Source organism: Culex quinquefasciatus, chromosome 3 (assembly GCF_015732765.1).
Source record: "Culex quinquefasciatus strain JHB chromosome 3, VPISU_Cqui_1.0_pri_paternal, whole genome shotgun sequence".
Lineage (NCBI taxonomy): Eukaryota > Metazoa > Arthropoda > Insecta > Diptera > Culicidae > Culex > Culex quinquefasciatus.
In genome coordinates this window covers 96,180,761-96,324,939 of record NC_051863.1, presented here as the reverse complement: position 1 = coordinate 96,324,939, position 144,179 = coordinate 96,180,761, and the positions used below count along the sequence as shown (strand labels likewise).

The window sequence follows — 144,179 nt, the reverse complement described above, 5'->3', positions numbered from 1 at the left end:
ATTTCAAAGTGAACCTATCACTTCAGTTTAGAAATTCTTTCAAACATTTCAATGTTTGTTTAGCAAAGTTCAGTTTTTCATACTGTTATTTATGCTGATTTTGAATACACATTATTGACTTTTGACAGATTGATATAAAATTCTGAAAATAAATTATTTATTGATAAGGATTGCATATATTTTTTTAGATTATTTCCTTTAAAGACCATATTTTTGTTTATTTTTTTTTGTTTGAGAATTTTATAAATTTAAATGTTTGTATAAGACCGAGCCACGTTGCCCAGTTGTAACGCTTCCGCCTTGACAATATTTACAAATTTCTACACTTTCAAATAGGTTTGCTAGAATTTCAGGAAAATTTTCAGCGGCCAATGCAAATAAATTAGTGCATTATTGATTTGTTTAGTTCAATTGTACAGATTTTCGAAGCTTTTTCTTTGACTTGGCTTTACAAAAAGATTGATTTGTTTTAATATTGTTAGTAGTATGCAATTTTGGATGTAATTTTTTATTGCCCCCTGATTTTTCGGGCAAACTTCGAAGGGAGGAGTGACAAAAACTTGAAATAAATTTTTTACCAGCCTTACTTATTCACACTAAACTTTGAATTAATTCGAATTATACGGCAAATGATACAGTCATCCCACATATTCGGAACACCCACAAATTCGGAACACTTTTGTGATAATTTGTCAAAAGCATGCCAAATGCATCTTTTCTGTGTACCCTACTATTTTTAGGACCATTATTTGGACATTCCTTTGCTATTTCATTAATATAATTAATGTAATATATGTAATATATAGTACTTTTAAAACAAAAAACTGCATTTCGAGACTATTTTATTCAGAGCAGCAAAATGCTTCTTCCAAATTGCCTGTTCCATAATTGTGGGATGTTATTGTGCCTCCCACAATTGTGGAACACCTGAATTTAACTGATATTTTCACAAAAAAAAGTTAGCAGACCATTCATAAAACATTACTAAGCATGAGTTTTTATTGGTTTCAGAATGTGAAGTCATTATTTTTTTTTAAATATGTACCCCTGGAGCGATAAAAAAGATTGTTTACATCGTTAGAAAAAAGTGTTCCGAATTTTGTAACATGATTTGTCCCAGATAATCGAAACTAACGAAACCAACGATACGAAACTGAATGGAACAATTATGCTACAAGGTCGGCTTGACCGCGACCCTTATCGAACTGTAAGAATGAAACGCACTTCGCTTAAGCGCCAACGCGACCCTAGCAGGGACGCGTACGAAGTCGCGAGATGAAGCCTGCCCGGACTAGCTCGCTCAGGGCGGGTCTGACTGGATGCGATCCAACTCAATTTAACTCAGATCTGACGAAAACAAGTGGTTAAGTCCATACTAATTTATTGCCATGAAAGGATAAGAGATTAGGGGAGGGAAATAGTCATAAGTCAGCTCAGTCCACGCTTACAAATTGGACACCTTGACTTAGAGCTTACTTTTCTTCTGGCTTATTTATTAAATACAAGAGGCCTTAATACTAATGCGCATGAATGGGTTAGTTATGTGTACACATAAAGGAAAGATCTGACCTTGTGGTGGTAACCTAGTTTACGTCGGTGTCCTGGCTGGTCTGCGGCGGTTGCTGCTGCTCGCGCGTTGATTCTCGCTCTGCTGCGCGGTGCTTCTGCTCCTCGTATTCTGCAGGGCTGCCTTCGCCGGCTTGGCCGGCAGGTCGGAATGCCGTCGCGTGGACGGTTTGCTGCTCGTGGAATCGTTCGTGGCTTAGTTGATACGCCCACGCCTGAGTGGCGGGCTGGTTTGGCGCGCTCGTCGAGCGCGGTGTTGTTTGTGCTACTGCCTAGTCGAACCGTCGATCGTTTTGTACACCCACGTACTTCGTTCGTGTCGATCGCTGCTACCCACTGACTCGGGCCCGGTTGCGGGTGGGCCCTACAGGTGGCAGAATCTTGGCGCGCTGCTCCCAATTGCTCGGAGGTGCGAATGGTGCACTCCTACGGGATTCAACGCAGGACACTTGGGGAACGAAAGGGTGGCACTGGACCGAAGGTTGCGCTCGGGGTGAAGTGATTGTGTCGAGCGCTGCTGTCGTCGTGCGAGCTACAAATTCCAGTTGCTCAGGGCGGTTGACAGGGGCCCCTACGGAGAGATGTGCTCGATTGCGTCGAGACCCTTTTGCTCAGAGCCGGTGGCGTGGACTCCTACAGGTCTGACGCCAGGCACGTGTGACGACGCGCTGGACCCAATGGTGCTTCACGTACGGTTGGCAGAGAAACGATTCCTTCACGAAGCGATCACGTATCGCGGGCCTTGGCCGGCGGATGTCTTTCCGTCTCGATCGTGCGCGTTGACGTCGCTTGGCGAGGTGGTTAAGGGTAACGCTGTTGCCGTTCGTGCGAGTTGTTGCTTCCTTTTGCTCAGAGGGTTTGGCTCGGCCTCCTACGGAGAGCAAAACTCACGTGCGCCGTAGCCCTTTGGCTCAGAGTCGGCAATGTGGACTCCTACGGGAACCGGCGCTGCACGCGTGAACGACGCGTTATTGCCTTGACCTCGCGGGGGGCTTAATCGATGGTGTTAGTGGCGCTACACGTGGTCAGGTTGCTGGAAGCTGAAGGCTAGATGGCACGAGTCGTACTTGCCGGCACGTGCTGTGCGCGGGCTTAGTCAGCCCAGGTGCGAAATTGTCGCGTTGCCACGTGCGCGTGCGCGCCGCGCTCTTTGAGCCCCGCACGTCAACCTTTGAATGAGAGGGTTATCTTAGCACTTACTTAACCGCAATTCTACCTGGTCGCAAGTTACCTTCTTCTTAGTTGGATTCTGGGGAGAACTGTTCACACTCTTTCTCACTTTCGATCACCGTCTAATAATGAAACCTTTAAAGTCGTGGCTACTGTTAATTTCGAATCAATTCTACCATTTAAGTGAACTTACTGCTTGGATATGCCCTAACAGCGGCGAAGTCGCCGACGGCGACTTTCTGGTTCAGTGCGATGGTGACGTCCGCACCTGTTTAATGGTTTAATTCAACTTTAACAACGGTTTGACTTTTCTAGCGCTTCATAACTTACAATGGTTTTGGCTTAATCACGCTTTTGACCGTGCCGTAGCACGCGGCGAACCAGGGACGATTCGGGGCCTGAGGTGGGGAAGCGGATTAGATCGCGAACACCTAGCGAGTACAAACTTACGTTTGGCTTATTAATCGTCCAGGTCTTCCTCTGTCGATTAGAACACTTTACACTTCTCTTCGTACTTTCTCGTACACTCCTTACTCGCGACGACGGTGATCGGGGTAAAACTAAACTTGCGACTTGCTTGCTGCGTATATGAACGACTTATGGCTATTTAAGGTTTGGGGTGCTAGGAGGAAAGGTGGGTGGACAAAGGGATAGAAGGCTCATCAGCGGAAATCACTGTTTGCGTCACCGAACTGATGAAATATTATCTCATCCTAATCATCATCGTCTCATCTTCGGGAGGCAAACCAGTGCGACCCGCCCAGATCAAGCGAATTCGAGCAGTTGGGAACTCGCGTGTTCTGCGTCTCCGCTAGGGTCTGGGCGGAGTTTTTCTTCTCGCGGAATTAAATGTTACAATTTGTAGATTTCAAGGGTCAAAGTTTTTCTTCAAAAACTTGATATAAAACGATAAAATTTGCAGTTGTTCGATACAGCATTCGAAAGATCGCAAAAACAGCTTTCAAATGAAGGTAAAAGCGAATCATTATGTTCAATTATCGATTTTCTATGATTTTTTTAATATTGGCCGATCTGTGAACTGTTCCTAATATGAGGGATGACTGTATACAAATATTTTTAAAAATTTAGATTGTCATTATGTTTAGTCTTCCAGCAGATTGTTTGCTATAGTTTTTAATTTTAGGCTTATTTAATAAAAATAAATTTTACTAGAAAATCACATTATATCATTAAATTAATTTGTTTTATTAAAATACAATTGAAAAACAGTCTATATGAAACTTATATCTTCTTACTGTGTATTACGCTTTCTAAAGCAACCAAATTATTACAGAAAAAAAATATCTGGAAACATCACAACTTGTTATGATACTTTTATGTTTTTGTATGATATTTTTCGCCCCATATTTTTCCAGGAAAAAATTGAACTGGTCGGCATAATTTTATGTTTATGGATGATATTTTTCCGCACCATAGCATGATAATTTGAAGTTTCCAACACGAACTTAAGTTGATAATTTTTTGATATGCGTAGAGTAAATTATGTTCGCGTTTATGTTTGATTACCCGGGCAGAAAGTTGCATCTTGGAAAAATCTACCCATGTTTGTAAAAACACGAACAAGTCAAGTTCACCCCAGGGTATGGTTAAGAGATAACCGAACATGGCCACGAACATAAATTGTTCGAGGTGTATCTGCGAAAAATCTTGTTGAGTTTATTTGACCAACAATGCCACATCAAGTTGAGTTTATAGTAGCAAACAACTGAAATCTTCCAAAAATCATATCAAGTTCATAAAGTAGATTTTGATCCCAAAAATAATTTTAATGGTTTTTAATGCACCCCGCCACTATTCAGACCCCCCCTCCTTCTTCCTCTTCACAAATATGAGTAATATTGCTGGAATATACGCACTTACATCAAAACAAGATTTTTCAAAGTTGAAAAATTATTTTACTTTAAAACTCATTAAAAATTGTGGAGAAAGCCTTGAATTGCCAAAATGTCACAATAATTTTCCAAATCACGAAAAATCCAAAGTCTCTATATTCCATTTTTTTAAATTAAAAATAAAAGTCTATGAAAATATTCCTAAAATTGCATAAGTCCAAAATCCACAGTAAAATTTCAAAAGCCTGGTAATGTTTCTTATCAAAATATTTTTTCAAAATGTTGAAAAATATTCAACTGGCTGAGAGCAAAAATTTCGCAAAGTCCTGAAAATCTAATAAATTCTACCAACAATCTTGTCGTGATACGGATCCCGTAAATTTTCTAAGTGCCGGAACGATTTTTGTAGGGGTATATCAATAATTATTAAAACCGACTTTCGAATTTCAAAATTTCAATGAAGACGTTTTGTTAGGGACATTATTTTAGGAACAAACTGATGTTTTTGTAAAAATCGGACAAAAATTTCCTGTAATTTCGTCGATTTTTCCGAAATTTTGGTTCAAAGCAAAAATAAACATCAAAATAATTTATCATGTTTCCAACCTCCCGAAAATTTTCTAAGTCCCAAAAAAATGCTTTTTCTGTAAAAAGTAAAGAATTAAAGAATATACGCAAAAATTTCAAAGTCCAGCATAAATAAAATCAAATTTTAAAATATCAGCTCATGAAAATTATTCTATGTGTCGGAAATTGAAAATTCTGTCAGTGACTGCAAATTTTGCTAAGTCCAGCATAAATTTGAAATAAAGTCAAAATAATCATTTCATGATGTTCGGGTAAAATTTTGGAAAAAATAAAATTTTCGAAATTTTTGTCCAAGTCCAAAAAAACTACCACTAAGAGCTCAATATCAACTGTAGATAATGCAGTATGATCATGGAATATACTTTCCATGATACGCAGTCGGTTTCATAAGTCGTCATAACTCGAGGAGTTTACAGCAAGATGCGAATAAACAAGGCAAGATAGTTCGAAGTTTTCGCCACCAACTCACTTTCCGCCCGGGTACCCGGGCAGAAAGTCGCATCATGGGACGAACAAAAAAATAACTTGAGTTGTTTTTGATATCATAGCATGTTTGATATTTGTTCCAAAAACTCTTAAAATGCGCGCCGAAATCTATGTTCCTTTCTATGTTTGTAGACCTTTTATCATCAGTTGATAAATTTTAATTTTCTCATGATATTACCGGACTTAGAAAAAAAATCGAAAGTCGAATTATTTTGGGACTTAGAAAAAAAATTGACCTCTTTATCATGAGATGATATTATTTTGTTTTATCATGTTTTCACTGGACTTAGCAAAATTTCGAAAGCCAAATTATTTTGGGACTTAGAAAAATTTCGAAATCTTTATCATGAGATGATATTATTTTGTTTTATCTTGTTTTTGCTGGACTTAGCAAAATTTTCACTTCACTTTTCCTACACTTAGAATATTTTTGAAAACCCGGGATTATGAGATGATTTACAAGGTTATTTTTTTTCAAGCGGGACTTAGCTAAAATGGCAGTTTTGTTAATGGACATTTTTATTGACTTTTTTTCCACTTTAATTTACTTTAAATACACTAGTTAAACTAATCACATTAAAAAGTATTTTACCGCATATAAAATTTCATCGCAAAGCGCAAAAATGAGCCCACGCGCTCGCTCACTCTCTCTTTTCTCTCTTCTTTCGTTCACTGCTCGCACGCAACGCGCGCGACATGTCGTGACAGGAATCGGCAATCGGCAGACAGACAGCTTTTGCGTTCGTGGCGGGCTGGTTTGTTTACGTTTTCGCGCAGTAGTTTTCCACGGATAAATTGTAGTCCGCGAATCGCCGCGGGTTGTGAGTACGTTCTGTGGCCGAAGTGTGTGTTCGTCCGTTCCGTGGCGTTCGGGAGCCGTGATATGTTGTGTTTAAGTGATTGTTTGTGTTTTTGTGCCTGGGGGCGAAGAAAAGTTTCGCTCCGTGTTGACGGGTGCAAGGAAAGTTTCGGCCAAGCCGCTGCACCAGAAAAGTAATTCTCTTGCCCAAGATGCTGCTGTGGATTAACGAGGAAAGGATTTTGGCGGATTCGCCAGGACAAGGGACAAGGGTTTGTTTACGTTTTTGGTGCAGTAGTTTTCCACTGATTAACAACAGCCCGCGAATCGCCGCGGGTTGTAAGTGCGTATTTTGGCCGTGGGAATGTGCGTTCGTTGGTGTCGTTTTATGTGAGAGTTGCGAAATGTTGTTATTTATGTGAAAGTTAATGTTTTTGTGGCTCGTTGGAGAAGAAAAAGTTACGTTAGCGGGTGCATGACAAAGCCGCAGTTCGCAGAATCGAAATCCTCCTGCCTGCATGTCGCTGGTCATCATTCCTCCTCCTCCTCCAGCAGGTGCTATCAAGACGCGGATCAACGTCGGAATGATTTTGGCGAATTTGACAGTTCTCGGTGGAGGAAAACAGCAGTTTCGATTTGTTTTGGTTTGTGTCGTCGCGTCATCAGAATCGCGATTTGTGGAGGAACCGTATTTGGTCCGTGCGTGTGATTGTTTACGTTTCTGAACCTTCCTCTTGTGATTCCGGAGGAGATGATTAAATTGTGTGACTCGCAAGAAGTTTCACGGAGGAAGATGAGTCCACCTAAAGTGGCTACAGATGTTGGTTCTACTAGTCAACCGACAAATATTTTTCGACGATTTTTAAAACTCAGATAAGTATTGCTTGTTTTCTTTTTCTTTGTTTACTATTGAATTTTTAATTATTCCATAAATTTTGTTTGAGAATTGATGCTTTGTGTTTTATTTTCTCTTACAGATCTACCAACGGGCATTTTCTGGACATTCGGCTTCTAGAATTTTGTTTACTTTGACCAATCAGCTGCAAAAATGGATTGTGCTGCAATCATATGCTCTCTGGATGCATTTGAAGAGGATTAACAAGGTAAGTACGAGAATTATTATTTCAAAGTGAACCTATCACTTCAGTTTAGAAATTCTTTCAAACATTTCAATGTTTGTTTAGCAAAGTTCAGTTTTTCATTCTGTTATTTATGCTGATTTTGAATACACATTTTTGACTTTTGACAGATTGATATAAAATTCTTAAAATAAATTATTTATTGATAAGGATTGCATATATTTTTTAGTTTCTTTCCTTGAAAGACCATATTTTTGTTTTTTTTTTAATGTTTGGGAATTTTATAAATTTAAATGTTTGTATAAGACCGAGCCACGTAGCCCAGTTGTAACGCTTCCGCCTTGACAATATTTACAAATTTCTACACTTTCAAATAGGTTTGCTAGAATTTCAGGAAAATTTTCAGCGGCCAATGCAAATAAATTAGTACATTATTGATTTGTTTAGTTCAATTGTACAGATTTTCGAAGCTTTTTCTTTGACTTGGCTTTACAAAAGTTTGATTTGTTTTAATATTGTTAGTAGTATACAATTTTGGATGTAATTTTTGTTGCCCCCTGATTTTTCGGGCAAACTTCGAAGGGAGGAGTGACAAAAACTTTAAATAAAATGTGTACCAAATGTGTGCCTTACTTATTCACACTAAACTTTGAATTAATTCGAATTATACGGCAAATGATACAGTCATCCCACATATTCGGAACACCCACAAATTCGGAACACTTTTGTGATAATTTGTCAAAAGCATGCCAAATGCATCTTTTCTGTGTACCCTACTATTTTTAGGACCTTTATTTGGACATTCTTTTGCTATTTCATTAATATAAGTAGTACTTTTAAAACAAAAAACTGCATTTCGAGACTATTTTATTCAGAGCAGCAAATCGCTGCTACCAAATTGCCTGTTCCATAATTGTGGGATGTTATTGTGCCTCCCACAATTGTGGAACACCTGAATTTAACTGATATTTTCACAAAAAAGTTAGCAGACCATTCATAAAACATTACTAAGCATGAGTTTTACTGGTTTCAGAATGTGAAGTCATTATTTTTATAAAAATATGTACCCCTGGAGCGATAAAAAAGATTGTTTACATCGTTAGAAAAAAGTGTTCCGAATTTGTAGATTTCAAGGGTCGAAGTTTTTCTTCAAAAACTTGATATAAAACGATAAAATTTGCAGTTGTTCGATACAGCATTCGAAAGATCGCAAAAACAGCTGTCAAATGAAGGTAAAAGCGAATCATTTCAATGTTCAATTATCGATTTTCTATGATTTTATAATTGTTTGCTATAGTTTTTAATTTTAGGCTTATTTAATAAAAATAAATTTTACTAGAAAATCACATTATATCATTAAATTAATTTGTTTTATTAAAATACAATTGAAAAACAGTCTATATGAAACTTATATCTTCTTACTGTGTATTACGCTTTCTAAAGCAACCAAATTATTACAGAAAAAAAATATCTGGAAACATCACAACTTGTTATGATACTTTTATGTTTTTGTATGATATTTTCGCCCCATATTTTCCAGGAAAAATGAACTGGTCGGGATAATTTTATGTTTATGGATGATATTTTTCCGCACCATAGCATGATAATTTGAAGTTTCCAACACGAACTTAAGTTGATAATTTTTTGATATGCGTAGAGTAAATTATGTTCGCGTTTATGTTTGATTAACTCTTAACTGGAAGTTAACAGGTACTTGACATGTTTGTGTTTTTGCGAACATGACAAGTTTTCAGGAAGATGTAACTTTCTGCCCGGGTAACTCTTAACTGGAAGTTAACAGGTATGACATGTTTGTGTTTTTGCGAACATGTCAAGTTTTCAGGAAGATGATAACTTTCATGGGAACATAAGTTGGTGGGCATCTTCGAACTATCTTGGCTTGTTTATTCGCATCTTGCTGTAAACTCCTCGAGTTATGACGACTTTTGAAACCGACTGCGTATCATGGAAAGTATATTCCATGATCATACATTATCTACAGTTGATATTGAGGTGTTAGTGGTAGTTTTGGACTTAGCAAAATTTCGAAAATTTTATTTTTTCCAAAATTTCACCCGAACATCATGAAATGATTATTTTGACTTTATTTCAAATTTATGCTGGACTTAGAAAAATTAGCTGTCACTGACATAATTTTCAATTTCCGACACTTAGAATAATTTTCATAAGCTGATATTTTAAAGTTTGATTTTATTTATGCTGGACTTTGACATTTTGCGTATATTTTTCAATTCTTTACTTTTATAGAAAAAGCATTTTTTTGGGACTTAGAAAATTTTTGGGAGTTTGGAAACATGATAAATTATTTTGATGTTTATTTTTGCTTTGAACCAAAATTTCGGAAAATCTACGAAATTACAGGAAATTTTGTCCGATTTTTACAAAAACATCAGTTTGTTCCTAAAATAATGTCCCTAACAAAACGTCTTCATTGAAATTTTGAAATTCGAAAGTCGGTTTTTAATAATTATTGATATACCCCCCAGAAAAATCGTTCCGGCACTTAGAAAATTTACGGGATCCGTATCACGACAAGATTTTTGGTAGAATTTATTTGATTTTTTGGACTTAGCAAAATTTTGGCTTTCGACCAGTAAAATATTTTCAACACTTAAAATTTTTCGAGAACAGGAAACTGAAAAAAATTGGGACTTAGAAAATTTTTGGGAGTTTAGAAACATGATAAATTATTTTGATGTTTATTTTTGCTTTGAACCAAAATTTCGGAAAAATCGTGGAAATTACAGGAAATTTTCGTCCGATTTTTACAAAAACATCAGTTTGTTCCTAAAATAATGTCCCTAACAAAACGTTTTCATTGAAATTTTGAAATTCGAAAGTTGGTTTTTAATAATTATTGATATACCCCCTACAAAAATCGTTCCGGCACTCAGAAAATTTACGGGATCCGTATCACGACAAGATTTTTGGTAGAATTTATTTGATTTTTTGGACTTAGCAAAATTTTGGCTTTCGGCCAGTAAAATATTTTCAACACTTAGAAATTTTTCGAGATGAGGAAACCGAAAAAAATTGGGACTTAGAAAATTTTTGGGAATTTGGAAACATGATAAAATATTTTGATGTTTATTTTTGCTTTGAACCAAAATTTCGGAAAATTCGTCGAAATTACAGGAAATTTTTGTCCGATTTTTGAAAAAAACATCAGTTTGTTCCTAAAATAATGTCCCTGACAAAACGTCTTCATTGAAATTTTGAAATTCGAAAGTCGGTTTTTAATTATTGATATACCCCTAGAAAAATCGTTCCGGCACTTAGAAAATTTACGGGATCCGTATCACGACAAGATTTTTGGTAGAATTTATTAGATTTTCAGGACTTTGCGAAATTTTTGCTCTCAGCCAGTTGAAAATTTTTCAACATTTTGAAAAATTATTTTGATAAGAAACATTACCAGGCTTTTTGAAATTTTACTGTGGACCCGGGCCGGGATCCCGGGCAGAAAGTTGCATCTTGGAAAAATCTACCCATGTTCGTAAAAACACGAACAAGTCAAGTTCACCCCAGGGTATGGTTAAGAGATAACCGAACATGGCCACGAACATAAATTGTTCGAGGTGTATCTGCGAAAAATCTTGTTGAGTTTATTTGACCAACAATGCCACATCAAGTTGAGTTTATAGTAGCAAACAACTGAAATCTTCCAAAAATCATATCAAGTTCATAAAGTAGATTTTGATCCCAAAATAATTTTATTGGTTTTGAATGCACCCGCCACAATTCAGACACCCCCCCCCCCCTTCTTCCTCTTCACAAATATGAGTAATATTGCAGGAATATCCAGGTTTTTAAGCGAAGATGGCGTTCGAATGTTGAACGTCCGATATGTCAAAATCGCGCAGTAGCACCAACATTAGAAAAACAAATGTGGCTGTCATGCCATGGCACACTTATATCGTAATGTTGGTACCACTGCGTGATTTTGACATTTCGGGCGTTCACCATTCAAACGCCATTTTCGCTTAAAAAGCTGGATAGGCACCTACATCAAAACAAGATTTTTCAAAGTTGAAAAATTATTTTACTTTAAAAACTCATTAAAAAAATTGTGGAGAAAGCGTTGAATTGCCAAAATGTCACAATAATTTTCCAAATCACGAAAAATCCAAAGTCTCTATATTCCATTTTTTTTTAAATTAAAAATAAAAGTTTATGAAAATATTCCTAAAATTGCATAAGTCCAAAAATGCACAGTAAAATTTCAAAAAGCCTGGTAATGTTTCTTATCAAAATAATTTTTCAAAATGTTGAAAAATTTTCAACTGGATGAGAGCAAAAATTTCGCAAAGTCCTGAAAATCTAATAAATTCTACCAAAAATCTTGTCGTGATACGGATCCCGTAAATTTTCTAAGTGCCGGAACGATTTTTGTAGGGGGTATATCAATAATTATTAAAAACCGACTTTCGAATTTCAAAATTTCAATGAAGACGTTTTTTTAGGGACATTATTTTAGGAACAAACTGATGTTTTTGTAAAAATCGGACGAAAATTTCCTGTAATTTCGACGATTTTTCCGAAATTTTGGTTCAAAGCAAAAATAAACATCAACATAATTTATCATGTTTCTAAACTCCCAAAAATTTTCTATGTCCCAATTTTTTTTAAGTTTCCTGTTCTCGAAAAATTTTAAGTGTTGAAAATATTTTACTGGTCGAAAGCCAAAATTTTGCTAAGTCCAAAAAATCAAATAAATTCTACCAAAAATCTTGTCGTGATACGGATCCCGTAAATTTTCTAAGTGCCGGAACGATTTTTGTACACGGAACAAAATCCGGTTTGCGGAATCGCAAACTTTGCTTCCGATTTGCTCTACTAATCGCAAACCTCCGTTCACACCGTCAGCAGGAAGCATTGCTTCCAATATCGCAAACGGTGATTTTCGATATCGCAAACGTAACGCCGTAACGCATGCCTGCCAAAGCATGCAGCACGCAGCCACTGCAATATTTACTTTTGAATTGACCGTTGCTTTTCGAATTTTGGATGGAAATAAGAAGAAGAAGAGGTTGCTAACTTTTATTTTTTTTATTCATATTTATTTCAATGACAAATTAAGAAATTGCGTTGGTGGTTTACTATGACACTGACTGGTGACAATTCTTATCTGGCAGGACAAATCTGCCTTGATGTCCGTGGTGCAGGTGGAAACTGGTGGGTGCCGTCGGTTCCGTTGGCACGGTGCTTCCCGTGACATGAGTTCCGGTGCTAGCAGTAGTAGGAGGAGAAGGCATAGGCGCCGTGCACTTGTTGAGTCTTTGTGGTCGGTACCGGACTGCGGTGGCGATGTTTTATGTGATCGTGTCGGCGTTTTGCGTTTTTTTTTTCTGCAGAAGGATGTGCGAGTTCCGGTTCTTAGCCTCCTTTTCGTATTTGGTGACGTCGGTGGTGGAACCTCCCGGATATAGGTGTTGTTGAGACCGATGCAGCGTGCTCGGTCCGTGGATCTGGTTGATTGCCAGCACCGGATTTAGACTCAGTTTCATGACACCGCGCAGTGAGTTGACCCTAGTTGTTGCTCGTGTCCTCTTCGTGCCTTCAGGAAAGGTTCTGGTGCGGATTTAGGTTCATGCCGGAGTCCGAGTGACTCTGGAGCATCTGGCGCCACACGAGAGCAACGAAGGCGCCTAGGTCACGATCGTGGTTTCAAATCCGACATTCACCTCGAGGATCGACTTGAGGGGAGCGGCCTCTGCTAGAATTTTGTCCACTTGGAACGAGTCCCCGATCTGGACGCCCTGCTGGCGGGACGGAATCTTCGTCAGCAGTAGGACCGCTTCTGTCAAGGCGATTGCCGAATTCACGCTGCAATCGCGAAGCGTAGACTGCAAAAGATGAAACAAAAACAAAATGTTCAAAAAATATTATAAAAAAATACAAAATTAATATTACTGTTCTCACACTAAATGTCTGGCGACAGAATATCTGAATTTCTTATTTCTGAATTCCGGAATTTTAGAATTTAGAAATTTCAGAATTTAGGTATTTCAGAATTTTGGAATTCCGGAATTTCGGATATTTAGAATATTGGAATATCGGAATTGTCTTGGAATTTTGGAATTTTGTAATTTCAGAATTTTGAATTTCGGTATTTCGGAATTTTACAATTTTGTAATTTTGTAATTTTGTAATTTTGTAATTTTGTAATTTTGTAATTTTGTAATTTTGTAATTTTGTAATTTTGTAATTTTGTAATTTTGTAATTTTGTAATTTTGTAATTTTGTAATTTTGTAATTTTGTAATTTTGTAATTTTGTAATTTTGTAATTTTGTAATTTTGTAAATTTGTAATTTTGTAATTTTGTAATTTTGTAATTTTGTAATTTTGTAATTTTGTAATTTTGTAATTTTGTAATTTTGTAATTTGTAATTTTGTAATTTTGTAATTTTGTAATTTTGTAATTTTGTAATTTTGTAATTTTGTAATTTTGTAATTTTGTAATTTTGTAATTTTGTAATTTTGTAATTTTGTAATTTTGTAATTTTGTAATTTTGTAATTTTGTAATTTTGTAATTTTGTAATTTTGTAATTTTGTAATTTTGTAATTTTGTAATTTTGTAATTTTGTAATTTTGTAATTTTGTAATTTTGTAATTTTGTAATTTTGTAATTTTGTAATTTTGTAATTTTGTAATTTTGTAATTTTGTTATTTTGTAATTTTGTAATTTTGTAATTTTGTAATTTTGTAATTTTGTAATTTTGTAATTTTGTAATTTGTAATTTTGTAATTTTGTAATTTTGTAATTTTGTAATTTTGTAATTTTGTAATTTTGTAATTTTGTAATTTTGTAATTTTGTAATTTTGTAATTTTGTAATTTTGTAATTTTGTAATTTGTAATTTTGTAATTTTGTAATTTTGTAATTTTGTAATTTTGTAATTTTGTAATTTTGTAATTTTGTAATTTTGTAATTTTGTAATTTTGTAATTTTGTAATTTTGTAATTATTGTAATTTTGTAATTTTGTAATTTTGTAATTTTGTAATTTTGTAATTTTGTAATTTTGTAATTTTGTAATTTTGTAATTTTGTAATTTTGTAATTTTGTAATTTTGTAATTTGTAATTTTGTAATTTTGTAATTTTGTAATTTGTAATTTTGTAATTTTGTAATTTTGTAATTTTGTAATTTTGTAATTTTGTAATTTTGTAATTTTGTAATTTTGTAATTTTGTAATTTTGTAATTTTGTAATTTTGTAATTTTGTAATTTTGTAATTTTGTAATTTTGTAATTTTGTAATTTTGTAATTTTGTAATTTTGTAATTTTGTAATTTTGTAATTTTGTAATTTTGTAATTTTGAAACAAAACAAAATGTTCAAAATATTATAAAATACAAAATTAATATTACTGTTCTCACACTAAATGTCTGGCGACAGAATATCTGAATTTCTTATTTCTGAATTCCGGAATTTAGAAATTTCAGAATTTAGGTATTTCGGAATTTTGGAATTCCGTTTCGGATATTTAGAATATTGGAATATCGGAATTGTCTTGGAATTTGGAATTTTGTAATTTCAAATTTGAATTTCGTTGAATTTATAATTTTAATTTTAATTTTGTAATTTTGTAATTTTGTAATTTTGTAATTTTGTAATTTTGTAATTTGTAATTTTAATTTTGTAATTTTGTAATTTTGTATTGTTTGTAATTTTGTAATTTTGTAATTTTGTAATTTTGTAATTTTGTAATTTTGTAATTTTGTAATTTTGTAATTTTGTAATTTTGTAATTTTGTAATTTTGTAATTTTGTAATTTTGTAATTTGTAATTTTGTAATTTTGTAATTTTGTAATTTTGTAATTTGTAATTTTGTAATTTTGTAATTTTGTAATTTTGTAATTTGTAATTTTGTAATTTTGTAATTTTGTAATTTTGTAATTTTGTAATTTTGTAATTTTGTAATTTTGTAATTTTGTAATTTTGTAATTTTGTAATTTTGTAATTTTGTAATTTGTAATTTTGTAATTTTGTAATTTTGTAATTTTGTAATTTTGTAATTTTGTAAATTTTGTAATTTTGTAATTTTGTAATTTTGTAATTTTGTAATTTTGTAATTTTGTAATTTTGTAATTTTGTAATTTTGTAATTTTGTAATTTTGTAATTTTGTAATTTTGTAATTTTGTAATTTTGTAATTTTGTAATTTTGTAATTTTGTAATTTTGTAATTTTGTAATTTTGTAATTTTGTAATTTTGTAATTTTGTAATTTTGTAATTTTGTAATTTTGTAATTTTGTAATTTGTAATTTTGTAATTTTGTAATTTTGTAATTTTGTAATTTTGTAATTTTGTAATTTTGTAATTTTGTAATTTTGTAATTTTGTAATTTTGTAATTTTGTAATTTTGTAATTTTGTAATTTTGTAATTTTGTAATTTTGTAATTTTGGAATTTCTGAATATCGAATTTCAGAATTTTGATTTAGGAATTTCAGTATTCTGAATTTGGATTTCTGAATTTGAATTTCTGAATTTCTGAATTTCTGAATTTCTGAATTTCTGAATTTCTGAATTTCTGAATTCTGAATTTCTGAATTTCTGAATTTCTGAATTTCTGAATTTCTGAATTTCTGAATTTCTGAATTTTGAATTTCTGAATTTCTGAATTTCTGAATTTCTGAATTTCTGAATTTCTGAATTTCTGAATTTCTGAATTTCTGAATTTCTGAATTTCTGAATTTCTGAATTTCTGAATTTCTGAATTTCTGAATTTCTGAATTTTGAATTTCTGAATTTAGGATTTTAAATTTTAAATTTTAGAATTTTAATTTTAAATTTTAGAATTTTAAATTTTAAATTTTAGAATTTTAAATTTTAGAATTTTAAATTTTAGAATTTTAAATTTTAAATTTTAAATTTTAGAATTTTAAATTTTAAATTTTAGAATTTTAAATTTTAAATTTTAGAATTTTAGAATTTTAGAATTTTAGAATTTTAGAATTTTAGAATTTTAAATTTTAGAATTTTAAATTTTAAATTTTAAATTTTAGAATTTTAAATTTTAAATTTTAGAATTTTAAATTTTAGAATTTTAAATTTTAGAATTTTAAATTTTAAATTTTAAATTTTAAATTTTAAATTTTAGAATTTTAAATTTTAAATTTTAAATTTTAAATTTTAGAATTTTAGAATTTTAAATTTTAAATTTTAAATTTTAAATTTTAAATTTTAAATTTTAGAATTTTAAATTTTAAATTTAAATTTTAGAATTTTAGAATTTTAGAATTTTAGAATTTTAGAATTTTAGAATTTTAAATTTTAAATTTTAAATTTTAAATTTTAAATTTTAAATTTTAAATTTTAGAATTTTAAATAAATTTAAATTTTAAATTTTAAATTTTAAATTTTAGAATTTTAAATTTTAAATTTTAAATTTTAAATTTTAAATTTTAGAATTTTAAATTTTAAATTTTAAATTTTAAATTTTAAATTTTAAATTTTAAATTTTAAATTTTAAATTTTAAATTTAAATTTTAAATTTTAAATTTTAAATTTAAATTTTAGAATTTTAAATTTTAAATTTTAAATTTTAGAATTTTAAATTTTAAATTTTAAATTTTAGAATTTTAAATTTTAGAATTTTAGAATTTTAGAATTTTAAATTTTAAATTTTAGAATTTTAAATTTTAAATTTTAGAATTTTAAATTTTAGAATTTTAGAATTTTAAATTTTAAATTTTAAATTTTAGAATTTTAGAATTTTAGAATTTTAAATTTTAGAATTTTAAATTTTAAATTTTAGAATTTTAGAATTTTAGAATTTTAGAATTTTAGAATTTTAAATTTTAGAATTTTAGAATTTTAAATTTTAAATTTTAAATTTTAAATTTTAGAATTTTAAATTTTAGAATTTTAAATTTTAAATTTTAGAATTTTAAATTTTAAATTTTAAATTTTAAGAATTTTAAATTTTAAATTTTAAATTTTAAATTTTAGAATTTTAAATTTTAGAATTTTAAATTTTAAATTTTAAATTTTAGAATTTTAGAATTTTAAATTTTAAATTTTTAAATTTTAAATTTTAAATTTTAAATTTTAGAATTTTAGAATTTTAAATTTTAAATTTTAAATTTTAAATTTTAAATTTTAAATTTTAAATTTTAGAATTTTAAATTTTAGAATTTTAAATTTTAAATTTTAAATTTTAGAATTTTAGAATTTTAGAATTTTAAATTTTAAATTTTAGAATTTTAGAATTTTAGAATTTTAGAATTTTAAATTTTAAATTTTAAATTTTAGAATTTTAAATTTTAAATTTTAGAATTTTAGAATTTTAAATTTTAGAATTTTAGAATTTTAGAATTTTAAATTTTAAATTTTAAATTTTAAATTTTAAATTTTAGAATTTTAAATTTTAAATTTTAAATTTTAGAATTTTAAATTTTAAATTTTAGAATTTTAGAATTTTAGAATTTTAGAATTTTAAATTTAGAATTTTGAATTTTAAATTTTAAATTTTAAATTTTAAATTTTAAATTTTAAATTTTAATTTTAAATTTTAAATTTTAAATTTTAAATTTTAGAATTTTAAATTTTAGAATTTTAGAATTTTAGAATTTTAGAATTTTAGAATTTTAAATTTTAAATTTTAAATTTTAGAATTTTAGAATTTTAGAATTTTAGAATTTTAAATTTTAGAATTTTAGAATTTTAAATTTTAGAATTTTAAATTTTAGAATTTTAAATTTTAGAATTTTAAATTTTAAATTTAAATTTTAGAATTTTAAATTTTAAATTTTAAATTTTAAATTTTAGAATTTTAGAATTTTAAATTTTAGAATTTTAAATTTTAAATTTTAAATTTTAAATTTTAGAATTTTAGAATTTTAAATTTTAAAATTTTAGAATTTTAAATTTTAAATTTTAGAATTTTAGAATTTTAAATTTTAGAATTTTAGAATTTTAGAATTTTAAATTTTAGAATTTTAGAATTTTAGAATTTTAGAATTTTAGAATTTTAAATTTTAGAATTTTAAATTTTAGAATTTTAGAATTTTAGAATTTTAGAATTTTAGAATTTTAGAATTTTAGAATTTTAGAATTTTAGAATTTTAGAATTTTAGAATTTTAGAATTTTAGAATTTTAGAATTTTAGAATTTTAGAATTTTAGAATTTTGGAATTTTAGAATTAAATTCATGAATTTCTGAATTTTTAAATTCCTAAAATTGTGCATTCCTAAATTGGGAAATTTTTTCCTTCCTTTCTTTCTTTCTAATTTTTGAATTTTTGAGCTTCTGAATTTATGAATTCATAAACTTTCAAAATTGTGGATTTCTGAATTTGGAAATTTCAGAATTTTATAATGTCCAAATTTTTGAATCTTTGAGTTTCTAAATTTATGAATTTCTTAAATTGTGGATTTCTTGATTTCTAAATTTGAGAATTTCTAAATTTCTTGATTTCTGAATTTTAGATTGTCAGATTTAAGAATTTTAGAATATTTGAATTTTAAAAATTTTGAATTTGAACTGGCATCAAATTGCAAAATGTCAATGTTGCAATCAATCAATATCTTTTTTTACGATCTGTGATTTCTAAATTTATAAATTATAAAAAGATTTAAAAGTTTGTATTCATTGAAAGCCAAATCAAACCTGATAATCTATATTCGTAATAGTTTACAAACGCTTCTTAAGGTTTTTCAATGATAATTTAGATTTTAAGTATTATATTTCTTATCCTCTGATTTTTGTGAAAATTGTAAATGAAGGCAGAGAAGAATTATAAAAATAGGTTGGCAACAATATGACTTATATTAGGCAATTTTTCTAATTATTAATTTTAGTATATCCCTCGTAGCAGTTCAATAGGGCGAATCTGCGATTGTAAACAAGCAGTCTGTCCCTTTGCTCAAGTGACACTTCACGTCAAGTAAGAGGGGGATATAAACCTTGTTTACAATCGCAGTATCGCCCTTTTGAACTGTTACTACGGATATTTAGAAATTTGACGAGATTGTTTTTAGGAAAACCGTTGCAACATCCAAATATTCATTCAGCAGATAGGTTAAAGCAGAACTTACTAATCGATCAGATCCAAATCACACTTCCCTTCAAATTTAGTTTAGTTTGCTCGATCACATATCGGACTCGTATGCAACACGCGAACCGCAAGTCCTACACAACGAGCACCACAGTAGAGAGCCGTTCACTCCGGACCGTCACCAGCAGCTCGCAGAGTTATATAGGGAGGACCTCGAACACGGGGAGGATCACGTAAAGGGCACGAGGCCAGAAGGAAATGCTCGGCATACCGTGAATCCCAAACACATACACCGATTGGCAACCTTTCCAACGAGCGTCCCAAGGGTGCAGGCGCGAAGCGATGCTAAGCTTGCCGTGTAGAAATCGTCAAGGATGGTGATCGCGCTGGTGACGCGCCTGAGTACAATCCCAGTCTTGATCCGACATGCCGATGCCTAACTCGAGAGCGGAGGCGGCAGGAGAAACGCATCGCATGCCAAAAACATCCGAAATTCCGGGTCACCACCACACACACGCACACAGCTGCAGCGCGACCATACCGTATCAACTTCGCGTTGTTGTGGTTATAAAATCGCCGCCGGTTGCGCCAAATTTGGGACAGGCAGCTGTAGGTGCACTTGCCGGAAGTCTTCGTAGTAGTTTGGTGGGCAGCTTCTAGGCGGATTACTGGCTCGTGCACTTGGACTTGTGACCTGGTGGCCAAATCTCCGCTTCAACAGCACAGATGTCCGTCCGCTGCTCTGCCGGTTTAGTTGTTACTTTTTGTTCTGTAAGAGAGAAAGTGAGGTAGAATTTCAATAATTAATATGAACTAATTTTACCTACCAATTCTTGATCAATTTTTGGCCAAAATATTGGCCCCGCAGAAATCTGCACCTTCTCGACGGTTTTTCTTGTTTGTTTATGTTTTGCTAGTGGTGCACAAACAGCTGAATCTGACAGCGTAACGCATTGGCTGCGGTAGGCTGCACAGACAAAAGAACCGCAAACATGATGTTTGCGATTTCGGAAACATTTTTTTTCAATATCGAAATCAAAGCTTCCAATATTGGAAACATTTTCGATGAATTCGGAAACGAGCATTGTTTTCGGATTCGTCACAGTATTTTTCCGAATCCGCCGGCCGGATTTTGTTCCGTGTAGGGGGTATATCTATAATTATTAAAAACCGACTTTCGAATTTCAAAATTTCAATGAAGACGTTTTTTAAGGGACATTATTTTAGGAACAAACTGATGTTTTTTGTAAAAATCGGACAAAAATTTCCTGTAATTTCGTCGATTTTTCCGAAATTTTGGTTCAAAGCAAAAATAAACATCAAAATAATTTATCATGTTTCCAAACTCCCAAAAGTTTTCTAAGTCCCAAAAAATGCTTTTTCTGTAAAAGTAAAGAATTGAAAAATATACGCAAAAATGTCAAAGTCCAGCATAAATAAAATCAAACTTTAAAATATCAGCTCATGAACATTATTCTAAGTGTCGGAAATTGAAAATTATGTCAGTGACTGCTAATTTTTCTAAGTCCAGCATAAATTTGAAATAAAGTCAAAATAATCATTTCATGATGTTCGGGTGAAATTTTGGAAAAAATAAAATTTTCGAAATTTTTGCTAAGTCCAAAAAAACTACCACTAACACCTCAATATCAACTGTCGATAATGCAGTATGATCATGGAATATACTTTCCATGATACGCAGTCGGTTTCAAAAGTCGTCATAACTCGAGGAGTTTACAGCAAGATGCGAATAAACAAGCCAAGATAGTTCGAAGTTATCGCCATCAACTCACTTTCCGCCCGGGATCCCGGCAAAGCTGCATGAAAATATATGTGATTTTTTCCATATGGATTTTCATGCCAAATCTACGTGAAACTCAGGAGGCTATGCTGTATTCATTCTAAACAAACCAATACAGTCATATGACACATCGCAAGAATTTCACGTCAATGTTGCAACCAATTCACGCAATCTTTACCTTATCGGAATAGCAAATGTCACATGATGTTCGAATGAGTTTTAAAAGTGTGTGTGGGTGCGGTTTACTTTTTTTTTTTTCTGTTATTGATTATTTCTTTTGAATGAAAAATGGTGTTGCTCTTTTAACTTTTTATTTTCAAAATCGCTCTGCTTATTCGCTCAAACACAACCTTATCACATCTCAACATTATAAATCACAAAACACTCGTATTTTCATGTTTATGTTTAACCGATTTATCGTACGGACATTCCACCACAAACACACACGCACGCAACGTTCATGTTTCCGGCTTATCACTTTCTGCTCGCGGGGCTGTTATCAGGGCAGCCCAAACTTCCTCCCGTACGCGGCAGACGCCTTCATCTCTCTAGCTTCCTTGGCTCCCTGGTGACCTTGATGGGGTGTTTCTGCTGGGCCTTGTCCGCGTACGGCTTCAGGACAAACTTTGCCATGACGGTTGTGCGTAGAAAATTCAGGAGCAGTGGCCTAGAAATATGCATATAACAATTAAACCTTTTTTTTACTAAATGATGCGCAAAATACTTACTAAATTTCACTTCGAAAAAACAGTCCAAGCAGATTTGAAGAACGAACAGAGTCACTGTTTTTTCATGTTTGTGGTTTTCCGGCACACACAGAAAGAAAGCTGAAACCAAGTGAAGTTGATGGGAATCAGCAGCAAACTGACCGTCTCCAGACCTGCACGCTCAGCTCGAAATTTTCAGACAGGAAATTCATGCAGCTTCCCGACCATCCTAACAAACACCAACAAATTTTTCACCACAAAGTTGCATGAAAAGGTGTATGGATTTTTTCCATACATGTTTCCATGCGGATGTTGCAAGATTATTATGCAAACAAAAAACCAGCTGACTGCATGCCACGCCCCCAAATTTTCATGCATGGATTTCATGTGGCATGTGGTTGTGTTAGTGTAATCTGTGGTAATCTGCATGATTTTTTTTTTTTTTGATAATGATAATCAAGCAGAGTTGACATGATCGCGTGGTGACAGTTGCATGATTCAAGTAAAACGATATTTTGGGCCAACAATTGGCTGCCACCGGAATTTTCATGCAACTATGTGGTGAAAGATTTTTTGAGTGTAGCGTGGTGCTTCACCACAATATTCCTCTAATTGGTCGCAGTGGTATCAAGGCTCAACAAAAAAAAAACGTGGTGCTTTTAACTAGAGAGCCTCTATGGAGAGGCGAAATGTCTCTCAATTTAAAATAATTTTGACCAAAAACGAGATTTATAACAATTACAAGCATTGTAAAACTGTTGTATATAATAATCTGTTGGTTTTTGTTATGTGTGTGATTGTTCGGTTGAAGAAACGTGCCAGCACCAATATAAAACCACAAGTTTTTCAACCTTAAATTTGAATGACTTTGAGTGCTTGAAATTTCTCCAAGAACATTTCATTTCCCTATGTAGGTCCCTTCTTTTAACAAGAAACAGCTATATTTATACTCATGATTGAAATATATGCAATTGGATTGATTACAACAAACATTTATTGCATGTTTAAGAAAAATGTTTGCTCAAATACACAGTTTATTCATTTTTGTGGGTTAAATTAAAGGGGTCTACTTTTGGAAAAGTTTGGATTTTCGTTGTCCTATATTGGATTCCCTTAAGTTGAGCAGTTCTTCGTTTTATTTTATTAAAGTTCCTTGAACTTACATTATTTCGACTTACTGAAGTGAAATAGTCAGTCAAAAAATGATTGGATAGTTCATTCCATCATAAAATAGAAATGCTGTTTTGTTGCGAAAATGCTAGTGGCCAGGGCTGATTACAGATGTCGATCTCAAAACAAATGTTTTGGCGAAAATTACATTGCAGTGTCAGTCAACATTGCTTTAAATGATGCTGAACATGCCAAATAAATGATTTGTAGACAAAAACACGCTTGAAATTGTGATTTTGTTGAATTTTTCATCAAAAAAAACCTTCAGAGGGTCCACTATAGGGAAGAGGTCTACTAATGGATAACGTACCCTACTAGTTAATTTTTAAGACAACGTCTAGAATTCCTTTTTATAATTGGATAACCTGTATACTTTCAATGTGACCCTTGTATGTAAGATTTTTGTCAAAAGCAAGCCCAAGATATTTCACTTGATCCTCCCACTTGAAAATTATCTCATTCATCTTCATAATATGATGACTTTTTGCCCTAGGTTTATGAGGGAGAATAATAAATGGAGTTTTTGAAGCATTTGAAGTAATTTCCCGGGAATTGAAATTATCCAAGCTTTCTTGTTATCTTCTTGTGATGCCTATAAAAAAAACAGTTTTGCCTCATATTTTCACAAGCTCATTTCTTCTACCATTAGCAGCAAAATAGTTATTCTTATTTAGGTCGATTTGGAACCTCACAGTAGTTGAATACTGTGTGCCCCACTTAGCTCAAATATGTTAAGTTAGCAATCATACCTTGATAATAAACCTTTCTCCACAGGTGCAAACTAAAGTATAACAAGGAATAAAGTTTCACAAGGGGTGTAATTCTATAACCTAGTTATAAGCATGTGTAAAAGCTAAAAGTAATAGTTTCCAACTAAACACGTTACGGTATGATCTGTCACGGGTTTTCTTCTAAAAAGTGTGGTGCGCATGCGTTTTTAGATTAAAACATCAACATTCCAATTTTAAAGCGAGGGGTTTTGTATAGCTCTTAGGTGGGTGTCAACATAAAAAAAGCATACATATTTAGCGCGTCCCAAAAAAAACACGAAGTCGAGGAAATCAATGGGCATAGTGAAGCATGATATCAGCCTGGTTTTTATACTAAATTGATATTTCTTATTATATATGGAGTTTTTCAGTCGGCGGGTGGTTTGACTCTTTTGGATGATTTGACTTCGTACTCAAAGACGGCGGCTGGTTCACTCTAATGAATGATTTGACTTCGTACTTCAAAACGACTCAGTAAAAATATGTTTTCAAAAATTCATAACTCGGCGGCAGATTTTTTGACCATGTTTCTCTACACGGAGACACCGTGCCCAGAAATTTTAACAATTAAAATTGTTGATTTTATTTTCGTAAATTTTAACAAAAACGTACTTGTTACTGCCAATTTTCAGTTAAAATAACCAAAATTCAATATTAATTTAATAACCCGTTTGTTGAAAATGCTAAAGGCAAAAAGCTAACCGATTTTCCGAACTCGAATGAACGTGCTCGACTGTTAGTTTTGGTTTTGGAAAAATCAAAAATTTTGTTGGTTGAATATAATTAACAATTGGTTGAATATTTAAAAGATGAACTTGGGTTTGTTTACGTCTGTCATTTGAAGTCAGGATTCGAACGTGAGCGGTCGATTTGTTGAGTTTGTGTTGTTAATAATGAAGTGAGAGGATGTGAAAGGTGAAAATTACACTATTTGGCTAGGTAGATGATGACTTATCGGATGATTACACAATGATGACAAGTGAATACAACTCTTAATTTTATACAAAATAATAAAAATAAAAGCTTTAAACTTGGTGAAAATTATGCTCGGTTTTTATTTTTCAGTAATTCATGTTAAATTAAGAGCGAGTTTTTCACCGATGTGAAACAGGTCGCATCGAGGTGCTCCGATTTGGATGAAACTTTCAGGGTTTGTTTATCTATACATGAGATGAACTCATGCCAAATATGAGCCCTATACGACAAAGGGAAGTGGGGTAAAACGGGCATTGAAGTTTGAGGTCCAAAACACATGAAAAATCTTAAAATTGCTCGCATTTCCGTAAAACTTCATCAATTCCAACTCTCTTAGATGCATTCGAAAGGTCTTTTGAAGCCCTTCAAAATGTGCTATAGACATCTAGGATTGGTTTGACTTTTTCTCATAGCTTTTGCAAATTACTGTTAAAAATGGATTTTTTTAAACCCTAAATAACTTTTGGCAACAGCTTCCAACACCCATACTCCCATAGGTCAAAAGTTAGGGAATTTCATGGACTATAAGCCAACGGTATTAACTTTTTGGCCAATCGCAGTTTTTCTCATAGTTTTACGATTTTACTAGAACAAACATTTTACAACGTTACACGGAACAAAATCCGGTTTTATTTGCGGAATCGCAAACTTTGCTTCCGATTTGCTCTAAAAATCGCAAATCTCGGTTTGCACTCGTCAGCAGGAAGCATTGCTTCCGATATCGCAAACCAGTTTCCCCGATTTCGCAAACGTAACGCAGTAACGCATACCCCGGCAAAAGCACGCAGCACGCAGCCACTTCAATATTTACCTTTTTGAATTGACCGTTGCTGCTCGATATTTCGATGGAAAAAAGAAGAAGAAGAGGTTTTAGTTTTGTTTCAAGTTTTTATTTATTATTTTCATATTTCAAAACCAAAACAATGAATTGCGTAAGTATTTGCTGTGGTTGTGTTTTGCTTTTGAAAGCTTGGTAAAAAAACGGGTCAGTCGCCTTGGCCTCGATTACTGTGGTGCAGCTGGGTACTGCTGGTCGCCGTTGCCGACATTGGCACGTTGCTCCCCGTGATGTGAGTTCCGGTGCTAGCAGTAGCAGGAGGCGAGGCCGCCGTCCACTTGCCAAAGTCTATGTGGCTGGCACCGTGATCGCGGCGCGGATGTTTAGGATGATTATGTTGACGACTTGACACACGGATATAGGTGCTGCTAAGACCGGTGCAGCGTGTATACGGGCCGGCGATCTGGTTGATTTCCAGCGCTGGCTTCAGTCTCAGTTCCATGGCACCGCGCAGCGAGCTGACACTTCCCTTGAGCGGATTCGCGGACCGTCGGAAGTTCTCCTCGTTCTTGGAGGTTATTGATCTTTTCCTCTGCGTGCGGTCGGGAAAGACCGTAGTGCGTTCTAAGGTTCATACCAGAGACCGAGTGACTCTGGAGCATCTGGCGACACACGTGGGCAACGAAGGCGCCATTCTAGATCCGACCTTCACTTCGAAGATTGACTAGAGCACTAGAAAACTGTCCATCTGGAACGAATCTCCAGCAGTAAGATCTGTAAAAGCGTTTGCCGTAATCACGCTGCAATGACAAGGCATAGACTGCGAAAGAGAAAACAAAATTAAATTTCAATTATCGTCTCTTGACTCTTAACTTCAAAAATTCAGAACTCAAAAAAATTAAAAAATTAAGAAATACAAAAATTCAAAACAACCAGCAACTGTCCCCGGACACCGAATCTCTCCGCCGCTTTCCCGGTACATCGCAATGGACATATCTCAGAAGGATTCTCCAGACTTGGCAAAATCCCTTCATGATTGTTGCGTCAACCGTAAGGAATCCGGGAAACTCCCGAAATCACAGCAGGTGGTTCGCGAAACTCCAGGCTGAAGCGCCTGAATATCATGGGCGCATTATGCTTGACACCAAAAATACAAAAATACTAACATACAAGAAAAACAAAAAAAAAATACAAAAATACAAAAAAACAAAAAGACAAAAAGACAAAAAGACAAAAAGACAAAAAGACAAAAAGACAAAAAGACAAAAAGACAAAAAGACAAAAAGACAAAAAGACAAAAAGACAAAAAGACAAAAAGACAAAAGACAAAGACAAAAAGACAAAAGACAAAAAGACAAAAAGACAAAAAGACAAAAAGACAAAAAGACAAAAGACAAAAAGACAAAAAGACAAAAAGACAAAAGACAAAAAGACAAAAGACAAAAAGACAAAAAGACAAAAGACAAAAATACAAAAAGACAAAAAGACAAAAAGACAAAAAGACAAAAAGACAAAAAGACAAAAAGACAAAAAGACAAAAAGACAAAAAGACAAAAAGACAAAAAGACAAAAAGACAAAAAGACAAAAAGACAAAAAGACAAAAAGACAAAAAGACAAAAAGACAAAAGACAAAAAGACAAAAGACAAAAAGACAAAAAGACAAAAAGACAAAAAGACAAAAAGACAAAAAGACAAAAAGACAAAAAGACAAAAAGACAAAAGACAAAAAGACAAAAGAAAAAGACAAAAAGACAAAAAGACAAAAGACAAAAAGACAAAAAGACAAAAAGACAAAAAGACAAAAAGACAAAAGACAAAAAGACAAAAAGACAAAAGACAAAAAGACAAAAAGACAAAAAGACAAAAAGACAAAGAAAAAGACAAAAGACAAAAAGACAAAAAGACAAAAAGACAAAAGACAAAAGACAAAAAGACAAAAAGACAAAAAGACACAAAAGACAAAAGACAAAAAGACAAAAAGACAAAAGACAAAAAGACAAAAAGACAAAAAGACAAAAGACAAAAGACAAAAGACAAAGACAAAAGACAAAAAGACAAAAAGACAAAAAGACAAAAGACAAAAGACAAAAAGACAAAAAGACAAAAAGACAAAAAGACAAAAGACAAAAAGACAAAAAGACAAAAAGAGAAAAAGACAAAAAGACAAAAAGACAAAAAGACAAAAAGACAAAAAGACAAAAGACAAAAAGACAAAAGACAAAAAGACAAAAAGACAAAAAGACAAAAAGACAAAAAGACAAAAAGACAAAAGACAAAAAGACAAAAAGACAAAAGACAAAAAGACAAAAAGACAAAAAGACAAAAAGACAAAAAGACAAAAAGACAAAAAGACAAAAGACAAAAAGACAAAAAGACAAAAAGACAAAAGACAAAAAGACAAAAAGACAAAAAGACAAAAAGACAAAAGACAAAAAGACAAAAGACAAAAAGACAAAAAGACAAAAAGACAAAAAGACAAAAAGACAAAAAGACAAAAAGACAAAAAGACAAAAAGACAAAAAGACAAAAGACAAAAAGACAAAAAGACAAAAAGACAAAAAGACAAAAAGACAAAAAGACAAAAAGACAAAAAGACAAAAAGACAAAAAGACAAAAAGACAAAAAGACAAAAAGACAAAAAGACAAAAAGACAAAAAGACAAAAAGACAAAAAGACAAAAAGACAAAAAGACAAAAGACAAAAAGACAAAAAGACAAAAGACAAAAAGACAAAAAGACAAAAAGACAAAAAGACAAAGACAAAAAGACAAAAGACAAAAAGACAAAAAGACAAAAAACAAAAAGACAAAAAGACAAAAGACAAAAAGACAAAAAGACAAAAAGACAAAAAGACAAAAAGACAAAAAGACAAAAAGACAAAAAGACAAAAGACAAAAAGACAAAAAGACAAAAAGACAAAAAGACAAAAAGACAAAAAGACAAAAGACAAAAAGACAAAAAGACAAAAGACAAAAAGACAAAAAGACAAAAAGACAAAAAGACAAAAAGACACAAAGACAAAAGACAAAAAGACAAAACAAAAAGACAAAAGACAAAAAGACAAAAAGACAAAAAGACAAAAAGACAAAAAGACAAAAAGACAAAAAGACAAAAAGACAAAAGACAAAAAGACAAAAAGACAAAAAGACAAAAAGACAAAAGACAAAAAGACAAAAAGACAAAAAGACAAAAAGACAAAAAGACAAAAAGACAAAAAAAGAAAAAGACAAAAAGACAAAAAGACAAAAAGACAAAAGACAAAAAGACAAAAGACAAAAAGAGAAAAAGACAAAAAGACAAAAAGACAAAAAGACAAAAAGACAAAAAGACAAAAAGACAAAAAGACAAAAGACAAAAAGACAAAAAGACAAAAGACAAAAAGACAAAAAGACAAAAAGACAAAAAGACAAAAAGACAAAAAGACAAAAAGACAAAAAGACAAAAAGACAAAAAGACAAAAAGACAAAAAGACAAAAAGACAAAAAGACAAAAAGACAAAAAGACAAAAAGACAAAAAGACAAAAAGACAAAAGCATGAGCATGAGCATGAGAGACCACCCATGGTTGTCCTTCTCCGTTGCTGAACAGAACCGTAAAATCCTATCAACACATCCGGTCATACGCTTCAACGATCAAATGATGTTTCCCTTATCAACATGAATGCGCTGAAAAGATAAAACATCACGATCATCAAAACTAGAGCCGGTGCGAATAGGAAACAGTCGTTGGCCACCAACGGCGCCCGCCTTGTCAGTTTGTAGATCTCGAGGGGATGGGACGGGAATGTTAGTTAGCACAGGCTGCTAACAAGGGTGGGTTCTATACGATATTCACACCCCCGCGTGTGCCGGAAAACTACGTCTACTTGGGATTTTGTTAGTGGGAAAGGGTAATGGCCAGGATTCATCATAGAGGATGATGATGTGGCCCAATAATCAATTAATTTCGTTTAATAGGGTGAAGTATTATGTATTCTCAAGGCAAACAATCGGATGATGCGGATGAGACTATTCCCGGTTATTTGGTGTTGAGTTTAGCATAAATGATTCAATCTTAGACAGCCGGCTGCGGAAAGATAGAATCAATATTATGTGTAATTAAAAGGTGAAATATTATACTCAGCGTAACATATTTACTTAGAGTTGACCTGAGACTATTTATACTTTTAAATTATTATAAGATAAGCGACCAATTAATTATTGATGAGTTATGATGATATCTGAAGGACTTGAACGCGTTGAAACAATATTTTTCACCGTGCTTTACGAGCTATAAAGCTAAAAAGTAATTTCGAGACGACAAACGACGCGAAAAAAACATGCGACCCGACGGACAGGCATCGCAAAACGGACTCTTTTTAGTGGAATTAAAAGGTTCGACAAACTCAACCGGCGGCGAGATTTTATCACTCTAAGCCTGAAATAAGACGCAAAACTCACGATCAATCCTGCAAAGCTACCGCTTGGCCCGGTTACCCGTAATCGATTCGATTCAGCCTAAGACAGCCGGCTGTGAAAACCCTGAATCACCGTTAAAATTAGCGAACTTTTAGAGCAAACGTTTTATTTGAACGATCGCGAACCGAATCGAAACAACCGAAAGCTAGAACTAAACCGAAATTTATAAAACTGTTTAAATCCAAACTCATTCATGTTAGCTGAAAAAAACATTTTTTTAAATGAAAACAAAAATAAACGGATACACTCACACGACCATTCTCAATTAAGCCGAAACATTCTAAAACATTGGTAATTTCAATATACTACGAAAAACCGTTCGTAAATTTGTCAGCACCCAAAACATGGCACCGCTCCCCTAATCAAAAGTCATTTAGATAATTTGTTTCGGCTCAATTTCATTCGCTCACCTACACACGCATACTCATTCACACCTTAAAAAATGTTCTTATTGGAACTTGCTCACCCGCTTCTGCCTGCTGCTGCTTCAATCGTCGACCCGGCCGCTAGTCTGCCGTCCGGGCGGAACGAAGACATGGATCCAGCCGTCTGCAGCACTCCCGCGTTGAATCCTCTTCCACGACAAATCAGTCCACTTTTCGCCAATTTTCGGACACACAGAAACATGTTTCCAAGGCATCACGAACATCATTCGCTACTCTGGTGGGGCAGCAGTCAGCCTCTGCACACGAAACTCATCCTACCACTCCCCCTCAGCAAGCGCCACAGTTCGTCGATCAATCTCCTCGCTCTCTCTCTCATAAGCCGGGCATTGCCCGTAGCCCAGAACAAGAGAGTCATCGATGACGGCGGTGCAGTGACGATGACCGTCGTATCATCGACGTTGACTGCCTCTCACACAGCCATGCCAGATATACAGATAAATCTGTATTATACAGATTTTTTGATCCCAAAAATCACAAAAATCTGTACATACAGATTTTTTAAAAATGATTTAATTTGAAAAAAGTCAATAATTTAGTAATTGAATTATGCTTTAAGATGATTAAAAAGCTTAAATCTGTTGTGAAAAGTTTAAAAAAATCTTCTATAGCTTCGAATTTGACATGATACAGATAAAATACAGATTTATTTTTAAGAAAATACAGATTTCCCATAAAATAATCTGGCAACGTTGCTCTCACACACTCGCTCTCTTAAACACGAGCAGCTGTCACACAAACACACCAAACAAGCAAATCGTGGTTTGTTTGCCCTCTCTTTTTCCTTTTATTTTGTTTTCCTCTCTTCCTCTCCAGAAACTCTCTCACAGCGCAGTATCACTGCATTGGTATTCGTGTGATATGTCTCTCTGCGGTACCTCTGAGCCCGAAATGTGAAAAAAACATGGCGAAGCATATCAATCACAAACGCAAAAACTTTCGAAAAACCTCGACATCACCGCGAAATTTTCAAAACGAACGACACATTAAAATCTGCTGGCACTACGTGAAGACTTTCTAACTATTTTCCGAACCAGAACGCACATAAAACACTAAAAAAATGAAGCCGAATCACGCCCGCTGAACAAAACGAACCGCACAGCTCAAGGCACACGCACTCCCTCGACAAAAAGACAAAAAGACAAAAAGACAAAAGACAAAAAAGACAAAAAGACAAAAAGACAAAAAGACAAAAAGACAAAAAGACAAAAGACAAAAAGACAAAAAGACAAAAGACAAAAAGACAAAAGACAAAAAGACAAAAAGACAAAAAGACAAAAAGACAAAAAGACAAAAGACAAAAAGACAAAAAGACAAAAAGACAAAAGACAAAAGACAGACAAAAGACAAAAAGACAAAAAGACAAAAGACAAAAGACAAAAAGACAAAAAGACAAAAGACAAAAAGACAAAAAGACAAAAAGACAAAAGACAAAAAGACAAAGACAAAAAGACAAAAAGACAAAAAGACAAAAAGACAAAAAGACAAAAAAGACAAAAAGACAAAAAGACAAAAAGACAAAAAGACAAAAGACAAAAAGACAAAAGACAAAAAGACAAAAAGACAAAAAGACAAAAAGACAAAAAGACAAAAGACAAAAAGACAAAAGACAAAAAGACAAAAAGACAAAAAGACACAAAAGACAAAAAGACAAAAAGACAAAAAGACAAAAGAGAAAAAGACAAAAGACAAAAAGACAAAAAGACAAAAGACAAAAAGACAAAAAGACAAAAGACAAAGAGACAAAAAGACAAAAAGACAAAAAGACAAAAAGACAAAAGACAAAAAGACAAAAAGACAAAAGACAAAAGACAAAAGACAAAAAGACAAAAGACAAAAAGACAAAAAGACAAAAAGACAAAAAGACAAAAAGACAAAAGACAAAAAGACAAAAAGACAAAAAGACAAAAGACAAAAAGACAAAAAGACAAAAAGACAAAAAGACAAAAAGACAAAAAGACAAAAAGACAAAAAGACAAAAGACAAAAAGACAAAAAGACAAAAGACAAAAAGACAAAAGACAAAAAGACAAAAGACAAAAAGACAAAAAGACAAAAAGACAAAAGACAAAAAGACAAAAAGACAAAAGACAAAAAGACAAAAGACAAAAGACAAAAGACAAAAAGACAAAAGACAAAAAGACAAAAAGACAAAAGACAAAAAGACAAAAAGACAAAAAGACAAAAAGACAAAAGACAAAAAGACAAAAGACAAAAGACAAAAAGACAAAAAGACAAAAAGACAAAAAGACAAAGACAAAAGACAAAAAGACAAAAAGACAAAGACAAAAGACAAAAAGACAAAGACAAAAGACAAAAAGACAAAAGACAAAAGACAAAAAGACAAAAGACAAAAAGACAAAAAGACAAAAAGACAAAAGACAAAAAAGAGAAAAAAAGACAAAAGAAAAAAGACAAAAAGACAAAAAGACAAAAAGACAAAAAGACAAAAAGACAAAAAGACAAAAAGACAAAAAGACAAAAAGACAAAAAGACAAAAAGACAAAAAGACAAAAAGACAAAAAGACAAAAAGACAAAAAGACAAAAAGACAAAAAGACAAAAAGAATTTTAGAATTTTAGAATTTTAGAATTTTAGAATTTTAGAATTTTAGAATTTTAGAATTTTAGAATTTTAGAATTTTAGAATTTTAGAATTTTAGAATTTTAGAATTTTAGAATTTTAGAATTTTAGAATTTTAGAATTTTAAATTTTAAATTTTAAATTTTAAATTTTAAATTTTAAATTTTAGAATTTTAGAATTTTAAATTTTAAATTTTAGAATTTTAAATTTTAAATTTTAAATTTTAGAATTTTAGAATTTTAAATTTTAAATTTTAGATTTTAGAATTTTAGAATTTAGAATTTTAAATTTTAGAATTTTAAATTTTAAATTTTAAATTTTAAATTTTAGAATTTTAGAATTTTAAATTTTAAATTTTAAATTTTAGAATTTTAAATTTTAAATTTTAGAATTTTAGAATTTTAAATTTTAAATTTTAAATTTTAAATTTTAAATTTTAGAATTTTAGAATTTTAAATTTTAAATTTTAGAATTTTAGAATTTTAGAATTTTAAATTTTAAATTTTAGAATTTTAAATTTTAGAATTTTAAATTTTAGAATTTTAAATTTTAAATTTTAAATTTTAGAATTTTAGAATTTTAGAATTTTAAATTTTAAATTTTAAATTTTAAATTTTAAATTTTAAATTTTAAATTTTAGAATTTTAAATTTTAAATTTTAAATTTTAAATTTTAAATTTTAGAATTTTAAATTTTAAATTTTAAATTTTAAATTTTAAATTTTAAATTTTAAATTTTAAATTTTAGAATTTTAAATTTTAGAATTTTAAATTTTAGAATTTTAGAATTTTAAATTTTAGAATTTTAAATTTTAGAATTTTAGAATTTTAAATTTTAAATTTTAAATTTTAGATTTTAGAATTTTAAATTTTAGAATTTTAGAATTTTAAATTTTAGAATTTTAAATTTTAGAATTTTAGAATTTTAAATTTTAAATTTTAAATTTTAAATTTTAAATTTTAGAATTTAGAATTTTAAATTTTAAATTTTAAATTTTAGAATTTTAAATTTTAAATTTTAAATTTTAGAATTTTAGAATTTTAAATTTTAGAATTTTAAATTTTAAATTTTAGAATTTTAAATTTTAAATTTTAAATTTTAAATTTTAAATTTAAATTTTAGATTTTAGAATTTTAAATTTTAGAATTTTAAATTTTAGAATTTTAAATTTTAAATTTTAAATTTTAGAATTTTAGAATTTTAAATTTTAGAATTTTAGAATTTTAGAATTTTAAATTTTAGAATTTTAAATTTTAAATTTTAAATTTTAGAATTTTAAATTTTAGAATTTTAAATTTTAAATTTTAAATTTTAAATTTTAAATTTTAAATTTTAAATTTTAGAATTTTAGAATTTTAGAATTTTAGAATTTTAAATTTTAGAATTTTAAATTTTAGAATTTTAGAATTTTAAATTTTAGAATTTTAGAATTTTAAATTTTAAATTTTAGAATTTTAGAATTTTAAATTTTAAATTTTAGAATTTTAGAATTTTAAATTTTAGAATTTTAAATTTTAGAATTTTAAATTTTAAATTTTAGAATTTTAAATTTTAAATTTTAGAATTTTAGAATTTTAAATTTTAAATTTTAAATTTTAAATTTTAAATTTTAAATTTTAAATTTTAGAATTTTAAATTTTAAATTTTAGAATTTTAAATTTTAAATTTTAAATTTTAGAATTTTAAATTTTAAATTTTAGAATTTTAAATTTTAAATTTTAGAATTTTAAATTTTAAATTTTAGAATTTTAAATTTTAGAATTTTAGAATTTTAGAATTTTAAATTTTAAATTTTAGAATTTTAAATTTTAGAATTTTAAATTTTAGAATTTTAGAATTTTAAATTTTAGAATTTTAAATTTTAAATTTTAAATTTTAGAATTTTAAATTTTAGAATTTTAAATTTTAGAATTTTAAATTTTAAATTTTAGAATTTTAAATTTTAGAATTTTAGAATTTTAAATTTTAAATTTTAGAATTTTAGAATTTTAAATTTTAAATTTTAAATTTTAAATTTTAAATTTTAAATTTTAAATTTTAAATTTTAAATTTTAAATTTTAAATTTTAAATTTTAGAATTTTAGAATTTTAAATTTTAAATTTTAGAATTTTAAATTTTAAATAAGATTTTAGAATTTTAAATTTTAGAATTTTAGAATTTTAAATTTTAGAATTTTAAATTTTAAATTTTAAATTTTAAATTTTAAATTTTAGAATTTTAAATTTTAAATTTTAGAATTTTAAATTTTAAATTTTAAATTTTAGAATTTTAAAATTTTAAATTTTAAATTTTAAATTTTAGAATTTTAAATTTTAAATTTTAGAATTTTAGAATTTTAAATTTTAAATTTTAGAATTTTAAATTTTAGAATTTTAAATTTTAAATTTTAAATTTTAAATTTTAAATTTTAAATTTTAAATTTTAAATTTTAAATTTTAAATTTTAAATTTTAAATTTTAAATTTTAAATTTTAGAATTTTAGAATTTTAAATTTTAGAATTTTAAATTTTAAATTTTAAGATTTAAGATTTTAGAATTTTAGAATTTTAAATTTTAAAATTTAAAATTTTAAATTTTAAATTTTAGAATTTTAGAATTTTAAATTTTAGAATTTTAGAATTTTAAATTTTAAATTTTAGAATTTTAGAATTTTAAATTTTAAATTTTAAATTTTAAATTTTAAATTTTAGAATTTTAAATTTTAGAATTTTAAATTTTAAATTTTAGAATTTTAAATTTTAGAATTTTAGAATTTTAGAATTTTAGAATTTTAGAATTTTAGAATTTTAGATTTTAAATTTTAAATTTGAATTTTAAATTTTAAATTTTAAATTTTAAATTTTAGAATTTTAAATTTTAAATTTTAAATTTTAAATTTTAAATTTTAGAATTTTAAATTTTAGAATTTTAAATTTTAAATTTTAAATTTTAAATTTTAAATTTTAGAATTTTAAATTTTAGAATTTTAGAATTTTAAATTTTAAATTTTAGAATTTTAAATTTTAAATTTTAAATTTTAAATTTTAGAATTTTAAATTTTAAATTTTAAATTTTAGAATTTTAGAATTTTAAATTTTAGAATTTTAGAATTTTAAATTTTAGAATTTTAAATTTTAAATTTTAGAATTTTAGAATTTTAAATTTTAAATTTTAGAATTTTAGAATTTTAAATTTTAGAATTTTAAATTTTAGAATTTAGAATTTTAAATTTTAAATTTTAAATTTTAAATTTTAAATTTTAGAATTTTAAATTTTAAATTTTAAATTTTAGAATTTTAAATTTTAGAATTTTAAATTTTAAATTTTAAATTTTAAATTTTAAATTTTAAATTTTAGAATTTTAGAATTTTTAAATTTTAAATTTTAAATTTTAGAATTTTAAATTTTAAATTTTAAATTTTAAATTTTAGAATTTTAGAATTTTAGAATTTTAAATTTTAGAATTTTAGAATTTTAAATTTTAGAATTTTAGATTTTAGAATTTTAAATTTTAAATTTTAAATTTTAAATTTTAGAATTTTAAATTTTAAATTTTAGAATTTAAATTTTAAATTTTAAATTTTAGAATTTTAGAATTTTAGAATTTTAGAATTTTAAATTTTAGAATTTTAAATTTTAAATTTTAGAATTTTAAATTTTAAATTTTAAATTTTAGAATTTTAGAATTTTAGAATTTTAAATTTTAAATTTTAAATTTTAAATTTTAGAATTTTAAATTTTAAATTTTAAATTTTAAATTTTAAATTTTAAATTTTAAATTTTAAATTTTAAATTTTAAAATTTTAAATTTTAGAATTTTAAATTTTAGAATTTTAAATTTTAAATTTTAAATTTTAGAATTTTAAATTTTAGAATTTTAGAATTTTAAATTTTAAATTTTAGAATTTTAAATTTTAAATTTTAAATTTTAGAATTTTAGAATTTTAAATTTTAAATTTTAAATTTTAGAATTTTAAATTTTAAATTTTAAATTTAAATTTTAAATTTTAGAATTTTAAATTTTAGAATTTTAAATTTAAATTTTAGAATTTTAAATTTTAAATTTTAAATTTTAAATTTTAGAATTTTAGAATTTTAGAATTTTAAATTTTAAATTTTAAATTTTAAATTTTAGAATTTTAAATTTTAAATTTTAAATTTTAAATTTTAGAATTTTAGAATTTTAGAATTTTAAATTTTAAATTTTAAATTTTAGAATTTTAAATTTTAAATTTTAAGAATTTTAAATTTTAGAATTTTAAATTTTAAATTTAAATTTTAGAATTTTAAATTTTAAATTTTAAATTTAAATTTTAAATTTTAAATTTAAATTTTAGAATTTTAAATTTTAAATTTTAAATTTTAGAATTTTAGAATTTTAAATTTTAGAATTTTAGAATTTTAGAATTTTAGAAATTTAGAATTTAAATTTTAGAATTTTAAATTTTAAATTTTAAATTTTAAATTTTAAATTTTAAATTTTAAATTTTAAATTTTAGAATTTTAGAATTTTAAATTTGAATTAATTTAAATTTTAAATTTAGAATTTTAGAATTTTAGAATTTTAAATTTTAGAATTTAGAATTTTAAATTTTAAATTTTAAATTTTAGAATTTTAAATTTTAAATTTTAGAATTTTAAATTTTAAATTTTAAATTTTAGAATTTTAAATTTTAGAATTTAGAATTTTAGAATTTAGAATTTTAAATTTTAGAATTTTAAATTTTAGATTTTAAATTTTAAATTTTAGAATTTTAGAATTTTAAATTTTAGAATTTAAATTTTAAATTTTAAATTTTAAATTTTAGAATTTTAAATTTTAGAATTTTAAATTTTAAATTTTAGAATTTTAAATTTTAGAATTTTAAATTTTAGAATTTTAGAATTTTAGAATTTTAGAATTTTAAATTTTAAATTTTAAATTTTAAATTTTAAATTTTAGAATTTTAAATTTTAGAATTTTAAATTTTAAATTTTAAATTTTAGAATTTTAGAATTTTAAATTTTAAATTTTAGAATTTAGAATTTTAAATTTTAGATTTTAGAATTTTAAATTTTAAATTTTAAATTTTAAATTTTAGAATTTTAGAATTTTAGAATTTTAAATTTTAAATTTATTTTAAATTTTAAAATTTTAGAATTTTAGAATTTTAAATTTTAAATTTTAAATTTTAAATTTTAGAATTTTAGAATTTTAGAATTTTAAATTTTAGAATTTTGAGCCCAGAATTTTAAATTTCGTAAATTTTAAATTTTAAATTTTAAATTTTAAATTTAGAATTTTAAATTTAAATTTTAGAATTTTAGAATTTTAGAATTTTAAATTTTAAATTTTAAATTTAGAATTTTAAATTTTAGAATTTTAAATTTTAGAATTTTAGAATTTTAAATTTTAGAATTTTAAATTTTAGAATTTTAAATTTTAAATTTTAAATTTTAAATTTTAGAATTTTAAATTTTAAATTTTAAATTTTAAATTTTAAATTTTAGAATTTTAGAATTTTAGAATTTTAAATTTTAAATTTTAAATTTTAGAATTTTAGAATTTTAGAATTTTAAATTTTAGAATTTTAAATTTTAGAATTTTAAAATTTTAAATTTTAAATTTTAAATTTTAAATTTTAGAATTTTAAATTTTAGAATTTTAAATTTTAAATTTTAAATTTTAAATTTTAAATTTTAAATTTTAAATTTTAAATTTTAAATTTTAAATTTTAGAATTTAAATTTTAGAATTTTAAATTTTAGAATTTTAAATTTTAAATTTTAGAATTTTAAATTTTAAATTTTAGAATTTTAAATTTTAGAATTTTAGAATTTAGAATTTTAAATTTTAAATTTTAGAATTTTAGAATTTTAGAATTTTAAATTTTAAATTTTAGAATTTTAGAATTTTAGAATTTTAGAATTTTAGAATTTTAAATTTTAAATTTTAAATTTTAGAATTTTAGAATTTTAAATTTTAAATTTTAAATTTTAAATTTTAAATTTTAAATTTTAAATTTTAAATTTTAAATTTTGAAATTTTAAATTTTAGAATTTTAGAATTTTAAATTTTAGAATTTTAGAATTTTAAATTTTAAATTTTAGAATTTTAAATTTTAAGAAATTTTAAATTTTAAATTTTAGAATTTTAGAATTTTAGAATTTTAGAATTTTAAATTTTAAATTTTAAATTTTAAATTTTAAATTTTAAATTTTAGAATTTTAAATTTTAGAATTTTAAAATTTTAGAATTTTAAATTTTTAAATTTTAAATTTTAAATTTTAAATTTTAAATTTTAAATTTTAAATTTAGAATTTTAAATTTTAAATTTTAAATTTTAGAAATTTTAAATTTTAAATTTTAAATTTTAAATTTTAAATTTTAAATTTTAGATTTTAAATTTTAAATTTTAAATTTTAGAATTTTAGAATTTTAAATTTTAAATTTTAAATTTTAGAATTTTAAATTTTAGAAATTTTAAATTTTAGAATTTTAAATTTTAGAATTTTAAATTTTAGAATTTTAAATTTTAAATTTTAAATTTTAAATTTTAAGATTTTAGAATTTTAAATTTTAAATTTTAAATTTAAATTTTAGATTTTAAATTTTAAATTTTAAAATTTTAGATTTTAAATTTTAAATTTTAAATTTTAGAATTTTAGAATTTTAAATTTTAAATTTTAGAAATTTTAGAATTTTGAAATTTTAAATTTTAGAATTTTAAATTTTAAATTTTAAATTTTAGAATTTTAGAATTTTAGAATTTTAAATTTTAGAATTTTAAATTTTAGATTTTAGAATTTTAAATTTTAGAATTTTAAATTTTAAATTTTAGAATTTTAGAATTTTAGAATTTTAAATTTTAAATTTTAAATTTTAAATTTTAAATTTTAGAATTTTAAATTTTAAATTTTAGAATTTTAAATTTTAGAATTTTAAATTTTAAATTTTAGAATTTTAAATTTTAGAAATTTTTAAATTTTAGAATTTTAAATTTTAGAATTTTAGAATTTTAAATTTTAGAATTTTAAATTTTAAATTTTAGAATTTTAAATTTTAAATTTTAGAATTTTAAATTTTAAATTTTAAATTTTAAATTTTAAATTTTAAATTTTAGAATTTTAAATTTTAAATTTTAAATTTTAAATTTTAAATTTTAGAATTTTAAATTTAAATTTTAGAATTTTAAATTTTAGAATTTTATTTTAAATTTTAAATTTTAGAATTTTAAATTTTAAATTTTAAATTTTAAATTTTAGAATTTTAAATTTTAGAATTTTAAATTTTAGAATTTTAAATTTTAAATTTTAAATTTTAAATTTTAAATTTTAAATTTTAAATTTTAAATTTTAAATTTTAAATTTTAAATTTTAAATTTTAAATTTAGAATTTTAAATTTTAAATTTTAAATTAGAAATTTTAAATTTTAGAATTTTAAATTTTAGAATTTAAATTTTAAATTTTAAATTTTAGAATTTTAAATTTTAGAATTTAAATTTTAAATTTAAATTTTAAATTTTAAATTTTAGAATTTTAAATTTTAAAATTTTAAATTTTAGAATTTGAATTTTAAATTTTAGAATTTTAAATTTTAAATTTTAGAATTTTAGAATTTTAAATTTTAGAATTTGAATTTTAAATTTAAATTTTAAATTTTGAATTTTAAATTTAAATTTTAAAATTTTAAATTTTAAATTTTAGAATTTTAAATTTTAAATTTTAAATTTTAAATTTTTAGAATTTTAAATTTAAATTTTAAATTTTAGAATTTTAAATTTTAAATTTTAAATTTTTAAATTTTAAATTTTAGAATTTTAGAATTTTAAATTTTAGAATTTTAAATTTTAAATTTTAAATTTTTTAAATTTTAAATTTTAAATTTTAGAATTTTAAATTTTAAATTTTAAATTTTAAAATTTTTAAATTTTAAATTTTAAATTTTAAATTTTAAATTTTAGAATTTTAAATTTTAAATTTTAAATTTTAAATTTTAGAATTTTAAATTTTAAATTTTAGAATTTTAAATTTTAAATTTTAAATTTTAAATTTTAAATTTTAGAACTTTAAATTTTAGAAATTTTAAATTTTAAATTTTAAATTTTAGAATTTTAAATTTTAAATTTTTAGAATTTTAAATTTTAGAATTTTAAATTTTAGAATTTTAAATTTTAGAATTTTAAATTTTAAATTTTAAATTTTAAATTTTAAATTTTAGAATTTAGATTTTAAATTTTAGAATTTTAAATTTTAAATTTTAGAATTTTAGAATTTTAAATTTTAAATTTTAAATTTTAAATTTTAAATTTTAAATTTTAAAATTTTAGAATTTTAAATTTTAGAATTTTAGAATTTTAAATTTTAAATTTTAAATTTTAAATTTTAAATTTTAAATTTTAGAATTTTAAATTTTAAATTTTAAATTTTAAATTTTAGAATTTTAGAATTTTAGAATTTTAGAATTTTAGAATTTTAGAATTTTAGAATTTTAGAATTTTAGAATTTTAGAATTTTAGAATTTTAGAATTTTTGTATTTTTGTATTTTTGTATTTTTGTATTTTTGTATTTTTGTATTTTTGTATTTTTGTATTTTTGTATTTTTGTATTTTTGTATTTTTGTATTTTTGTATTTTTGTATTTTTGTATTTTTGTATTTTTGTATTTTTGTAATTTATTTTGTATGTGTGGTGTATAATTTTTTTCCTATGTTTGTGTTGTTGTTTTCTTTCTGGTTTCATTGGTGTTTTTGTACTTGTTTTTTTTTCTGGCGAAAAAAAAAACGCTATAGGTTGTCGTCGTTGCTGTGGCGTACGCAATGGCTAATACTGTTGAAGTCGTATGGATGTGGGCCTCCACCAACGATGTTCTGGCCAAACTCGAATCGCTTAGCGAGACACAAAGATACCGGACATCCGTGTCAATCATTGTCGGAAATGTAAAAATGGGGTGGCATGTTCCGCCGGCTGGAATTGGAAAGAAGCTTTTGAGTTTTGTTTGAAAGCTTTGCCAAAATTGGACACTAACCTTAGTCTGATTAGTTTCATCCGGACTGAACTATTCAGATCGAAATTTGGAACCGGCATCCCAGTTTTTGAATCACTGTCAGCGTAACATGGCGGAAGAACCGCCGGAGAGATTGGTGTAGCTGGTGACCCGGATTTCTAGTTTCGCGACTCCGACGCAATCCTCGATACCGGCCATCTGCAGCAGCTTCTTCGGGACCGGGGCCGGCACAATGCGAACCGGATTGAGGTGCACCAGGACGGTAACCGCACTTGCCAAAGACCTTGCAGAGCACGGTGTGGGGCTTGCCGATATTGTTACCCCAGTAACCACGGCGAACCGGCATGACCGACAGCTTGGCCAGGATAATGGCACCGCGGATGGCGGTGGCCACTTCCTTGCTGCACTTGACGCCGAGACAGATGAGGCCGTTAGAGTCACCGATGGCGACGAACGCCTTGAAACGGGTACACTCCGGCACGAGTCTGCTTTTGGACGGGCATGATCTTCAGCACATTCGTCCTTGAGCGAGCGGTTCAGGATCGGGAGCGAGTACAGGTAGATCTCCTCCAGGGTGCGGATCTTGCCATCGCGCACCAGCTCGGTCACTGGATCCCATTCCTTGGAGTCTTCCTTGCCGCGACCACGGCCCCGTTCGCGTCCCCGCGGCTCGCACCTCACACCGGCACCACCGCGAGAACCAAATCCTTGAAGATTTGTCCGTTTCGGAACTGTCTCCGGTGCAGAATCGTGGGTCCGGGAAAAGCAAAACGCCGCTCAGCAGCAGGCGGACCTGCTGCGACACTCAACGAGATAAACAAAATAAAAATAGGTTATGTTTGCTGTTAGTTTACTACTTGCGAAAGATGCGAACAGCTGATCCTGACAGCGTAACGCATTGGCTGTGGCGGACTGGGCAAAAAAAAATGCGCCGCAAACATGGTGTTTGCGATTTTGCAAACTTTTTGCTTCAATATCGAAAACATTTTTTCCAATATCGCAAACATTCTCGATGATTTCGGAAATTTCCAATGTTTTCGAATTCGTCGCAAATATTTTTCGGATCCAACGACCAGATTTTGTTCCGTGTAGTTTTTGCCCTGTAGGCCAAGAAGACGGCACTTGTTGGTCTCAATTTTGTCATATTCGGAATCCTCAGAAAATTTTACATTAGATTGAGGTTTTGGAATTTTGAATTTGATTGGAAAAAATGCCATTTAGAATTAATTAAAATATTATTTAGAATTTTGTCGGATTAGGGGTAAAACAAGTTTTCGCCTACTTGATACAGCATTTGACGTATTGATCATAGGGTAAATAAGATCTATTTCTTTTTTCAAAAGTGTTTTATTTAATTATTTTTTAAATCAAAATTACAACTCCAATACTTCTAACTTACGTGAAATTGACCGAGGATTCCGAATATGATAAAATTGAGACCGAAATGTGCCGTCTTCTTGGCCTACAGGGCAAAAACTAACGTTGTAAAATGTTTGTTCTAGTAAAATCGTAAAACTATAAGAAAAACTGCGATTGGCCAAAAAGTTAATACCGTAAGCTTATAGTCCATGAAATTACCTATCTTTTGACCTATGGGAGTATGGATGTTGGAGGCTGTTGCAAAAAGATATTAAGGTTTAAAAAAAATCCATTTTTAACAGTAATTTGCAAAAGCTATGAGAAAAAGTTAAACCAATCCTGGATGTCCATACACCCAGAGTAGATCGGCCGGTTTTGAGAGTATAAAGATCAACGAATGCGAGGAAAAAGGAACTGTGGGCGGACGGAGAGGATAATGCCCGAAAATGTCGTGAGGTTTTTCCTCAAGAAATATTTCAAACGCTGAAAGCTTGTCGTCACTCACACATTCAAGTTATTTCGCATGTATTGGTGTCAAAGAGCTTCCTGGAGTTTTTGTATGTATTGGTGAAAAAGGTCGCTTGCTACGCTTGTATTGGTGAGACACGATGATTTTCTTCTTTTTCCTTTTAGGGCAAAATATCATGAAACAAAAAATCATTTCGAAACCGATAATTTATTGGTATGGAGAAAAACGATTTAATTCAACATTATTTTATAACAATAAGGTATTTTACTGCTAAAACAAGTGATGGCCTCATGGCTCCAGCGCTCACGGTCACTGATGATCGAAGTCGGCGCTCGAGACCAGGAAGTGACGGTTCCGTTCGCGCGCTGGTCCTTGAGGGAATCTTGGCCGCGGTCGCTGATGATCGAAGTCCGCGCTCGAGACCAGAAAGTAACGGTTTCGTTCGCGCGCTGGTCCTCGAAGGAATCTTGGCCACGGTTGCTGATGATCGAAGTCCGCGCTCGAGACCAGGAAGTGACGGTTCCGTTACACGGGCTGGACACGCCCATGGACGGTTCCGTTACTCGTGCTGGGCCTTCAGGGAATCTTGGCCACGGTCGCTGATGATCGAAGTTGGCTGTGTTGAAGATCGCCTTCGGCGTTTGACGATCAACACCGTGTTGCGGTTCCATGCTGACCTTGTAGATTCTGTAAAAGGAGGAAAAGAAAAAAAGAAGATTAGAATTATCACGTTCTGTTACAAACAGATAAATAAAAATATATAAACAACATCGTGGATAAACAAAAACTTTTTTCTGCAAACCTCACCATTTGCTTCTTATCAAACATTCCGAACCATGTGCAGAATTGTCGTGGTGGTCCTCGAGAGAATCCTGGCCACGGTCGCTGATAATTGAAGTCCGCACTCGAGACCAGGGAGTGACTGTTCCGTTCGCGCGCTGGTCATTGAGGGAATCTTGGCCACGGTCGCTGATGATCGAAGTCCGCGCTCGAGACCAGAAAGTGACGGTTCCGTTCGCGCGCTGGTCCTTGAGGGAATCTTGGCCACCGTCGCTGATGATCGAAGTCCGCGCTCGAGACCAGAAAGTGACGGTTCCGTTCGCGCGCTGGTCCTTGAGGGAATCTTGGCCACGGTCGCTGATGATCGAAGTCCGCGCTCGAGACCAGAAAGTGACGGTTCCGTTCGCGCGCTGGTCCTTGAGGGAATCTTGGCCACCGTCGCTGATGATCGAAGTCCGCGCTCGAGACCAGAAAGTGACGGTTCCGTTCGCGCGCTGGTCCTTGAGGGAATCTTGGCCACGGTCGCTGATGATCGAAGTCCGCGCTCGAGACCAGAAAGTGACGGTTCCGTTCGCGCGCTGGTCCTTGAGGGAATCTTGGCCACCGTCGCTGATGATCGAAGTCCGCGCTCGAGACCAGAAAGTGACGGTTCCGTTCGCGCGCTGGTCCTTGAGGGAATCTTGGCCACGGTCGCTGATGATCGAAGTCCGCGCTCGAGACCAGAAAGTGACGGTTCCGTTCGCGCGCTGGTCCTTGAGGGAATCTTGGCCACCGTCGCTGATGATCGAAGTCCGCGCTCGAGACCAGAAAGTGACGGTTCCGTTCGCGCGCTGGTCCTTGAGGGAATCTTGGCCACGGTCGCTGATGATCGAAGTCCGCGCTCGAGACCAGAAAGTGACGGTTCCGTTCGCGCGCTGGTCCTTGAGGGAATCTTGGCCACCGTCGCTGATGATCGAAGTCCGCGCTCGAGACCAGAAAGTGACGGTTCCGTTCGCGCGCTGGTCCTTGAGGGAATCTTGGCCACGGTCGCTGATGATCGAAGTCCGCGCTCGAGACCAGAAAGTGACGGTTCCGTTCGCGCGCTGGTCCTTGAGGGAATCTTGGCCACCGTCGCTGATGATCGAAGTTGGCTGTGTTGAAGATCGCCTTCGGCGTTTGACGATCAACACCGTGTTGCGGTTCCATGCTGACCTTGTAGATTCTGTAAAAGGAGGAAAAGAAAAAAAGAAGATTAGAATTATCACGTTCCGTTACAAACAGATAAATAAAAATATATAAACAACATCGTGCATAAACAAAAACTTTTTTCTGCAAACCTCACCATTTGCTTCTTATCAAACATTCCGAACCACGTGCAGAATTGTCGTGGTGGTCCTCGAGAGAATCCTGGCCACGGTCGCTGATAATTGAAGTCCGCACTCGAGACCAGGGAGTGACTGTTCCGTTCGCGCGCTGGTCATTGAGGGAATCTTGGCCACCGTCGCTGATGATCGAAGTCCGCGCTCGAGACCAGAAAGTGACGGTTCCGTTCGCGCGCTGGTCCTTGAGGGAATCTTGGCCACCGTCGCTGATGATCGAAGTCCGCGCTCGAGACCAGAAAGTGACGGTTCCGTTCGCGCGCTGGTCCTTGAGGGAATCTTGGCCACGGTCGCTGATGATCGAAGTCCGCGCTCGAGACCAGAAAGTGACGGTTCCGTTCGCGCGCTGGTCCTTGAGGGAATCTTGGCCACCGTCGCTGATGATCGAAGTTGGCTGTGTTGAAGATCGCCTTCGGCGTTTGACGATCAACACCGTGTTGCGGTTCCATGCTGACCTTGTAGATTCTGTAAAAGGAGGAAAAGAAAAAAAGAAGATTAGAATTATCACGTTCCGTTACAAACAGATAAATAAAAATATATAAACAACATCGTGCATAAACAAAAACTTTTTTCTGCAAACCTCACCATTTGCTTCTTATCAAACATTCCGAACCACGTGCAGAATTGTCGTGGTGGTCCTCGAGAGAATCCTGGCCACGGTCGCTGATAATTGAAGTCCGCACTCGAGACCAGGGAGTGACTGTTCCGTTCGCGCGCTGGTCATTGAGGGAATCTTGGCCACCGTCGCTGATGATCGAAGTCCGCGCTCGAGACCAGAAAGTGACGGTTCCGTTCGCGCGCTGGTCCTTGAGGGAATCTTGGCCACCGTCGCTGATGATCGAAGTCCGCGCTCGAGACCAGAAAGTGACGGTTCCGTTCGCGCGCTGGTCCTTGAGGGAATCTTGGCCACGGTCGCTGATGATCGAAGTCCGCGCTCGAGACCAGAAAGTGACGGTTCCGTTCGCGCGCTGGTCCTTGAGGGAATCTTGGCCACCGTCGCTGATGATCGAAGTCCGCGCTCGAGACCAGAAAGTGACGGTTCCGTTCGCGCGCTGGTCCTTGAGGGAATCTTGGCCACGGTCGCTGATGATCGAAGTCCGCGCTCGAGACCAGAAAGTGACGGTTCCGTTCGCGCGCTGGTCCTTGAGGGAATCTTGGCCACCGTCGCTGATGATCGAAGTCCGCGCTCGAGACCAGAAAGTGACGGTTCCGTTCGCGCGCTGGTCCTTGAGGGAATCTTGGCCACGGTCGCTGATGATCGAAGTCCGCGCTCGAGACCAGAAAGTGACGGTTCCGTTCGCGCGCTGGTCCTTGAGGGAATCTTGGCCACCGTCGCTGATGATCGAAGTTGGCTGTGTTGAAGATCGCCTTCGGCGTTTGACGATCAACACCGTGTTGCGGTTCCATGCTGACCTTGTAGATTCTGTAAAAGGAGGAAAAGAAAAAAAGAAGATTAGAATTATCACGTTCCGTTACAAACAGATAAATAAAAATATATAAACAACATCGTGCATAAACAAAAACTTTTTTCTGCAAACCTCACCATTTGCTTCTTATCAAACATTCCGAACCACGTGCAGAATTGTCGTGGTGGTCCTCGAGAGAATCCTGGCCACGGTCGCTGATAATTGAAGTCCGCACTCGAGACCAGGGAGTGACTGTTCCGTTCGCGCGCTGGTCATTGAGGGAATCTTGGCCACCGTCGCTGATGATCGAAGTCCGCGCTCGAGACCAGAAAGTGACGGTTCCGTTCGCGCGCTGGTCCTTGAGGGAATCTTGGCCACCGTCGCTGATGATCGAAGTCCGCGCTCGAGACCAGAAAGTGACGGTTCCGTTCGCGCGCTGGTCCTTGAGGGAATCTTGGCCACGGTCGCTGATGATCGAAGTCCGCGCTCGAGACCAGAAAGTAACGGTTTCGTTCGCGCGCTGGTCCTCGAAGGAATCTTGGCCACGGTTGCTGATGATCGAAGTCCGCGCTCGAGACCAGGAAGTGACGGTTCCGTTACACGGGCTGGACACGCCCATGGACGGTTCCGTTACTCGTGCTGGGCCTTCAGGGAATCTTGGCCACGGTCGCTGATGATCGAAGTTGGCTGTGTTGAAGATCGCCTTCGGCGTTTGACGATCAACACCGTGTTGCGGTTCCATGCTGACCTTGTAGATTCTGTAAAAGGAGGAAAAGAAAAAAAGAAGATTAGAATTATCACGTTCCGTTACAAACAGATAAATAAAAATATATAAACAACATCGTGCATAAACAAAAACTTTTTTCTGCAAACCTCACCATTTGCTTCTTATCAAACATTCCGAACCACGTGCAGAATTGTCGTGGTGGTCCTCGAGAGAATCCTGGCCACGGTCGCTGATAATTGAAGTCCGCACTCGAGACCAGGGAGTGACTGTTCCGTTCGCGCGCTGGTCATTGAGGGAATCTTGGCCACCGTCGCTGATGATCGAAGTCCGCGCTCGAGACCAGAAAGTGGCGGTTCCGTTCGCGCGCTGGTCATTGAGGGAATCTTGGCCACCGTCGCTGATGATCGAAGTCCGCGCTCGAGACCAGAAAGTGACGGTTCCGTTCGCGCGCTGGTCCTCGAGAGAATCCTGGCCACGGTCGCTGATAATTGAAGTCCGCGCTCGAGACCAGGGAGTGACTGTTCCGTTCGCGCGCTGGTCCTCGAAGGAATCTTGGCCACCGTCGCTGATGATCGAAGTTGGCTGTGTTGAAGATCGCCTTCGGCGTTTGACGATCAACGCCGTGTTGCGGTTCCATGCTGACCTTGTAGATTCTGTAAAAGGAGGAAAAGAAAAAAAGAAGATTAGAATTATCACGTTCCGTTACAAACAGATAAATAAAAATATATAAACAACATCGTGGATAAACAAAAACTTTTTTCTGCAAACCTCACCATTTGCTTCTTATCAAACATTCCGAACCATGTGCAGAATTGTCGTGGTGGTCCTCGAGAGAATCCTGGCCACGGTCGCTGATAATTGAAGTCCGCACTCGAGACCAGGGAGTGACTGTTCCGTTCGCGCGCTGGTCATTGAGGGAATCTTGGCCACGTTTGCTGATGATCGAAGTCCACGCTCGAGACCAGGGAGTGACTGTTCCGTTCGCGCGCTGGTCCTTGAAGGAATCTTGGCCACCGTCGCTGATGATCGAAGTTGGCTGTGTTGAAGATCGCCTTCGGCGTTTGACGATCAACGCCGTGTTGCGGTTCCATGCTGACCTTGTAGATTCTGTAAAAGGAGGAAAGAAAAAAGAAGATTAGAATTATCACGTTCCGTTACAAACAGATAAATAAAAATATATAAACAACATCGTGCATAAACAAAAACTTTTTTCTGCAAACCTCACCATTTGCTTCTTATCAAACATTCCGAACCACGTGCAGAATTGTCGTGGTGGTCCTCGAGAGAATCCTGGCCACGGTCGCTGATAATTGAAGTCCGCACTCGAGACCAGGGAGTGACTGTTCCGTTCGCGCGCTGGTCATTGAGGGAATCTTGGCCACCGTCGCTGATGATCGAAGTCCGCGCTCGAGACCAGAAAGTGGCGGTTCCGTTCGCGCGCTGGTCATTGAGGGAATCTTGGCCACCGTCGCTGATGATCGAAGTCCGCGCTCGAGACCAGAAAGTGACGGTTCCGTTCGCGCGCTGGTCCTCGAGAGAATCCTGGCCACGGTCGCTGATAATTGAAGTCCGCACTCGAGACCAGGGAGTGACTGTTCCGTTCGCGCGCTGGTCATTGAGGGAATCTTGGCCACGGTCGCTGATGATCGAAGTCCGCGCTCGAGACCAGAAAGTGACGGTTCCGTTCGCGCGCTGGTCCTTGAGGGAATCTTGGCCACCGTCGCTGATGATCGAAGTCCGCGCTCGAGACCAGAAAGTGACGGTTCCGTTCGCGCGCTGGTCCTTGAGGGAATCTTGGCCACCGTCGCTGATGATCGAAGTTGGCTGTGTTGAAGATCGCCTTCGGCGTTTGACGATCAACACCGTGTTGCGGTTCCATGCTGACCTTGTAGATTCTGTAAAAGGAGGAAAAGAAAAAAAGAAGATTAGAATTATCACGTTCCGTTACAAACAGATAAATAAAAATATATAAACAACATCGTGCATAAACAAAAACTTTTTTCTGCAAACCTCACCATTTGCTTCTTATCAAACATTCCGAACCATGTGCAGAATTGTCGTGGTGGTCCTCGAGAGAATCCTGGCCACGGTCGCTGATAATTGAAGTCCGCACTCGAGACCAGGGAGTGACTGTTCCGTTCGCGCGCTGGTCATTGAGGGAATCTTGGCCACGTTTGCTGATGATCGAAGTCCACGCTCGAGACCAGGGAGTGACTGTTCCGTTCGCGCGCTGGTCCTTGAAGGAATCTTGGCCACCGTCGCTGATGATCGAAGTTGGCTGTGTTGAAGATCGCCTTCGGCGTTTGACGATCAACGCCGTGTTGCGGTTCCATGCTGACCTTGTAGATTCTGTAAAAGGAGGAAAAGAAAAAAAGAAGATTAGAATTATCACGTTCCGTTACAAACAGATAAATAAAAATATATAAACAACATCGTGCATAAACAAAAACTTTTTTCTGCAAACCTCACCATTTGCTTCTTATCAAACATTCCGAACCATGTGCAGAATTGTCGTGGTGGTCCTCGAGAGAATCCTGGCCACGGTCGCTGATAATTGAAGTCCGCACTCGAGACCAGGGAGTGACTGTTCCGTTCGCGCGCTGGTCATTGAGGGAATCTTGGCCACCGTCGCTGATGATCGAAGTCCGCGCTCGAGACCAGAAAGTGACGGTTCCGTTCGCGCGCTGGTCCTTGAGGGAATCTTGGCCACGTTTGCTGATGATCGAAGTCCACGCTCGAGACCAGGGAGTGACTGTTCCGTTCGCGCGCTGGTCCTTGAGGGAATCTTGGCCACCGTCGCTGATGATCGAAGTTGGCTGTGTTGAAGATCGCCTTCGGCGTTTGACAATCAACACCGTGTTGCGGTTCCATGCTGACCTTGTAGATTCTGTAAAAGGAGGAAAAGAAAAAAAGAAGATTAGAATTATCACGTTCCGTTACAAACAGATAAATAAAAATATATAAACAACATCGTGGATAAACAAAAACTTTTTTCTGCAAACCTCACCATTTGCTTCTTATCAAACATTCCGAACCATGTGCAGAATTGTCGTGGTGGTCCTCGAGAGAATCCTGGCCACGGTTGCTGATAATTGAAGTCCGCACTCGAGACCAGGGAGTGACTGTTCCGTTCGCGCGCTGGTCCTCGAAGGAATCTTGGCCACGTTTGCTGATGATCGAAGTCCACGCTCGAGACCAGGGAGTGACTGTTCCGTTCGCGCGCTGGTCCTTGAAGGAATCTTGGCCACCGTCGCTGATGATCGAAGTTGGCTGTGTTGAAGATCGCCTTCGGCGTTTGACGATCAACGCCGTGTTGCGGTTCCATGCTGACCTTGTAGATTCTGTAAAAGGAGGAAAAGAAAAAAAGAAGATTAGAATTATCACGTTCCGTTACAAACAGATAAATAAAAATATATAAACAACATCGTGGATAAACAAAAACTTTTTTCTGCAAACCTCACCATTTGCTTCTTATCAAACATTCCGAACCATGTGCAGAATTGTCGTGGTGGTCCTCGAGAGAATCCTGGCCACGGTCGCTGATAATTGAAGTCCGCACTCGAGACCAGGGAGTGACTGTTCCGTTCGCGCGCTGGTCATTGAGGGAATCTTGGCCACCGTCGCTGATGATCGAAGTCCGCGCTCGAGACCAGAAAGTGGCGGTTCCGTTCGCGCGCTGGTCATTGAGGAATCTTGGCCACCGTCGCTGATGATCGAAGTCCGCGCTCGAGACCAGAAAGTGACGGTTCCGTTCGCGCGCTGGTCCTCGAGAGAATCCTGGCCACGGTCGCTGATAATTGAAGTCCGCACTCGAGACCAGGGAGTGACTGTTCCGTTCGCGCGCTGGTCATTGAGGGAATCTTGGCCACGGTCGCTGATGATCGAAGTCCGCGCTCGAGACCAGAAAGTGACGGTTCCGTTCGCGCGCTGGTCCTTGAGGGAATCTTGGCCACCGTCGCTGATGATCGAAGTCCGCGCTCGAGACCAGAAAGTGACGGTTCCGTTCGCGCGCTGGTCCTTGAGGGAATCTTGGCCACCGTCGCTGATGATCGAAGTTGGCTGTGTTGAAGATCGCCTTCGGCGTTTGACGATCAACACCGTGTTGCGGTTCCATGCTGACCTTGTAGATTCTGTAAAAGGAGGAAAAGAAAAAAAGAAGATTAGAATTATCACGTTCCGTTACAAACAGATAAATAAAAATATATAAACAACATCGTGCATAAACAAAAACTTTTTTCTGCAAACCTCACCATTTGCTTCTTATCAAACATTCCGAACCATGTGCAGAATTGTCGTGGTGGTCCTCGAGAGAATCCTGGCCACGGTCGCTGATAATTGAAGTCCGCACTCGAGACCAGGGAGTGACTGTTCCGTTCGCGCGCTGGTCATTGAGGGAATCTTGGCCACGTTTGCTGATGATCGAAGTCCACGCTCGAGACCAGGGAGTGACTGTTCCGTTCGCGCGCTGGTCCTTGAAGGAATCTTGGCCACCGTCGCTGATGATCGAAGTTGGCTGTGTTGAAGATCGCCTTCGGCGTTTGACGATCAACGCCGTGTTGCGGTTCCATGCTGACCTTGTAGATTCTGTAAAAGGAGGAAAAGAAAAAAAGAAGATTAGAATTATCACGTTCCGTTACAAACAGATAAATAAAAATATATAAACAACATCGTGCATAAACAAAAACTTTTTTCTGCAAACCTCACCATTTGCTTCTTATCAAACATTCCGAACCATGTGCAGAATTGTCGTGGTGGTCCTCGAGAGAATCCTGGCCACGGTCGCTGATAATTGAAGTCCGCACTCGAGACCAGGAGTGACTGTTCCGTTCGCGCGCTGGTCATTGAGGGAATCTTGGCCACCGTCGCTGATGATCGAAGTCCGCGCTCGAGACCAGAAAGTGACGGTTCCGTTCGCGCGCTGGTCCTTGAGGGAATCTTGGCCACGTTTGCTGATGATCGAAGTCCACGCTCGAGACCAGGGAGTGACTGTTCCGTTCGCGCGCTGGTCCTTGAGGAATCTTGGCCACCGTCGCTGATGATCGAAGTTGGCTGTGTTGAAGATCGCCTTCGGCGTTTGACAATCAACACCGTGTTGCGGTTCCATGCTGACCTTGTAGATTCTGTAAAAGGAGGAAAAGAAAAAAAGAAGATTAGAATTATCACGTTCCGTTACAAACAGATAAATAAAAATATATAAACAACATCGTGGATAAACAAAAACTTTTTTCTGCAAACCTCACCATTTGCTTCTTATCAAACATTCCGAACCATGTGCAGAATTGTCGTGGTGGTCCTCGAGAGAATCCTGGCCACGGTTGCTGATAATTGAAGTCCGCACTCGAGACCAGGGAGTGACTGTTCCGTTCGCGCGCTGGTCCTCGAAGGAATCTTGGCCACGTTTGCTGATGATCGAAGTCCACGCTCGAGACCAGGGAGTGACTGTTCCGTTCGCGCGCTGGTCCTTGAAGGAATCTTGGCCACCGTCGCTGATGATCGAAGTTGGCTGTGTTGAAGATCGCCTTCGGCGTTTGACGATCAACGCCGTGTTGCGGTTCCATGCTGACCTTGTAGATTCTGTAAAAGGAGGAAAAGAAAAAAAGAAGATTAGAATTATCACGTTCCGTTACAAACAGATAAATAAAAATATATAAACAACATCGTGGATAAACAAAAACTTTTTTCTGCAAACCTCACCATTTGCTTCTTATCAAACATTCCGAACCATGTGCAGAATTGTCGTGGTGGTCCTCGAGAGAATCCTGGCCACGGTTGCTGATAATTGAAGTCCGCACTCGAGACCAGGGAGTGACTGTTCCGTTCGCGCGCTGGTCCTCGAAGGAATCTTGGCCACGTTTGCTGATGATCGAAGTCCACGCTCGAGACCAGGGAGTGACTGTTCCGTTCGCGCGCTGGTCCTTGAGGGAATCTTGGCCACCGTCGCTGATGATCGAAGTTGGCTGTGTTGAAGATCGCCTTCGGCGTTTGACAATCAACACCGTGTTGCGGTTCCATGCTGACCTTGTAGATTCTGTAAAAGGAGGAAAAAAAAAAGAAGATTAGAATTATCACGTTCCGTTACAAACAGATAAATAAAAATATATAAACAACATCGTGGATAAACAAAAACTTTTTTCTGCAAACCTCACCATTTGCTTCTTATCAAACATTCCGAACCATGTGCAGAATTGTCGTGGTGGTCCTCGAGAGAATCCTGGCCACGGTTGCTGATAATTGAAGTCCGCACTCGAGACCAGGGAGTGACTGTTCCGTTCGCGCGCTGGTCCTCGAGAGAATCCTGGCCACGGTTGCTGATAATTGAAGTCCGCACTCGAGACCAGGGAGTGACTGTTCCGTTCGCGCGCTGGTCCTTGAGGGAATCTTGGCCACCGTCGCTGATGATCGAAGTTGGCTGTGTTGAAGATCGCCTTCGGCGTTTGACGATCAACGCCGTGTTGCGGTTCCATGCTGACCTTGTAGATTCTGTAAAAGGAGGAAAAGAAAAAAAGAAGATTAGAATTATCACGTTCCGTTACAAACAGATAAATAAAAATATATAAACAACATCGTGGATAAACAAAAACTTTTTTCTGCAAACCTCACCATTTGCTTCTTATCAAACATTCCGAACCATGTGCAGAATTGTCGTGGTGGTCCTCGAGAGAATCCTGGCCACGGTTGCTGATAATTGAAGTCCGCACTCGAGACCAGGAAGTGACGGTTCCGTTCGCGCACTGGTCCTTGGTCGCTGATTATCGAAGCCAGCGCCCGAGACCAGGAAGTGACTGGTCAAATTCCCGTGCAAAAGGGAATTATAAAGTGCTGTACTTGTGCCTGTGTTCTATATAGAGTCTCGATCTGTTTGGTAAAAATCTAGTTTTAACATGTTATGATATTCTTAGCAAATTTGTTTTTGTTGCATTCACGCAGTCTTTTGTGGAACTTACCGTATTGTCATGATCATAGCTGTTTTTGATTCCAGATTTATGTGAACTTTTTAAATAATTTTAGCTAATTCCCTACTTATACATTTTTTCTACAAATATTTAAACTAATTATAGTTAGATTTGGAAACCGTTTACCCGCGGCTTACTCGGGGTTAGTTGGTTACATATTTCGGGATAGGAGAAGGTTGGTAGGACGACCTAGATTTTTGTCTTAAGGCTACAATATTCTATATTCCTAAACAAAAAAAATTCAAGAGATTCAAAAAGCTATTTCCAATTCATTAAATATTAGTTCATGTATTTTGGAGCAAAAACTCCTAATTTATCATTATTTAAAGTATGTATTGTTTGAGGAAAGTTATCGATTCCACTCAAATCAAAACAAAATGGAATCTCATCACTGTTTCGATCAGCAATAATGAAACATTCCATTTGTTGACAAAAATCAACAACAATTAATTTTTGTACTATTGCATAACATCTATTGTGAAGCACGAAGAGCGATCGTACTTTAACAAAACTTTCACCTATTTTAAAGCATGAATTTGGACTAATCCTTATATCATCAAAAAATCCGTTACATGAAAATCGGCAGATTTCATCTCTTTCAAAATCAATGCCGATGGTTGTTTCTAATAATTCAACTTTGACACTCCTTGGTCGAAGCAAACGAAATTCGTGTTCTTGATATTTTAGATATGACTGGTAAGCTATTTTGTACGTTTCTTTTATAGAAATTGATTTGCTTAAATTTCTTCTATTAAAACTTGCTCTAGAATACTGTTTTATTTCCCTATTCTTACTTTCGAAACGGCGACAATCTGTATTTTCTAAGGGACCATTTTGCAAAATAGCTGATGGATAGTGCAGGAGAAAGTGCATTTTAGGTTTCAAAGGTTTATTGAACAATTCTTTGAATGATTTGTGATGTTCTTGAATCATGTTTTGAAGTGTATTTATGTCATCTATACTAAAAGATGGTTTGAATGTAAACAGTACTAATCGACGAAGTAATAACAAATAATTCCAATGCGGGTTATTTACTTGTATTAAATCACCAATCATCATTGGAAGAAACTCAAGAAAAGTGAACATTTCACAAGAAGACATTTTCAAACTTTCCTCTCTTAATTGAGATTGAGTTATTGCTTCTGATATGTTATTTATTTGGTAAATACCATAATCAAATAAATCTTTTCTTTGATTGATAATTTCCAAGTCCAAAAAATTATGATTAGCTATAATCTCTCTCAATCCTAGCGCAACAGCAAATGGGCAGATACCTTCGCCAAAATCGTGCATAGGATCGAAAGTCATTGCATGAATGACGTTAAAAGTTGGAATTGCTATGAATGGACATTTAAAATTTATTCCCATTTCTTTTGGATCGCCATCGATATGCTGCAAGTACTGGTCATGATTTCTTAACTTATTTTTGTTTTCTAGAAACATATTTTGTGTTTCATCTTTAGTAGATGTACATACTCGGCAAAATCGATTTGAATTGAAACCTGTCGTAAAACCACCTATGTAATTTAATGATAGATTATCGCCAGTAAATGCACATAATACTGGATAAATTGTAACAGTTCGATTGACAGTGACTATTTCGATACCCGTTGTTTGTAACTCTGTTAAATTTTCGACAAGGCGATTAAACACAATATCAGGATTAACTTTTTTTAACTTTGATTTTATAAACATTGCAGGAATTAAGGAACTTAATTTTGCTCGGAATCGTTTAGGAATAACGGGACAGGACAAGTAGAAAGCACATTGAGCATTTTTTCCTTTGTGTGCTCCTAAAGGATTATCCGGCTCAAAATCATCGTTATATAAGAAAATTGGTAAATATAATTTTTCAGGATCAAGTTCATTTTCTTTTGTTTCCCATGAGTTGCCTTGAATGTAGTTTGATATTTTCCCAGAAGCATCATTTTTTAGTTTGGCAATATTTGAGAGTGTTAACTCAAGTAAATTTTCACGTTCAAAAAATAATTTCAAAGCGAATTTTAAATCGATATTACATACATTCTCGTCTTTTCTGTCCAAGATCCGTTCCCCGCCTTTTGTTATTGGCTGAATTACACTACTTACTACGTCTACTTGAGGCTCCTTATACAAATCGTTTGTTTTAAGAAGGGATTGAACACTACTTTCAGCACTAATTTTAAACTTTTTTTTTGTATCACTTAATGTTTTGTTGTAATTTTCAAGAGATTCTGGTTTGATAAAATCTCTTAACTCATGATCGATTCCCGTGAAAAGTTCTGCTTTAAACGCTGTCAACTCCTTAATGAAATCAATAGCTTTCGTCCTACTAAGGACGCTATCACCAAGCAGCTTCAGAAGTAGTTTTAGCCAAATTTGGTCGAGTCTGTTAACATCTTGCAGCATTTCATTTTCTTCATCGCTGTCGCTGCCGCTCGAGATTCCATACTCTTCTTGGATGTCCTCTCTTCTATCGCCTATATCATTAAATCCATCATTCTCGTTTCGAAGTCCTTCCAGTACTGGTGGAAGTGCGACTGGCATATTTTCTTCTGCTCTGCACCAACGCAAAAAATGTTTTCGGAATCGTTGGTATCGATCAAATCTAGTATATCAGAAGCACGTAAATTCTTGCAAATCATGAATTGATATGTGCTCTACAAATTCGAATCGAGATGTGTAGCTACTCGGACACTCTGGACAGTTGAACATGTTTGTAACCTTCGTTCAAATGTATTTGACTTGTACAAATGCCCTGTGGAAGAGAAAAAAAGTTAAATTAAAAAGTAGTATCAACAAAGAAATGAAGATTATATGAATCCTACTTGTTGTGTTTTTGTTGGTGGCTATTACGGACTTCCGTAGAATTTGGGAAAAAGACTAACGCTCCGGCGGTTTACCAACCAGACTGTCACGTGGTAGCAAAACCTGACTATTCGGTGTAATGACTTTGACTGACAGTATCACAGCAAAAAATCCGATGGTAAAATCGCATGCAATCTGGTGAGAGTCATATCGACGCTGTCGTGCTATCATGTCGCACCCGCCATTTCGACGTTCCGAGAAAAACGCGTTTTAATGTTTGACCTTGAATAAACAAAAACGAGAGCACGCAATGTAAACAATGAATAACAGGTTTTTTTTGGTTGACCATTCAGTGCGTTGCCCCGAAGTTTGGTTGAAATTGGTTGCTGCAGTCCCGAGTTATAATTACAAATGTTTACGGTAGTCTTACTTGTACGTGCGTCAAACGCATCCTGACCTGCAATCCCTTTGGCCAATTGTCGCACTTACATCAATTTTCAGGGAGTGACAAGATTGAAACTTCTTTCGTATGAAAAGTGACAAAAATCCGCGGAGCTTTTTTGGTTTTTATTGAATATCTCAGGATTGAAATCGAACAGGAGCGTTTGGTACGGTATGTCCACGCATCCTTCCTCCCCTGTAGATTCTGTGAAATGTGTTCCGTTCTCAGAATCCTCTCTGCGGAAAACACAACGTAGTAGGGCTGGCCGCTTTAATTTTTGCAATACATTTTCGGGTGTTCTCGGATGTACTGCAATTATTAATAATGACAAGAAAAGTGCTTGTGGCGTAATCTAATCACAAGACTTTCCAGCATGCTTTCATCGGACTGGCTGCGTTTGTGTTAGATTAGATTAGATTAGATTAGTTTAGAATATCTCAGGATTGAAATCGAATTTTGGGGATCTGTGAAGATCAAAAGGTGAGGCATTGTGAGCTGCACAAAATTGCGTTCTCAACTCAATTTGGCCCAAAATGCACGTACGACAAGTAAGCACGACGGCGACGATATCCAGATTACCGAGTCTGCGCCCCAACCGTTTCGGCTATCTCACCGTCTTGTAAATGCTGTGTTCAACGCCGATGTACCAGTAGGTGTCCCGTACGTCGTATACTGAATTTACTGTATTCGATATATGAGGAACGTACAGCTACATCGGTGTTGATCCAACTAAATTCACACATCTGGATATGACTCTCACCAGATTGATGTTATTTGTGGGGTGGTCAAAATTAATTGATTTTTCTTTTGTACATGCTTTTTGTGTACACGTTTTCTCATACAATATTACATGCTTTTGCTCACAAAGGTGATGTGCATGCTTTTGCAAGCGATTTTACACAGAATTTTTTTTACTGTGTAGGGGCCTAGCTGTAAAACAGAGATATAAAGTCCAAACTCAGCTGCAATCAGCTGTAAAAGCGCATTTCCAGCAATTTCCAAAACATGTCAGCTGTTATTCACTGCAGATAAAGCGCTGTTAGTGCTGAACAATTACAACTTTTAGTGCTGATTGGTTACTTGGGTTTTATAGTCTATATTTCGTGTACACTCAAACCCCGATAGTATGACACCAACTGTTGTCAAACGAACGGGGTCACTTTTTAGTTTGACACCCCTTTTACACGGAGTTCCCACACACTACCAAACATTTGTTTTGATAGTGTGCGTGAGCACTGTGTAAAAAGTGACAGTTCATCACCTATTTTGTATGCGTGTAGGGAAATAAATAAATACAAAGGAAATTTCTCACTGTGTTCATTTGCGTTTATTAGTTTGGTTCTGGGATACATTCTTTATATCATTTCTCGAAATCAGCGATTAATGTTTCAACTTGTGGCACTGGATAATCACCGTCATAATTAAGCGCATAGAAAAATTTTTGGATGAAGATTAGTACACTTCGACAATCCACCGCGTATTGTAGATTAAACGCATCGTGCATTTTATAGTGCAGATCAATAGCTTCCATACAAGTTGCACAAGAGATGAGCAACTCGTCAAAAACAACGAAGTACCTTGTGATACAAGCGACGGAGCCTACCGCTATAATGTAAGGTTGGATCGTTACTTTCCTAGAAAGAGCATTTTCTTTCCGTTTTTTTCTCGTCTCGGCCAATGTTGCTTCCGTCTAAAAAATAAATGACGTTGTTTTCATTAGTAACAGCAGATATTTTTAAAATATAAAAATATTCATACCGGGATCATCGTGATAAACGCTTCTCGAGTCATAAATAGAGATGGACGGAACCGTTTCTCGCCATTGCTAACGAAATTTTCTCGTAGAATTAACGGGAGCGAATAGAAGGCGAGAAATATAGATCGATCTGAAAAAATATAAACATTATTTTCGGAAAAATCTTCTTTAAACAGTAAGTCATAAAGAAAAATTTCGGAGATGATTTAGAAAAATTTAATTAAAAATATGGAGAGAATATCGAGAATAAATTTCAGACTGGAGTTTGAGTTAATATTGAATGTTTTTTTTAAATTAAATATTGCGCGAATAAAATGACATCAAAACATTAAATCATACTCACCGTTTATTGCCGTTTCATTATTAAAGGTTTTAACAATCTCATCCGTCAGCTTCTGGTCATCGCGAAAATTTTTACGATAACCTTGGAAGATTTTAGAAAATTTTTTCAGGAAACTTGGCAATTTCGAAGAAATATGCAGAAATTGCCCATTCACTTGTACAAAATCCTTCGAAATCTTAAAAAAAAATCAATTTTGTAAATAAAGGAAGGCTGTCTGATTTTGAAATCTTACCAACTCGTTGGCTTTTTCGAAGTTATACAATATATTGTATTCGCTCATTTTAAAAGTTTCAGACATGATTTCATGCCGCCTGATCGGGAAACACTCATCCCAACATTCAAAGATTTCGTTTGAACGATTGTAGGGAATTGTGTTAAGACGCAGTTTAGAACCTGGAATTTAATTATTTGTATAGTCATTGTCGCGAGCTAGTAAATACAAATAGTCACTAAATACACCGTGCAACAATAATTTGCGCTTCAAGACGAGTCAGCTGTAAAAATAAAGGTCTCCTGTACACCATCTTGTTCTACACGCAAAACGGACATTAGGTATAAATTCCTAATTTTTAGTATTTTTTGAACTTATGTTCTAGCTTGTCAAATTATACCTAAAAATTAGTTTTTTTTTCTTCCTAAAATTTAGTATTTTTTTAGAACACTGAAGTACTTCTTCAAAATTCCTAAATTTTAGTATTTTTTTAGTTCAAGAATTGTGATTCACGAATTGACATGTCAATGTCAAAATAATTTCGCGGCTGTAAGTTTGTGTTCCATGGTGCTGCTGTTAATTTTCAAATTGTGGTAAGTGGCAAGGTAAGTTTTGTGCTGGGAACCGATCGGGAATACATTTTGAGTTGGCCGACGAAACTTTCCACGTGGCCACCCGGATCCGGTGCAGTCCCGGCTGGGTCGGCAGAAACGCAAAGCCGTACCCGACCAGCCAAAAGTTGTCGAACAAGTTCAAACAAGTCGAACCGCGGCAGGCCAGGTGCAAATCGAGCGGAGTTCCAAAGTGGGACCGCCGAGGATCGACGCGGGCCGTGTTGGCGTCACTCTGTCCCTCGCAGTGTGCTGGACCCGAACTGGACGCTCCACTTGCAAAACAGGTTCGGCTCTTCAAAATCCGACGCGTGGCACAGTTCTCCCAGGATGGGACAGAAGTTCCGTCGGGGCATCGCTGGATTTAGTTATGTAGCTTTTATTTTTGTTTAAGGGAACCACTTTTTGAGTGCCAAGGAGAACGGAACCCGGAGCATCTTAATTAGCGGAAGTGTGGCTCGCGTGTTTGTGGAAGAGGAGGAGGAGGACGGAACCTTCAACTCCCGGCGTGATTAATAAAGCCGCGTCTTCCCTCTCGTGCCCTAGAGGACGGATGTTTGCGGAAGAGCTGGAAAGGGGAAGTATAAAGGAACCCCTACCGGGGGAATTGTGCGACCCAAAATTGTATCCAGTTTGAGGTTGGCGGTTTGGTTGGGCGTTGCGGGTGTGTGTCTGTGCGTGTGAGTATGTATGCGTGTGTGAAAGTGCGTTTGTGCTCGTGTGTGTATGAGAGAGTGATAGGGTAGAGGAAGAGAAAAAGAGAGAAAGTGGTAGAGAGAAGAGGAGAGGGAGAGAAAAAGGAGGGAAAGAGACAGAAAAGGGGGAAAGGGAGAGAAGGAGAGAGAAAGAGTGAGAGGGAGAGAGAAAGTGGGAGGGAAGATGGACCGAAAATGTGGGAGAGAGAGAGAGAGAGAGAGAGAGAGAGAGAGAGAGAGAGAGAGAGAGAGAGAGAGAGAGAGAGAGAGAGAGAGAGAGAGAGAGAGAGAGAGAGAGAGAGAGAGAGAGAGAGAGAGAGAGAGAGAGAGAGAGAGAGAGCAAGAGAGAGAGCAAGAGAAGGGGGGGATAAAATGTGTGTATAAGAGAGAAAGAGAAAAATGGTGTTAGAGAGAGAAAAAGATATAGAGAAGAGAGAGAGATAGAAGAAGAGAAAAGAGAGGGGGGGAAAGAGAGAAGGAGAGAATATGTGGTAGAGGGAGTGAGAGGGAAGAGCGAGGGGAGAGGAAGAGAGAGGGTAAGAGAGTGAGAGTAAAAGTAGGATAGAGAAGAGAAGAGAAAGCAAGCGAGATATAGAGAGTAAGAGGAAGAGAGAGAGATAGAAGGGGGGGGGGGGGAATTTTTAAAAATCTTAAATTTCAAACGTTCTCAAACTAAAAAATCAAATATTCGGAAATTAAAAATATGTAAAGATTTTTATATTGGAGTTGCAAAAATATTCAAATATTAAAATAATAAAATATCAAAAATAAATAAATATGAAAATATTCAAAACCTAAAAAAGTTAATTATTCCAAAATTAAAATAAAAAATTATTAAAATGTTAAAATGTTAAAATATTAAAATATTATAATATTAAAATATTAAAATATTAAAATATTAAAATATTAAAATATTAAAATATTAAAATATTATAATATTAAAATATTAAAATATTAAAATACTAAAATATTAAAATATTAAAATATCTAAATATTAAAATATCTAAATATTAAAATATTAAAATATTAAAATATTATAATATTATAATATTAAAATATTAAAATATTAAAATATTAAAATATTAAAATATTAAAATATTAAAATATTAAAATATTAAAATATTAAAATATTAAAATATTAAAATATTAAAATATTAAAATATTAAAATATTAAAATATTAAAATATCTAAATATTAAAATATTAAAATATTAAAATATTAAAATATTAAAATATTAAAATATTAAAATATTAAAATATTAAAATATTAAAATATTAAAATATTAAGATATTAAAATGTTAAAATATTAAAATATTAAAAAATTAAAATATTAAAATATTATAATATTAAAATATTATAATATTAAAATATTAAAATATTAAAATATTAAAATATTATAATATTAAAATATTAAAATATTAAAATATTAAAATATTAAAATATTAAAATATTAAAATATCTAAATATTAAAATATAAAAATATTAAAATATTAAAATATTAAAATATTAAAATATCTAAATATTAAAATATAAAAATATTAAAATATTATAATATTAAAATATTAAAATATTAAAATATAAAATATTAAAAAATCTAAATATTAAAATATTAAAATATTAAAGTATTTAAATATTTAAATATTGAAATATTAAAATATTAAAATATTAACATATTAAAATATTAAAATATTGAAATATTAAAATATTCATATATTAAAATATTAAAATATTAAAATATTAAAATTTTAATATAATAAAATATTATAATTTTTAAAATATTAAAATATTATAATTTCAAAATATTCAAATCAATAAAAAAGTTGAGTTTTATGTAAATAAAAATATTATTGTATCATTTAAACCATTGTTTTCTTCAGCCTTCATATCTCTTGAATAATATCTAATTTGATCTTTGATTATTCCTAAATATAAGTTATTTTGGATTCCTTACTTTTCTAGAAAATATCTAAAATTTAGGCATTTATGTCTAGAATTTAGTAATAATCATGGTCCGCCATCTTGAATTATACATGAATACCAGTAATTTTGGTACCCTTACTTTTTCCAGAAAATACCTCAAATTTAGGTATTTATTCTTAGAAATAAGGAATATTCGTGGTCCGCCATCTTGGATTCTTCCTGAATATAAGTAATTTTTGATCTCTCACTTTTCTAGAAAATACCTGAAATTTAGGTGTTTATGCCTAGAAATTAGGAATGATCGTGGTCCGCCATCTTGGATTATACCTAAAAATAAGTTATTTTGGATCCCTGACTTTTCCAGAAAATACCTGAATTTTAGGTTTTTATGTCTAGAATTTAGTAATAATCATGGTCCGCCATCTTGGATTATACCTAAAAATAAGTTATTTTGGATCCCTGACTTTTCCAGAAAATACCTGAATTTTAGGTTTTTATGTCTAGAATTTAGTAATAATCATGGTCCGCCATCTTGAATTATACCTAATTATAAGTTATTTTGGATCCCAAACTTTTCCAGAAAATGCCTAAAATTTAGGTATATTGGTTCTTCAATTATACCTAAAATTTAGGAATTCTCGTACTAAAACTCGACTAGTAATTTTATTACTAATAGCCGATTAGTAATAAAATACCTTATTGCAGTCAGGTTCGATTATACCTAAAAATTAGGAATTTATACCTAGTGTCCGTTTTGCGTGTAGTGTCTTCTATCAAGCGCGTGGTAGGACGTAACAAAAATGATTTATTTTGCGCGCATTCAAGGGCTTGTTCTGGTGGACATACTGTGTGTGTGTGTGCGCGTTTATGTGTGTATGTGTTAAATTGATGTGAAAATAAATGTGGAAAAGTGCCTTTGAAAATAATTATTTTTACGGGTTACATTCCATTTAAAATTCAAAGACGGGTGCCAGCTCCTGTTGAGTCCAATGAAGCTCATTTTTGGGATTTGTGCTCAGTACGCCCCTCCCTTTTTATATGAAAAGAAGGTGATCAGGAAACCTTTAATCTCATACAAGGTTGCAAACTGTTGCATATTGTTGCATGATGATCTAATAATAATAGGTTACAACAAAACTAACTACAACAAAAAACTATGATGTCAACCTACTCAAATATAAAACGGTCATTGTCACAAGCGAATAAACACAAAAAGATTTAAAATATCTATCAATAATAGGCTCCATAAAAGTTATCTAACTACAAGTTTTTAAGGTATTTTATGTAAGGAAAGGAAATAAAAGCATAATGTTTAAAAGAAAAGAAATTTCGTTCAACTGTGCTGCCGCTCAAATCAATATTGAATTAATTATGCAGTTAGGTTCGAAATCATGTAAACTATCAGAAGAACTAATAAACTTTAGTACTTTGTTCCAGAAAACCGTAGAAAATTTACTTTTTCGTGAAATTCTAACACGTAACCTTATGGGCGGGACAAATTGGACTTGCGTTTTTCTCGGCTTGCTGTTTTTACATGTGGGACGGACTCGATTAGAGCGGCAGTGTAGCAGTTTAAGGAAAAATGCGAATAAGGGACCATCCATAAACCACGTGGACAACTTTTTGGGAATCTGTTGACCCCCCCCCCCCCCCTCGTGGACAATTGTCCATACAAAAAAAACTTTTTTGTATGGATCGTGGACAATCGCCATACCCCCCCCCCCTAAAGTGTCCACGTGGTTTATGGATGGCCCCTAAAGAGTAAAGGTTCATTTGGGACCATCCATAAACCATGTGGGGATGGGGGGGGGGTGTGTTTGTGGTTACTCCATACGATATTTTTTGTATGAGAATTGTCCACGAGAGGGGGAGGGGGAGGGGTTTAGATTTTCAAAAAATGTTTCCACATGGTTTATGGATAGTCCTTAACCAGATTTTGTTTTCTAACTACGATAGCAAAAGGAAAATCTACTACAAACAGCAATTACAAAAAAAACTGTTCATAAATCTTACTGTTGCACTCATCCTTCTCTTTTTCAGATAACTCTGACCAATTTTGGGTAGCCTGCTCTTTGAATTTGTCGTGTTTAGTTACCGATACTTTCTTAATCACTCGTTTACCTTTTTTGGGACCTTCTTCTTCGCGTTGGTGTTCTTGTAGGGTTCTGTATGCGGAAAATAGTTTTCCACGTGGTTTAATCTTTCCACTTCCTGGAACGTAATATGTGTGACAAGACTCTTTCGGGAACTGAAGCTGAATGATTTTAACCATTTCATAAAACATTTGCATAGATATAGACCCGCCGCCGGCCTCGAAGAAATACTTGGTAATAACCCGAGCCAGCAGTTTCCTTTCATTTTCATCGAATTGCTTGTCTTTAATAACCCAGAACTTTTTTCCTTCATCCGAACTTTGACAAATGGTCTCAAGGTTCTGAAAGAAATGTGATCATAACTAAATATTCATTAAACAAAACCGTGAGTTCACTAAAAGTTCCACTCGCACTGAATCAATTATTTATTCATTCAAATGGTCAAAGCATTATTAAAATCACTTGTAATCGTATATTTGTATAGGATAACTAGATCTTTAATATCTTTTCTTTACTGATTTTCATTGTCATTACCGTAAAACAGTGTTTTTTTTTGTATTATGAAAAATACGAATTAATACAAACGAAATGGTATGAAACCATACTGATCTTGGTAGAGAAGTATTCAAAGTACCTCAAGAAGAAGTTAAACAAAATTTGAAAAGTTTTGAAAGGTATTTAACTAATAAAGGAAAACATTTAGATAATCTAAAAGTGTTATGTTTTCCTCAATGAAAATGAGTTCAAATCGGAAAAAGGATACATAATCGGATTCTTCGGACAATTTTACACAATGAACTGTTTAAATTGTTACAAGTTACAAGTTTTGATTGTAATTGAAACTGATTTCAAAAATATCTTTATATTTACAGGCAACATAGAAATTTTAAAATTATCAAACTTCAAAATTTAGAAATTTAGAATTCAAAGTTTTAAAGTTTTAACCTTCTACTGCCTAAATTTTTTTTTCGAAAATTTTTATTTTTCCCGTGTTCAGGAGGTCATTTTGTTCTACGAAAAACTTCACTTCTCTTGTTTTATGTTTTTCTTGTTTTAATTTTAGTATTTTAATTTTCATTTATCTTGTTTAGTTTATGTTTGTTTTTGGTAGTATTTGACCTATTCTAACACCTCCTATCATTACATTTTGCCTTTCTAATTTTTCATGTTTTTACAGTCACTTTTTCAATTTTTTACTTGTTTTTCACTTTTTCTGCTATAGAAAGGCACCATTATCATTTATATTGTAAACAAATGCGTCTGGGACACTACAAAAATTACTGCATACTTATTTTTACTTAAAATATAGGAAATGTTAGTAAAAAACACAGCCAAAGTTGACCCCTAAAAAAATGTCATTTTTAAAAACATTGGCAAAGTCACATAAAACAAGTAAAACTTCCAACCCTAAAGTTTTCTAAAATTTCAAGAGTTCTTCTTTCCAATGCATTTTAAAGATTGAAAATTGGTTGAAAAATGGATTTTTGGCAATTTTTCAGATCAAAGTCCGTCTAAAGGCGAAGTTAGGTTGTAGAGGGTTAAAGTTTAAAAGTTTAAAAGTTTAAAAGTTTAAAAGTTTAAAAGTTTAAAAGTTTAAAAGTTTAAAAGTTTAAAAGTTTAAAAGTTTAAAAGTTTAAAAGTTTAAAAGTTTAAAAGTTTAAAAGTTTAAAAGTTTAAAAGTTTAAAAGTTTAAAAGTTTAAAAGTTTAAAAGTTTAAAAGTTTAAAAGTTTAAAAGTTTAAAAGTTTAAAAGTTTAAAAGTTTAAAAGTTTAAAAGTTTAAAAGTTTAAAAGTTTAAAAGTTTAAAAGTTTAAAAGTTTAAAAGTTTAAAAGTTTAAAAGTTTAAAGTTTTAAAGTTTTAAAGTTTAAAAGTTTAAAAGTTTAAAAGTTTAAAAGTTTAAAAGTTTAAAAGTTTAAAAGTTTAAAAGTTTAAAAGTTTAAAAGTTTAAAAGTTTAAAAGTTTAAAAGTTTAAAAGTTTAAAAGTTTTAAAGTTTTAAAGTTTTAAAGTTTTAAAGTTTAAAAGTTTAAAAGTTTAAAAGTTTAAAAGTTTAAAAGTTTAAAAGTTTAAAAGTTTAAAAGTTTAAAAGTTTTAAAGTTTAAAAGTTTAAAAGTTTAAAAGTTTAAAAGTTTAAAAGTTTAAAAGTTTTAAAGTTTAAAAGTTTTAAAGTTTTAAAGTTTTAAAGTTTTAAAGTTTTAAAGTTTTAAAGTTTTAAAGTTTTAAAGTTTTAAAGTTTTAAAGTTTTAAAGTTTTAAAGTTTTAAAGTTTTAAAGTTTTAAAGTTTTAAAGTTTTAAAGTTTTAAAGTTTTAAAGTTTTAAAGTCTTAAAGTTTTAAAGTTTTAAAGTTTTAAAGTTTTAAAGTTTTAAAGTTTTAAAATTTTAAAGTTTTAAAGTTTTAAAGTTTTAAAGTTTTAAAGTTTTAATGTTTTAAAGTTTTGAAATTTTGAAATTTTGAAATTTTGAAATTTAAAATTATAAAATTATAAAATTTTAAAATTTTGAAATTTTGAAATTTTGAAATTTTGAAATTTTGAAATTTTGAAATTTTGAAATTTTGAAATTTTGAAATTTTGAAATTTTGAAATTTTGAAATTTTGAAATTTTGAAATTTTGAAATTTTGAAATTTTGAAATTTTGAAATTTGAAATTTTGAAATTTTGAAATTTTGAAATTTTGAAATTTTGAAATTTTGAAATTTTGAAATTTTGAAATTTGAAATTTTGAAATTTTGAAATTTTGAAGTTCTGAAATTTTGAAATTTTGAAATTTTGAAATTTTGAAATTTTGAAATTTTGAAATTTTGAAATTTTGAAATTTTGAAATTTTGAAATTTTGAAATTGAAATTTGAAATTTTGAAATTTTGAAATTTTGAAATTTTGAAATTTTGAAATTTTGAAATTTTGAAATTTTGAAATTTTGAAATTTTGAAATTTTGAAATTTTGAAATTTTGAAATTTTGAAATTTTGAAATTTTGAAATTTGAAATTTTAAAATTTTGAAATTTTGAAATTTTGAAATTTTGAAATTTTGAAATTTTGAAATTTTGAAATTTTGAAATTTTGAAATTTTGAAATTTTGAAATTTTGAAATTTTGAAATTTTGAAATTTTGAAATTTTGAAATTTTGAAATTTGAAATTTTGAAATTTTGAAATTTTGAAATTTTGAAATTTTAAAATTTTAAAATTTTGAAATTTGAAATTGAAATTTTGAAATTTTGAAATCTTGAAATTTTGAAATTTTGAAATTTTGAAATTTTGAAATTTTGAAATTTTGAAATTTTGAAATTTTGAAATTTTGAAATTTTGAAATTTTGAAATTTTGAAATTTTGAAATTTTGAAATTTTGAAATTTTGAAATTTTGAAATTTTGAAATTTTGAAATTTTGAAATTTTGAAATTTTGAAATTTTGAAATTTTGAAATTTTGAAATTTTGAAATTTTAAAACTTTGAAATTTTAAAATTTTGAAATTTTGAAATTTTGAAATTTTGAAATTTTGAAATTTTGAAATTTTGAAATTTTGAAATTTTGAAATTTTGAAATTTTAAAATTTTAAAATTTTGAAATTTTGAAATTTTGAAATTTTGAAATTTTGAAATTTTGAAATTTTGAAATTTTAAAATTTTGAAATTTTGAAATTTTGAAATTTTGAAATTTTGAAATTTTGAAATTTTGAAATTTTGAAATTTTGAAATCTTGAAATTTTGAAATTTTGAAATTTTGAAATATTGAAATTTTGAAATTTTGAAATTTTGAAATTTTGAAATTTTGAAATTTTGAAATTTTGAAATTTTGAAATTTTGAAATTTTGAAATTTTGAAATTTTGAAATTTTGAAATTTTGAAATTTGAAATTTTGAAATTTTGAAATTTTGAAATTTTGAAATTTTGAATTTTGAAATTTGAAATTTTGAAATTTAGAAATTTAGAAATTTAGAAATTTTGAAATTTTGAAATTTTGAAATTTTGAAATTTTGAAATTTTGAAATCTTGAAATTTTGAAATTTTGAAATTTTGAAATTTTGAAATTTTGAAATTTTGAAATTTTGAAATTTTGAAATTTTGAAATTTTGAAATTTTGAAATTTTGAAATTTTGAAATTTTGAAATTTTGAAATTTTGAAATTTTGAAATTTTGAAATTTTGAAATTTTGAAATTTTAAAATTTTGAAATTTTAAAATTTTGAAATTTTGAAATTTTGAAATTTTGAAATTTTGAAATTTCGAAATTATGAAATTTTGAAATTTTGAATTTTTGAAATTTTGAAATTTTAAAAATTTGAAATTTTGAAATTTTGAAATTTTGAAATTTTGAAATTTTGAAATATTGAAATTTTGAAATTTTGAAATTTTTAAACTTAAAAACAAATAATTTTGAAATTTTGAGAAATTACGATCGAATGATCTTAATCGACAACTTACGATTTACTATTGACAAATTACGATAGCAATAAACACCACGACAATCAAGAAAAGATATTAAAGTATGCCCTGTCAAAAGTACTGTGCACTTAGTTAATATTTAACTGAAAAAAATCTAAATGGCCTTAACGGTGCACATCAACCAGAGCTTTAAGGGCTAAGAGAACCAGCTGGGAGTTTTTTCAGTAAAATTGAAATATCTCGAAAACGATACATTTTTTCAACAAACCGACCGACATTTTGTAGCCAACATTCTTACGCACCTACTGGTTAAATATGAGCTTGATTGGTTAAGACTAGCCTGAGTGGTTATCTTTTTAGTAAAAGGTACTAAAACACCTTGAAAATTGCCTAATTTTCTTCCCAATTTTTATAAAAAAATGAAAGCGTTTTTGAAAAATCTAAGCTCGACAGTTTGTAGTCGAGACAATTACCTGCAATTTGATATATATAAAGTCATACTTTAGTTGTAAAATAATTGAGTGGTTATCTTTTTCCCAAAAAATATCGAAAACATAAACAAATTCGCGCAGAATTGTACTCTCTCATTTTGTCTCGAGCTCGCGTGCTGACAGTTCGTTTGCAGTGGTGCCAGAATGTTTTCTTTATATTTTTCAAAGACTTTTTAAAACTTAATAATTTTTTTATGAACTTAGAAATATCAGATAGGTTTTTTTCTGAGGTTACAGTGAGTTGGTGGTCTACGGTCTGTTGAGAAGTTCTAGGACATCTACCAACTCTACCGAGTTCAGATATGAAGGTCAACCTGATCAATGGCTACTTATATCAATTACTATGAAGTTGGAACATCTACAGGTAGCTTCAGTGAGTTACAGTGGGTAGATCCATGGTCTGTTGAATAGCTCTAGGACATCTACCAACTCTACAGAGTTCAGATATGAAGGTCAACCTGATCAATAGCTGCTTATATCAATAACTATGAAGTTGGAACATCTTCAGGTAGCTTCAGTGAGTTACAGTGGGTAGATCCATGGTCTGTTGAATAGCTCTAGGACATCTACCAACTCTACAGAGTTCAGATATGAAGGTCAACCTGATCAATGGCTGCTTATATCAATAACTATGAAGTTGGAACATCTTCAGGTAGCTTCAGTGAGTTACAGTGGGTAGATCCATGGTCGGTTGAATAGTTCTAAGACATCAACCAACTCTACGGAGTTCAGATATGAAGGTCAACCTGATCAATGGCTACTTATATCAATTACTATGAAGTTAGAACATCTTCAGGTAGCTTCAGTGAGTTACAGTGGGTAGATCCATGGTCTGTTGAATAGCTCTAAGACATCTACCAACTCTACAGAGTTCAGATATGAAGGTCAACCTGATCAATGGCTGCTTATATCAATAACTATGAAGTTGGAACATCTTCAGGTAGCTTCAGTGAGTTACAGTGGGTAGATCCATGGTCGGTTGAATAGCTCTAGGACATCTACCAACTCTACAGAGTTCAGATATGAAGGTCAACCTGATCAATGGCTGCTTATATCAATTACTATGAAGTTGGAACACCTTCAGGTAGCTTCAGTGAGTTACAGTGGGTAGATCCATGGTCTGTTGAATAGTTCTAGGACATCTACCAACTCTACAGAGTTCAGATATGAAGGTCAACCTGATCAATGGCTGCTTATATCAATAACTATGAAGTTGGAACATCTTCAGGTAGCTTCAGTGAGTTAAAGTGGGTAGATCCATGGTCTGTTGAATAGTTCTAGGACATCTACCAACTCTACGGAGTTCAGATATGAAGGTCAACCTGATCAATGGCTGATTATATCAATAACTATGAAGTTGGAACACCTTCAGGTAGCTTCAGTGACCTACACTGGGTAGATTTATGGTCTATTGAGAAGGTCTAGGACATCTACCAACTCTACGGAGTTCAGATATGAAGGTCAACCTGATCAATGGCTACTTATATCAATTACGGTGAAGATGGAATATCTTCAGGTAGCATCAGTGAGTTACAGTGGGTAGATCCATGGTCTGTTGAATAGTTCTAGGACATCTACCAACTCTACAGAGTTCAGATATGAAGGTCAACCTGATCAATGGCTACTTATATCAATTACTATGAAGTTGGAACATCTTCAGGTAGCTTCAGTGAGTTACAGTGGGTAGATCCATGGTCTGTTGAATAGCTCTAGGACATCTACCAACTGTACGGAGTTAAGATATGAAGGTCAACCTGATCAATGGTTACTTATATCAATTACTGTGAAGATGGAACATCTTCAGGTAGCATCAGTGAGTTACAGTGGGTAGATCCATGGTCTGTTGAATAGTTCTAGGACATCTACCAACTCTACGGAGTTCAGATATGAAGGTCAACCTGATCAATGGCTGATTATATCAATAACTATGAAGTTGGAACACCTTCAGGTAGCTTCAGTGACCTACACTGGGTAGATTTATGGTCTATTGAGAAGGTCTAGGACATCTACCAACTCTACGGAGTTCAGATATGAAGGTCAACCTGATCAATGGCTACTTATATCAATTACGGTGAAGATGGAACATCTTCAGGTAGCTTCAGTGAGTTACAGTGGGTAGATCCATGGTCTGTTGAATAGCTCTAGGGCATCTACCAACTCTACGGAGTTCAGAGATGAAGGTCAACCTACTCAATGGCTGCTTATATCAATAACTATGAAGTTGGAACACCTTCAGGTAGCTTCAGTGACCTACACTGGGTAGATTTATTGTCTGTTGAATAGTTCTAGGACATCTACCAACTCTACGGAGTTCAGATATGAAGGTCAATCTGATCAATGGCTGCTTATATCAATAACTATGAAGTTTGAACACCTTCAGGTAGCTTCAATGAGTTACAGTGGGTAGATCCATGGTCTGTTGAATAGTTCTAGGACATCAACAAACTCTACGGAGTTCAGATATGAAGGTTAACCTGATCAATGGCTACTTATATCAATTACTATGAAGTTGGAACATCTTCAGGTAGCTTCAGTGAGTTACAGTGGGTAGATCCATGGTCTGTTGAATAGCTCTAGGACATCTACCAACTCTACGGAGTTCAGATATGAAGGTCAACCTGATCAATGGTTACTTATATCAATTACTGTGAAGATGGAACATCTTCAGGTAGCTTCAGTGAGTTACAGTGGGTAGATCCATGGTCTGTTGAATAGCTCTAGGACATCTACCAACTCTACGGAGTTCAGATATGAAGGTCAACCTGATCAATGGCTGCTTATATCAATGACTATGAAGTTGGAATATCTTCAGGTAGCTTCAGTGAGCTTCACTGGGTAGATCTATGGTATGTTGAAAAGTTCTAGAACAACTGCTAACTTTTCGGAATTCAGAGATGAAGGTCAACCATGGCTTCCTTTATCAAGGAGTATGAAGGTGGAATGTTTCAGGTAGCTTTAGTAAGTTTTATTGGGAAGATGTGTGTTCTATTGAGAAGGTTTAGGTCATAGTTCTGAAAAAGTATCGAAAATTTGCGGCTCACTGCAATGAAAAAAAAAAATAACCTAGAACCGTAGTAAAATGTTTTACACTCGTAAATGTTGTATTATTATGTTGTACAATAATTTTGATTATGTATTAGAGCAATTCTTTACAAAATCGACGGATATTATAAAGTTGTGATTTTCATATTTTTTTTTTTGTATTGACTGAACATTGCGAGGATTTGATCTAAAAGGCATTTTGTATCTTATTAGGCCGTTGCAAATATGTTTTGAAGTTTATGTCCCTCGACTCTGGCGAAAGTCGGGGCAAACATATAAAAAAAATTGAAAAAAATAAATTACAAGCCATGGTTAAAACATTCTAATGCATTCTACGCCTGCCCATATGTTTTGCAATCTTTAGTTTTCAAAAGTTCAAAAGTTGGCATTAGCGATTTTATTGTCGAAAGTTTTGTTTTGTATTTATTTTTGAGTTTTACGATTTTACTATTCTCTCTTTTTCATAACTTACAACTTTGCTTGAGACTTTAGATCATTTAAACAATTCCTACCGAGATAGGCAGAAAATGACCAAGAAGGTTAAAATTACTTCAAATAAACCAACAAACAACGACATCCTTTCCAAGATACGGATTTTCAAATATATACATACCATTTTTGAAAGGACAATTCATGCAAAATGCTTTCGATTTTGAGAAATTCTCTACCAAACCCGGAAATGGATTTTATTTTCATTTTTTGATTTGGCTCAAACTTTGTGGGGACTTTCCTTGTGACCAAAGATGCTATTTTGTGTCATTGGTTCACCCATACAAGTCTCCATAGAATTTTGGCAGCGTCCATACAGCAACCAGAGTTCCCATATTCAACGTCTCTTAGACAATTTAATAGGAAATTTTCAGAATTTTCAAAACAAATATTTTCAGATGTGGTTACTCATGATCACTGTTTTTAAAAATCGAGAAATTTCAAATATTTCGCTAAAATCAAACTTTCGGTGGCTATATTGAAAACGGAGCCCTTATAAAAAAATATGATGTACTTTTTGATTGCGAATTCAATTTTATATAATGAATTAGGTCATTTTTTGTATAAAATTCGAATTTTTCTTAAAATCACTATTTTCCAAAAATGTATAACTCGGCGGCAATTTTTTTAACCATACTTCTCTATGACTCAAAAAATGCAGTTTTTTGTCTCCTAAAACATATCAGTTCTCGAAAATCAAATAATACATATTTTGGTACATTTAATTTTTGTGAAAAAAAATCTGCGAAATTTCCCGTGTATCAATTTTTTTTTCTCAACTATCAACAATACCTACAACTTTGCCGAAGACACCAAATTGATCAGAAAATTCACTCAAAAGATACAGATTTTTTAATATTAGTACGGACAGCTGCCAAAATTGTATGGGGTCTTGCATGGGAGAACCAATGTCACAAAATAGCATCTTTGGTCATAGCGAAGGTCTCCACAAAGTTTGAGCCAAATAAAATAATACAAAAAAGGTCGAAATCGGCTGATTTCGTAGAGAATAACTCTTTAAGGAAGCCAACTATAAATTTTCAGCCATTATTTAGATTTTCCCGATATTTCACTGATATTATCGAGAAATTTGAAAAAAAATCTGTTATTTCTTAATATGTTGTTCGAAATATATCTTTGATCTCTAATATAGCCCACAATAATAAATAGTTGAAAAATATGTTTATACCTCAGTGAGTTAAACTTTATAGAAAATAATTTTAAAAAAATCTTTATTTGGGAAACACGTTGCAAACATTTAAAAAAATATTCCAACCAAATACTGTGGAGTTAATTACGATAAAAATCGAGATCTTGAACAATGTTTGGTCTTTTACTGTATTTTCGTATTTTTGGAACAATTTATAGTTCTTGAATATTGCGATAAAAATTGAGTTCTGGAACAATGTTTTGTAATAAATTATAGTACTCGAATTCAAAACTCACAGTTTTTTTTCAGAAATATGTATCTAATACTTGCTGACACATTTTGCAACTAAAAACTGTGGGGGTCGTCACCATAAAAGATGAATTCTAGAACAATGTTTGATTTTTGTTGTATTTTATGTAATATTTTTTATTATTTGATTACTTTGAAAATGTGTTTCCAACACTTGCTGAAACATTTTGCAATCAAAAACATTGGTGGTCATTGCTTTAAAAATCAGGTTCTCGAACAATGTACGATTTTCACTGTATTTACGTATTTTTTTTAAATATTTTGTAGTACTTGAATACAAAACTTTTCAGAATATTTTAGAAATATGTAGCAAACATTTGAAAAATAAGCTCCAATAAAAAAATGTGGAGATTATTACATTTTTGTATTTTTTTGTAATATTTTGTAGTACTTGATTACAAAAATCTTCAGATTTTTTAAAAAAATATGATGCCCACATTTGAAGAAACATATTACAATTAAAGATCATTGCAATAAAAATTTAGTACTAGAACAATTTCGGATTTTTATGTATTCAGTATTCAGTACAAAACTCTTTAGATTTTTTTAGAAATATGTTCCCAACACTTGATGAAACATTTTGGAATCAAAAACTTTTGGGCTTATAAAGATAAATTCGAGTTCTAGATCAATTTCTGATTTTTAACTCTATTTTACGTTTTTTTGTAATATTTTGTTGAACTTGATTACAACACTCTTCAATTTATTTTAGGAATATTTTTCTAACACTTGAGGAAACATTTTGAATCCAAAAACATAGTCATTGCCATAAAAATCAGGTTTTCGAACAATGTACGATTTTTACTGTATTTACGTATTTTTGTAATATTTTGTAGTAATTGATTACAAAACTATTCAGATTATTTTAGAAATATGTTGCAAACATTTGAAGAAACATGCTCGAATAAAAAATATGGAAATCATCGCGATAAAAATTGGGTTCTATAACACTGTTTTGTAATAATTTATAGTACTTGAATAAAAAACTCATCAGTTTTTTTAGAAATATGTATCTAATACTTGATGAAACATTTTGCAACTAAAAGCTATGGGGGTCGTCACGTAAACAGTCGAATTCTAGAGCAATGTTTAATTTTTATTATATTTTACGTATTTTTGTTATGTTTTGTAGTATTTGAATACAAAACAGATTGCTTTTGAAATATGTTTCCAACACTTGATGAAACATTAGGCAACCAAAAACTTTGGGGGTCATTGCTATAAAAATCAATCACACACACAGTACGTACTTTAGGATTTTCACTGTATTTACGTATTTTTGTAAAATTTTGCCGGGACCGTGGTGTAGGGATAAGCGTGGTTGCCTCTCACCCAGTTGGCCTGGGTTCGATCCCAGATGACATCCCGGTCACGCCTTCCGTTGGACGGGGAAGTAAATGTTGGCCCCGGTCTAACTTGGAGGTAAGGTCGTTAGCTCAGTCCAGGTGTAGAATTCGTCTCCGTGGGTCCTGTCTCGATGGAGTCGCTGGTAGGCTGTTGAACTCATAATACAAAGGTAGTAAGTTCAAATTCCAGGGTGGATGGAAGCTAAGGTGTAAAAAGCGGTTTGCAATTGCCTCAACAACCAAGCCTTTAGACACCTAGTTTCGAGTAGGGATCTCGCAATCGAGAACGCCAAGACAATGTGAGGAGCGAACAATTTATTTATTTTTGTAAAATTTTGTAGTACTTGAATACAAAACTCTTCAGATTATTTTACAAATATGTTTCTTACACTTGAGAAAATATTTTTCATACAAAAACATTGGGGGTCATTACTATAAAAATCAGGTTCTCGAACAATGTACATTTTTTAACTGTATTTACGTATTTTTGTACAATTTGGTAGTACTTGAATACAAAACTCTTCAGATTATTTCAGAAATATGTATCTAATACTTGAGGAAACATATTTCCACTAGAAACTGTGGGGCCGTCACGATAAGAGTTGAATTCTAGAACAATGTTTGAATTTTACTGTATTTTACGTATCTTTGTAATATTTTGTAGTACTTGAATACAAAACTCTTCAGATTGCTTTAGAAATATGATTCCAACGCTTGATGAAACATTATGCAAACAAAAACATTGGGAATCATTGCTATAAAAATCAGGTTCTTGAACAATGTACGTTTTTTACTGTATTTACGTATTTTTGTAAAATGTTGTTGTACTTGAATACAAAACTCTTCAGATTATTTCAGAAATATGTATCTAATACTTGAGGAATCATTTTGCCATTAGAAACTGTGGGGGCCGTCACGATAACAGTTGAATTCTAGAACAATGTTTGAATTTTATTGAATTTTACGTATTTTTGTAATATTTTGTAGTATTTGAATACAAAACTCTTCAGATTGCTCTAACGCTTGATGAAACATTATGCAAGCAAAAACTTTGGGGGTCATTGCTATTAAAATCAAGTTCTCGAACAATGTACGATTTTTTGAAGTCCTTAAGGGCTAAGAGAAAGACCGAGCTCCGATTTTTGTCGTTTTGCGCTTACTAGATTTCGCTCTCCCCGTGCGTTGCTTTCTCTCTCTATTCTCTCTCGCCGTGTGCACCGTGCTGCCAGCAAGGCGATAGGCATACTTTTGCGTCGCATGAACGTGATACCAATAATTATGCCGTTGATTCTATATTACTTCTGATGTAAAAATCTTCAATTATTATTTCAAGAACATTGTGAAGATTTTTGTATTCCAGTACTATAAATTATTACAAAAATATGTAAATTCTTCAAAAAATCGCACATTGTTCGAGAACTTGATTTTTATAGCAATGACCCCCGATGTTTTTAGTTGCATAATGTTTCATCAAGCGTTGGAAACATATTTCAAAAGCAATTTGAAGAGTTTTGTATTCAAACACTACAAAATATTACAAAAATTCGTAAAATACAGCAAAATTCAAACATTGATCTAGAATTCAACTGTTATCGTATTACCCCCACAGTTTCTAGTTGCAAAATGTTTCATCAAGTATTAGATACATATTTCTTAAATAATCTGAAGAGTTTTGTACTCAAGTACTACAAAATTTTACAAAAATACGTAAATACAGTAAAAAACGTACATTGTTCGAGAATCTGATTTTTATAGCAATGACCCCAAAGTTTTTGGTTGAACATTGTTTCATCAAGTGTTGGAAACATATGCCAAAAGCAATCTGAAGAGTTTTATTTTCAAATACTACAAAATATTACAAAAATACGTAAAATACAGTAAAATTCCAAAATTGTTCAAGAATTCAACTGCGTAAAATACAGTAAAATTCCAAAATTGTTCAAGAATTCAACTGCTATCGTGACTACCCCCACAATTTCTAGTTGCAAAATGTTTCCTCAAGTGTTAGATACATATTCCTAAAATAATCATAAGAGTGTTGTAATCAAGTACAACAAAATATAACAAAAATACGTAAAACCAGTTAAACATCAAAATTTATCTTGAACTCGAATTTTATCGACATGAACCCCACAGTTTTGGGTTGCAAAATGTTTCATCGAGTGTTGAAACATATTTCAAAAGCAATTTGAAGCGTTTTGTTTTAAAGTACTAAAAATATTACAAAAATACGTAAAATACAGTAAAATACCATTATTGTACCAGAATCCGCCTTTCATCGAAACGACCCCCACAGTTTCTAGTTGCAAAATGTTTCATCGAGTATTAGATACATATTTCTGTAAAAACTGGAGAATTTTGTTTTCAAGTACTATAACTTACTACAAAAGATTGTTCTAGAACTCAATTTTTATCGCGATGATTTCCACAGTTTTGATTCGAGCATGTTTCTTCAAATATTTTTTTATACCAGAATTCCCCACACCAAAAGCTCATAATTCCAAAGCCCCCTGGTTATGGACGCAAACTGATTTCAGATCGAATTCAAAATGAAAATAAGGCAAAGTAATACAATAATGAGCTGACTTTACTAGGATGTGCGGTGTGTGCGACATATTTCTAAAATAATCCTAGGATGTGTTTGAAACATATTTCTAAAATAATCTGAAGAGTTTTGTATTCAAGCACCTACTACAAAGTTTTACAAAAATAAATAAATTGTTCGCTCTACAGCAGTGTTTCTCAACCAATGAGGAATTCCCCCCTGGGGGGGAATGAAGGTTCAATAGAAATTCAATGCCTTTATCTGACACATTCTTTGCAACTTTCAGTTTCTTTGATTAGTAATAACAACATATATTTTTTCTAAAAAGATAATTATTAAAGTTTCAATTTCTGATAATTTTGACATGCTTTGATGATGATTTTTTAAATATTTCTCAGGCATTTTTATTTTAAACTTTGTAAATTTTTTGTAATTTTTTTGTGACTGTTTTTTTGTTGGTTTCTACGAGATTTTTGTACACTTTTTAATAAGAACAATTTTTTGAAAAATTATTGGAAATTGAAAAAAAAAATCAAATATTATTTGAGTTCTTTACTTTTTTAGAGTAATTTGTCTTCTGCCACAGATATTTTTTTTATATTTGTACATATTTTACAATTGAATTTATTTATTGTAATTTAAACGAAAAGAAGAAAAAATGATCAAATAAACAACCAATCAATCAAATTCAAACCTGCGAAACTGTCAAAATGTCAGTAATTTTTTTTTAATAAAAAAAAAGTTTTCAAATCCTACTACAGTTTATTGCATATTTTACAATTTAATTTGTTATGAAAATTGTAATCTATTTGCAAACCTAAAAAAATGTAATTATATTTCTGCATTGATACCAATAACTTAAAAATAAAGGAGGGTGGGGGAATGAAGTTCTTGCAAATCAGTCAAGGGGGTCACTGCTACAGCATTGCCTTGGCGTTCTTGATTGCGAGATTCCTACTCGAAACTAGGTGTCCGAAGGCTTGATTGTTGAGACAATTGCAAACCTCTGTTTACACCTTACCTTCATCCACCCCGGAATTCCAACTGACGACCTTTGGATTGTAAGTCCAACTACCTACCAGCGACTCCACCGAGACAGGACCCAGGGAGACGACTCCTACACCTGGATTGAGCTAACGACCTAAACTCCAGGATAGACCGGGGCCAACATTTAATTCCCCAATCGATGGAAGGCGTGATCAGACAAATCTCGTCTCGAAAAATGCCACCGGGACCTTCTGGGATCAAACCCAGGCTGACTGAGTGAGAGGCAACCACGCTTGCCTCTACACCACGGTCCCGGCAAAATTTTACAAAAATACGTAAATACAGTGAAAATCGTACATTGTTTGAGAACTTGATTTTTATAGCAATGACCGCCAAAGTTTTTGATTGCAAAATGTTTCAATATGTCGATATCTCTGTGCTCACTTGTTCCAAGCTTGCAGGTTTTCCAATCTTGTTAGCATAAGAGAACACAGAGGCATCGAAGTATTAGAAACATATTTTTTTAAACAATCAAATACTACAAAAATACATAAGATACAACAAAAATAATACACTGATCCAGAATTAGATTTTTATCGTAACGATCCCCACAATGTTTAGTTGCAAAATGTTTCATCAAGTATTAGATACGTATTACTGAAAATAAACTGAAGAGTTTTGTATTCAAGTACTATAACTAATTACAAAGCATTGTTCTAGAATTCATTTTTTTATCGCGCTTTTCGAGTACTATAAATTGTTACAAAAATACGTAAATACTGAAAAAAATCAAACATTGTTCAAGTACTACATTTTTATCATGATGGCCTCCACAGTTTTTGGTTGGAAAATATTTATTAAAATGATTGCAACATGTTTCCCAAATAGTCTGAAGAATTTGATTTTTTTATATAGTTACTCAATGAGGTAGAAAAATATTTTTCAATTATTTATTATTGTGGGCTGGATTAGAGATCAAAGATATATTTCGAACAACTTATCAAACACGCAGAAAAATAAGGCAACATTTTCAATTAAATTCAATTAGTGTTTTTATTAGAATTTAGCAGTTTTGTTCAAGGATGTTACATTTGTAATTCAGAGATTTGGAGAACCTTTCAACTGAGATCAATTTATAAGCCTTTGCAGGGAGGGTATATATTTCTACGTTTAGATTTTTCTAGCTGAGTGCTCTTTTAAGGAAAATAAATTTTGAGAAAAAATCCTAGATCTATGTAAGGAAACATTTTGTTGATTCAAAAGTCATTATTTTTGTTGAATCAACGCTAAACGTCAAAGCATTTTTTTTTCTTCAAAACACTGAAGGACTTTTTTGGACTTGAGAAAATCTAGGTTTGTTTCAACGCAAAATTTTTGTTGATTATATTCAACAAAAAATTTGTTGAAGCAAACCTCGTACAGGCTGATTCTACAAAACATTTTTTCTAAGTGAAGAAATAACTGAGCAGGTGCGCCGACTCTTGGTACTTTTTGGCCCCTCACAATTATTCGATTCGAAATTTTGTTGAATTATTTAAGGCCGTTGCAAATATTTTGTGAAGTTTATGTTCCTCGACTCTGACCAAAGTCGAGGGGAAGGGGAGGCAAAAAAATAATAAAGTATAAAAATTTAAATTACGAGCCATGGTTTCAACATTTTGACGAAAAAACTGTTTTAAAATGCATTATACACCTGTCCAGTTGTTTTGCCATCATTAGTTTCCAAAATATCTAAGTATTGACGAAAATTTTATTTTTTTGCGAAAAATAAATATTTTGCGGTGCTGTTCATTAAAATTTCATAAAAATTCAAAACATTTTTAAACAAGCCCAATTATGCTGAATTTGATTATCAATGCAGAAAAATGCATTTTAGATTGTTTTCAGTTGATTAGACTTCTATTTTCATGGAAATTTTGAAGTTTATTGGAAAAATATTTTTTGCACCCTAATTTTTCAGAGAAATTTTGAAGGGGGGAGGGGGGGGCGACATAAACTTTGAAAAATATTTGAAACGGCCTAAATTTCTTAATTTTTTATCTAGAATTTTGAATTTTCTAGAAATTCTTGAGTTTTTAGAATTAAATATATAATTTTTTATTTCTTGATTTCTTCAAACTTCTTAAACTTAAATTTCATAATTTATTTTTTTTGTTTCTTGCATTTTTCAAATTTTACTTTGTAGCTTTCTAATTTTATTGGATTTCATTGAAAGTCTATTTTTTATTCATTTTATTTAATTACTTTATGTTGAAATTTCCTGAATTTCCTGAATATCTAAATTTGTTTTAAAATGTATCATTTAAATTTTTTATTTATTTTTTTAATTATTAGAAATTTTAGAACTAAAAAAACAAACATAATTCCTCTTTATAATGTACGCTTGAATTACCTTTTTTATTGCTAAAATTTCTTGAATTTTTTAGGTTAGTTTTTTTAATATCATGAGTTTTATGAATTATTTGTATTTTATGATATATTTAATTTTCTCAAATTTCGTCAATTCCTTGAAATGTCCTTAAATTTCATTAAATTATTTAAATTTCTTGATTCTTTCAATTTCTTCAATATATAAGCAAATAATTTTTTTTTCATAAAACTGATTTTTTTATGAAAATAGTGCTCTAATCAATACAAAACAATCTGAAATGCCCTTTCTGCATTGATTATCATATTTAGCTTGTTTGAGCTCGTATAAAAATATGTTGAACTTTTATGAAATAACAATGTTCAGCACCGCAAAAACTTTTTTTTCTTTCAAGAATAAAATTTTCGTCAATGCTTAGATATTTTGGGAACTTATGATTGCAAAATAACTTGACAGGTGTTTAATGCATTTTAAAACACTTTTTCATTCAAATGCAAAAAATTTGCCCCCCCCCCCCTCTCGACTTTGTTCAGAGTCGAAAGACATAAATTTCAAAAAATAATTGCTTCTGCCTAATTTTAATTTATCCAATTTTACTAAATGATTCGAATTTCATAAATATTTCAAACTTTAAATATTCTTAAATTTCAACAATTTCTCATAAATTTCTCATTCTCATTCTCTGAGTTTCCTAGTAATATTTATAAAATACAAAAATATGAAATCAAAATTTTATAATGTCGGTCGATTTTGTAAAGAATGTCATCTCAGAACTCCATTGAGTTGGTAGATGTCCTAGAGCTATTCAACAGACCATAGATCATAGATATTGACCATTGATATAAGCAGCCATTGATAAGGTCTTCATCTCTGAACTCCGTAGAGTTGGTAGATGTCCTAGAACTTCTCAACAGATCATAGATCTACCCAGTGTAACGCACTGAAGCTACCTGAAGATGTTCCAACTTCACAGTTATTGATATAAGCAACCATTGATCAGGTTGACCTTCATCTGTGAACTCCATAGAGTTGGTAGATGTGCTAGAACTTCTCAACAGACCATAGATCTACTCTCTGAAGCTACCTGAAGATGTTTAAACTTCACAGTTATTGATATAAGCAACTATTGATCAGGTTGACCTTCAACTCTGAACTCCGTAGAGTTGGTAGATATCCTAGAACTTCTCAACAGACCATAGATGTACTCAGTGTAACTCACTGAAGTTACCTGAAGATGTTCCAACTTCACAGTTATTGATATAAGCAACCATTGATCAGGTTGACCTTCATTTCTGAACTATATAAAGTTGGTAGATGTCCTAGAACTTCTCAACAGACCATAGATCTACTCACTGAAGCTACCTGAAGATGTTCCAACTTCACAGTTATTGATCAGGTTGACCTTCATCTCTGAACTCCATAGAGTTGGTAGATGTCCTAGAACTTCTCAACAGACCATAGATGTACTCAGTGTAACTCACTGAAGCTACCTGAAGATGTTCCAACTTCACAGTTTTTGATATGAGCAACCATTGAACAGGTTGACCTTCATCGCTGAACTCCATAGAGTTGGTAGATGTCCTAGAACTTCTCAACAGATCATAGATCTACCCAGTGTAACTCAATGAAGCTACCTGAAGATGTTCCAACTTCATAGTTATTGATAATAGCAACCATTGATCAGGTTGACCTTCATCTGTGAACTCCATAGAGTTGGTAGATGTCCTAGAACTTCTCAACAGACCATAGATCTACCCACTGTAATTTACTGAAGCTACCTGTAGATTTCCAACTTCATAGTCATTGATCAAAGCAACTATAGATCAGGTTGACCTTCATCTCTGAACTCCATAGAGTTGGTAGATGTCCTATAGCTATTCAACAGGCCATAGATCTACCCAGTGTAACTCACTGAAGCTACCTGAAAATGTTCCAACTTCACAGTTTTTGATATAAGCAACCATTGAACAGGTTGACCTTCATCGCTGGACTCCATAGAGTTGGTAGATGTCCTAGAACTTCTCAACAGATCATAGATCTACCCAGTGTAACTCAATGAAGCTACCTGAAGATGTTCCAACTTCACAGTTATTGATAATAGCAACCATTGATCAGGTTGACCTTCATCTGTGAACTCCATAGAGTTGGTAGATGTCCTAGAACTTCTCAACAGACCATAGATCTACCCACTGTAATTTACTGAAGCTACCTGTAGATTTTCCAACTTCATAGTCATTGATCAAAGCAGCTATTGATCAGGTTGACCTTCATCTCTGAACTCCATAGAGTTGGTAGATGTCCTAGAACTTATCAACAGTTCATAGATCTACTCAGTGTAACTCACTGAAGCTACCTGAAGATATTCCAAATTCACAATTATTGATATAAGCAACCATTGATCAGGTTGACCTTCATCGCTGAACTCCACAGAGTTGGTAGATGTCCTAGAACTTCTCAACAGATCATAGATCTACCCAGTGTAACTCAATGAAGCTACCTGAAGATGTGCCAACTTCATAGTCATTGATATAAGCAGCCATTGATCAGGTTGACCTTCATCTGTGAACTCCGTAGAGTTGGTAGATATCCTACTGCTATTCAACAGACCATAGATCTACCCAGTGTAACTCACTGAAGCTACCTGAAGATGTTCCAACTTCACAGTTATTGATATAAGCAACCATTGATCAGGTTGACCTTCATCTGTGAACTCCATAGAGTTGGTAGATGTCCTAGAACTTCTCAACAGACCATAGAACTACCCAGTGTAACTCACTGAAGCTACCTGAAGATGTTCCAACTTCATAGTCATTTATATAAGCAGCCATTGATCAGGTTGACCTTCATCTCTGAACTCCACAGAGTTGGTAGATGTCCTAGAGCTATTCAACAAACCATAGATCTACCCAGTGTAACTCACTGAAGCTACCTAAAGATGTTCCAACTTCATAGTTATTGAAATAAGCAACTATTGATCAGGTTGACCTTCATCTCTGAACTCCGTAGAGTTGGTAAATATCCTAGAGCTATTCAACAGACCATAGATCTACCCAGTGTAACTCACTGAAGCTACCTGAAGATGTTCCAACTTCATAGTCATTGATATAAGCAGCCATTGATCAGGTTGACCTTCATCTGTGAACTCCATAGAGTTGGTAGATGTCCTAGCACTTCTCAACAGATCATAGATCTACCCAGTGTAACTCACTGAAGCTACCTGAAGATGTTCCAACTTCATAGTCATTGATATAAGCAACCATTGATCAGGTTGACCTTCATCTGTGAACTCCATAGAGTTGGTAGATGTCCTAGAACTTCTCAACAGACCATAGATCTACCCACTGTAGTTTAATGAAGCTACCTGAAGATTTTTCCAACATCATAGTCATTGATCAAAGTAACTATTGATCAGATTGACCTTCATCTCTGAACTACATAGAGTTGGTAGATGTCCTAGAACTTCTCAACAGATCATAGATCTACCCAGTGTAACTCACTGAAGCTACCTGAAGATGTTCCAACTTCATAGTTATTGATATAAGCAACAATTGATCAGGTTGACCTTCAACTCTGAACTCCGTAGAGTTGGTAGATATCCTAGAGCAATTCAACAGACCATAGATCTACCCAGTGTAACTCACTGAAGCTACCTGAAGATGTTCCAACTTCATAGTCATTGATATAAGCAACCATTGGTCAGGTTGACCTTCATCTCTGAACTCCATAGAGTTGGTAGATGTCCTAGAACTTCTCAACAGACCGAAGATCAACCACCAACTAACTGTAGCTTCAGAAAAAAACCTACCTGAAATTTCTAAAATCATTAAAAAAAATATAATGATTTAAAAAGTCTTTAAAAAATATAAAGAAAATATTCTGGCACCACTGCAAACGAACTGTCAGCACGCGAGCTTGAAACAAAATGAGAGAGTAGAAATCTGCGCGAGTTTGTTTATGTTTCAGATATTTTTTGGGAAAAAGATAACCACTCAATTATTTTACAACTAAAGTATGGCTTTATATATATCAAATTGCAGGTAATTGTCTCGACTACAAACTGTCGAGCTTAGATTTTCCATAAAGGCTTTCATTTTTTAAAAAAGTTGGGAGGGAAATAAGGCATTTTTCAACGTGTTTTAGTACCTTTTACTAAAAAGATAACCACTCAGGCTAGACTTAACCAATCAAGCTCATATTTAACCAGTAGGTGCGTAAGAATGTTGGCTACAAAATGTCGGGTGGGTTTGTTGAGAAAATGTATCGTTTTCGAGATATTTCAATTTTACTGAAAAAACTCCCAGCTGGTTCTCTTAGCCCTTAAAGGATTCAATTCAAATATGTATAAAAAATACTTGTGAAGAGAGAACTTTTAAATTCTTCTTGCTTTTTCCTTTACTAATGGAGTACCCGCCGTCGAGCAGTTTTTGACAGTTCGCTCCATAAGAAACACATTGTAGGAAAAAGCAAAAACTTCTCGACGGCGGGTGCTCCATTAATAAATATATTATATTCTTACCGCTCGTATCGACACAGCTTTCGAGTTTGTAGCGGCGACTGGTTGAGCTGATGAAGAGGACGCCTGTTCTGCGTCAAACGCTTCGGCAAATTTTCTGCGGTCAGTCAACTGGGGCACGAGGGCCATGAGCTCCACCAAATTTTGTCGGAGATAGTTGAACTCTGCTTTAGTTGCTCCGGCAGCCTCGAAAATTTCTATTAAATGACCCAATTTATGCTGGGAAAGAAATGCCTTCGCTGCGTCATCAGCCATTTTTACGTACTGCAATAGAATGTGATATTAATTGATTTTTTTGTTAGAAATTTTCAAAAATTTCAATGAAAACTTTTTTCAAAAAAATTTCTAATAAAAATAAGGCAAACATTCAAATCGGTATAAAGAGAGTCTCTCTGAACGACCCCTAGGGTACTTTTCGAGAATTCGTAATTCGTAGGGGAACAGCATCTAATTCCAGCGTGCCTCTAATGTTGGCAGGTCAGAACTTTGACATTCAATTAAAGCTCATTAAAAGCGATTTCAGCAGAAATCGAGTGATAAATAGCTCAATAAGAAGTGAGCAAGCAAGTTTCTATCAAAAGTTTTGCAAAATTAGTTGTTTAAATAGTGAAAATCAGCAAATTGGATGGAGTTAGGAGCGAGTGCTTAACCTGCCAAAGATACGAGAATTTCCCCTAGTTTGAGTCAAGTTGTCTCCGAATTGTTGAAAGCCATTCAAAGTCAAAGTCGGAGTCGAAATCACCTGATTTTAAATACTCTTAAAGACGTACGAACACTAGGATGACAAGAAAAATGGATAATTTTGGAAAATCTCAAGAGATACCCCCTGGCTCGATTCATTCGGCAAAAATAAATAAACGTGCCGATTTTGTATGTGTGTGTGTGGTCCAATACCCGCTGGCCGGCAGCGAAATTATGAGAAAGTATAATTTGTATCAGACTTGATATATTATGCGGTGTTTGGTGTTGACAGTCCTTGCGCTGCTTCCAATGACTTTTTTCAGAATGCCATAGATCCTGGCGGTTCAATTCCGAGGTCTTTGGGCATTGTCTGGCCCTTAGGAAGACAACATATGGAATGTTAACATTAACCTTAACATGTTAACATTAAGTTGATAAATAAACTGTCCCTGAATCCGCTTTGTAAATGCCGGCCCCGATACTCTTCACGGGTGTTCCTCTCAGGAACAAGGAAATATTTTCTTTAGTGTCTTATTTCAACACTATTTTCAAAAATATTTGTTTTGTTAAGTGACTATTTTATAAAAGTATCATACTTCATGGAAACTATGTTGAAAGGATCCCTTAAGTCATTTCGTATTACTCTTCAACGCTGAATTAGACGAAATGGCTTTTAAAGTGGCCTTTCTAACACCTTGGAAAAGTAGTCAAAAACACATTTTTTAAAAGTGCATCCAAAATAGTTAAAGTTATATTTTCATCAACCAATCATCCAATGAATACCTAAATGTGTAAGCCTATGGTTTTTGGTGCATTTTAGGTGGACAATTCAGCCCCCATTCCCCTATTGATCATTGAAGTTTGTATGGTAAAATTCCCAACAAAGCATCAATTCAGGAATTTAGCAGAAGGTCTCGCCCTAAATTGTGTGATGGAGTAAAGTTTAAAGGGTATATAGGGATTATATAACAAAACACTTTTTAATTTAACAAATCTCCAAAAATAAAAATAAAACGATCAATAGCGACCTCTAAACCTTAACCGATTTGGCTCAACATTGGCCGACTGTCGAAGGGTTTCCCAAATGTCGATTTTTTATTGTAAACGTTATTAATACATCAAAGCAATTCTCTACTAAATCGGTCTTTTTTTTTTAAACTTCATCATCCCGGTACGAGAATCGAACTCACGACCACTGGATTGGAAAACCCAGCACGCCGCTGGTCGAAACCCATCCCCTACCAGTCAGTATTCCCAGTGAGCACATTTAATCTTTTAAGGGATCTGACTTTGCCGAGCCAGACAGGAATCGAACCCATCACCTACAAGGCGAAACCCGTAACCTCACGGCCACGGAAGCTCGGCGAAAGAATTTTGATTTTTTGTATTTTTTAATCCGACTGAAATTTTTTGGTGCTTTCGGAATGCCCAAAGAAGCCATTTTACATCATTAGTTTGGCCATAAAATTTTCCATACAAATTTGGCAGCTGTCCATACAAAAATGATGTATGAAAATTCAAAAATCTGTATCTTTTGAAGGAATTTTTTGATCGATTTCGTGTTTTCGGCAAAGTTGTTGGTATGGATAAGGAATACACTGAAAAATAAATATTACACGGTAAAAAAAAATTGTGATTTTTTATTTAACTTTTTGTCACTAAAACTTGATTTGCAAAAAACACTTTTTTTAATTTTTTGATATGTTTTAGAGGACATCAAATGCCAACTTTTCAGAAATTTCCAGGTTGTGCAAAAAATCTTTAACCGAGTAATTAATTTTTTCATCAATACTGATTTTTTTTCCAACAAACCGAAATATTGGTCGCAAAAATTTTTCAACTTCATATTTCGATGTAAAATCAAATTTGCAATCAAAAAGTACTTAAGTGAAATTTTGATAAAGTGCACTACTTTCAAGTTATAGCCATTTTTAGGTAACTTTTTTTGAAAATAGTCGCAGTTTTTAATTTTTTTTATATTAGTGCACATATTTTTGAATAGCTGACAAAATTTTCATATTTTGCTTTCTTGAACTTTGTTGATAAGACCCTTAGTTGCTGAGATATTGCCATGCAAATATATATATATATCAATATTACGCCCTTTTGAAATGTAAGTCTTGATTTAATTGTTTTGAAAATATTGTTTTCGAAAAGATCGAAAAATGTCACGAATGTTTCATTTTTTTAAATTGTTTATCGAACCATCAGTTGCTGAGATATCGACGTTAGAAAATGTTGTTTTTTTTTTGGGGTGACTTAGAAATCAATCGAATTAATAAAAAAAAGCAAAATATCAGCTTTCAATTTTTTTTTTCAAAAGTGGGCAAACATGTGCACTAATTTAAAAAAAACTGCGACTACTTTTAAAAAAGTTACCTAAAAATGGCTTTAACTTGAAAACGGTGCACTTTATCAAAATTTCACTAAAGTACTTTGTGATTGCAAATTTGATTTTACATCGAAAAACGAAGTTGAATAATTTTTGCGACCAATATTTCAAAAAAATAAAAATAAAAATTTTTGTTTCCTTCAAAAGATAAAGATTTTTGAATTTCCATACATTTTTGTATGGGCAGCTGCCAAATGTGTATGGAAAATTATATGGACAAACTAATAATGCAAATGGCTTCTTTGGGCATACCGAAAGCACCAAAAAAGTTTCAGTCGGATTAAAAACTACAAAAAAAAACGAATGACCGAAATCTGAGAAAACTGCTAGGTCGTTACATAAAACAAACTTTACGTACTTACCGCTAACGTTGCCCTTTGCGCCAGGAGTCCAAGTTCTTCAAACCAGTCGAATTACGACAGCTGGGAAGATTAGAACGGTGAACGGTGAGCAAGTTGGTTGTAGGCTGAATAGGGACGAGTTCAATTTCCTGGCTGAGTACGGGTGCTTCTGCCTCGCCGATGCAACGCTCGACCGGGTGTTTGACTCCGGCGATGTAACAAGATGGTGGTGTGCGCGTTCAGCCTCGCACAAGCAGGTTGTTGTTGACCTCTCCGGCGCGTTCCCTCACGTGCAGCCTCCACGAACCAGCTCGCAGATTGTTGTTCTGTCAGGCGCGTCGACCCGGATGATTGTGGGCGGGCACAGTCGGTTCCCGTGCGTTCAACGTCGGCTTCCTGCTGGTCTGGAACTGGAAAAAAAGTCAATTTCACTAGCGATTCTGGAGCAACAAATTTACCGTGACAGACCGTTCGAAATGGTCGTTGGCTGGGTACGGGTGCTTCTGCCTCGCCGATGCAACGCTCGACCGGGTGACTCCGGCGATGTAACAAGATGGTGGTGTGCGCGTTCAGCCTCGCGGAGCTAGCACAAGCAGGTTGTTGTTGACCTCTCCGGAGCGTTCCCTCACGATCAGCCTCCACGAACCAGCTCGACACGCTCGCTCGACCGGGTGTTTGACTCCGGCGATGTAACAAGATGGTGGTGTGCGCGTTCAGCCTCGCACAAGCAGGTTGTTGTTGACCTCTCCGGCGCGTTCCCTCACGTGCAGCCCCCACGAACCAGCTCGCAGATTGTTGTTCTGTCCGGCGCGTCGACCCGGATGATTGTGGGCGGGCACAGTCGGTTCCCTTGCGTTCAACGTCGGTTCCCTTGCGTTTAACGTCGGCTTCCTGCTGGTCTGGAATTGGAAAAAAAAGTCAATTTCACTAGCGATTCTGGAGCAACAAATTTACCGTGACAGACCGTTCGAAATGGTCGTTGGCTGAGTACGGGTGCTTCTGCCTCGCCGATGCAACGCTCGACCGGGTGTTTGACTCCGGCGATGTAACAAGATGGTGGTGTGCGCGTTCAGCCTCGCACAAGCAGGTTGTTGTTGACCTCTCCGGCGCGTTCCCTCACGTGCAGCCCCCACGAACCAGCTCGCAGATTGTTGTTCTGTCCGGCGCGTTGACCCGGATGATTGTGGGGGGGCACAGTCGGTTCCCTTGCGTTCAACGTCGGCTTCCTGCTGGTCTGGAATTGGAAAAAAAAAGTCAATTTCACTAGAGATTCTGGAGCAACAAATTTACCGTGACAGACCGTTCGAAATGGTCGTTGGCTGAGTACGGGTGCTTCTGCCTCGCCGATGCAACGCTCGACCGGGTGTTTGACTCCGGCGATTTAACCAAATGGTGGTGTGCGCGTTCAGCCTCGCAGAGCCAGCGCACGCCGGTGGTTGTTGACTTCTCCGGCACGTCGACCCGGATGATTGTGGGCGGGCGCAGTCGGTTCCCTTGCGTTCAACCTCCCTGAACCAGCTCGCAGGTTGGTCGACCTTTTACAGATGCTTTCTCCGGCGGAAATCGCGTTAAACTTCGAGCAAGGTCGGGTACAACTCAGTCGGCTTCCTACTGGTCTGGAACCTGAAAAAAGTTAACTGAAAATGAAGAGAAAATGAGGAATTAATGCATAAAAATCTTTTTTTTTCATGCGAAAAAACTTACCTTGTGCTTCTTCACAATGCTGGCACTAAAATGACTCGTGGCTTTTTGTTCAAAATGGCGGCAAGTTGAGTCGGAGAAAATCAAGCACACGCATACACGGAAACGATAAAGACCGTGTATAATACACACTATATATGAAAGTGCGCGTACGTGTATTGGTGAACGGATATAGGAAAACGGAAAAAAATGAAATGTTTCAAGCACTTGAGTATTTTACTCTCATATTTCAGGGAAACCTCACGTTATGAAATGGTAGTAATTTACTCACGGGTCCGAGTTCTGGGTGTAGCACAATTTGAAGGGCTTCGAAAGACCTTTCGAATGCATCTAAGAGAGTTGGAATTGATGAAGTTTCACGGAAATGCGAGCAATTTTAAGATTTTTCATGTGTTTTGGACCTCAAACTTCAATGCCCGTTTTACCCCACTTCCCTTTGTCGTAGAGGGCTCATATTTGACATGAGTTCTAGATTAAATTTTCAAAACAACCTATCCCTCATGGGTTTCCTATGCAGATAGGGCCTTTTGAAAATTTAATCGAGAGTTCATCTCATGCATAGACAAACAAACGCTGAAAGTTTCATCCAAATCGGAGCACCTCGATACCACCTCTAGAACAAACCGAGCAGAATCTACAAATACTGCCTCTTAAACATCTTTTTTAGTATCTTTAACAACATTTCTAATATTTGGCTCTCGCAAGGCTTGCTTCGATCGGCAGGCTGATTAGTGTTCGGTTTTGGCGAAAAGGAAAAAAAGAAGTAAAAAGTGAAAGAAACCCGGCCAGTTCCGCCGGTGCGCTTGCCATTGCAAGGCTTGCTTCGATCGGCAGGCTGTTTCGTGTTCGGTTTTGGCGAAAAGGAAAAAAAAAGAAGTAAAAAGTGAAAGGAAACCGGCCAGTTCCGCCGGTGCGCTTGCTCTCGCAAGGCTTACTTCGATCGGCAGGCTGTTTCGTGTTCGGTTTTGGCGAAAAAGAAAAAAAAAAAAAAGGAGGAAAAATTTAAAGAAACCTGGCCAGTTCCGCTGGTGCGATTGCCCTCGCAAGGCTTGCTTCGATCGGCAGGCTGTTTCGTATTCGGTTTTGAAGTTCAGATTTTTTGCTGGTTGATATTGATAACATTTCTTTTCCGCGTTTTATTTAATGATATTACACATAATTCGAGTATAAAATGATAGGGTACGTTAACCATTAGTGGACCCCTTTCCTAAGTGGACCCTCTGAAGCGTTTTTGATGAAAAATTCAATAAAATCACAATTTCAAGCGTGTTGTTGTCTACAAATCTTTTATTTGGCATGTTCAGCATAATTTAAAACAATGTTGACTAAAATTGAATCGTCCTTTTCAACAAAATAAGTGTTTTGAGTTCGACATCTGAAATCAGCCATGGCCACTAGCATTTTCACAACAAAACAGCATTTATATTTTATTATTGAATTAACCATCCAATCATTTTTGACTGATCATTTAACTTCAGCAAGTCGAAATAATTTAAGTTTAAGGAACTTTACTAAAATAAAGCGAAGAACTGCTCATTTTCGAGCAAAAATTAGGGGGGTCCAATATAGGACAACGAAAATCCAAACTTTTCCAGAAGTGGACCCCTGTAAATTTAACCTTCAAAAATGAAGAAAACGTTGTATTTAAGCAAAAGTTTGTCTTAAACATACAATAAATGTTTGTTGTAATCAACCTAAACGCATATTTTTTCAATTATGAGTATAAATACAGCTGTTTTCATGTTAAAAGTACACTCAACCCCCGGTGGTTGGTCACTTTTTCGTTTGACACTTTTTTAGTTTGTACCCCGTTGGTTGGTCAAAGTCAAACTAAAAAGTGACGAACTGTCACTTTTTACATGACGCTTACGCACACTATCAAAACAAACGTTTGGTAGTGTGTGTGAACTCCGTGTAAAACGGGTGTCAAACTAAAAAGTGACTCCGTTCGTTTGACAACAGTTGGTGTCAAACCATCGGGGTTTGAGTGTACCAACAATTCTGAAGCCGTAAGAATTTATAATTTATCGAAACTATAGTTAATTGTACTTAACTGAAGCATCATAATTGTAGTTTGAAATGATATTTTATAATAATAAATCAATAACAAAACTTTTTGGCTTCCTTTCGAGGAATGCCATATAAAATCACTTGAAAATTGGCCAAAAAATTGCACTTCGATTTCTCGGAAATGGCTGAACGGATTTGGACACTTCCGGTTGCATTCGATCCCTCTTAGCTTCCGATAAGTCGCTATTGAAAATCTTCCCCGTAGCCCTTTCCTGTCAAAAAAATATTTACGAAAAACGATTTGCAAACCTAAAACCGAAAAACAAAAACGATGAAAATTTTTCAAAATTGCTTCATTTTTGCATAACTAGGTAGTCTGGAATGTCCTCCATCCCTGGCTGAAACGGGACAAAAATCCATTGAAATTTGCCAAAGTTACAGCCACTTTAAGAAAACTGTTTGCATTCAGCCTAGAGAGCCTGGAGCTTATTAGAGAACGGACATCTCAAACCAAAAGTACCAATCGAAGCACGAGAACTGTCAAACGGAGGTACCAATCGAGCATAAGACAAAGGATTTTGCTCGATTGGTACCTCCGTTTGACAGTTCTCGTGCTTCGATTGGTACTTTTGGTTTGAGATGTCCGTTCTCTAATAAGCTTCAGGCTCTCTAATTCAGCCGCCTTCAAATCGACTAAAACGAGGCCAAAATTAACCAAAATGTCGGCATGTTGCACATTTTTGTAAAGCTCTTTCAAAACCCAATCCACTGAGATACATATCTCGACGAATTATTAAGCTTACACGGAGAGACCGTGCCCAGAAATTTTAACAATTAAAATTGTTGATTTTACTTTCGTTAATTTTAACAAAAACGTACTTGTTACTGCCAATATTCCGTTAGAATAACTAAAATTTAGTATTAATTTAATAACCTGTTTGTTGAAAATGCTAGAGGCAAAAAGCTAACAGATTTCCCGAACTCGAATGAACGTGCTCGACTGTTAGCTTTGGTTTTAGGAAAATCAAAAATTTTGTTGGTTGAATATAATTTACATTTGGTTGAATATTTAAAAGATGAACTTGGGTTTGTTTACGTCTGTCATTTGAAGTCAGGATTCGAACGAGAGCGGTCGATTTGTTGAGTTTGTGTTGTTAATTATGAAGTGAGAGGATGTGAAAGGTGAAACTTACACTATTTAGCTAATGTTGAAGTGGCACATCAAAGTGTTGCAACTGGGGAGGTGGAATTGGTGAGTAGGTTTGTTGATGATTTCTTTGCAGGTGATAAACTATGAAGAGCAAGAGGACGATTTGCCATGAGGACCTCCAATGCGAGTGAGTTGAACATGTTAGAAGAATGTTTGATGGAACGAGAGGGCAATAGAAGGGAAATGCGGGCCGACTCTTCACGGATAGAGCAGCCCGGGTAAATTTAACAAAATGTTGGTTAATCCAAGTAAGTATGGGTTTATTTTTGCACAATAATTTATCTAATGTGATTCTTATTAGAAAACTGAATCATTAAAAAGCTTCGTGCTTACGACGGATAAAATCTTAATGAACCATTATTTTTTTCCAGAATCATCAATTATAAAATACATAGAAATGCCATGTGTAAGCAACATAAACAACATAAAAAATAGAGATGAAGTAAAATATAAAAAAATAAAAATATATAAAATATATAAAAGAAGATAATTATTATCTTGAAAGTTTTGTTGCAATACGACTGCTCAATAAACTGTTAAGTAAAACTCAAAATATTTTTTTCAGGAATCGAAGTACGTTGAATAAATTGAATCAAATGCAATGAAAGTTTGTTGCCAAAAGTAATTGTTAAATTAATGCAACTTTGGTAAGTAGCATTATTGATATTTCTTCTTTCCTCAATATAATTTCATTTATTTACGTTCCTTTTTTCAGTTTATAGACGAAATTAAGAATGTTGTATTAAATTACTAATACATTTCACATGTCTATTTGCAGCAAAAGGTTCACTTTAGTGAAAATTCTGTTTCCAACCACAAGAAAAATAACTAAACCTGAGACCATTGTAGATGATGATGACTTATCGGATGATTTCACAGTGATGGTAAGTGGATACAACACTTAATTTTATACAACATAATAAAAATATAAGCTTAAAACTTGGTGAAAATTTTGCTCGATTTCTATTTTTCAGGAATTCATGTTAAATTAAACATCTTTTTTAAATATGTTTAACAAAATTTGTAATATGCTTTTTCATTATTTTTAGTTTAATGCAACGTAATTTTTTAAAACATTAAACAAACTTTACATGTTTTATAACAACAGTTAAAAAAAAGTTTTGTTTTGATGCTTTTAACAGTAACTTAACAACTTCATGCAAAAAAAAAAACAAATTAGTACAAAACGTTAAATTTTTAGGCAGAACAAATGCGAAAATAAAAACACTCAGCATTAATTTGTGAGGCATTATTACAAAATTTACTGCAAATTCAATCAAAATATCGCTAACAACTGCTAGTTATTGACTACATGTACAAATATTTTTCTGAATTCAAGTAAGACAATAGTTAAAATATAGCTAGAAATTCGGCCCAGCCTATATCGTTAGATAATTAAAGAAAATATATATCAACACTTACATAAATTATGTCTAATTAAGAAATGTTTTGTTATAAAATACTAATAATTTGCTGCATGCAAAAATATTTCGGTTGATACAACGAAAAAAAATTGTTGAAAAAAAGTTGAAAAACATTTCCCAGCCAGTCTTCAACAGAATATTCCACAATATTTCAGCTGAAAACAAGAAATTTTTAGTTAATTTTCTGAAAAAAATATTCTAGCAGTCGACTGCTAGAATTTTTTTTCGGCCATTTAACCAACAAAAATGGCAATTCCAAGTATTTTTTTAGTTAATTTTAATTATCGGTGGCCAGCAATTTCGGGTTAACAAAATCAACAATCGATTGTTGAAAAAAAGCTGTGTAAAAAATTAACCCATACTTTTAGTTAAATTAACCAAGATTTTCTTAGATTTGCCCCGGCCGGTCTCTCCGTGTAGTCGTTAATATCTGCGCTAAACTGCTATTTTTGACGATACCAATGCATTATCACATGCTGGTTCGCCCATCCGGCTAAAAAACCCAGAACTATTATACTTCATTCGAAAGCATTTTTCATCGTGCTTCGAATGTCATCTTAGGAAATAAAATTCCCTTTGTGAATCGCGTCCAGCATGCAAAGATTCCACCCGACCTCAAATCAGATCCAGAATAGCCTCAGAAACGTCTTAGCCAAGCCAAGACAAGTCAAGTCATCTCGGGAAATGACAATATGTTATGTGTTCTTAGATACCTATCCTTGAGCCATCGATCGACTCCGTTAGCGGTACACTTTTTACCCTTTCTTAAATTTTCGCTTTAGCTACGGAATGTGAGAGCGGAATGCGAGAGAGGGAGAGAGTTTACGGAAATTATGACTCGTTCGAGCACTGCATTAGTTTTTACGCCGTGACAGCATTAGACAGCTCGCGTGCATTGTTTACATGGATTTTCGTCGACAGACCGTAGGCGTATTTTACTTTTACTGGGATAGAATAGCATTCGATTTAGTAAGCCTATAGACTATATACATTATAAAGTAATATGCTTTCTATAAAAAAGGATCGCAAAGTTATTACTTAAAATTGTTTTAAAAATCCATTTTAAATCCTTTGCGGTCGTATAAAGTGTCATGGTACCCAGAAAATTAAGCTTTATCGTTGTGAACAATAATATTAGTAATTTAGTTGAATTTTAGAACTCAATCAACGAATCGTCTATATATTTTCACTGTATATTATACATGTACATTCTCAATACATAAATTTGTGTATGAACCGAGAAGAGGAAGCCCCCATTCACCTAGGTGGATTAAGTAACGTTTTTTTTTAAATAAACGTGCGTGGTTTTATCAGCAACTGTAAAGCAACTGTATTGTTTAGTTTCGGTCCACCATTTATGTAATAAATATGGAAAAATTTGAATCAAAAAAAACATTTTTAAATTTATTTTTATTTTTACAGTAGTTTTCGAAAAGTTTTCTCTGATCTTTTACGGAAATAAATGTGTTTAAATGTCTGTTAGATTTTTCCGTTGTTTAAAGCCAAATTTGTTAACAAAACATATTTTCTTATGATGAAAAGTGAGCAAAATCCATCTTTTATTCGTTATATCTATCATTAGACCTACACCATGCATCAAAACATCCAAAATCGTTTAAATTTGGTATAAAAATAACAGTTTGCCTATAGTGGACCCGGGTCCACAATCGGATTATGGACCCGGCTCCACTATAGGAAAAGGGGGTCCATAACAGGCAAAAAAAAACTTTTTTTTCAAATGGCTTTTTTTCTGCTCAAAAACGAATAACTGATGAAACAAATAGTCAAAATTGTTCAAAAGACTTCAGATTTCATTGTTTTGTACAGAGGGTTATGAAAAAGTGCTTAAAATATTAAAAATTTGTAAAAAATGTGTTTCGGCTCTACTAGGGGGTCCACTAATGGTTGAAATACCCTAGATTTTTGTTATTCGCGAGCTGCTTCCGCTGAAAGTTTCGGTTGATCCTTGAAATTGCAGCGTCATCACTATTCGTGTTACAATCATGCATGTCCATCTGAATCATTAGTTTCTGAATTATTTATATTTTTCACAGCTTCCTTAATCGTCCATAAGTTAATTGCTAACATGTATCTATTTACTATATGATTTATGTATACTGTATTCCTTGTCCTTTTTCTAACCCTGTATCATACCATTTTTCCATAAAATATACATTAAAATTGCATGAACTAACGATACTTTGAAAAACAGCTGTGGATCGATCTGGAGCATTTGTTTTTAAATTATTGCTATATGTTTTTTACAGCTTCCTGAAATTAATTTCAAATTTACTGCTGATATGTATATTTATTTGAATGTTAACATTATTTCTGTTCCTATTGCTTTTCCTTTATCTCACCATTTCCTCATACCATATCTGATCAAATTACATAAACTAACGATACTTACTAAAACAGCAAGGGAACGATAAGGTGCATTTGTATTTTAAATGATACATTTTTTTTACAGTTTTCTGGAATCATCTGGATTGTATATATTATCATAACAAAACTATATGCATATTAGATAATACACTACAGACTCGGTGTCTCTGAGGTTTTATTTGTGGTTCCATCTTGAGTATTACTTTTTAAATTATTGTTGTTTTTTACAGCTTCCGGGAATTAACTGTCGTAAATGTAGTAAATGTATCTACTCACTATATGATTTATTTAAATGTTCATATTATTCCTTATCCTATTCCTTTCTTGTAACATACCATCTCCTCATACCATATATGATCAAATTGCTTGAATTAACGAAACTTTCTAAAACAGCATGGGAACCATCTGGAGCCAGGCCCGTATCCAGGATTCTTCAATGGGGGGTGTTTTCCCCCATAAGGCGTTAGGGGTGTAAGTGTGTTATAGGAAGGGCGTATACAGTCAACAAATGCGTACTAAACAAAAACGTGAAATTTGCTTTATATATTGTAGCAGTAATGCTAAAAAAATATCTAAACATCAATAAGTTCATGAATATATTGTTATTCTTGCATATATTATTGATGTGATATATGTGATAGAAAATATTGAAATAACGTTATTGAATCCTTGATAGTTTAGATTTAGAGATCTAACTGTTTTAGAACAGTTAGAAAACTGTTCAACTTTTATAGTGCATTGCACCATGAAAGTGAACAGTTTTATTCCTGGTTCCCGTTGGCATGAACTCTGTTCACGATTACGCGAACTCATTTGTTTGAGTGCATACAATTGCTTACGAGGCCATTTCACGAAGCGGAACACCACTCGAAATTGACTTTTTCTGAACATGCCTGAAATTTAGCGGAGCTGTTTATCCTATCGAAACATGCAAAATCCCTACTTTTTTGGCACCGCCCCAAAGTTTTACGATTTTCATCTATTTTTTTATATTAAATTAATTAGTTTTCAAATGGCCATGTCTTGGATACAAAAAAGCAAAAATCGACTGCTTTTTTAAGAAACGCTGAATTCATCAAATTTTTTATTCGAATCAAACTTTACTTGTTAGGGCAAGTTGATCATCCCTGCATCATTTATTCTAATTGCTCAAAATGCTGCCATGTTTGATTTTAATCAAAATCATGACGCTGAATTGAATCAGCGTCAAGTTTCTTTTAAAAATTGCAGTCGAATATTGCTCTACCATTTTTTTTTCCAAAATATTTGACAAAGTTTTTTTTAACTGGCGAAAATCGCAAAACTTTGGGGCAATGTCAAAAAATAGAAGATTTTTGCATGTTTCGATATGATAAACAGTTTCGCCAAATTTCAGCAGGATCAGAAAAAGAAGATTTCGAATTTGTACTTTTTTGTTTCCAGTTGGGGAGAAATGACTCTATATAAAAAAAACACTTTGGCGTACATAGTCAAAGTTGGATTTGGATCTGGCCGATAACGATCTAAGTATTTTACTAACAAAATCCAGGAGGGCCTATCCAGTTAGTCAAAGGCAATAAAAATAGCTGGCCGTTTTAGTGCGATTTCGATTTTCCAAGATTTTTATGAGGGCGTATTAAGCTAAACTTTAGTTTTTTTCAAGGCGTCAACGATCAAAGATTTTTTTAATAATTTTTATGAAGGCGTATTAAGCGAGAGTTAAGTTTTTTTTTCAAGGCGTCAGCGATCTAAGCTTTTTTTATATTTTCTTGAGGGCGTATTTAGTGACAGTTGATTTTTTTTCAAGCCGTCAACGATCAAAGTTTTTTTAAATAATTTATTGAGGGCGAATTTAGTAAAAGTTTTTTTTTCAAGGCGTCAACGATCAATTTTTTTAAAATAATTTTAATGAAGGCGTATTAAGCGAGAGTTTAGTTTTTTTTAAGGCGTCAGCGATCAAAGTTTTTTTTTTATATTTTCTTGAGGGCGTATTTAGTGACAGTTGATTTTTTTTCCAGCCGTCAACGATCAAAGTTTTTTTATATTTTCTTGAGGGCGTATTCAGTGGAAGTTTTTTTGCAAGGCGTCAACGATCAAAGTTTTTTTTAAATAATTTCTTGAGGGCGTATTAATGAAAGTTTTTTTTTAGGCGCCAACGATCAAATTTTTTTAAATAATTTTTATGAAGGCGTATTAAGCGAGAGTTTAGTTTTTTTCAAGGCGTCAGCGATCAAAGTTTTTTTATTTTCTTGAGGGCGTATTTAGTGACAGTTGAATTTTTTTTCCAGTCGTCAACGATCAAAGTTTTTTTTTAAATAATTTATTGAGGGCGTATTTAGTGACAGTTGATTTTTTTTCAAGCCGTCAACGATCAAAAATTTGTTTTAAATAATTTATTGAGGGCGTATTTGATGAAAAAAACATTTTCGAGGCGTCAACGATCAAAGTTTTTTTTAAATAATTTATTCAGGGCCAATTTAGTGAAACTTTTTTCAAGGCGTCAACGATCAAAGTTTTTTTAATTTATGAAGGCGTATTAAGCGAGAGTTTAGTTTTTTCAAGGCGTCAGCGATCAAAGTTTTTTTATATTTTCTTGATGGCGTATTTAGTGACAGTTGATTTTTGTCAAGCCGTCAGCGATCAAAGGTTTTTATATTTTCTTGAGGGCGTATTTAGTGACAGTTGATTTTTTTCCAGCAGTCAACGATCAAAGTTTTTTTAAATATTTTCTTGAGGGCGTATTCAGTGGAAGTTTTTTGCAAGGCGTCAACGATCAAAGTTTTTTTAAATAATTTCTTGAGGGCGTATTAATGAAAGTTTTTTTTTAAGGCGCCAACGATCAATTTTTTTTAAAATAATTTTTATGAAGGCGTATTAAGCGAGAGTTTAGTTTTTTTTTTCAAGGCGTCAGCGATCAAAGTTTTTTTTATTTTCTTGAGGGCGTATTTAGTGACAGTTGAATTTTTTTTCCAGTCGTCAACGATCAAAGTTTTTTTAAAATATTTTCTTGAGGGCGTATTCAGTGGAAGTTTTTTTTCAAGCCGTCAACGATCAAAGTTTTTTTTAATAATTTCTTGAAAGTTTTTTTTTCAAGGCGCCAACGATCAAAGTTTTTTTTAAATAATTTTTATGCAGGCGTATTAAGCGAGAGTTTAGTTTTTTTCAAGGCGTCAACGATCAAAGTTTTTTTAAATAATTTATTGAGGGCGTATTTAGTGACAGTTGATTTTTTTTTCAAGCCGTCAACGATCAAAAATTTTTTTTAAATAATTTATTGAGGGCGTATTTAATGAAAAAAACATTTTCGAGGCGTCAACGATCAAAGTTTTCTTTAAATAATTTATTCAGGGCCAATTTAGTGAAACTATTTTTTTCAAGGCGTCAACGATCAAAGTTTTTTTTTAAATTTATGAAGGCGTATTAAGCGAGAGTTTAGTTTTTTTCAAGGCGTCAGCGATCCAAGTTTTTTTTTATATTTTCTTGATGGCGTATTTAGTGACAGTTGATTTTTTGTCAAGCCGTCAGCGATCAAAGGTTTTTTTTTTATATTTTCTTGAGGGCGTATTTAGTGACAGTTGATTTTTTTTCAAGTCGCCAACGATCAAAGTTTTTTTTTATAATTTATTGAGGGCGTATTTAGCGAAAAAAAAAATTCAAGGCGTCAACGATCAAAGTTTTTTTTAAATAATTTATTGAGGGCAAATTTAGTGAATGTTTTTTTTTAAGGCGTCAACGCTCAAAGTTTTTTTTAAATAATTTTCATGAAGGCGTATTAAGCGAGAGTTTAGTTTTTTTTTTCAAGGCGTCAGCGATCAAAGTTTTTTTTTTATTTTCTTGAGGGCGTATTTAGTGACAGTTGAATTTTTTTTTAGAGATCTAACTGTTTTAGAACAGTTAGAAAACTGTTCAACTTTTATAGTGCATTGCACCATGAAAGTGAACAGTTTTATTCCTGGTTCCCGTTGGCATGAACTCTGTTCACGATTACGCGAACTCATTTGTTTGAGTGCATACAATTGCTTACGAGGCCATTTCACGAAGCGGAACACCACTCGAAATTGACTTTTTCTGAACATGCCTGAAATTTAGCGGAGCTGTTTATCCTATCGAAACATGCAAAATCCCTACTTTTTGGCACCGCCCCAAAGTTTTACGATTTTCATCTATTTTTATATTAAATTAATTAGTTTTCAAATGGCCATGTCTTGGATACAAAAAGCAAAAATCGACTGCTTTTTTAAGAAACGCTGAATTCATCAAATTTTTATTCGAATCAAACTTTACTTGTTAGGGCAAGTTGATCATCCCTGCATCATTTATTCTAATTGCTCAAAATGCTGCCATGTTTGATTTTAATCAAAATCATGACGCTGAATTGAATCAGCGTCAAGTTTCTTTTAAAAATTGCAGTCGAATATTGCTCTACCATTTTTTTTTCCAAAATATTTGACAAAGTTTTTTTTAACTGGCGAAAATCGCAAAACTTTGGGGCAATGTCAAAAATAGAAGATTTTTGCATGTTTCGATATGATAAACAGTTTCGCCAAATTTCAGCAGGATCAGAAAAAGAAGATTTCGAATTTGTACTTTTTTGTTTCCAGTTGGGGAGAAATGACTCTATATAAAAAAACACTTTGGCGTACATAGTCAAAGTTGGATTTGGATCTGGCCGATAACGATCTAAGTATTTTACTAACAAAATCCAGGAGGGCCTATCCAGTTAGTCAAAGGCAATAAAAATAGCTGGCCGTTTTAGTGCGATTTCGATTTTCCAAGATTTTTATGAGGGCGTATTAAGCTAAACTTTAGTTTTTTTCAAGGCGTCAACGATCAAAGATTTTTTTAATAATTTTTATGAAGGCGTATTAAGCGAGAGTTAAGTTTTTTTTTCAAGGCGTCAGCGATCTAAGCTTTTTTTATATTTTCTTGAGGGCGTATTTAGTGACAGTTGATTTTTTTTCAAGCCGTCAACGATCAAAGTTTTTTTTTAAATAATTTATTGAGGGCGAATTTAGTAAAAGTTTTTTTTTTTCAAGGCGTCAACGATCAATTTTTTTAAAATAATTTTAATGAAGGCGTATTAAGCGAGAGTTTAGTTTTTTTTTCAAGGCGTCAGCGATCAAAGTTTTTTTTTATATTTTCTTGAGGGCGTATTTAGTGACAGTTGATTTTTTTTCCAGCCGTCAACGATCAAAGTTTTTTTTTATATTTTCTTGAGGGCGTATTCAGTGGAAGTTTTTTTGCAAGGCGTCAACGATCAAAGTTTTTTTTAAATAATTTCTTGAGGGCGTATTAATGAAAGTTTTTTTTTAGGCGCCAACGATCAAATTTTTTTTAAATAATTTTTATGAAGGCGTATTAAGCGAGAGTTTAGTTTTTTTTTCAAGGCGTCAGCGATCAAAGTTTTTTTTTTATTTTCTTGAGGGCGTATTTAGTGACAGTTGAATTTTTTTTCCAGTCGTCAACGATCAAAGTTTTTTTTTAAATAATTTATTGAGGGCGTATTTAGTGACAGTTGATTTTTTTTCAAGCCGTCAACGATCAAAAATTTGTTTTAAATAATTTATTGAGGGCGTATTTGATGAAAAAAACATTTTCGAGGCGTCAACGATCAAAGTTTTTTTTAAATAATTTATTCAGGGCCAATTTAGTGAAACTTTTTTTTTCAAGGCGTCAACGATCAAAGTTTTTTTTTAATTTATGAAGGCGTATTAAGCGAGAGTTTAGTTTTTTTTCAAGGCGTCAGCGATCAAAGTTTTTTTTTATATTTTCTTGATGGCGTATTTAGTGACAGTTGATTTTTTGTCAAGCCGTCAGCGATCAAAGGTTTTTTTATATTTTCTTGAGGGCGTATTTAGTGACAGTTGATTTTTTTTTCCAGCAGTCAACGATCAAAGTTTTTTTTTAAATATTTTCTTGAGGGCGTATTCAGTGGAAGTTTTTTTGCAAGGCGTCAACGATCAAAGTTTTTTTTAAATAATTTCTTGAGGGCGTATTAATGAAAGTTTTTTTTTAAGGCGCCAACGATCAATTTTTTTTAAAATAATTTTTATGAAGGCGTATTAAGCGAGAGTTTAGTTTTTTTTTTCAAGGCGTCAGCGATCAAAGTTTTTTTTATTTTCTTGAGGGCGTATTTAGTGACAGTTGAATTTTTTTTCCAGTCGTCAACGATCAAAGTTTTTTTAAAATATTTTCTTGAGGGCGTATTCAGTGGAAGTTTTTTTTCAAGCCGTCAACGATCAAAGTTTTTTTTAATAATTTCTTGAAAGTTTTTTTTTCAAGGCGCCAACGATCAAAGTTTTTTTTAAATAATTTTTATGCAGGCGTATTAAGCGAGAGTTTAGTTTTTTTCAAGGCGTCAACGATCAAAGTTTTTTTTTAAATAATTTATTGAGGGCGTATTTAGTGACAGTTGATTTTTTTTTCAAGCCGTCAACGATCAAAAATTTTTTTTAAATAATTTATTGAGGGCGTATTTAATGAAAAAAACATTTTCGAGGCGTCAACGATCAAAGTTTTCTTTAAATAATTTATTCAGGGCCAATTTAGTGAAACTATTTTTTTCAAGGCGTCAACGATCAAAGTTTTTTTTTAAATTTATGAAGGCGTATTAAGCGAGAGTTTAGTTTTTTTCAAGGCGTCAGCGATCCAAGTTTTTTTTTATATTTTCTTGATGGCGTATTTAGTGACAGTTGATTTTTTGTCAAGCCGTCAGCGATCAAAGGTTTTTTTTTATATTTTCTTGAGGGCGTATTTAGTGACAGTTGATTTTTTTTCAAGTCGCCAACGATCAAAGTTTTTTTTTATAATTTATTGAGGGCGTATTTAGCGAAAAAAAAAAATTCAAGGCGTCAACGATCAAAGTTTTTTTTAAATAATTTATTGAGGGCAAATTTAGTGAATGTTTTTTTTTAAGGCGTCAACGCTCAAAGTTTTTTTTAAATAATTTTCATGAAGGCGTATTAAGCGAGTGTTTAGTTGTTTTTTTTTTCCAAGGCGTCAGCGATCAAAGTTTTTTTTTTATATTTTCTTGAGGGCGTATTTAGTGGAAGTTTTTTTGCAAGGCGTCAACGATCAAAGTTTTTTTTTTTAATTTCTTGAGGGCGTATTTAGTGACAGTTGATTTTTTTTTCAGGCCGTCAACGATCAAAGTTTTTTTATATCTTCTTGAGGGCGTATTTAGTTAAAGTTTTTTTTAAGGCGTCAACGATCAAAGTTTTTTTGAAATTATTTTAATGAAGGCGTATTAAGCGAGAGTTTAGTTTTTTTCAAGGCGTCAACGATCAAAGCTTTTTTTATATTTTCTTGAGGGCGTATTTAGTGACAGTTGATTTTTTTTCAGGCCGTCAACGATCAAAGTTTTTTTTAAAGGTTTTTTGCAAGGCGTCAACGATCAAAGTTTTTTTTAATAACTTCTTGAGGGCGTATTTAGTTAAAGTTTTTTTTAAGGCGTCAACGATCAAAGTTTTTTTGAAATTATTTTTATGAAGGCGTATTAAGTGAGACTTTAGTTTTTTTCAAGGCGTCAGCGATCAAAGCTTTTGTGATATTTTCTTGTTGGCGTATTTAGTGGGCGTTTTTTTGCAAGGCGTCAACGATCAATGTTTTTTTAATAATTTCTTGAGGGCGTATTTAATTAAAGTTTTTTTTCAAGGCGTCAACAATCAAAGTTTTTTTTTAAATATTTTCTTGAGGGCGTATTTAGTGCAAGTAGAGTTTTTCTCAAGGCGTCACCGATCAAAGTTTTTTTTTAAATTTTCTTGAGGGCGTATTTAATGAAAGTTGGGTTTTTCAAGGCGTCATCGATCAGTTTTTGCAAATATTTTCATGAGGGCGTATTGAGTAAGAGTTTAGTTTTTCTCTTGGCGTCAACGAACATAGTTATTTTAAATATTTTTAAAAGGGCGTGTTTTGTGAAAGTGGAGTTTTTTCTTAGCGTCAAATGTTTTTATGAGGGCGTATTTACTGTGGCGGGCGTATTTACTGAGTTTTCACTTGATGGCGTATCAGTGAGAGTGAAGTTTTTCTCTGGGTGTCAAATTTTGATAGTCATAAAAAATGCCGGCCCTTCGGGGCGTTAGGGGTGTAAGACATTTTTTTTCCATGGGGGGTGTTGAACACCCATAACACCCAAGGCTGTATATCAAAGGTACTCGTCATCTTGCTTTGCATTAGTGTGAGTGCATGACTCCGTGCCACTAAAACCAAAACAATAACAAAAGAACAATGGACCGTGCCAGGAAAACCAAAACATAAACAATGTCAGTGTCAGTGGAGTGAGAGAGTCAGAGATAGCGATTTTGACAACCGCACTACTACACACTCAATCGCGAGTACCTTAGGTAGAAAGCCATGCATAACACCCCCCTTAGATACGGCCCTGTCTGGAGCATATATATTTTAAATTACCGCTATTTTTTTTACAGCTTCCTGGAATCATCTTGATTATATTTATTCTATTTTATTATGTTTATTATTATTACAAAACTATATGCTTATTAGATAATACACTACAGACTCACATTTACACTTACAAACATCCAAATCATTTAATACAATACGCATTCAACCATTTTCATCGGCCCGATGAAATTCCTCTAACCCCCATTCCAAACCTCCCAAAAATATTCCGTTCACTTTTAAAAGTCGCATGGGTTCCCTGCACTTTTGCCACTAGTGAACAACAAAAACATCCCCTCCCAAATCCCCACGGGACTGTATGGGTGTAGCCTTGGAGCACAGTGTGGAAATATACGTTCTTAGATATTTTTGATTGTACCGGGCAGCAATCAAATTGTCTAAAAATATTGAATTGACCATTGTAGCACCCACTACAGCGTGGTGCAGACCCGTGATGCTATGCTATGCTATGCTATGCTTTAACAACATTTCTATTTTTTTTTTTTTTGAAGATTTAGGGTATTTTAACCATTAGTGGACCCCCTAGTAGAGCCGAAGCACATTTTTCACAAATTTTCAATATTTTAAGCACTTTTTCATAACCCTTTGTACAAAACAATGAAATCTGAAGTCTTTTGAACAATTTTGACTATTTGTTTCATCAGTTATTTGTTTTTGAGCAGAAAAATAGCCAATTGAAAAAAAAGTGTTTTTGCCTGTTGTGGACCTATAGTGGACCCGGGTCCATAATCTGATTGTGGACTAGCCTGTCCCATTTTGAGGTCATGTCGAGGAATTTCAGGTGCTCACTTCTTAAATGATAGATTATGATGTTAGGAACAATGTTTTCTTAGACAAGAAAAAATAATAAAATACTTTCTCGCACCCCCTAGTCAATTTACTAAAAAAAGTCACTTTTTGAACAAATTTTTCAAAATCGCTTGGAATCAATACAAAAACTGCTTCGATCAGGTGTGTATTATCTTCAAACGATAGGTTTTTGTCCATAGATTAAGATGCACTATCAATATTGGACCAAAATTTAAGTTTTGGACTCTCCCAGGCGGATTTGTGTCGAAAAAATCGCATTTTTCGAAACTTTTTCAGAAATGTTCATTTAATTTAGGGTAGCCTATTTTTCCCAGTAAAACCAATACATGCAGCTTGTAGGAAATTTCATGGCGAACATTTTCCCTCTGAGAAAATCCAATTTCGACACTCCAGAGCCGAGATATTTGAGTTTTAGTGAGGAAAAAAGTGGCAATTTTCAAAATTTCTCAAAATTCAGAAGCAAGGCCTACTAATTACACGATGTAGCAAACATATGTCTCAAAGGTCAGGGTATGCTTTTATAGTAATTTTGGCCGCTGAATCCGAATCTGAAATCAAATTTCGTGTAAACAGTGATGTTTTGGAGTTACACCCTTTTGGAATGTTATTTGCGTGTTTAAGAGGCAGTTTTTGTAAATATTGCTCGGTTTGTTCTAGAGTCGTATCGAGGTGCTCCGATTTGGATGAAACTTTCAGCGTTTGTTTGTCTATACATGAGATGAACTCATGCCAAATATGAGCCTCTACGACAAAGGGAAGTGGGGTAAAAACGGGCATTGAAGTTTGAATTTTCCGAGGATTTCGAATATGACATAAGTTAGACTAAAAACAGCCGCTATGGGACAATAACTAACGTTGTAAAATGTATGTTCTAGAAAAATCGAAAAACTATGAGGAAAACTGCGATTGGCCAAAAAGTTATTACCGTAGGCTTATAGTCCATGAAATTCCCTAACTTTTGAACTAAAAGAGTATGGGTGTTGCTGGCTGTTGCAAAAAGATATTGAGGTTTAAAAAAACCATTTCTAACAGTAATTAGCAAAAGCTATGAGAAAATGTTAAACCAATCCTGGATGTCTATGGCTCATTCACCCCACTTCCCTTTGTCGTAGAGGCTCATATTTGGCATGAGTTCATCTCATGTATAGACAAACAAACGCTGAAAGTTTCATCCAAATCGGAGCACCTCGATACGACCTCTAGAACAAACCGAGCAATATTTACAAAAACTGCCTCTTAAACACGCAAATAACATTCCGAAAGGGTGTAGCTCCAAAACATCACTGTTTACACGAAATTTGATTTCAGATTCGGATTCAGCGGCCAAAATTACTATAAAAAGCATACCCTGACCTTTGAGACATATGCTTGCTACATCGTGTAATTAGTAGGCCTTGCTTCTGAATTTTGAGAAATTTTGAAAATTGCCTCTTTTTTCCTTACTAAAACACAAATATCTCGGCTCTGGAGTGTCGAAATTGGATTTTCTCAGAGGGAAAAATGTTCGCCATGAAATTTCCTACAAGCTGCATGCATTGGTTTCACTGGGAAAAATAGGCTACCCTAAATTAAATGAACATTTCTGAAAAAAGTTTTGAAAAAATGCGATTTTTTCGACACAAATCCGCCTGGGAGAGTCCAAAAACTTAAATTTTGGTCCAATATTGATAGTGCATCTTAATCTATGGACAAAAACCTATCGTTTGAAGATAATACACACCTGATCGAAGCAGTTTTTGTATTGATTCCAAGCGATTTTAGAAAATTAGTTCAAAAAAGAGACTTTTTTTAGTAAATCGACTAGGGGGTGCGAGAAAGTATTTTATTATTTTTTCTTGTCTAAGAAAACATTGTTCCTAACATCATAATCTATCATTTAAGAAGTGAGCACCTGAAATTCCTCGACATGACCTCAAAATGGGACAGGCTATTGTGGACCCAAGTCCACTATAGGCAAACTGTTATTTTTATACCAAATTTAACCGATATTTGATGTTTTGATGCATGGTGTAGGTCTAATGATAGATATAATGAATAAAAGATGGATTTTGCTCACTTTTCATCATAAACAAATATTTTTTGTTAACAAATTTGGCTTTAAACAACAAAAAACCCAAACAGACATTTAAACACATTTATTTCCGAAAAAGATCAGAGAAAACGTCTCAAAAACCACTGTAAACATAAAAAATAATTTAAAAAAAGTAATCTTGATGCAAATTTTTCCATATTAATTACATAAATGGTTGACCGAAACTAAACAATAGAATTGTTTACAGTTGCTGATAAAACCTGTTACCGTTGTGGCATTTTACCCTATTACTCACCAAGAGCAACAAGAGATAGAGTGAGAGCAAACGGTCATAGTACTCTTCGGAGTGAACTCACTATGATGACCCGTGCCATAATATTCGTTTCCATAGTTTCGATGTTTTTTAATAGTATTTTCTATATGTTTTGCGTAATATATGATAGGTTAGTCATTGTATGTTATTCACGGAGAAATCGTGAATTTCGATTCATGAATTCGTGAATAATTTTGTGCATGATTTCGTGATACCTTTCATGATTTCATGAATTTTATTCATGAAATCGTGCATAAAAATGCACGAATTTATGAATTTAATTCATGGCAAAAATATTTTTACGAATATTCATGAATTTTCCTTCATGAAATCATGCATATCACTATTCATGATTTCATGACTGATTTTCATGAAGTCATGACTAAACTTCATGAATTCATGAAAAATATTCATGATTTTACGATTATTTATGCATGCGTAAATTTTACGTCGTAAAATTTTATTCGCGAATTTATGAATCATGTTTTTCATGATTTCATGAAAGTTTACATGTTTTCATGAATAAAATGCATGAATTCGTGCATAACATTCATGGGTTTATGAATTTGTATCCATGTTTATGACGAGTGATCTTGATCAATCAAGAACAGTTTCGTTCGAACTGTCAAGTTTGTTTTTCGCTTGCCAGTTCAGCCGCGTGTTTATTAGCCACGAAGTCAATCGCGTTGTGACTTGTCGCGTCCTGTTGTGTTTACCGGTAAAAGTGACCATGATTTGCGGACCCGGGATTTGGAGGTGCTGTCCACCGGAACCGGGAAAAGATCTGCGGCCGTTTCGTTGGAAATGGCAACGGAGCCAAGGGCTAGCAGGAAGAGGACCGAGCTGCAGGAGGAGGACCGAGTGGCAGTAGGAGAACCGAGCGCGGGAGGAGGACCGGGCGGCAGGAGGAGGACCGAGCGGCAAGAGTAGGACCGAGTGGCAAGAGGAGGGCCGAATGGCAGGAGGAGGACCGAGCAGCAAGAGTAGGACCGAGTGGCAGGAGGAGGAACGAGCGCGGGAGGAGGACCAGGCGGCAGAAGGAGGGCCGAGCGGCAGGAGGAGTTACAAGGTAAGAGACAGAACAGTTCCCGGTTTGTTTCGATTGTCGAATCAAGGGGAACATGGTCCATAAGACAGTTCCCGTGTTTTATCTCCGCGTGTGACAGTTTCTTGGTCGTGGACTCGTAGGGATCTCGGTTTTCTGTCAATTGCCGGAGCATTCTACGCATGTGACAGACAGTGAGGTTTGTTTTGGTTTTGGAAACGAAAAAATCCCGTTTTTTTATCGGTTCTCGTGGATGCGCTGAGTGACATTTCGGTGCTTTGTTTTCAGCTAGAAATGGGGACATAGGTAAAGTATGTTAATAATTTTAATGATTTTAATATTGTAAGCATATTATTTTAAAGTACAGTGGATTTAACATATTTAAAGTATTTGAAGTTAATAACGTATTTTAATAATTTTCAGCATAGCATTTCAATTTTCTTAGGTACTTTTGTAATTTTGTAAAGACTTTTAAGTTTTTTGAAATATTATTATTTTTAGGTATGTTAAGTATGCTAATGAATTTAGGAATTTTTATATTAACAGGTATGTTAATATTGTGACTTTTAAAGTATCTAAGTATTTCAAGTATTTTAAATATTTCAAGTGTTTACAGTTTGTTGAGTGTTGAAATAATTTTAAGCATTTAATTTTTTCCAGGTATTTTAATATTGTAAGTATTAAAAATATTTTAAGTATTTGAAACATTTATTTTTTAAGTATATTCATTTGTTCAAGTATTTTAATATTAAATGTTTTTAAAGTTTTCAAGTATTTCAAGTATTTGAAATAATTGAAGTGTTTAAAGTTTGTTAAGCTTTTAAATAATTTTAAGCAATTAATTTTTTATAGGTATTTTAATATTTCAAGAACTTGAAATATTTTAAGTATTTTTAAGTTTTTAACATATTTAAAGTATTTAAAGAATTTAAATAATTTTAAGTATTTTCAGTATTTTAAGTATTTCAAGTATTTCAAGTATTTATAGTATTTTAAGTATTTTAAGGATTTTAAGTGTTTTAAGTATTGTAAGTATTGTAAGTATTTTAAGTATTTTAAGTATTTTAAGTATTTTAAGTATTTTAAGTATTTTAAGTATTTTAAGTATTTTAAGTATTTTAAGTATTTTAAGTATTTTAAGTATTTTAAGTATTTTAAGTATTTTAAGTATTTTAAGTATTTTAAGTATTTTAAGTATTTTAAGTATTTTAAGTATTTAAAGTATTTAAAGTATTTAAAGTATTTAAAGTATTTAAAGTATTTAAAGTATTTAAAGTATTTAAAGTATTTAAAGTATTTAAAGTATTTAAAGTATTTAAAGTATTTAAAGTATTTAAAGTATTTAAAGTATTTAAAGTATTTAAAGTATTTAAAGTACTTAAAGTATTTAAAGTATTTAAAGTATTGAAAGTATTTAAAGTATTTAAAGTATTTAAAGTATTTAAAGTATTTAAAGTATTTAAATTATTTAAAGTATTTAAAGTATTTAAATTATTCAAAGTATTTAAAGTATTTAAAGTATATAAAGAATTTAAAGAATTGAAAGTATTTAAAGTATTTAAAGTATTTAAAGTATTTAAAGTATTTAAAGTATTTAAAGTATTTAAAGTATTTAAAGTATTTAAAGTATTTAAAGTATTTAAAGTATCTAAAGTATTTAAAGTATTTAAAGTATTTAAAGTATTTAAAGTATTTAAAGTATTTAAAGTATTTAAAGTATTTAAAGTATTTAAAGTATTTAAAGTATTTAAAGTATTTAAAGTATTTAAAGTATTTAAAGTATTTAAAGTATTTAAAGTATTTAAAGTATTTAAAGTATTTAAAGTATTTAAAGTATTTAAAGTATTTAAAGTATTTAAAGTATTTAAAGTATTTAAAGTATTTAAAGTATTTAAAGTATTTAAAGTATTTAAAGTATTTAAAGTATTTAAAGTATTTAAAGTATTTAAAGTATTTAAAGTATTTAAAGTATTTAAAGTATTTAAAGTATTTAAAGTATTTAAAGTATTTAAAGTATTTAAAGTATTTAAAGTATTTAAAGTATTTAAAGTATTTAAAGTATTTAAAGTATTTAAAGTATTTAAAGTATTTAAAGTATTTAAAGTATTTAAAGTATTTAAAGTATTTAAAGTATTTAAAGTATTTAAAATATTTAAAGTATTTAAAGTATTTAAAGTATTTAAAGTATTTAAAGTATTTAAAGTATTTAAAGTATTTAAAGTATTTAAAGTAATTAAAGTATTTAAAGTATCTAAAGTATCTGAAGTATTTAAAGTATTTAAAGTATTTAAAGTATTTAAAGTATTTAAAGTATTTAAAGTATTTAAAGTATTAAAGTTATTTAAAGTATTTAAAGTATTTAAAGTATTTAAAGTATTTAACGTATTTAAAGTATTTAAGGTATTTAAAGTATTTAAGGTTTTTAAAGTTTTTAAAGTATTTAAAGTATTTAAAGTATTTAAAGTATTTAAAGTATTTTAAGTATTTTAAATATTTTAAGTATTTTAAGTATTTTAAGTATTTTAAGTATTTTAAGTATTTTAAGTATTTTAAGTATTTAAAGTATTTAAATTATTTAAAGTATTTAAAGTATTTGAAGTATTTAAAGTATTTAAAGTATTTAAAGTATTTAAAGTATTTAAAGTATTTAAAGTATTTAAAGTATTTAAAGTATTTAAAGTATTTAATGTATTTAAAGTATTTAAAGTATTTAAAGTATTTAAAGTATTTAAAGTATTTAAAGTATTTAAAGTATTGAAAGTATTTAAAGTATTTAAAGTATTTAAAGTATTTAAATTATTTAAAGTATTTAAAGTATTTAAATTATTCAAAGTATTTAAAGTATTTAAAGTATATAAAGAATTTAAAGAATTGAAAGTATTTAAAGTATTTAAAGTATTTAAAGTATTTAAAGTATTTAAAGTATTTAAAGTATTTAAAGTATTTAAAGTATCTAAAGTATTTAAAGTATTTAAAGTATTTAAAGTATTTAAAGTATTTAAAGTATTTAAAGTATTTAAAGTATTTAAAGTATTTAAAGTATTTAAAGTATTTAAAGTATTTAAAGTATTTAAAGTATTTAAAGTATTTAAAGTATTTAAAGTATTTAAAGTATTTAAAGTATTTAAAGTATTTAAAGTATTTAAAGTATTTAAAGTATTTAAAGTATTTAAAGTATTTAAAGTATTTAAAGTATTTAAAGTATTTAAAGTATTTAAAGTATTTAAAGTATTTAAAGTATTTAAAGTATTTAAAGTATTTAAAGTATTTAAAGTATTTAAAGTATTTAAAGTATTTAAAGTATTTAAAGTATTTAAAGTATTTAAAGTATTTAACGTATTTAAAGTATTTAACGTATTTAAAGTATTTAAAGTATTTAAAGTATTTAAAGTATTTAAAGTATTTAAAGTATTTAAAGTATTTAAAGTATTTAAAGTATTTAAAGTATTTAAAGTATTTAAAGTATTTAAAGTATTTAAAGTATTTAAAGTATTTAAAGTATTTAAAGTATTTAAAGTATTTAAAGTATTTAAAGTATTTAAAGTATTTAAAGTATTTAAAGTATTTAAAGTATTTAAAGTATTTAAAGTATTTAAAGTATTTAAAGTATTTAAAGTATTTAAAGTATTTAAAGTATTTAAAGTATCTAAAGTATCTGAAGTATTTAAAGTATTTAAAGTATTTTAAGTATTTAAAGTATTTAAAGTATTTAAAGTATTTAAAGTATTTAAAGTATTTAAATTATTTAAAGTATTTAAAGTATTTAAAGTATTTAAAGTATTTAAGGTTTTTAAAGTTTTTAAAGTATTTAAAGTATTTAAAGTATTTAAAGTATTTTAAGTATTTTAAGTATTTTAAATATTTTAAGTATTTTAAGTATTTTAAGTATTTTAAGTATTTTAAGTATTTTAAGTATTTAAAGTATTTAAATTATTTAAAGTATTTAAAGTATTTGAAGTATTTAAAGTATTTAAAGTATTTCAAGTATTTAAAGTATATAAAGAATTTAAAGAATTTAAAGTATTTAAAGTATTTAAAGTATTTAAAGTATCTAAAGTAATTAAAGTATTTAAAGTATTTAAAGTATTTAAAGTATTTAAAGTATTTAAAGTATTTAAAGTATTTAAAGTATTTAAAGTATTTAAAGTATTTAAAGTATTTAAAGTATTTAAAGTATTTAAAGTATTTAAAGTATTTAAAGTATTTAAAGTATTTAAAGTATTTAAAGTATTTTAAGTATTTTAAGTATTTAAAGTATTTAAAGTATTTAAAGTATTTAAATTATTTAAAGTATTTAAAGTATTTAAATTATTCAAAGTATTTAAAGTATTTAAAGTATATAAAGAATTTAAAGAATTGAAAGTATTTAAAGTATTTAAAGTATTTAAAGTATTTAAAGTATTTAAAGTATTTAAAGTATTTAAAGTATTTAAAGTATTTAAAGTATCTAAAGTATTTAAAGTATTTAAAGTATTTAAAGTATTTAAAGTATTTAAAGTATTTAAAGTATTTAAAGTATTTAAAGTATTTAAAGTATTTAAAGTATTTAAAGTATTTAAAGTATTTAAAGTATTTAAAGTATTTAAAGTATTTAAAGTATTTAAAGTATTTAAAGTATTTAAAGTATTTAAAGTATTTAAAGTATTTAAAGTATTTAAAGTATTTAAAGTATTTAAAGTATTTAAAGTATTTAAAGTATTTAAAGTATTTAAAGTATTTAAAGTATTTAAAGTATTTAAAGTATTTAAAGTATTTAAAGTATTTAAAGTATTTAAAGTATTTAAAGTATTTAAAGTATTTAAAGTATTTAAAGTATTTAAAGTATTTAAAGTATTTAAAGTATTTAAAGTATCTAAAGTATCTGAAGTATTTAAAGTATTTAAAGTATTTAAAGTATTTAAAGTATTTAAAGTATTTAAATTATTTAAAGTATTTAAAGTATTTAAAGTATTTAAAGTATTTAAAGTATTTAAAGTATTTAAAGTATTTAAAGTATTTAAAGTATTTAAAGTATTTAAGGTTTTTAAAGTTTTTAAAGTATTTAAAGTATTTAAAGTATTTAAAGTATTTTAAGTATTTTAAATATTTTAAGTATTTTAAGTATTTTAAGTATTTAAAGTATTTAAAGTATTTAAAGTATTTAAATTATTTAAAGTATTTAAAGTATTTTAAGTATTTAAAGTATTTAAAGTATTTAAAGTATTTAAAGTATATAAAGAATTTAAAGAATTTAAAGTATTTAAAGTATTTAAAGTATCTAAAGTAATTAAAGTATTTAAAGTATTTAAAGTATTTAAAGTATTTAAAGTATTTAAAGTATTTAAAGTATTTAAAGTATTGAAAGTATTTAAAGTATTTAAAGTATTTAAAGTATTTAACGTATTTAAAGTATTTAAAGTATTTAAAGTATTTAAAGTATTTAAAGTATTTAAAGTATTTAAAGTATTTAAAGTATTTAAAGTATTTAAAGTATTTAAAGTATCGAAAGTATCTAAAGTATTTAAAGTATTTAAAGTATCTAAAGTATCTAAAGTATTTAAAGTATTTAAAGTATTTAAAGTATTTAAAGTATTTAAAGTATTTAATGTATTTAAAGTATTTAAAGTATTTAAAGTATTTAAAGTATTTAAAGTATTTAAAGTATTTAAATTATTTAAAGTATTTAAAGTATTTAAAGTATTTAAAGTAAGTAAACTATTTAAAGTATTTAAAGTATTTTAAGTATTTTAAGTATTTAAAGTATTTAAAGTTTTTCAAGTATTTAAAGTATTTAAATTATTTAAAGTAATTAAAGTATTTAAAGTATTTAAAGTTTATAAAGAATTCAAAGTATTTAAAGTATTTAAAGTATTTAAAGTATTTAAAGAATTTAAAGTATTTAAAGTATTTAAAGTATTTAAAGTATTTAAAGTATTTAAAGTATTTAAAGTATTTAAAGTATTTAAAGTATTTAAAGTATTTAAAGTATTTAAAGTATTTAAAGTATTTAAAGTATTTAAAGTATTTAAAGTATTTAAAGTATTTAAAGTATTTAAAGTATTTAAAGTATTTAAAGTATTTAAAGTATTTAAAGTATTTAAAGTATTTAAAGTATTTAAAGTATTTAAAGTATTTAAAGTATTTAAAGTATTTAAAGTATTTAAAGTATTTAAAGTATTTAAAGTATTTAAAGTATTTAAAGTATTTAAAGTATTTAAAGTATTTAAAGTATTTAAAGTATTTAAAGTATTTAAAGTATTTAAAGTATTTAAAGTATTTAAAGTATTTAAAGTATCTAAAGTATTTAAAGTATTTAAAGTATTTAAAGTATTTAAAGTATTTAAAGTATTTAAAGTATTTAAAGTATTTAAAGTATTTAAAGTATTTAAAGTATTTAAAGTATTTAAAGTATTTAAAAAGTATTTAAAGTATTTAAAGTATTTAAAGTATTTAAAGTATTTAAAGTTTTTAAAGTTTTTAAAGTATTTAAAGTATTTAAAGTATTTAAAGTATTTTAAGTATTTTAAATATTTTAAGTATTTTAAGTATTTTAAGTATTTAAAGTATTTAAAGTATTTAAAGTATTTAAATTATTTAAAGTATTTAAAGTATTTTAAGTATTTAAAGTATTTAAAGTATTTAAAGTATTTAAAGTATTTAAAGTATTTAAAGTATTTAAAGTATATAAAGAATTTAAAGAATTTAAAGTATTTAAAGTATTTAAAGTATTTAAAGTATCTAAAGTAATTAAAGTATTTAAAGTATTTAAAGTATTTAAAGTATTTAAAGTATTTAAAGTATTTAAAGTATTTAAAGTATTTAAAGTATTTAAAGTATTTAAAGTATTTAAAGTATTTAAAGTATTTAAAGTATTTAAAGTATTTAAAGTATTTAAAGTATTTAAAGTATTTAAAGTATTTAAAGTATTTAAAGTATTTAAATTATTCAAAGTATTTAAAGTATTTAAAGTATATAAAGAATTTAAATTATTTAAAGTATTTAAAGTATTTAAAATATTTAAAGTATTTAAAGTATTTAAAGTATCTAAAGTATTTAAAGTATTTAAAGTATTTAAAGTATTTAAAGTATTTAAAGTATTTAAAGTATTTAAAGTATTTAAAGTATTTAAAGTATTTAAAGTATTTAAAGTATTTAAAGTATTTAAAGTATTTAAAGTATTTAAAGTATTTAAAGTATTTAAAGTATTTAAAGTATTTAAAGTATTTAAAGTTTTTAAAGTATTTAAAGTATTTAAAGTATTTAAAGTATTTAAAGTATTTAAAGTATTTAAAGTATTTAAAGTATTTAAAGTATTTAAAGTATTTAAAGTATTTAAAGTATTTAAAGTATTTAAAGTATCTAAAGTATCTGAAGTATTTAAAGTATTTAAAGTATTTAAAGTATTTAAAGTATTTAAAGTATTTAAATTATTTAAAGTATTTAAAGTATTTAAAGTATTTAAAGTATTTAAAGTATTTAAAGTATTTAAAGTATTTAAAGTATTTAAAGTATTTAAAGTATTTAAAGTATTTAAGGTTTTTAAAGTTTTTAAAGTATTTAAAGTATTTAAAGTATTTAAAGTATTTTAAGTATTTTAAATATTTTAAGTATTTTAAGTATTTTAAGTATTTAAAGTATTTAAAGTATTTAAAGTATTTAAATTATTTAAAGTATTTAAAGTATTTTAAGTATTTAAAGTATTTAAAGTATTTAAAGTATTTAAAGTATTTAAAGTATTTAAAGTATATAAAGAATTTAAAGAATTTAAAGTATTTAAAGTATTTAAAGTATTTAAAGTATCTAAAGTAATTAAAGTATTTAAAGTATTTAAAGTATTTAAAGTATTTAAAGTATTTAAAGTATTTAAAGTATTTAAAGTATTTAAAGTATTTAAAGTATTTAAAGTATTTAAAGTATTTAAAGTATTTAAAGTATTTAAAGTATTTAAAGTATTTAAAGTATTTAAAGTATTTAAAGTATTTAAAGTATTGAAAGTATTTAAAGTATTTAAAGTATTTAAAGTATTTAACGTATTTAAAGTATTTAAAGTATTTAAAGTATTTAAAGTATTTAAAGTATTTAAAGTATTTAAAGTATTTAAAGTATTTAAAGTATTTAAAGTATTTAAAGTATTAAAAGTATCGAAAGTATCTAAAGTTTTTAAAGTATTTAAAGTATCTAAAGTATCTAAAGTATTTAAAGTATTTAAAGTATTTAAAGTATTTAAAGTATTTAATGTATTTAAAGTATTTAAAGTATTTAAAGTATTTAAAGTATTTAAAGTATTTAAAGTATTTAAAGTATTTAAAGTATTTAAAGTATTTAAATTATTTAAAGTATTTAATGTATTTAAAGTATTTAAAGTAAGTAAACTATTTAAAGTATTTAAAGTATTTTAAGTATTTTAAGTATTTAAAGTATTTAAAGTTTTTCAAGTATTTAAAGTTTTTAAATTATTTAAAGTAATTAAAGTATTTGAAGTATTTAAAGTTTATAAAGAATTCAAAGTATTTAAAGTATTTAAAGTATTTAAAGTATTTAAAGAATTTAAAGTATTTAAAGTATTTAAAGTATTTAAAGTAATTAAATTATTTAAAGTATTTAAAGTATTTAAAGTATTTAAAGAATTTAAAGTATTCAAAGTATTTAAAGTATTCAAAGTATTTAAAGTATTCAAAGTATTTAAAGTATTTAAAGTATTTAAAGTATTTAAATTATTTAAATTATTTAAAGTATTTGAAGTATTTGAAGTATTTAAAGTATTTAAAGTATTTAAAGAATTTAAAGTATTCAAAGTATTTAAAGAAATTAAAGTATTTCAAGTATTTAAAGTATTTAAAGTATTTAAAGTATTTAAAGTATTTAAAGTATTTAAAGTATTTAAAGTATCTAAAGTATTTAAAGTTTTTAAAGTATTTAAATTATTTAAAGTATTTAAAGTATTTAAAGTATTTAAAGTATTTAAAGAATTTAAAGTATTCAAAGTATTTAAAGTATTCAAAGTATTTAAAGTATTTAAAGTATTCAAAGTATTTAAAGTATTTAAAGTATTTAAAGTATTTAAAGTATTTAAATTATTTAAATTATTTAAAGTATTTGAAGTATTTGAAGTATTTGAAGTATTTGAAGTATTTGAAGAGTTTAAAACTCTATAATAAAGTATACAAAAAAAGTATTTTAGGTATTTCAAGTATTTTAAGTTTTATGAGCATTTTATTTATTTTATGTATTTTGCGTATTTCAATTATTTTGAGTTTGTGAAGTATTTAATTTATTTTGCGTATTTTAAATATTTTGAGTTTTGAAGTTTTTAAAGAATTTTATTTTGTTGAGTATTTTAAGAATTTCGGTTTTTTTTTATTTTCAATTCAACTCTCTATGACTCTATTTGCGTCAAATTAAAGTGTTTGATCATCTGCATTCACAAAAATAAATCCTTTTATTGTAATTAATCACTTTATTGTAATTGAAGTTATTAATGAGACAAAAAATTTATGGCTTTATTATACGAATTATCGATTTTTCTAGGGTTTTTTCCCTAAATATTTTCCCTAAAAGAGCACGCAGCTAGCAACATCTAAACTTAGAAACATGTACCCTCCCTGTAAAGGCTTATGAATTGATCTCAGTTGAAAGGTTCTCCAAATCTCTGAATTGCAAATGTAACATCCTGGAGCAGAACTGTTAAATTCTAATAAAAACACAATTGAATTGAATTGAATTATCGATTTTTCTATTATTAGTTCATCAGACAATCGAGTCTGGACTGTACAAGAAATCCCTTAGGTCTTTTTGTATTTAATTTAAGTTTCCGTTGTATTTTTGTATAGTAACGATCGGTACCCAATTAACGTTTCCGAAATGCTCATGTCAAGTTTTTGAATGTTGGTTTTACTAAATTTATGATTGTATTTTTAATTTATTTAAAGCATTTTTGAACATCACATAACTGGGACCTTTGTAAATTCAGAATTCTTCCGCAGTGATCGGTAATCGGTTCCAAGGTGGCCAGATGGAGGCAGAGTACATTGGCATCACATACAATGGCTACAGTTTTAAATTTCATGAATTTTGATATGTCACATGACAGGGTTCCTTGCACATTCCGAAATGTCCCCAGTGACCACCGGTAACCGGTGACCGGTTCCAAAGTGGCCAGGTGGGGCCAGATTTCATTGGCATCACATAAAATGGCCAAAGATTTGAATTTCATGAATTTTGATATGTCACATGACAGGGTTCCTTGCACATTCCGAAATGTCCCCAGTGACCACCGGTAACCGGTGACCGGTTCCAAAGTGGCCAGGTGGGGCCATAGTACATTGGAATCACATAAAATGTGCTCCGTTTTTTCACAAAACAGGATTCCTTGTCAATTCCGGTATGTGCCCCAGTGGCACGATATGGTAAATGTACAGAAAAAGTAATCCGGAAATTGTGAAAATCGTACCATGAAATCGTGAATATTACGAGTTTTACTTTACGAATTTTTGAACTATGCATATTGGGCACGAATAAGCCAGGAGCCGTGAATAAATATGCATGATTAGACATGCCCGAATTCACTCGTAAACGTGAATTAAATTCATGATTTCATAAAAAAAAATCACGAATTCATGAAATTTATGCATGATTTCATGAAGTTTATAGATGATTTCACGAATTTTTTTACGCCTTCAAAAATAAATCATAAAAAATATTCCAGAACTCATGAATTTTGTGCACGAATTCATGAATAAAATTCACGATTTCATGATTTATTTACATTTTTTCATGAATTGTGAGCATGAAATCGCGAATATTTTTACGCCTTCATTTACAAATCGTAAAAATAATTCGAGATTTCATGAATTTTGTGCACGAAGTCATGCATAAAAATTCATGATTTCATGAATTTTATGCATGAAATCATGAATTTTAATTCACGAGGTATATTTTTTTATCGTAATCATGAATTTTTATTCATGAAATCGTGAATATTTTTCACGACTTCATGCATCCATTTCATGAAATCATGAATATTATTCACGTTTACGAGTGAAATCGGTCATGGAAAGTCATGCATATTTATTCACGATTCCTGGATAATTCGTGCCCATTATGCATAGTTCAAAAATCGCGATATTCACGATTTCATGGTACGATTTGCATGATTTTCGGAAACCTTTTTTTTTTCGTGTTCGTTCGTCCTTTAATCAATGGCTAATAGAAGGAAATTGTTTAGGAGCACTAGTTTGAATAAACTCCACAGTAGGATTAGCAACGGTCATTTTGAATACACATAACACAATTTGTTAAACACTCCTCACCAATTATGTGTACTGCCGTGCGACTAACGAATGGGATGAATAAAAAGGGTCATGATGAACCTTGATGATCTTTGGGGGAGGTTAGCTACTGGGTCGGGTCGATTCCATCGGTCTTTTCCACTGTGACCGCGAAGCCAAGTACACGCGAGTTGACTAACATTCGCCACTAGTTAGTCCTTATTAGATCCGGTTGTGTAACACATTAGTAACCGACAAAGGATACGCAGTATCCCCGTGAGTGGAAAAGACAAAAACCCGAGCAGTGATTAGATTGGAATCAGGTATGCCAAGTCCCGATAACCTCAAACAAAACCCCAGTAGTGAACCCAACCTAACCCTCCCCCATTGTGCGAAACCCACGTGTAGGACCCAACAGTTTTAAGCTGTAGAACCGCTATCGTCGGGGAACCGAGTTCTCCCCGGCCAGCCCGGGCTGTAGACACGCCAAACGTCTCAGCCAGAAGCCGAGCACGCCCAAAAAGCTCGCCCAGAAGGTCTCGTTGACCCCGTGTCCTGACGTGGCGCCCGCAGACCGCCGTCCTCGGTCCGCGAGGTAAAGCACCCCCTTTGGTTCCCACCAAGCCCGTAGTGGTCGAACACCAGCCGACGTTCGGTAGCCTGGCTAGGCTCCGTCGGTCCATCCGCACCCGTCCAGAAGCACACCTGTGCGCGACTCGGTGAGCCTGACGAGGCTTCGCTGAGATCATCGTCAGCAGCTCGCAGCAAACTGGAGAGCAGAAAACCAACAGCAGCACGCAGTACCGCCGGCCAGCCCCGAACACAAACCCCCACACACACACACATGACACCGTCGTAAGTAATAAAAAGCAAGTGAAAATGCAAAGACCGTGTTTCTTTTGAGTCCCTGATCAGCTTCCCCCTGTTGCATCTCGACCCAGAGCCGAAGAGTCCTCTCCGAAAGCTCGCCGCGTTTGGTAAAAGAGGCCAGTGAAGAGCCCACCACCGATCCCCGTGGCTATTAGACCAGGGAGAGGTGGATTTGTCTGGAGGCGTTGACCTCCGAGTAAAAACTAACAATTGGCGCCCAACTATAATCAACCAAGCTGATCACGGGTTCAGGGAAACAAGCTAGAGTGGAGAGTGTTTGGGCCAAGGTGTAGATCTGTTGTGTGCTCTACAGAGTAAAGGGTGGAATGTTCAATTGTGACACGATTCTCATCGTCACTACGAATTGATAAGATTTGTGTTTTATTGCCGGTGCGCGTACGGTCATTAGAGAGAGTATTGAAGGGTTAAAAATACCAAATAGTTGCTCGCGACTGATTTACGACCGAAAGCAGGCCCGTAGCCAGGGGGTGGGCTACCGGGCTGCAGCCCCCGAAATTTTTCCATTTTTTTTAAATTGTACTACCTTAAAAAAATCTCAAAATAATGATTGTGTGTACTACCTTAAAAATAATCTCAAAACAATGATTGTGTGTTCTCTCCACAGAAATAATTTGTAAGATAGAGAATCAAGAATAGATTGATCAAACGAAGTAATTTTCCTGCCCATTGCCGAGCTCAGTTTTCGTAGATTATGGATCCAATATTTAAAAATTGAGCTGCAGATTTGAACATCGTTCCCTTCAGTAACATTTCATTTATCCCATAGTTTTAGCAATACATTGGTTAGGGTGGTCCAAATCTGGGCTTTCTTGAGGCTACCCCTAAAATCAAAGATTGAGCACTAGCCTAAGTTCCAAATTTGAGCTTTTATGACCACTGACCACCAAGTTTGCGAAAAATCGTCAAAATGTATGGAGAAAAGCAACTGTTTCAGTTTTTGACCTGTGTAAGGCGCAATAACTACCCAGTTCTTACCAATTTTCATAACTCATATCTTCTTTAAATTTGGAAAAAACTTTCCCGAAGACACCTTATTTTTTGGGTTTTTTGCTAAAAAGTTATTAGCCTTCGAAAATAGCAATATCCGGGGCTACATAGAAATAATTAATTTTTAAACTCATGTCTGTGCTAGCTTGCCTGGCAATGCACCTGTTAGTTGCGCAAAAATTGCCATTTTTGGAAGCTAATAATTTTTTAGCAAAAATCCTTAAATCTCGTTGTCTTAATTATGATAGTCGAACATAAGTAAAAAAAAAATTATCCACTTTAACGACCTCCTGGTCTTTTGTGGTCTCTGTTGCAAGTTTCTGCTCATTTCTAGGCGTCCGAAGGTTATGTGTGGTGAGCCACCCAAAATCTCTTTTACGCAAATGGACCGATGTTTTACTTCCCATCCGATAGAAGGCTCGAACTTAAGTATGACCCCTGAAGAAACATAAAATAATTTAGAATTTTTAGATTCAAAGTGGCGGCCAAAATGGTGGCCAAGAAATATTGTTCAAATCTAACTCAAATGTGGTTGCAGATGCCGAATTTGATGTTAAAAGCAAGCAAATAAAAAAACGTTTTAAATTTGTTCATGATTCGATTATCCGAAGTCCTTCGAACTTTTGGATAATCGGCTTGTCGAATTTGAACTGCAAAATTAATAACCCTTCTTTATTTGCATTAAAACCCCTTATATTTTGAGGACCTTCATACTATTAACAAATGTTTTTTTCTACATTTTTCAAAATATGCCATAATTTCTACAAAATTCAGATTTTGTTTTCAAAATCTAATTTCGACTGTTATCAGAAATACACTTCTAATATTATCTTTTGGTTTTAGAATATGGTTAGTTACATATCTGAGACCTTAAAGAAAAATGCTTAAGAAATATCTGTGTGTAATTTTTATTACTTTTTTTTATTACTTTATTTCCCGAAACCACTCGTCCAAAATGCTTACTTTTGGTCACATTTATTTGTTTCCACCGTGGCCACTCTCCAATTTTTATTTAATATATCAAAAATCGAAAGATCAACAAAGTGAATCCTTATTATCAACTAATTTTCGCTTGGTGCATGAGCTTGCGATTTTGAAGCAAGACTTAAAATGATAAAAATATTCAAAATGTAAAAAAGAAAATTAAAGCTTGGATTCAAAAACTCTGCAATTAAATTAATTAAACATCATTTTCAAATTGTTAAATTTCTGATAAATAATTCATTTTTAAACTTTTTCATTTCAAATTTTTGGATTTTATGGATTAGAATTTCCATTATGAAGATTTTAAAATTTCTTTATTATTGTATTTCATTGTAAATATTTTCCAAAGTTTATGTTGCCACCCTTTCAAAAGGGGCAGAGGGCAAATGCAATATTTTTTTAAATAGCCTCACAGCTTCAATGAAAATGGAAGTCTAATCAACTGAAAACAGTTATTTTTGTATTCATAACTTATTTCGATTAAGTCCTTTTAGGAGCAGTGACAACAAATTTGAAATGTTTTTTCTGCATTGATAATCATGTACGACATGTTTGGGCTCGTTTAAAAATATTTAAAATGTTTGTAACATTTCGTTGAACAGCGGCAAGTTTTTTTTCACGAAAAAAGCTTTTCGCCAGCAACTAGATATTTTGAAAACTAATGATGCAAAACAACTGTACTGATTTAAAGTGAGGTTTTGAAACACTTTTAAAATGATAAACCAATGGCTTGTAATTTAAATTTTTATATTTTTCATTGTTTGCTCTACCCTGTCGACTTTGGCCAGAGTTTAGTAACATAAAGTTCAGAATAATGATTGCAACGGTCTAATTGAGAATTTAAAAATTTTACTGCTTTTAAATTTCTAAATTTTAGATTTCAAATATTTTGGTATGAGACAAAGAAAAGCCAGAAATCAAAAATAACAATAATAAAAATCACAAAATGTATAATAACAATTAAACATAATAATTAAAAAAATATCAATAGAACGAAAAACAAAAACTAAAACATAAATAAAATAATTATAAATAAAAAAATATCAAAATTTTAAAAATACCATTATTGTCCCATTGATTATTGTAATGACTTTTCTCTTATTTTAAACTTAATTCTGAGCAAAAAACAAAATCCATTCTTAACATATTCGGCATTTAAAGATTCAGCATTTTGACAGCCAGCTTCATGTGGCAATTCTTCAATATTATTTTAGCGAATACATTTTTTTCACACGTTATTATCAGTCGCATTCAAATAAACAAATAAAAATCTCATCAACACATATTGCACCCGAAGAAATATCCAAAGCCGTTTTTTCTGTTCCTTTTCAGCTGCGTACCGATAAAGCAAAATCTTTCCGTAAATCTTTTCTTGGCTGTTTCTTGAGCATTTTTGGATGGAGTTTTAAGAGTCTCCGTATACAGGACATTTTTTTTTTATTTTCATTTGAATGTAAAATATGGTTCTTGTAGCAAAATTCATACTAAGATTAGATTTACAGGAATAATCTACTTGGTTGAGGAATTCTTACATAAAGTTTTCTTTACTTTTAAAACATCATAAATTTAAGATTACAATAAACACATGATAATTTTACAAAAATCAGAAATTGCAAAATAACAAAAACTATAAAAATAATTAAATAATTAATGCTAAAAATCCTGATTTTTTATAAAAATAAATTTTAATCATTTCAAAATAAAGATATTCAATAAAAAATATTCAAACATTTCATTAAATATTTGTTTTAATCTTAATTTTTTGATGCTTCAAATATTTTTATGTTTGAATTCTAGTGCAGACTAAGATTAGATTTACAGGAAAAATCTAATTGATTTATGAATCCTTACATAAAGTTTTCTTTACTTTTAATTTAGCAAGGTTTCTCGAATATAAAATTTCTAAACCATAAAATGTGCAGGATTTTGTTCCCAGAGTCAAGATATTTCTTGAATAAACATCGATTCTAAGAAATGGTTACAATTCTATATTATTCAACATAATTTTTATTAGTTAAATCTCAGAAATCCAAAAATTATTTCATTTGTGTTTTTGTTTTTGTTCAGAAAGATACAGAAAGGCTTTCTATAACCAGCACAACCAATTCACTTTTACGTTATTTTCCTCCTTTACCTTTTAAAATCATATTGGTTATCAACGATTATTTTAAAAATAATTCAGTCAAACTGTCAAAACTGTCAAAAGTCATTTCAAAATAAAGAAATAAGTAAATTGAAGATTTTAATTTGTTAATCGTGTTCGCATTTATATTTTTATCGTACAAGTTTATTTTTATTTCAAGAAGATGTGTCTCAGGAACTAATGGACCAATTTCCAATGGTTCTTAGTCCTTACACGATAAAGAACAATACAAACTTTGATTGAAGTTGCTGTTATATCATTTTCATTGAAATTACTTGTTAAACAGTTTGTACACTAGTTTCAATAAATTTGATAATGTTATTTTTTGCGTTTTAATGAAATAAGCACTTCGAAGCACTGTACATTTAATTTTTTGCCGATACAAAAATCAATTATTTCTATGAATTCATGGACTTTAAAATATGTTGACTCTGGATATCACTGGATAAGAATGTCTTTAAGCATTTTTGATACTCGTTGGTTGAAATTTAACCGTTTATTCGATCGGAAAATTTATTTTAATTTTTTTTTAATTTCAAAGATAAGCAACACTGAAACGATACATTGAAATTTTATTTAAAAATTACCTTTAATTAAGATCTGATGTTTTTTTGTAATTTTTTAAATCCTCAAATTCTGAAACAAATTTGTCAGATAAACCATCACAGTGATCACACAGCTGAAAATGTAAATCCAGACGGTTTGAAATTTGATAGTTCAAATTTACCAGTTTGTTCGTGGGTTTTTCTCTCAGTATAAAGTACAAAAATATCATACTTATGGTTAGATAAATCGATATTTTTGAAGGATTTTTTTTTGTTTCAAAATTTTTATTCAGGTTATGTATATTTTAAATTTAGCGACAGTTTATCACGAAATTCAATTACAATTAAACAATTCAAGAAAATGTAAAAAAACACTTTCTTCTCTACTCCTTTAATACAAACTAGCTGTATGAATAAAGAGAAACTTTTGACGAAGGAGTTTCTTCAATAAAGACATTGAAAACTTAAGAAGAAAATCTTTTTAAACCTTTTTGCATACATTATTTTACAATTTTACAATTCATCTTAATAATTATACCATAAACCAAGTGATAGTAAAAATAATTGGCTGGTTTCTGTACTCTTTGAATTTTTGCACCCAAGCCCCCCCCGAACAAAAATCCTGGCTACGGCCCTGACCGAAAGGGTCAATTTTGCTTTCGATTCTCATCATTTTTTGGGTCCTGATTCATAAGAATCTTGATTGTTGTAAATTTGTAGATTTTAAGCCATGTTTTATTACAATAGTTTTAATTTGTTTGGCTTTTTGGCATGAGAAATCAAGATTTCGTGTAAATATTAGTGATTTAGCATATTTTTGAATAAAAGTGTTTATTTTGTAAATTTTTGAAATGGATGTTGATACTTTGTTAAAACTATGGATGTTCCACATCTATCAGTGGAAGAAGTTGAACATGAATTACTTATTAGAAACATTTTGTATGATTTCAAAACGCACGAAAGTGTCAAAAGAAGAAAGCTCAAAGATCGGATGAAAGAAGAAAAAGAAATGGGAGTTCAACCAGCAGCTTTGGCTCGTACTTGGAGATCGACACCAGATGAGATCAAAATTACCGGTACAGCTATCAAACTTATTCATAAAATGTTAAATGCTAAGCATGACAAAGAAGTTAGACGCAGATTAAGAACACGAATGATTCACTATCGTGTCAGGCTTGAGCACTTAGCGACTTCAGCTGATGCTTACAAATATTTAACAAAGATTAATGAAATACAATTTGAAATTGCTGAAATTTTTGAGAATTTTTGTTTAGAGCTTCTACAAAAGAGAGTCAAAGTGAAGCTGAAAAGGAAGCGATAAGAGATAAAATTTCAGAGGTTTTGAAAACAGTTCAAAACGAATTGGACGTTTTGAATGAAACTGCTTCTGCTCTAGAAATTGAAAAGGAAACAGAACAAGACGAAAACAAAGAAATTCAGGATAAAGAGGATGGAAATGATAAACTGCAGGATATGATTGCAAAACTAACCGATTATGAGCAAGGTAAAGTAGCAGATGTTGATTCGCTATTAAAACTTTTCAAAGATTTCGTTGTTGACACAGCTGTCGACGAAAAGCAAAGACGGAAAGCGGAAATTGAACGTGAGAAAGCTAGGAAACAAGAAATTGCTGTAAATATTGAACAAAAGGAAAAGCTCGAGGAAATTCTCCTGCAGGTAACAAATGAGCTGCAAAAGATGGAGGCGCTGCAGTCGAAAGACCCAGCGTCGGAGAAAAATCCTAAAACTGATAAAAATAAAACTCCAAAATCTTCTGATTCTGACTCTGAATCTTTTGATGAGGAAGAAGAAGAAAGGGGGGACTCGCAGACTCAAGAATAAGAGCAGTAAGAGAAAGAAGAAAATTTCTTTTAGTGGTTTATCTTCGACCGAAATTTCATCAAGTTCGTCGAGTTCTAGTTCGTCTGATACTAGCTCGTCGTCTTCGAGTTCTGAGAGCTCGTCCGACTCAGAAGAGGAGAGAAAGAAAAAGAAAAAAAGGAAACAAAAGAACAAGAAGAATAAGAGGAATCAGCACATGAAGCGTATGCCTGTCGCTGAGTGGAAACTGAAATATGACGGAAAAGATGGTGGAAAAATGTTAACAGAGTTTTTGAAAGAGATCAAAATGAGGTGTAGATCAGAGAAAGTGTCAGATAAAGAGATTTTTCGCTCCGCGATCCACCTTTTCACGGGTCGTGCCAAAGATTGGTTCATTGATGGTACTGAATGTAGAGATTTTCGTAACTGGAAAGAGTTGAAAAAGGAATTGAAGCGTGAATTTCGTCCAAACGATTTAGATTTTCAGATGGAAGTTCAAGCAACAAACCGTAAGCAAGCTCGCGGTGAAAAATTTGCAGATTATTATTATGAAATGAAGAAAATTTTCCAAAACATGAATGAGCAGATATCCGACAAAAGAAATTTCGTCTAATCTGGAGAAACATGCGTCATGATTACAAAAATGCTTTAACCGGTGCTAAAATCGGTTCGCTTAAGCGACTGAAGAAGCTCGGGAAAATTGTTGATGAAAATAATTGTAATTTGTATCAGAAACCGACCGAGTTTGTGAATAGACCGCGCTCAGCCCAAATCAATGAAGTTGTATCTTCAGGGAAAGCTAAGTCGAAGCACAATCTCTATAGCTCGGGAAATCAATCGAAGTCTTTCACGAACGGGAAAAATAACAACAGCAAACCGAAAGTAGAAAATCAAGGAAAAGAAGGAAATGAAAGGGAACAAAAGGGAGAGGAAAAGCAGGATTGTATGGAAGGCACTGCAAAGTCGACGTTTAACCAGCTTGTTGCACAGTACAAAAGACCACCACTTGGGGTGTGTTATAACTGTCGCGAGTCTGGTCATCACTACGCAGAATGTCCTGAACCAAAAGATAAATTTTGTCGTTTGTGCGGATTTGCAGATGTAAGCACAACAAATTGTCCAGCTTGTCCAAAAAACGCGGACAGTTCAGCTTGAGGGGGGTTGCTGAAACCGTGGAAAACACACCTCCCGCTCGTACAAGGATGGAAGTTGAACTGAACAGCAGCGGATTTGAACCTGTTAGAAGTATCGAATATGTCGAAGATCGAGTGATCGATGAACTCTTTGTTCAAGTGCAGGGAGATGAGCGACCTTTTGTGAGAGTAAGTGTGATGGGGAGAGAAATGCTGGGGCTTCTGGATAGTGGAGCTCAGTGCTCAGTGTTGGGAAATGGGTCGGAAAACTTTGTAAAGTCGATGAAACTCACACTTTACCCCTCATCGGTGAAGGTTAAGACTGCCGGTGGAAATTGCGTACCTGTCAAGGGTTATGTTCATTTGCCGATCACGTTTAACAACTCTACGAAAATTATCAACACACTTGTCGCACCTGAGTTGAAAAGAAAGTTAATTTTGGGTTACGGCGATTTTTGGAAGGCGTTTGAAGTCCGTCCGTCAGTGCCCATGGAGGTATCAATTGAGGAAATGGAATGTTAGCTCGGAGAAGAGGAGGGGAATAGAAACGAACTTACGGTGGAACAAAGAAACCAATTAGAAGAAGTAAAAAAACTGTTTAAGGTGGCTATCGTGGGGGAGTGTTTAGAAACGACCTCTTTGATGTCCCACAACATAGATCTGAAAGATGAGTTTAAACGTTCACCGCCTGTTCGTATTAATCCCTATCCTACTTCACCGGAGATGCAAAGGAAAATTAATGTTGAAATTGATAATCTTCTAGCACAACAGGTCATTGAGAGGAGTAAAAGCGATTGGTCACTGAGCACTGTGCCAGTGGTGAAGCCAACCGGAGAAGTTCGATTGTGCCTGGACGCTCGTCGTTTAAACGATCGTACTGTAAGGACGCCTATCCTTGCCACACCAAGACCGTATACTAAGCCGACTGGGGGCAAGCAAGTACTTATCGACAATTGATTTAACTAAAGCGTTTTTGCAAATTCCCCTTGACCCCAGTTCGCGCAAGTACACGGCCTTTTCGGTGTTGGGAAGAGGATTGCTCCAGTTCACCAGGTTACCCTTCGGCTTAGTCAACAGTCCGGCTAGTCTGGCTCGGCTGATGGACGAAGTTTTAGGATTTGGTGAACTGGAACCGAATGTATTCGTATATCTCGATGACATTGTGGTCGTAAACGATACATTCGAGGCGCACCTTGACAGTCTGCGTGAAGTAGCGAGAAGACTTCAAAAGGCCAATTTGTCGATCAACATCGATAAATCCAAATTTTGCGTATCTGAGTTACCCTACCTCGGGTATATTTTGCCACCCGAAGGTTTGAGACCCAACCCAGACCGAATTTCTGCAATTGTGAATTATGAGAGACCGCAATCGATTCGTGCGTTGCGTCGTTTTTTAGGCATGGCAAATTACTACAGAAGATTTATTTCTAACTTTAGTGAAAAAACGGCTCCGCTTACAAATCTTTTACGGAAAAAGCCCAAATCTATTGTCTGGAATGATCAAGCCGAAGAATCGTTCAATAAAATCAAAGAAAGTTTAATTTCAGCACCTGTACTGAGCAATCCTGATTTCTATTTGCAATTTACAATACAGTCAGACGCCAGCGATACGGCGATCGCCGCCATTTTGACGCAGCAACATGAAGAAGGGAGAAGATCATAGCATACTTTTCGAGAAAATTGACTCCTGCCGAGCAATCTTATGCGGCGACGGAGAAGGAGGGCTTAGCGGTCCTTTCAACGATCGAGAAGTTCCGTCCTTACATAGAAGGTTCATTTTTTGTAGTCATTACTGATGCTTCGGCATTGACTTACATCAAGAATGGAAAGTGGAAAACTTCGTCCCGTTTATGCAGGTGGAGCATAGAACTTCAAGGTTTGCATTGCGAGATTAGACACAGGCGTGGGAGGGACAACATAATCCCCGACGCACTGTCCAGAGCGGTTGAAATGATCGAGGTCGAAGAGTTGGTTGATGACTGGTACTCGGGGTTGTTTAGGAAAGTTCAAAATAGTCCAGATGAGCATTTAGATTATAAAATTGAGAGTGGGAAACTTTACAAGTTCGTGCCGACGAAGAGCGACGTTTTCGATTATCGGTATGAGTGGAAGCTTTGTGTCCCCGAAGCTCTGCGCTCGGACATTTTGAGGAGAGAACACGAAAATTCTTTCCATATCGGTTATGAGAAATTGTTAGAAAAAGTAAGACAAAAGTTTTTTTGGCCAAACATGGCGTCCATTATCAAGAAGTACGCACAAAATTGCAAATCATGTAAAGAGTTTAAACCAACTAATGTTTCACAGCACCCTGAAATGGGAAAGCAAAGATTAACGACAAAACCTTTTCAAATTTTGGCTTTAGATTTTATTCAATCCTTGCCAAGAAGTAAGTCTGGTAATCAGCATCTATTAGTGTTGATGGACCTGTTCTCAAAGTTCACGATTTTGGTCCCCGTGCGAAGAATTGGAACGGATTTAATAATCAAAATTTTACAGGAACAGTGGTTTTGAGGTATTCTGTACCTGAAATCTTAATTAGCGATAATGCTAGCTGTTTTCTGAGCAAAGATTTTAAAGCCTTTCTTGACCGATTCAACGTGCAGCATTGGACTAATGCCCGCCATCACAGTCAAGCAAATCCTGTCGAAAGACTAAATAGGAGCATAAATCAATGTATTAGAACTTATGTAAAGAACAACCAACGACTGTGGGACACAAGAATCGCTGAAGTGGAATTTACAATCAATAATACTAAACACTCGTCCACTGGGTTTAGTCCGTACCGAATCATTTACGGTCACGAGATCGTGGCGAGTGGGGAAGATCACAAACTAGATGTTGAAACAAAAGAATTAACTGAACAAGAGCGAATTGAAAAGAAATTGAAGATAGATCGTACCATTTACAATGCCGTCTATAATAACCTTCAAAAGCACACGAAAAGAGTAAAAGAACTACAATTTACGATTTCAAAAACCAGCGCCCGTTTACGAAGTTGGTCAAAAAGTTTATAAACGAAATTTTACACTATCCTCGGCAGGTGATGCATACAATGCAAAACTTGGCCCAGCATATGTGCCCTGTACAGTTAGAGCGAGACGAGGTACGAACTCGTACGAGCTCGAAGATGAAGCTGGCAAAAATTTGGGAGTTTTCTCATTCGCCGATCTGAAGCCCGGTCCGCCGGATTCTTGAGCATTAATTTAGAATATTTCAATAAATTTTAGCATGTTTGTAGCGTAACTTTTAAGGTGTTTGTAGAAGTTATAATTTTGTCCAAGCATTATTTATTGCCATTAGTGTTGTGAAAAGTAAAAATTTCATTGTTTGTGAAGTTTAAAAATGGCTGAGTCTCCATTTTGAATTGAGCTCTGCAAGAATATAAAGTTGGACAGCCACAGAGAAACAAAGAAAGCAAACTAGATAACAGAATCGATGCGAATTCACTAAATAGTCCAATTTTTTTTTAATTTAAATTTACGCATTTGTTGGCGAATGCAAGCATAATTAGCTCATGCGGAATAAAACCGGCAAAGGCCATCAAAAATTGATTAATGCAAAATTTCCGATGCAGCATAGAAAAATTTTGAACTAGTTCATTTTCGTTATGCAAACACTATCCAAATCAAATGCTATCGAATTTCACTAATCACTTTCAAAATTACCATAGTTTTTTCCAATAAATCAGTACGTTTTTAAAACACAATTTTGTTAATCAAACAATCCCAACCTTTCAACCCAATAGATGGATCCCATCTGATTCTAGAGAGTTATCTGCTTAAGTTTGTAGCAAAGTTTTGGAAAAGAGAGGAACTTATCTCTTCCACTCAAACAACTTTGAGATTCATGGATGAGAGATGTTCAAAAATTGATGAGAAGATTAATGGCGTTATTAAACATAGACTTGTTTAATTGGAACAAGATTATCTATTTGGTTATTTTAACGTTTTAGTATTAATTCTTTTGAAATGTCGAATTTGCGAAAGGCATAGCCAAAACCCGGGTACAACAGACTTTAAGTCAAGATGGAAAATAAATTGTCAACTAAAGTTGTCAATTTATTTTAGAGGGGGTGTAGGGTAGTGTTACCGTTGTGGCATTTTACCCTATTACTCACCAAGAGCAACAAGAGATAGAGAGTGAGAGCAAACGGTCATAGTACTCTTCGGAGTGAACTCACTATGATTACCCGTGCCATAATATTCGTTTCCATAGTTTCGATGTTTTTTAATAGTATTTTCTATATGTTTTGCGTAATATATGATAGGTTAGTCATTGTATGTTATTCGTTCGTCCTTTAATCAATGGCTAATAGAAGGAAATTGTTTAGGAGCACTAGTTTGAATAAACTCCACAGTAGGATTAGCAACGGTCATTTTGAATACACATAACACAATTTGTTAAACACTCCTCACCAATTATGTGTACTGCCGTGCGACTAACGAATGGGATGAATAAAAAGGGTCATGATGAACCTTGATGATCTTTGGGGGAGGTTAGCTACTGGGTCGGGTCGATTCCATCGGTCTTTTCCACTGTGACCGCGAAGCCAAGTACACGCGAGTTGACTAACATTCGCCACTAGTTAGTCCTTATTAGATCCGGTTGTGTAACACATTAGTAACCGACAAAGGATACGCAGTATCCCCGTGAGTGGAAAAGACAAAAACCCGAGCAGTGATTAGATTGGAATCAGGTATGCCAAGTCCCGATAACCTCAAACAAAACCCCAGTAGTGAACCCAACCTAACCCTCCCCCATTGTGCGAAACCCACGTGTAGGACCCAACAGTTTTAAGCTGTAGAACCGCTATCGTCGGGGAACCGAGTTCTCCCCGGCCAGCCCGGGCTGTAGACACGCCAAACGTCTCAGCCAGAAGCCGAGCACGCCCAAAAAGCTCGCCCAGAAGGTCTCGTTGACCCCGTGTCCTGACGTGGCGCCCGCAGACCGCCGTCCTCGGTCCGCGAGGTAAAGCACCCCCTTTGGTTCCCACCAAGCCCGTAGTGGTCGAACACCAGCCGACGTTCGGTAGCCTGGCTAGGCTCCGTCGGTCCATCCGCACCCGTCCAGAAGCACACCTGTGCGCGACTCGGTGAGCCTGACGAGGCTTCGCCGAGATCATCGTCAGCAGCTCGCAGCAAACTGGAGAGCAGAAAACCAACAGCAGCACGCAGTACCGCCGGCCAGCCCCGAACACAAACCCCCACACACACACACATGACACCGTCGTAAGTAATAAAAAGCAAGTGAAAATGCAAAGACCGTGTTTCTTTTGAGTCCCTGATCAGCTTCCCCCCTGTTGCATCTCGACCCAGAGCCGAAGAGTCCTCTCCGAAAGCTCGCCGCGTTTGGTAAAAGAGGCCAGTGAAGAGCCCACCACCGATCCCCGTGGCTATTAGACCAGGGAGAGGTGGATTTGTCTGGAGGCGTTGACCTCCGAGTAAAAAATTAACAAACCACGCATGTTTATTGGAAAAAAATGTTTTGTTATTGATTTATTATTATAAAATATCATTTCATACTGCAATTATGGTGCTTCAGTTCAGTACAATTGACTATAGTTTTGATTAATTATAAATTCTTACGGCTTCAGCATTATTGGTACTTTTAACATGAAAACAGCTATATTTATACTCATAATTGAAAAAATATGCGTTTAGGTTGATAATAACAAGCATTTAGGCCGTTGCAAATATTTTTTGAAGTTTATGTCCCTCGACTCTGACCCTAGTCGAGGGGGGAGGCATAGCATAGCATAGCATTGGTGTCTACCCGTAGCTGCTACTTCGTTATTGACCAGGACCCCCAAACATTGCTCCGTGGACCACAGATGAAAAGTAGGAACCAATCATCACCCCTTCGCAATTTTCAAAGGTCCCTATCATGCTGATCAATACCGACGCCGGCCACGACCAGAGGTAAGACACGGGGAAGTGGATGGGAATGTTAGTCCGATACTTGAGTGATGGGACCGCCAAATCGACTGCGTCTCCGACAAAGTATCACATGAGTTTTGAGGGGTTAGTAAGATGGGTATGAGGTCAGGATTCACTGTGGTAGGTGATGCGACCATAAGCAATTTGTTTATCGGTTGAAATTTTAAAAATCTTAGGCAGCCGGCTGCGGAAAGATAGCTATCTAGGGATTTAAATATAGTATTAATTCGACCGCGATTCTCCAGAAATTCTCCGTCGGCGTGCCTTCCGATCAACGGTGATGTAGGAAGGGCTTCATTTATTGAAATGATTATTGAAATGAAATAGAAAGGGCTTAATCCAGCAATACGACTTGCTAGTCTCAAAAAAATAGGTACGTTTTTATAGAAAACTATAAATAGAGAACAACACAAAAAAACTCATCGGCCAACGAACGCGAGTGGAAAAAACAATGAAAAAAGAAGGTAAAAAAACAGAACTGCGCGTCCCGTAAAGCAGCACACTACTGATGCCATTATTTAATTATAATAGCCAATCACCCCATGCACTCGAACAGCGACACAAAAGAGACGGAAAATAACACGAAAAAAACTGGACTGCGCGTCCACACAGGCACCGCACTACTGATGCCATTATTTAATTATAATAGCCAATCACCCCATGCACTCGAACAGCGACACAAAAGAGACGGAAAATAATACGAAAAACTGGACTGCGCGTCCACACAGGCACCGCACTACTGATGCCATTATTTAATTATAATAGCCAATCACCCCATGCACTCGAACAGCGACACAAAAGAGACGGAAAATAACACGAAAAAATAACAGGACTGCGCGTCCACACAGGCACCGCACTACTGATGCCATTATTTAATTATAATAGCCAATCACCCCATGCACTCGAACAGCGACACAAAAGAGACGGAAAATAATACGAAAAAAAAACAGGACTGCGCGTCCACACAGGCACCGCACTACTGATGCCATTTTTTAATTATAATAGCCAATCACCCCATGCACTCGAACAGCGACACAAAAGATACGGAAAATAACACGAAAAAAACAGGACTGCGCGTCCACACAGGCACCGCACTACTGATGCCATTATTTAATTATAATAGCCAATCACCCAATGCACTCGAACAGCGACACAAAAGAGACGGAAAATAACACGAAAAAAACAGGACTGCGCGTCCACACAGGCACCGCACTACTGATGCCATTATTTAATTATAATAGCCAATCACCCCATGCACTCGAACAGCGACACCAAAGAGACGGAAAATAACACGAAAAAAAACAGGACTGCGCGTCCACACAGGCACCGCACTACTGATGCCACTATTTAATTATAATAGCCAATCTCTGACCCTAGTCGAGGGGGGAGGGGCAAAAAAATAAAAAAGTATACAAATTGAAATTACGAGCAATGGTTTCAATATTTCAATGAAAAAAAGTGTTTAAAAATGCATTATACACCAGGTTGTTATGTTATTGTTAATTATATTCAACCAACAATTTTTTCCTAAAATCAAAGTTAACAGTCAATCACGTTCATTCGAGTTCGGGAAGCTGTTAGCTTTTTGCCTTTAGCATTTTTAACAAACGGGTTATTAAATAAATATTGAATTTTAACTAAAAATTGGCAGTAACAAACTGGGTGCTGAAAAGACAGAATGCGTAACGTGATTTTCGAAAGCTCCCCACTGCTCCCCACTAATACATATGCACTACAGCTGTAAACATAAACAAAGTAGAAGGCAATGTTCAAGCTCAAGCGTGACATATTTTTTGCTGCTGAAGTGAATTATTATGAAACATTTTGGATCTGTTGATGTTGATGTTTTCGATGAAAAATTAAGTGCTTCGCACTTTTTTCTTCGTAGACTAAACGATGGGCGGCCAAAAGAGGCCTTTTTTGTTTTCCACGTGATGAAAAATTGTGTCAAAAGTGAGTGAAATTTCGTGAATCAGAAGAGCAACCGAATGGAAGTTCCGAGATTATGTATCTTTGATGTGTAGTGATAATATCGGAGTAAGATTATCCAATATTATTTGAAAAGTACTATTGATAGTTATTGATAATTCGTCGCTAACATTTAAAAAAGCGTCATAAACATAGGTTTTGCGTGAGACATAGCGATTATAAAATTTTAGCGACGAATTATGCCAAACTCGATTTCAAACCTCTTATTAAAATGTTTTTACTTCGAATACCTCAATAGTCATCGATTTTTTTTTATTCCTGACTAAATAAATATTAGATCGATCACAATACTTGCCATTTCTTGGTATAATTATGCGAACAGTAAATTGGTTCCGCTTTGACAGTTCTGAATTGAGGCCACTTTGCGGACAACTATTCTGCACCCAGGTAACAAGTACGTTTTTGTTGAAAATTACGAAAGCAAAACCATTTTAATTGTTAAAATTTCTGGGCACGGTCTGAGCGAGTTGTGGCGCTATAATCACAGCAAATAGTGTCCAGGGCATTCGTGGAAATACAATGTCCCATCCCAGAGGGTCCCGGAGTACCAAACCTTCTTAGCATGGTGCTCCCAACGAATACAACCAAATCTCGGAGCGTATGGTGGTGTATCCCCACGCTTCTTCCTCCCTGTCGATTCAGAATTGTGTTGTTGTTCGAACACTCTGTGCTCAAACTCAACCCAATTACGAGTCATCTCTGCGATACGGCTTTACGCAGTAGGCCTGGCCGCTTTAACGCTTGTGATGTTTCAATGCATTCTAATGCAATGGCGCATTACAAATCGTCGCCATCGTGCTAACTTGTCGTACGTGCATTTTGGGCCAAATTGAGTTAAGAACGCCATTTTGTGCAGCTCACAATGCCTCATCCTTTGACCTTCACAGATCCCCAAAATTCGATTTCAATAATGAGATATTCAATGAAAACCAAAAAGCTCCGAAAATTTTTGTCACTCTACATATAAAAGAAGTTTCAATCCTGTCGTGCTATCTTGTCACTCTCTGAAAATTGATGTAAGTGCGACAAAGGGCAAAGGGATTTCAGGTCAGGATGCGTTTGACGCACGTACAAGCTAGACTACCGTAAACATTTTTAATTATAACTCGGGACTCCAGCAACCAACTTCAACCAAACTTCGGGACAATGCACAGAATGGGCAGCCAAACAAAACGTGTTTGTTATTGTTTACATTGCGTGCTTTCGTTTTTGTTTATTCAAGGTCAAACATTAAAACGCGTTTTTCTCGGAACGTCAAAATGGCGGGTGCGACATGATAGCACGACGACGTCGAAATGTTTATAAATGACAAGAAGAGAGCTAGGCGTCATCTAACCTAAGGCACTTTCCAGGATCCCTTCGAAAGATTGGCTGCGCTAGGGTCTGATTAGATTAGATTAGATTAGATTAGATTAGATTAGATTAGATTCAAATTTCTGGGCACGGTCTCTCCGTGAGAACCATGAGAAAAAAACTAATAAACTGGCCTTTCGAACTCAACGCCGAACTGGCCGCACTGGATGTCTGTTTTAATTATGCCACTACCCACTGAGAATTTTGGCTCGAGCCTCGACTCGATTCAGGCTCGATCTCGAGCCAGATTGACTCGAGGCTCGAGCCAAAATTCTCAGTGGGTATTACCAAAAAGCAAATGATTTTTTTGAATAGGAGCCCAAGAATCGGTCATTGCAGAAAAATAAAACACAAATATGAAACAGTTGTCGTAATGATATACATTTATTTGTCTGTAGTGTAATACACGCTTCCTCAGGATGGTTTTGCATTTTGCAATCAATGACCTTTTTGAAGCAAATCAATAACTTCTCGATGAGTCTTGCTTCTTGTGTCCGGAATAGCAAGTAAGCCAATGAAACTTTTCAATATAATTACACTTCCAAAAACTATTGTTTTTATATATGTGCTCTGAAGGTTACTTGGAACGTTGAAATAAATAATATAAACAATCATGTGGCCAACATATTCACAGATAAGAATAGAATTTATCGATAGCGTTTTTTTCTTCAATGGAAATATTTCTGACAGTAATATATCGGGCATTGGATGCATTGCAATTGCGTTAAATACTTCGGCAGTGATAAATAAAAATGGAGCAACCCAAACTTCTACAGAATCGTATGTCGCAAGAACTATTCCAAATGCCAGTAGGAAAGTTCCAGTAGTCAATGAAGAAATTGTATATTGAATGCGACGTGGAAATACATCAATCAAAAAGACTGCTAAAAGAGCTGCAACACATTTAGTGAGCATCAAAATTGATGGTGCCCAATTAATATCTTTCAAAGATACGTCAAACATTAATGACATGAACAACATTTTCGACAAATTCATTGTATAGTTATAATATAATAAATTAGATAGCTTTAGTGTCAATGCTAACTGGAATGGTTTGAAATTTCCTTCGGTTATCATACATTTTGAAAAAACAGTACTATCTAATACCAATAATTTCATGTCATTGAACTCGTCTGTAATTATCGTGGTCTTTGCACTTCTCTGGCGAAAATTCAATAAATTCTTTTGGGCATCAGACTCACTATTTCCTCTGTACAAAGTGTTTATTGGGGATTCAATAGCTAAAAATATAGCTAATACAAAAGCAAGTGTACTTAACGGAAGAATGATTATTCCCAAAGCAAGATTTGGATGCATAGCCGGCTCCGAGACGTAGACAGGATTTGTTGTTACCATCGAAATAACAGAAAAAACTGAAAACAAAAAAAAAAGTATACGTCAGGCTTACTTAGAAATGCAAAAATGTCAGCTAGGCTGCGACATAATTTATAAAATCATTGTTCTATGTCCATAGAAGCTCTCCTGAAATTTTCAGCCAAATGGGTTTAGGGACCGAGCCACGTAGACCAGTGGTAACGCTTCCGCCTCGTGAACCGTAGATCGGGGTTCAAATCCCGGCTTGGACCAACACAACTGGTGATTTTTTCTCTTCTAAATTCGATTGCTTAGTAAAGAGAAGGTACTGTATCGTCACAAACTTAACCTTATCAAGACACCTTAGGAAGACAACTTATGGAATGTTAACATTAACCTTAGCATGTTAACATTAAGTTGATTGATAAACTGTCGCTAAATTCGCTTTGTAAATGCCGGCCCGATACCACAGAGAACAGATGTTCATCATTGAAGAAACAGCATTGAAAAACGTTTGTAAAAATTCAAATCAAAATACGTTGAAAAGAGCTAGGGTGTGCAGCACCCGCCTAGACAGCGCCCATGGTGCTCAAAATACCGTTATTATGCAAAAAAAAGCAATCCGTGATTTTGGTGTCTATCGATTCCTTACACCATAACGCACCTCTGAGCTAAAAATAAAATCATTCGCTGATGTTATTTTCGAGATACAGCCATTTTAAAATGTTATTACCGATTATTTCTAAAAAAATCTATAACATCAATACACCTTCAACATTTCAAAGAATATGCATTTCAAGATAATGATGGATAATATGACTGTAAACCAGACTTACCTTTTGACGGGTGCGACAACGGTTTGCTATGATACCGGTTTTTCTATGCGCACCATTTGCGCACCATTTCTCGTCACAACCAAAACCCGACACAGCTCGGTAGCTTGATCGGTGCACCGAAACCGAAGTTTGGTGTGACGGCGGTGTGGATCGGGTACACAAAACTGACATGGTTTCTGCGCCTACCACACGGGAGAAGTTTGGAACTCTTAATGCCTAGCAAGCCAACTGAATTCAACAGTTCTCAATGGTGTGGTTGTCAAAGGCAGTTCATTAGTATTTTAAAGGTTCTTGGTTCGAATCTCGACAGTTATTATTTTATTTTTTGAATGTTTTTTATTTGCTTAGAATAATTCGTTAGGAATAGAATTTCGTAGTGTCATGAAATATCAACTTTAACTTCTCGTGCATATAATCCTGAAATAGGCATTTTCACTTAAACCTGCCTGCATAATATGGAACGTTTTCTCTATTCCATTACAAAAGTCCATTCAATTTTCTAACTCTTTGACTA

The 144,179-nt window shown here is 32.3% G+C and overlaps 6 protein-coding genes, 3 long non-coding RNA genes and 2 pseudogenes across 11 annotated transcripts in view; all 11 read right to left on the bottom strand.

Annotated features, from left to right (window-relative positions):
- Nucleotides 1–2,385: 2,385 nt before the first annotated feature.
- On the bottom strand, nucleotides 2,386–3,285 carry LOC119770509. Its single transcript, XR_005278863.1, has 3 exons — nucleotides 3,187–3,285; nucleotides 2,930–3,004; nucleotides 2,386–2,871 (listed from the first exon to the last, which is right to left on the bottom strand). It is a non-coding gene; the product is annotated as an uncharacterized LOC119770509 (long non-coding RNA).
- Nucleotides 3,286–42,298: 39,013 nt separating this feature from the next.
- Nucleotides 42,299–44,713, bottom strand: LOC6038614 (annotated as a pseudogene).
- LOC119769116 lies at nucleotides 44,269–46,629 on the bottom strand. The gene is made up of 4 exons (XM_038261017.1): nucleotides 46,553–46,629; nucleotides 46,172–46,473; nucleotides 44,850–46,023; nucleotides 44,269–44,729 (listed from the first exon to the last, which is right to left on the bottom strand). Coding segments are annotated over exons 1-4 (1,554 nt in total). The 3' UTR covers nucleotides 44,269–44,728.
- LOC119769115 lies at nucleotides 45,892–48,205 on the bottom strand. Its single transcript, XM_038261016.1, has 4 exons — nucleotides 47,752–48,205; nucleotides 46,766–47,603; nucleotides 46,144–46,645; nucleotides 45,892–46,023 (listed from the first exon to the last, which is right to left on the bottom strand). Coding segments are annotated over exons 1-3 (1,293 nt in total). The 3' UTR covers nucleotides 45,892–46,023; nucleotides 46,144–46,644.
- Nucleotides 48,206–52,006: 3,801 nt separating this feature from the next.
- On the bottom strand, nucleotides 52,007–53,119 carry LOC119770510. The gene is made up of 3 exons (XR_005278864.1): nucleotides 53,018–53,119; nucleotides 52,564–52,897; nucleotides 52,007–52,443 (listed from the first exon to the last, which is right to left on the bottom strand). It is a non-coding gene; the product is annotated as an uncharacterized LOC119770510 (long non-coding RNA).
- Nucleotides 53,120–53,334: 215 nt separating this feature from the next.
- LOC119770501 lies at nucleotides 53,335–55,187 on the bottom strand. The gene is made up of 5 exons (XM_038265498.1): nucleotides 54,914–55,187; nucleotides 54,460–54,793; nucleotides 54,008–54,341; nucleotides 53,554–53,887; nucleotides 53,335–53,433 (listed from the first exon to the last, which is right to left on the bottom strand). Exons 4-5 carry the CDS (start codon nucleotides 53,869–53,871, stop codon nucleotides 53,395–53,397), a joined length of 357 nt encoding a protein of 118 aa, XP_038121426.1. The 5' UTR covers nucleotides 53,872–53,887; nucleotides 54,008–54,341; nucleotides 54,460–54,793; nucleotides 54,914–55,187; the 3' UTR covers nucleotides 53,335–53,394.
- A 4,620-nt stretch (nucleotides 55,188–59,807) lies between these two features.
- LOC119770507 lies at nucleotides 59,808–66,286 on the bottom strand. 3 transcript variants are annotated; one of them, XR_005278861.1, is made up of 5 exons: nucleotides 66,153–66,286; nucleotides 60,827–60,987; nucleotides 60,595–60,769; nucleotides 60,254–60,381; nucleotides 59,808–60,185 (listed from the first exon to the last, which is right to left on the bottom strand). It is a non-coding gene; the product is annotated as an uncharacterized LOC119770507 (long non-coding RNA). The 3 variants fall into 3 exon arrangements; XR_005278860.1 differs by lacking the exon at nucleotides 66,153–66,286 and adding an exon at nucleotides 61,045–61,130; XR_005278859.1 differs by lacking the exon at nucleotides 66,153–66,286 and adding an exon at nucleotides 61,052–61,129.
- LOC119770500 lies at nucleotides 61,299–62,169 on the bottom strand (annotated as a pseudogene).
- Nucleotides 66,287–66,304: 18 nt separating the features above from the next.
- Nucleotides 66,305–91,192, bottom strand: LOC119769114. The gene is made up of 4 exons (XM_038261015.1): nucleotides 91,179–91,192; nucleotides 87,747–88,007; nucleotides 66,418–66,465; nucleotides 66,305–66,382 (listed from the first exon to the last, which is right to left on the bottom strand). The coding sequence occupies exons 2-4, from the start codon at nucleotides 87,996–87,998 to the stop codon at nucleotides 66,305–66,307; spliced, it is 378 nt and encodes a 125-aa protein (XP_038116943.1). The 5' UTR covers nucleotides 87,999–88,007; nucleotides 91,179–91,192.
- On the bottom strand, nucleotides 91,185–137,456 carry LOC119769113. Its single transcript, XM_038261014.1, has 6 exons — nucleotides 137,140–137,456; nucleotides 132,290–132,415; nucleotides 124,294–124,502; nucleotides 92,122–92,391; nucleotides 91,626–92,056; nucleotides 91,185–91,567 (listed from the first exon to the last, which is right to left on the bottom strand). The coding sequence occupies exons 1-6, from the start codon at nucleotides 137,454–137,456 to the stop codon at nucleotides 91,487–91,489; spliced, it is 1,434 nt and encodes a 477-aa protein (XP_038116942.1). The 3' UTR covers nucleotides 91,185–91,486.
- Nucleotides 137,457–141,872: 4,416 nt separating this feature from the next.
- Nucleotides 141,873–144,179, bottom strand: part of LOC119769112 — a 10,361-nt gene continuing 8,054 nt past the window's right edge. The window contains exon 3 of the mRNA XM_038261013.1: nucleotides 141,873–142,888. Within this exon, the coding sequence (XP_038116941.1) occupies nucleotides 141,954–142,888 (935 nt within the window). The 3' untranslated portion in view covers nucleotides 141,873–141,953. The remainder of the gene's footprint in view (nucleotides 142,889–144,179) is intronic.

Bases quoted from the DNA above. Each gene is read 5' to 3' on its own strand.
- LOC119769116 (XM_038261017.1), bottom strand. From the start codon at position 46,629: ATGGAACCGCAACACGGTGTTGATCGTCAAACGCCGAAGGCGATCTTC. The intron at 46,474-46,552 runs GTGGCCAAGATT...TTCGATCATCAG, and splicing joins AACTTCGATCATCAGCGACG to CGACCGTGGCCAAGATTCCC. The intron at 46,024-46,171 runs GTTCGGAATGTT...CTCCTTTTACAG, and splicing joins CCACGACAATTCTGCACGTG to AATCTACAAGGTCAGCATGG.
- LOC119769115 (XM_038261016.1), bottom strand. From the start codon at position 48,205: ATGGGCGTGTCCAGCCCGTGTAACGGAACCGTCACTTCCTGGTCTCGA. The intron at 47,604-47,751 runs GTTCGGAATGTT...CTCCTTTTACAG, and splicing joins CCACGACAATTCTGCACGTG to AATCTACAAGGTCAGCATGG.
- LOC119770501 (XM_038265498.1), bottom strand. From the start codon at position 53,871: ATGGAACCGCAACACGGCGTTGATCGTCAAACGCCGAAGGCGATCTTC. The intron at 53,434-53,553 runs GTGAGGTTTGCA...CTCCTTTTACAG, and splicing joins TGTTTGATAAGAAGCAAATG to AATCTACAAGGTCAGCATGG.
- LOC119769114 (XM_038261015.1), bottom strand. From the start codon at position 87,998: ATGGCTGATGACGCAGCGAAGGCATTTCTTTCCCAGCATAAATTGGGT. The intron at 66,466-87,746 runs GTAAGAATATAA...CATTTCTTTCAG, and splicing joins AAGCTGTGTCGATACGAGCG to AACCTTGAGACCATTTGTCA. The intron at 66,383-66,417 runs GTTATTAAAGAC...TGAAAATGAAAG, and splicing joins ATGAAGGAAAAAAGTTCTGG to GAAACTGCTGGCTCGGGTTA.
- LOC119769113 (XM_038261014.1), bottom strand. From the start codon at position 137,456: ATGTGTGTGTGTGTGGGGGTTTGTGTTCGGGGCTGGCCGGCGGTACTG. The intron at 92,392-124,293 runs GTCAGGACACGG...TTCCAATTCCAG, and splicing joins CGGCGGTCTGCGGGCGCCAC to ACCAGCAGGAAGCCGACGTT. The intron at 91,568-91,625 runs GTCTGTCACGGT...CTTTTTTTCCAG, and splicing joins GCCAACGACCATTTCGAACG to TTCCAGACCAGCAGGAAGCC.